Here is a 144179-nt window from a genome sequence, read left to right on the forward strand (position 1 = left end):
TATTTAGAAAGTTAACCATTGCATCACATTAAAATGTCCAATATTGGGAAAATTAATCTGTACAAAACGGTTTTTTGCTTCGGTTCGCAACAAACTTGTGGGAAAAAATTTAAAGTGTTTCTTTACTTACTCCAAGGCACTATTATCATTAAATTGGCGTAAAAAGAAGTCATGTAATGCACACATTAGCTAGTTTTTTTTTTTTTTTTTTTCTATCCCGGACAAATGAGGTTGTTAATTTCTTTGTATTTGCAAGGTGAAATGTCAAATAACAGTTTACTAGCTTAGTATAATGTTTGTAATTATTTTCATAGGTATTTCAGATAGGATTTCAGAATATTGTTGCACTTCAAGAGGTAGATTTTTAGCATCTCTTATTTATGATGCATATTAGGCAAGAAGCGTTTAACCCAATTCACACATTTCAACCAATTTTAACACCTAAAATGGCAGGTGTGAATTTAAACCATGTGCAAATTGAAAGTTTGATCACTTGTTTCCTGTAAACGAAGTAACATTTATTATTATTGCAATCTTGCATGAAACGTATCCTATAAGGGTAAGGAAATCCAAACTTGAGACTCAATCCGGAGGCAAAAATAGTTATCAGAATGCAATAAAATTTCACACGTTAGTTTGAGACCATATAGCACCTTTTTAATCCTTTTCCTCTTAACGTTTCGAAAAAAAAATTAAATGGCCCACCCTAACGCCCATTGAACTCTGAAAATGGAAGATATTGCTTTTCTTTTCATAAAATGATTAAACACCTTTCATAACGTTTGTTTTTTCTTACTGTGACGATATAGCCAATACAGTTTATTACATAACAGTTAATTAGAAGTTTGGGAGATTGTTAAGTATATGATGATCACTTGCTTTTCAACATGGCAGCGTGAAAAAATCAACAAATGTCGTACAAAACACTATTTAAAAGTCAACTATCTAAGTCAAGTTGTGTATTTGACGTGATAACAAAGTCAGTGTTTTTGCAGGGGTAGCCACCTAGGAGGGGGGAGGGGTCACGGCGCACTCTGCGCCATTGCATTTTTAGGGGAATTTGTTTTGAGGAGTATTTTCCACATTTAGGGGGCTCTTGCTCTTGAGGAGGCCTTCGCAAAATTTAGGGGGGTGCGCCCTTGTTCTTAGAGGGGTGCCTACCCCTGGTTTTACCTCTGGTTTTAGCAAAGTAAAGTTCCTGTTTTTGTGATTTAGCTCCAACACTTATGAAAAAATTAGACATTGTTTTTAGTTTAAGCAATGCATTCATTTCCAATTACAATCAACTCTTGATAACTAGACGTCCCAAGGGACCAGCTAAAACGTTCAAGTTATTGGTAGTTCGAGTTATGGGAAGTTTCCACAACAGTCTCATGAGTTTGGGATCCGATGAAAACTGCGAGATAAAGGAATATTCGAGTTATAAACTTCGAGTCATCAAGATTCGACTGTATTGCTACAACATTTTACAGGGAATGGATTCGTTACAGGGAAGTTATTCATTGTGTTACTGTAAAGTACCATACTTCAGCAGATTATAGGCTCGTGCTGACTGCCTTAGGAAGGCAGTGGAGAAATAAAAAAAAGGGGGGGGGGTACCTTTCGCACCAAATAATCTAATGGTTCCTAACCGTTTTCTAGTTTCGATAGTCTTATAATAATGTTAAAATTTAACTGTACAGTAATAATAAGAAAAATATTGCGTATTGCATTTTGGAAACAGAACATTTGAGTTGAAATCTAAACCTATGAACTGATCAAGCAAGAGTACAAAAAACTATGAAACACTGATTGGTATTGTTCGGCTCCAGTAATTTTAGGTATGAACTTGGGAGAGTAAATTTCCTCTTCGGGTTCAGTGAAAGGGGTAAACGGAGCTATTTGCGCTTAGTTGGCTTTCACGGTGTTATCTAGGATGACGTCATCCTGGCTGAAAAACCAAAAAGCGATAAGATATAATGGTGTTATGACGTGGAAAAGGTTCCTCTCGTCAATTGTTTCTTCGCCAATTTTAAGGAAGGTGATTAACATTGTAAATGAACTCAACCTTACTCAATGTTTCTTGTTGTATCAAAGTTCAAATAAAGGTTTTAACCCTTTATTTGAAATGCTGCATAGAATTTAAAAAAAAAAAAAAGAATTACATAGTTAATTCGTTGGACAACAAATAAAAGTATCCCTACCCCGCCCCCTTTCGCTACGCCACTGGCTACTGCTTTGTATGGCACTTCACATACATGTAATATAAGGAACCGACTGTTGTGGCAAAAACCACTCCCCAGAAAGTATATCTGTCTTTGCTAGTGAAACTATGTACGACGGTAATACTATTGGTAAAAATTTTCCATTCCCTTGAATGTTAAGATTATGTCCGGCTTTACAAAATGTACACCCGTTGTTCACACTCCAATGTTACAGCTCGTTTGAGACCAACGTTGAGAGAGGTTTAATTCATTTCCAATGTTTTATCTGAATAGAAGATGCTTTTTTCGCTTTGTGTCCTTTAATTTAAGTTTCTTTTTATTGTTCAACGGTACATTCATCGACATTCACATTTTAATTAGAAAAGACAAGAGATTTTTTTTCTTTTTCAATCCATCCATATGAAAAAGAAAATTTTTCCATTTCAGAGCAGCATGATAATATTAGGGCCTTCTCCCGAACAATTGTTAACAAGAATGTCTGAGGCACATAACAGCTGGTATTATCGCCACCCGGTTTTCTTAACGTGCCTCTCAGTGTCAATTCACGGACATTTAAATGCTTCCCTAAAGCAATTTTCAAGGTCCAGAGATATTCTTCGAATTTGTCTCGACCCTTCGTTTTATACGAAAGGATCAATTTTTGTTATTTAAACCGCAAACCAGGAAATCAAAACTGAATCACTCCAAGTCTAAACATAGTTTTTTCGTCAGCATTCAGCGTCATGTGGTACTAGCTTATGTTGTTGGCTAAAGGCAGAGGCGTAACTTGGCCACGTAAAGTAGGGGGGCAAACGTTTTTTTCAAGGAAAATTTATTTGATTCATATTTTGCCATCCAACTAAAATTCTAAAAAAAATTTACTTTTTCAAAAAATAAATGAATTTAAGAAATCATAATAACTTTTAACGCAATGTACGTTATTCAGTTTAAACAGAATAGAGCTACATAGAGTAATGCGCACATACATCCGGAGAAGCATCACTCTTTCCCAAAAAATATGCTGCTATTCTTTTGTTGTTGTATTTATAGTTTACATGATCACTGGCGCCAAACAGTTTTGCAATCCTAAAGTACGGATATCGTTTTCTAAGTTGCGTTGGTTTTAATTTCCGAATAATTCCATGGACTAATTGGAAAGTTCAAGGAATTCTGTACTTTGGAAATGATTTTTCTTTCTTTCCGAAGTTGTGTTTTCCAGGCTCCCAGGAATGAAGAATCTGTACAGTGTATATACCTTGCTATTAGTGACCTATGCCCTGAACCAAAGTAATATTCTACTTCAGTAACGCAACCAGAAAAAAAAGTAGGGAGGGGAAGAGGAGGCACATCGAAAAAGAAAAGAAACATTCAGAACGTATAGGAAAGGGGGGTCCGGGGGTTCTCCCCCGGAAGATTTTTGAAACTTTTAGCTTCAAAAACGCAATTTTAGACTTTCTTCGTTGATGTTAGGGTGACGAAAGGTACAGGAGTCTCAGCGGAATTTCTAGAACTTGAATCTTTAAAAACGCGATTATAGGTCATATTTTATCGACGTTAGGGTGACGGATGGAGCTCAAGGACTGTCCCCGATCGATTTTTTTATAGGTTGAAATAAATTCCTCCTCCCCCTGCTTTCGACATTGAAGTTTAAAAACGCAATTTTAGACAAACGTTGAAGATTTTACGGGAAAGAGGTTCTGAAGCTCTTCCCTGGTATTTTTTTTAAATTATGGTGCTAAAAACTAAAGCAATGTTTTATAATCAGGGACTATTCCACTTAAAAAAAAAATTTAAGTATAGTTTAGAAAACCAAACTGCTTATGGTATTGGAGGATGGCGGCATAGGGACTCTTGCCCGAATATTTTCTGAAATTCAAGTCTTAAAACGCGGTTGTAAGACCATATTTTGTAATATTAGGGCCAGTAATTTTTCGAGATTAAAAAACGTAACTCCAAAAACGTAATTTTAAGCGATTTTCAATGTCGTTCGGTAATTGGGGGCTTTCCCCTGGAAAATTTACGAAATTGAAACCTGAAAATGAAATTCCATAATGGTTCCGGTGTGTGGGAGGGGGGAGGGGGCTCTTCGGAGGAGCAGTATTTTGATAACTTTCTTATTTTTAGACGAACTAGGAAAAAAAAAGAGAGAAAAAATAGGAGGGAAAGAGTGGTGGCGGGGGTGATTGCTGATCAATAAGCTGTTACTTTTGAATATTTTTTATTCAAAGATTTATTTTAAGAAGAAATTAAGATTTTCTCGTAACATTACTATTAATTTCTAAAAATTACTTTGTTTTCGAAAGACGTCTTCTCATCAATAATAAAGAGAATAGTTTTAAAAAACATTCAACTCAAACATTCTATGGGGCTCGGGTTTTAAGCTTCCTTTCTGGTTGTACCACTGTTCTATTTTGACCCGTTCATTACATGGTTGGTTGTTCATTCATGTGAGCTCTAATTAAAGGATTAAAAGTAAATTTCGCTTTAAGAAAAACTTCGGAATTTTGCAGCAACATTTCCCCTTTTTCCCGAAAACACTCATTTTTTTGGTCATGTAATCCTAGTTTACTACCTGAATTTAGTAAACTAGGATTACATGCCTATATGTATTGTGAGGGGGGGGGATGTTCATCACCACTTCGGGATTAGGCGATCAGGTACACGGGCCTCTTCTGGGCTTCAGTTGCGCCGCCTTAGTGCAGTTTAAAAACAGATTAATTATAGGTTGAAATTACTATTGGTAGTTGAAGACAAAGATACATCTTTTGCATATAATTCAGGACAGTTGCATTGATAATATGCGAATTACACTTTATTATCATTTGAAAATAATATATAGATCATTTGACAAACAATTTTAAAAAATCCTTTGCTTAAGAACTAGGGGGGGGGGGGCAAATAATACTTTGCCCATAGCTCAAAAAAAGTAGGGGGGCACTTGCCCCCCTATGCCCCTCCTAGTTTACGCCAATGGCTAAAGGGTCTCTAGGCTGAGGTAAATACTTGTAACTGCATCATTAGGATGAACCCCCGCGTTCAACCCCGTTATTAGGTTAAGGAATGCATTTTGAAGTCGAAATAACAGGCAAAGGAGGGAATTCGTTCTTAGAAATAGAACAAAAGGTGCAATTCTGTGCGACTCTTAGCAGAGGAATGCTTTTTTACAGCAGCATATAAAAGAATAAGAGCTATTATTATCCCTTATCCCCCATAGGAACAACGGTGAGGCGTGGGGGGAGGGAGGGGGATAGACCGCGCACAAGTGAAAACGCGCTTAAAAGGAAGCGCGTGTAAGTAAAAGATCACTGTAGTTCAAAGTTAAAAAATGGTAGCCACTTTTTGACTTCAAGTAGTCATTTTTGAGAAATATATATATTCAGCGCAAAAAATAAATAACCTTAAGGGAGTTTGCTCCGAATTACTTTTGCCACGGTGGAATTGACTGAACGTCTCTCCCAGGATCGGAAGCGTGTTTTAGCATTAGCATGATATACGATATGATTTTTAACAAATAAAGAAATACAAAGTCGCCTCTTTGACGACTAAGACTTGTTTATTTCGTTGCCGTTTCCTATGAAATGGTCACCCGTAGTAGACTAGCTACCACCGATCTGTTTTATTCGTAAATGTTGATCCAGAGACCTAGTCAAAACGAAAAAAGATTTGTAGGCCTTTTGCAGAGTACCGAAAATATCGAGTCACTTAAAAAGTCCCCGCGCTTTTTTAGTAAATTTCTGAACAACATTTTTTTTAGATTGAAAATCAATTTTAAGCAAATACATATTGACCATTATTATCGATGACATTTTGCGATTTTTTGGGTAGCTTCATAACTCCGTTGGTGAAAAACTTTTGGGGTTTACCGGCAAATACATGGCCAAGTGATTTTCAATGGCTGTTCGGTCAGTCAATTTGCACCGTCTAGAGAGTTTTGAAAAGACCGAAACAAATGATAATCAGACGGTACAAGGTCCGAGCTATACGGTGGATGCATCAAAACGTCATAGCCAAGTCCCGTCAATTTGTTCCGAGTCATCAAAGATGAGTGTAGAATAGCATTATCATGATAGACCACAACTCCTTTTTTGTTAGCCAATTCTGGTCATTTTTTCTTAATTACTTCATTCAAACGATCGAATTGTGCACATTAGAGGACGGAATTTACCGTTGTTGGTAATTTGGTCAATCAAATTCCTTTGTGTTAATTCATGGGGAACCGAAACATCGAGCTTCTATGAGTAGCTTCTTCGTTTCAAATGATTCCAAACTGTTACGTGGTTGATGTTAAGTGCCGCCGATATCTCCTGACAACTTGCATGTCGGTTTTGCTCCACCAGTTGAAAAATTGCATCGGCTTTTTCAATGGCTGCCCGACAAGAGCGAAGAGCATCTTTGACATTAAAATTTCCCGGACGAAATCGAGCAAACCACTCTTGAGTCCGGCGCGCGTGCACGCGCGGTCACTTGAGGGACCCAGTCCGTCCCTGGAACGGTCTAGGAAGATTGGGCACCGGGAACTTTGGGCGCCGAGCATTTTGAGCGCCGGGAACTTTGGGCGCCGAGCACTTTGTGCGCCAGGAACTTTGGGCGCCGACCATTTTAGGCGCCGGGAACTTTGGGCGCCGAGCATTTTGGGCGCCGGGAACTTTAGGCGCCGAGCACTTTGGGCGCCGGGAACTTTGGGCGCCGAGCAAATTGTGCCCAGTATTCCCGGGGCCTAAAATGCTCGGCGCCCAATGTTCCCGGCGGCGAATTTTGAAACGCTCTCAATGCTTACGTTACGGTAGCTACCGGTTAGTTAATCACGTAACAGCTAATGATCACACGCTCCAATCAACTGCTTAGTATGGTAACCGGTTGATCATAGAACGCTGCGGTTAGTAACCGGTCGACCGGTGAGGTTCGTCGAACGCAAGGAATGCTTGCGTTCGACGAGCTCAACTGGTAGCTACCGGTTAAACGATCACGTGACATCTAATGATCACGTGCTTCAATCAACTAATCAACATATTAATACGGTAACCGGTTGATGATAGAACGCAGCGGTTAGCAGCCGGTTACTCAGTGGTTGACCGGTTAGGATCGCCGAACAAAACCAATTGCAGTACATTGGCGAAATGAGAAATAAAAACGAGCGCGTTCTAATAAACAGCATGGTAACCTAGATACATTAAAGCAACCCCGAGTAAAATGTAAACAGAGCCGCCCCTTTAAATTGTGAGGTAGAAATTGCAATGCGAAATATTGCTGTTTAAAGTTTTAGTTCGTTTTAATTTCACGATTTACCGTTTTTGTCTTGTGAAATATTTCCGTTTTCGTAGGGTTTCTTCCGAATCTTAATTTATACGTCTGTATTGTTGTTATGTTTGGAAAATTCTGCTTGCTGTAAACATTCGCAATAAACTCACATTGAAGGAGACGCAGAACAGATTTAAACATGGTAGATAATACATGCTGTTTCAAAATGAGTTTCTTTGACTGTTGATTTTTTTTTTATATTCTTGAGAATAGTAACTGAAATACGATCTGAGTGTGCTTCTCTTATGTTGTTGATGTTTTAATTTATTGGTTTTATCTGAACAATGTTGAAGATTTTGGTTAGTTCATAAAGTTTTTTAACAATAAAAATGTCGTGAGAAAATCTGTAAAAAATATTACCATTTAATGATCTAAGAAATACATTTTATCTCAGGAAAGAATATAATCCTTTTCATTTAATTTGTAATTTCACCTTCATCTGTCTCAGTTTTTAGTTTTATAAAAAAGAAAAATAAAAAGGGGAAAGGATGGGTGGGAAGATGTTGAGTCACTGCTCCTATGCTCTGTGGGGCTCGTGAGAATTTGAACGACCAGTGTCAGCCTTTGCACCCCCCCCCCCCTTATTTTCTAGAAAAAATTGAAATGACACGTTTGTCTACCACCAACTACTCGCAATCAGTAGTCATTGGCCCCAGGAACTCTAAGCTGTTCCATTTCGATTGTTTTATGCTCCGAGCTTGTGTCACTCCTTAACTGTACTAAATCATTATAGTCTAATAGGTTTGAGTTCATTTGTATGCTAATGATAATAATATATTCAGAGCTCTAAAAAAAATTTTTTTTTGGCCTTGTTAATTTTGCCTGAATGAACTGATAATTGATAACAATTTGCAGATTGCACCAAAATCTTAATTATATTAAAATGTTCCCTATCAAAGGAGTTTACAGCAAATATTGTATAATTGACTTTGAATTCATAGCACCTGTGATAGTTAAGTTAGAGGGGGGAGGGGAGCCAAAGTGAGTGCCCTTGGCTAGTGCATTCTTGCACCCTTTGAACTTGTTCGTTTCCGTTTTTTTCCCTTACATTCATGGCATGTGAAGCAATCCGGAAAGCTTGCAAAAGGGGTTGCTATTCATATTGTATTGTAATTAACTCTAAATTTGGAGCACTTCAGAAGTGATTGGTAGTCGGGGCGGGAAAGGGGGGGGAGGCTCTTGAGCCAAAGTAAGCACCCTACAACATGTGAGTCACCCATGTTTTTCTTTTTTAGGTTCAAAGCAATCCATATAAGTTTGCAGAAGGAGCTTGCAGATAATTATTCTTGCATTACAATTAATTTTGAATTCATGGCACTGTGGAAGTGGAAGGAAAATTGGGGGAAGGGCCAGATCTGAAGCCTAAGTGAGCGCAAGATATGGCACGCTTCTCCATGACATTCAATCGTCTTCTCAACTTCATACTTTGTGCAGAATAGGGAGCTGAATAAGATTCAGTGCAAAGGGTTGTGAGAGCCCATGGTGCCCCTACCAATCCTTACGCCCTTATGAATGAAGAACCTTTCAACAGAAGACATTTTGACAAAACCTTATTCTTTTCAGCCCTCCATAAATATATCACTTAGATTCCAAGCTAGGCCCACTATAGTTGGGGCAAACCTAACCTGGGAATATTGTGAAGGCTACGCAAATCCTAATCACAGCATTACAGAGCTGCCGGTTAGGTTTACATAGGTTTACACCAGGCAGACATGGCCTCTTGTTGACCCCGTCAAAATTTAAACTTCCTATAAGCAGGCCTGTCATTTAGGAGGGTCAATTGCCTCACCCCTAGTTTTGAGAAATTAATGTTACATATAAGGGATTGTAGTTTCTGCAATAAAATTTGCATTGAGTAAACACCCTCTCCCACCCCTCAAATCCTGGAAAAATTCAAAATGACAAGCCTGCTTATACGAAGTATTAGCAGTTCAGGAATACTAAGAAATTAAGAATTTCTGTACTTATTCATGTCTTGAGCAAACCAATGTGATTTTAGCCAATTGTAATAATTACTGTGAATAAGAAACAATTACCTTTTCACAGATTATAGGTAGTTCAAGTATTTGGTAAATGTTCACTTCAAATTACTTCAGAGTTACCAGAAGATTAGTTTTCAGTGGCTGATTTATGGGTTTAAGAGGCCCATTGAAATATATTTTTGGGGACCCCTTTGTCTGTAATTATCATCATAATTGGCTGGATAGCCCATTGCGAGCCTTGGCCTTTTTCAGGAGATCCCGCCAGGCTGTCCTCCTCTTTGTCGTTGACCTCCAGTTTTTGATTTTAATGAAATCAAAATCAGAGTCCACACAGTCGACCTATCTTGTTTTTGGTCTACCCATTGGTCGCTGTCCAAATGGGGCCGCACTAAAGACCGTCAACGCAGCTCTGTCATTTTCCATTCTTGAGAAATGACCAGCCCATCTCATTGTTTAGTTTGGTAAATTTCAAAATATTGATATTTCTAAAAAGTTTATTAAGTGTTTGTCTATCATAGAACTAAGTAAAAAAAATAAAAAAAAGGCTACAATTTTGAATCATCTTTATAGCCTTATGGTCCTGGGAGCCCCTTACAATTGCAACATGGTAGATCTGCCATTCCATCTTTAGAATTTTTTTTTTTTACTTGTCTTGATGCTGTCCTAAATATTTTGGTCTAAACTTTGATTTTTTTAATGCAAAACCAAAATACATCATAGCTTCAGAACAACAGTAACATACCTAATCACAGATATAACACTAAGATATCTTACTGTTGCTTTGAGGGGACAATATAGGTTTTTTTTTAAAGAAACACAACCGAGATTTTATTAGTATTTAAAATAAATTGATATGATATTCCATTATCATTCTTTATTTTCAACTTTAACTTTTTAATCACCAGTAGGATTGCAGGAAAGGTAGAAAAAATGCTTAACATTTTTTGACTGTTCCAAAACCCAACTAGTTTTTAACTCATAAGTAAAATGCACTTTAATATTTTTCGGAAAATATAAAAGGAATATCGTCTGCAATTTGAATTATGCGTAACTTCAACACACAGAAGAATCAAACTGAAGTATATTTACGAATTAAAATACATTGAATCAATACTGAATTAAAAGAAATGTCAAATATATCCTAAAAAATTCATATATTTTTTACATTATATTAGTCAACAATATAACAACTTTTTAGTAACGCTAACAAAATTCGTGGTTGTTTCACAAAATAAGATTGTATGTGACAAAACATAAGTTTCAAGGATTTTAAATAGAATACGAGTTAAAATATGAAAGCCATAACGTATGAAGATGAAGCCAAGCTTTCACGACTGCACAAGGAGCATTTGTAAACAAAATTTTTAAGTCTCAATACAAAATTTAACTAGCGTAATATACATACACGACTTGCAACATTTAAAAACTTGATACATATTGTGTTCAAATAATTGTTTAATTAGACCAAGAACATCGTTCACAGTTTTAAAAATACAGAACTTTATGACAATCGCGACTATTACAATGAACTTTGTTTTCAAATGGACAGGTTGCAAGCAGAGGCGCTTGAGCAGAGCATAAGCAGCATTGCGCTCTGCAAAGAGCAGCACTGCGAAATTCTCGCCAACCATTTTGGCAGCTTCCGAATTTCGCCAATGCACTGTAATTGAGAGGGTTTCAAAATTCGCTTGCCGGCGCCCAACGTTCCCGGCGCCTAAAATGCTTGGCGCCCAAAGTTCCCGGCTCCCAAAACGCTCGGCGCCCAAAGTTCCCGGCGCCCAAAGTGCTCGGCGCCCAAAGTTCCTGCGCCCAAAATGCTCGGCGCCCAAAGTTCCTGGCGCCCAAAATGCTCGGCGCCCAAAGTTCCCGGCGCCCAAAACACTCGGCGCCCAAAGTTCCCGGCGCCCAAAGCGCTCGGTGCCCAATGTTCCCAGCGCCCAATATGCGGCGCCCAATAGTCGGCGCCCAATCTTCGGCGCCCAATCTTCCCATTTCGTCCCGGGAAAGAACATAGAAACATAACTGCATGGAAAAGATTTTAATTGGGAATTAAGAAACAGGGTATATCAAAAAGCGCCATCAAAGCTCCCTAAAATGTGTTTTTAGAACTTCAATTCCGAATATTTTAGCGAGATCCCTTCATGCATTCCCATTCTCTTAAGGTCCCCAATCAACAAAGATAGTTTAAAATCCGGAGCGGATCTATACATTTTGGGTCCCCCTTCAACAAATCTGTTGGGCCCCTCCACAAATACTATCAGCAGTGTATATTTGCAACATTATAAGTCTTACATAAAATACACCGCCAGCACAGTCATTTCCAGCCGAGGACTGCAGTCCTTGGCTGGAAATGACTGAGCTGGCGGTGTATTTCATGTATTTCTGCTTTAGTCCTGGCTATTGGGCGGTAATTTACTGAATTATAAGTCTTAGTGCTAGTTTTTTCTACAATTTCTTGGGCTGCTGGGCCCCTTAAGGTCGTGCCTCCCTCCCTTCTCCCGCACTGTGAGGTATGCGTGCACGCAGATCCGTGCCTGCTTAAAACTGAGTTTTTAAAACGTCAATTTCAAAAAAAAAAAAAAAATCCGAGAAGATTTGACGACCGAAATTTGACGTCATCACATATATACCACATAGACTATCTAAAATTGACAGGGTGGCCTCCGGTGCTCTTCGCAGAAACTTCGTCTTCTAAGCCGGAGGACGTGGGTTCGATTCCCGTCGGTGCCCTGGGTGTTATTTCCTTCTCTTGTGTTGCAAATCTCTGTGTGTGTCCGGAGGCAAGCCGCTTGGCACGCAATCCTCTATGCATGTGAAGCTGTTTAGCTTCTAAATAAATAAATAAATAAATAAATAAAATTACTTCAATTTCGAAGAAATATTGGGAAGTGAACTCCGACCCTCCTTTCCATTAACAATACTTAAATTGCCAAACATTTGCGAATTTAAGAAAAAATATTTTGGTGAGCCTTAGGTGGTGTTTATAAGACTTTAATCCGCAAAAATTTTCGGGGAAGCGTCCCTGCTTTGATGTTAACACTATAACCGTGTTTTAATTTTTTTAAAATGGAGTAAGCTAAAGAAAAATATTATTTAGCGAACATTTTTGAAGCAATAAGGGGGGAAATGCGAAAATGCTGCATACGGATATTCCATACACATTTTGCTTACGTTCGACGAGCCCGATCGGTAGCGACCGGTTGGTTGATCACGAGACAACAATGACGTCAGCGGTTGCTAACCGGCTGTTCACGAACCAATGCTTCATCGAACACTCCCGGTTGATCACCGGTTACTTGCGCAGACGAATAACACGCAGGTGAAAAATACTTATAATTGGTCAAAAATGTCACGTGTTCCATCAACCAATGAACCAGCTTAAGTTGCGGTTAACCGGTAGATCAACCGGTGAGGTTCATAGAACGACATCGGAAGCAACTAGAGTCCCTACAGAAGCAACCAGTTAACCGGTTGGAGTCAAGAACGCTGCGGTTACCTTCTGGTTTGTCACCAGTTGACCGGTTGAGCTCGTCGAACGCAACCTTTTAATAGTTTGTTTTTATTTACCTAAGGTAATTTCTGTTAGCTTGTGGCAGCATTTGAGTTGACGCGTTTAACGTCAGCTTGAAATTGTCGTCAGCTTGTTCATCGGCAGTGCTTTGAACGCCGATCCAATATTTTCAATTTGTATAAAGATCAGCAAAGATGATTAATAAGATTGACTTCGAGTTTATACAATCTCTAAATCTTTTGTATGCTATTCCAGTAGTAGCTGTAATTTTTTGCGCGATTATAGTTTATGCTGTTGGGTTCAAAACGCCTGTACAGCCACCTAGCTTCGATGGAATCGAGGAAGAGAAAAAACTTACGAAAAAAAAGAAAACTAAAGATAGTTCTAAGGTACGCTGAAACATAAGTATATTTTTCAGCTTTTTGTGTATTTTTAGATAAAATGTACTGTCTTGTTTTGAATATTTGACGTGGTAAAAAAAAAAAAAAAAAAAAATAGGTGAACACCGCTCCAACTGTCGGACCTGAATAAGTGAGTGCCGTTGCAATTTTCGACCATTCAAATTGGCTGCTTATTTTCCGCAATTCATTTCCATATGCTCTTTTTGAAGTTTATCCATGTTGTTTTTTGTAGTTTTCCATTTTGTTTGTGAAAGATATCCACAACGTAACTGATTTATGTTTTCTGATTGATGAGTCTTTATTTTGACATCTTTAAGAAACGTAACACTTACCAGTCTTTAGAGTCTTTTGTAGCATTCAGTGGCACAGCGAGGGCCGGATTTAGACTTAACCTGGGCCTTAAGCATTTTCAGGTATGGGGCCCCTTTTGTATTCTGAACTACTTTTCTGTCGGTGGAGAAAGAGGCTCTTGTTTAAGTGTTTATTATTATTATTTTGTCCCGCTATATTTGTTTTTCTCCTTGTGATTTATAAAGCCATGCTCTCTCTTTTTTATTTTTGCGTTCATTTAATGTGTGTTGCCTGCTGTCCTTTTTGGATTGCTCTTAGGAGGGGGAATAGTATCAAGAAAGTGATGCAGGGCTTGGTAATATTAGGAGGTCCGGAGATTTCTCCCAGGAGGAAGTTTTGTAAAATAAATGTAAAATTCTGCATTTTGAAGCCTTATTGGAATCAAAACTATCTAGAAAATAATAGGAAAGCAAATTATGTATTTTTTGCAAAATGATTTAATACACAGAATTTTTTTTGGGTCGGCACATCGATGAAACATTTGAGAGAGAGTGCCTAATCCGAAGTTGCAGGTTGGACATTTACACAAACTAAATCAGACATCAGTTAAAATATTTTAGGGCATTAGTTTAATTTTTTATGGCTTTCAATGTAGAACTTTTACATTTATATTAATACAAATTTGCAAGTTGGCTGATATTTTATTTATTTAAAAATAATAATAATTTCTACCCGTAGCAGGTGTGACATAAAAAGGACATCCATTCCCATCCTTAGTGAAAAAACTCAAAAATCTGTGAATTATATCCTATCAATGGAGTGAACTGTCTTTTTTTTAAAAGTTGGACAGTAATGTTCAAATAATTATTCTATGAAAAAATTGAATTATACCCTTAATTCTTTCTTGTGTAGGAAATGCTCAAAGTTGCCATTTCGGGTGTGACTTGTATGATGATCGAAATTATTTTGTTGTTAACGACTCGTACAAAAATATTTACAAAGCAGAGTTTTGAAGTTAACTTATTTTTAAATACATTAACGGGTGGCGACAGATCAGGAAAAATTCAGGGAACTTTATCACTCAGGGAATTTTGAAAAAATAACAAAAATTCAGGGAAAATTGATCGAATGAAGAAAAAAAATTTTTTTTTTCCTTGCAAAATGCAGTACTTTGATTCCCTACGAATTGCCAATTATTTGTTTTAAAAAAGTAAAATGAAAGTGGTTCGATTATACAGTGCCGCATATTTGTGCATCATTTTCCCTCAAGGTAGGAACAGCTCCTGGGGTAGGCGGGCGGCAACCTCAAATTTTGAGGGTGAAGCTTTTTTTTTAAGTATGAATATCTGTTCTAGTGCCAAAAGATTCACTGCTTCAATGCAAAATATAAAAAAAAATAATAATTTAGAGTGTGTACCAGTGCTTGGATATGGAAAACAGTTCGGAATGTAACTAGGAATTTATTTTAATTTTAGAGGCGGCAAATTGCGTGATTTAAAAGTGTTTTGAAAAATGCACTACTTAAAAGTTAAAAAAGATATTATAAAGTGTGTACCAGTGCTTGGCTATGCAAAACCCAGTTTGAAATTAAAAACTCACCTTTATTTTAAGCACTTTGCTATTATTTTTGTTTCATTAATATATCATTATTTTACATTATTATTATTGTTATTATTCAGTGGGGGAGGGGGTGGCATTGTCAATATTGCTTAGGGCAGCAGAGCTACTAGAGCCGGCTCTGTTCAAGGTCAAAGTATTCAATCTCAGGATGAGCTTCCTAAGATTGCTTTTGTGTCTGTAAAGTTTATTTTACCTAGCTTGAATTTTCTTTCACACAGTTCATGCTACATAAAATAAACAACCCTACAGGTAAAGAGGAAGCTGTCATTAATGACTTTGCTCCCTTGGTTTTACTCATTGTCTTGAAGTAATTAGCATTGTAATCTCAATTTCAAGAAAGAATCTTTGTTTTTTAAATTAATGCTGAAAAAATCTTCGAAGTTATCACTTGGCATTTTTAATTAAATTGCTAAAATTGAATTTTGACTTAAAATCAAATATGTTTTTTTTTTTTTTTGCCATGGTATTATTTGCTGTCACTTGAGATTACAGGAAGGTTTTTTTTTCAGCCTTTAAAACTTTTATTTTAAAACCATATTCATACAATTTGAAATTAATAATTGTTTTTGCATTTCAATGTTGTTGGTTACTAAGGGCAATTCCATGAAAAGTGAAACCAGTAGGTCAAAATTTCATATTGCAGTAATGTTGCTATATTATACATCATTTTAAAGCTTGAAATGTGTATTTTCAGAATATTGCATTGCTTTTTTAATTAAAATTAAATAATAAATTTTTTTCCTACTTGGAAGTATGATAGTCAGATCCAGGGCCGGATTTAAGCATGGTCCACATGGGCCCGGGCCCAGGGCGGCAAATTCTAGAGAGTGGCAATGTGTTTAAATTAAAAATTTTATCAAAAAAAAAAGAGAACCTTTTGAAATTCCCATCTTTGAAATGTATATACGATATTTTTCATGGAAATAAAAGGCGGCGCTTGCTAGGAGACTAGAAATAGAAAAGAACCAACCAAACAATGCAAAAGCACTATTTTCAGCTATTTTCCTTATCAGGACCGACCGGGCGACAAGAACATCCCCCCGCGGCAAAAGGGGTTGACTGTCTCCCTCATTCCATGCTCAGGTCCTGGGAATATGAATACACCATTGTAACATCAGTCACATGGTTCTAATTAGCTAAAAGGTGTCTGTCTGGGAGGTATTTTTTAGCGGAAACTTGAGGGCGTTTGATAAGGAGAGGAAACGGACGAACGGCGGCTGCGCTTTTGCTGATTTTTTTTACTGGTCGTAACGGTGGTAGCCGTAACTCGCCAAACGCCGGACCGAGAAGGTTCGCTTCAAGAAGGTTCCTCAAAATGTGGGCCTAAATATTCGGCGTTTTTTTGGGGGTGAGGAATTTGTATGTCCATACATTTCGCACAGGAAACTGAGAGGTCTGGTGTCCAGATGTCGGTCCGTTTCCTAAGGCAAATTTATACCTGAGGCTAAACGATGGAATGTGACGTATGGGCTTCAGGTAGTGCTATGGTACTACTACAGTGCACAAGTTTCGTTTATTCCGTAAGCTCGTATTATTTTGCTCTCCCTCACAACAGTATTGTTTTAAATTGCAGTGAATGTTTATGCTGAAAATTATTACTTTTGTTTTCGTGTGATACCGAAAGCTGTGACACTTGGATACTTAAATCAGTGCAAATATTTCAATAAAAATACCTTGGTGCATTTAGTGGCCGAATTCAGATACTATATCGGCTATTTGTGCTTAAATCTTAAAAGATGGACGGACGCAAAAGGCTCAGTGGCGCAGGATATAAGAAAAAAGCAGACGAAAAGAGGAAAAAGCTAAGTGAAGTTGTAAATAAAACCATAAAAATAGATAACTGTTTAAAAACTAATCCACGTTCAGAGGAACCTTCTTCCGAATTGAACTCAAATTCAACTATAGAACACGGAGAAAACGTAGAGGTAGAAGAAGAAAGACATAAAGTAATTACTGAAGAGAAAGAAGCTGCATATGATGTTGCGGGGAAGGATAATGATCGTTTTCAACCTGATCCCACGAAGTCTAGTACCTCCAGTGGAACGGACAAGCCCAGTAATGATCCAATATTCTGGACCGTCAATGATGATACCAGAGACTTCTTCGTGAAAAATGGGTTTGATCAAAATAAGGATGGAAATTTTGAACAATCAAAAAGATCGTACCCTGAAAAAAATAGGTTTTTGAAAAAATCACTCTTTAATCGAGAACTTGCGAATGGAGAAATAGTAAAAAGAGATTACTTGATCTATTCGCCCAGCCAAGGATCTATATTTTGTGGCCCGTGTAAACTATTTTGCACCACTTCAACTCTATTTACTGACGGTGGTTTTAATGACTGGAAGCATGGTTTTCAAAGGCTTAAAGAGCATGAGAACTCTCAGACACATCTTGACAGTGTCCTAACCTTTAAGCAAAGAACTGCTGAAATAGGTTCCATTGACAGGCAGTTAAAAACGCAAATTGAAGAGGAAGTGAAGTATTGGAGGGAAGTACTTCATAGAGTTGTCGTCGTTATGAGCTTTCATTTAATAAACTTAAATGGTTGATTTTTAAACGAGGCGGGGCTTAAAACAATACCTAAAGCTCCATTAAAATGAAAAATGATCCATCAAAAAGTTAAACTATTTAACGCTTAAATGGTGCTTAATAGAGCACATGCATTATTTTTCTACGTTGACCTAAGTAGGAATTGCCTTAAAAAAGCTTTTTTATATATATTACTTGTTTTTATTATAGTGTTATGCTCATTTCTCTAAGAAAATGGGTTTCCATACTCACAACATCTGTTTCCTGGGTCAAAGAAAGTAATTCCTTTTCTAACAATTTACAAAAGTTTAACTATTCAAAAAAAAAATGTGACAAGAAGTCAAATGTTCTGTCAACTACTAGCGGAGTTCAATAGCTACATATTAACGACTGCAACTTTGACCTTTGATAAAGTGAACATTTAGTATTATAAAATAGGGGTCTCCGTGGTTGTTTATATTGTTATATTCACTATGCAACGAACAGAAGAGAAAGTTATAAAAATCGAAACATTTTACCCTTGAATAAAATTACCGTTTTTTTTAATGAAGTAACAAGTGGGGGGGGGGGGCGGCAAAAATGTTCAGGCCCATGGGAGTAAGATCTGTAAATCCGGCCCTGGTCAGATCTTCAAAACAATCAGAAAAAAATACCACATTTTCAAACCCTTATTTCTAATAGCGAAATAAAAATAAACAAAATTAATTGCAGTACAGTTTAAACTATTAACCTAATACTATAATAACATGCATTTATTTTAATTTTTTTACAAAATAAAATTAGGCAATTTAAATTTAAAAAAAAGGAAGTTCAATGTTAAGTCCGTAACAAAAATTTAGCAAAAGTTGTCATTACTTCCTAAAAAATCAAAATTAAAAGAAATCCTTTTTTGCCCTTTTAGTAATTCATCAGAGTCATTGTTTACCATGGTTTAAAACATTAGAATTTCTTTAGTTTTTAAAAAAATGGCGTTACAGACGTAACATTTTTTGTTACGGACGTAACAAAAAGCAGTACGTAACGTCCGTAACACATGTATATTTCCAATTAAAAAGAAAAAAAGTACAGGATGGGCAATGAAAATGTAGTGTATGATATGTAATATGATATAACAAAACTTCTGATTCTCTGATTTTCAAATTTTTATAAATATTAGTTTATATTTAATTTAATTTTTTAAAATTATTGAAATACACATCGTCGCCTAAGAGCAACATTAATACATATAATAATAGGAATAACACTAAGATATCCTACTGTTGCTCTGAGGCAACAACATGTGTACCTCTCAAGGTAAAATTTTTTTTCTCCAAATCATGCAATAAATTCAATTGATATTAATAATTCTAGATTAGCAATTAATACTTAATAACTTGCATAAACATATTCTAGACGGTTCCTTAATTTCTCAAACTTTGTTTCATCAATGCACTATGACACAAAAAAATAGTGTTCTCCAAGTAGATTTTTGTGAAAATTACTCGATCATTTAACATGATGAAATCCAAAGCATTTTGTGCATAATTTTCATTAATGAAGTTTTTTTTTTTCAAATTCATATTACATATATTAATTATAGTTTTTCTCTTCAAACTTCTATCATTCTGAAAGCATAGCCAAATTGATATTACTTCTTATTTTTTAAAGACTAACTTAGAGATAAGAATTTGTCCTGTTTAATAGTTTAAACCAAAGTTACTGAGTTACTTTATTGGTATTTACTCTTTACATAAAATTAATATTTAGATTACTGTTTCATTGATATATTGAATATTTTATAGTTTTAAAGCTTAAATTAAAAAGCATAATTAAATTCAAGTTACACTAAATATTAAACTAGCTACATCTGATCCTCAGATAAAGCACATTTAGTTTTGAAGCAAGATTTAGATTACTTAGGCAAATGTTGGGTAAAATGCATTTTTCCGATGTCAGTTTCGACCTTTTTTTTGAACTTTGGCAAAAACGTTCCAATTCTATTTAAAAGCGATTGAAATCAAAGGCAGCTGTTAAACTTTAAAAGAAATTTGGCAGTTAATATGTTTGTTGAGAAATAGAGGAAATTATCAAAAATTCTCAAACTAAAAAAGTACTCCCTTGTAGACCCCCCCCCCCTCCATGTTCATGTTAAAAATTTAAAAAAATTATTTGTTACTGAATAATTCTACTTTTGTTTTGCTTAATTTCCCCTTGGATAATTTTACTTCTTATGATGCAACATTTTATTTTTTACATATTTATTTACATGGTGGTATACGCAGAGAGCCCTGCCCCCTACCTCCCCAAATTTTTTAAAAACTATTGAGGTATAACTTAAAGTCAAAATAATGTGTTAATCTATGGGGCATTCCACGGTATTTTTGCCATTTAGGTAGAGTCCGTAACGTGACCTTTTTAGCCATAACTTTTTAACTTACTGTTTGATTAGCATATTATTTTATTTTGATCTTTTCCTACCAACACACCAGCTCAAATCAAAATAATTTGCAAATCAAACGGTAAATTAAAAAGTTACGGCAAAAAAAGGTCACATTACGGACTCGACATAATGTCAAAAATACCGTGGAATGCCCCCTATACCATTGCACTCTCCTAACAAAAGTTATTAGTATATCTAAGCTTTTACTTGCTTTGTGCAATCCGCATATCAGACACGTTACGTCCGTAACAATTTTTTGTTACGTCCGTAACAAATATAATAATTTTTATCATAAATTTTACAAACAATTTCCATGAAAACTTTATGGTTTTAGAAAGCTTGAAATCTCTAGAACAAGTATATAAAAGAAAATTATAGAAATCTGTGAATGATTCACAGGAATATTGGCAATTGTATGACAAAGTATACATTTTTGCTGTTTTCTGAGCTACGTCCATAACAGGCAGTTTTAATTTTTTGTTACTTTTTGTAATCAAGCAATCTACACCCAAATTTTTGCTGGCATAAATAACACCAAACTGTACAACAGAAAAAAATTTTGTAGCTTTTAATGAAACCAAATTAAAATTATGTGTATTTAAAGTCTGATTGTTACGTCCGTAACGGTGGAATTGCCCTAAAGTAATCTAAGATTTTTTTTGACAACTAATGAAATCATTTGAAATTGAGTTGTGTACATAAGTAAATATTTTTATTATTTTTAATAGTTAAAATGCTGTATTCAATCATTAAAACCTAAGTTATTGATTAGAGAATAGCTCAACATGACTGGTTGTTGAAAGATTTCAATTTGTTTTACAAATATGTCTATTCTGCCGTGTGTAGATAAAGGGCAGAAACCGAACATTTTTCATTTTCTTTTACATTTTCGTCATCCACAGTGCGTTTACTTTTATTGTACATACTCGCTTATTTGGTTTCCGCTGAAAAAGAAGGGCGAAAAAAACGTTGAATTCCAACATTTTCCTATTATTAGTCAGGGGTCAACCAAAACGGACCTTTCACAAAATCCCGATCAATCAAAACGGACCTTTCACAAAATCCCGATCAAACAAAACGGACCCTTCATAAAATTCTGATAAACAAGTTCGGATCTGTCACAAACTGTTTATTGAAAGAGCAAATCTGAAAGCAAAATAACGCATATTTCTGTGTATAAACCGATAATTTTTGGAACCTTTTATTAAGTCAAATTAGAGGAATCAGCTTATACAAAATCGGCTAATTTTGGAAAAAAAAAAAAAAAATCGGCACTCTTGCGATGCTCCTGCAAGCGATAAATAATTGCTACTGCCAAATAAATATAATGGTTGTTTGTTTTATCACAGCTAATTAGCGGCGGTGTTGTAAACTTTTCTGAAAAGGCATTGGTAAACACTTTTCTCCGCTCATGATTTAATAAACAATAATAATATATATCTGCGAAATGAACTTAGAACTGCAAAGGAATAGTAAGGATGAGGAAAAAATATGATCGCTTCAGATAGGGTTACCAACTTCAAAATTATCACCACTTAGCGTCTGGCGTTGAACCTTTATAATGACTTGATTAGAAAATATTCTCATCATTTTGCCAGCTTGTCAATATTTGCGTTTTTACGGTGCGGTGTGATGTTTAATTGTTATTTTGGGAGAAAATTATATGGGTTTTGATTTTTCGATGCTAACAAGAATGATTAACTTTAAATAAACTCTTTTAATTACTGTTTTTTTTCCCCTTTAGATGTCTACATTTTGAAAAATGCAATCTTTTAACATCTGATATGAGAATCAATTTTGTTCTTTTTTCAAGCTAACTTCGCTTTATTAGGATTCAAATAAATGAAGTCTCTTTATTTCTGTTAGAACTCTCATTTCTTTAAAGCAAAATTCCATTTTCTGTTATGATCAAAAATTAAAATGCTGAATAGATGGTTTATTTTATTTTATTTTTTGGGTCAACTGTGTCCACAGATATTAATGATATGTTTATCATAGGACTCTAAAATGCAATTTTAAAATAACTTTATCAAAAACATTTCTTTTACAAGCCGTTTTTATACTTTTGATGCCTTCACTTTGAGAATTGCGATCTCTTTGCATCCGCTGTGGGAATCTGATTTTACGAAATTTTGATGATTATTACGCTTTGTTAAGAGGTAAACAATTGAAATATCTTTTTATTTTTGTTAAAATCACGGAATTTATAAGTTTTAAACGAAATTCTGTGCTTTTTAAGAGTGTCTTGGGTCAAAAAGTTGAATGCTGAACCCTATTCTGAATTTTATTTTATTCATTCATATTTTTGTTACAATTATTTTAAGTACTGTACAGAAATATATCTAGTATAATTTAACATAATTTAGAATGGTAGATTGATACTTGAAACAGCGATGCCCCCCCCCCCCGCCAAATATCAGAAAAAAAATCCAGAATGATTTTCTCGACGTAGAAGAGGAAAACACTCAACTTTAAGTTTAATTTGCCGTTTGTGCCATCTCTAAATTCTAAAATTTTTGTTTTGACATTTTTTTTTTTTTTTTTTTTTTTGCGAAATTTTTTGATTTTTCACAAAATTAATTCATTTTTCACAAAATTATTTGATTTTTCACAAAAAACGGACCCTGTGAAAAATCCTGGACAGACCCCTGTTAGTACTGAATCCACCTCACGTTTCTTCAAATATCTCAAAAACTAATTTCTTCAGGTACTGTCGTTTACCTGCACTCGGCAGTAGTATTTACCCAAGTAAAACTACATTACTTCTATACTTGAACTATCACTTGTTTACGTGAAATACACCCCCAAGCCGAGGACTGCAGTTTCGTGCTTATTAGCACTCATCAGCCCGGCATAGGAAAGTTACTAAGCTGGAGATGGAAAACCTCTTAAGGAAGCCAAGAGTGCGAAACAAACTGGTAGCTAATGTAGAATTAGCAGACCAGAGGAGTGACTGATTGCAGCAAGAATTGAATTATACTGCTTGAAAATTCAGTTCAAGATTATTTCCATTTAAATTTCTTAGTTGCCTCATAATTAGATATGTCTTTAAGAGTGATTTTAATAATTTCTTACAATTCTTATGTTAACTGGTTCCTGGACATAAAGTATTTGTTTTAGATTTCCTACAATATTTCTCTTTTGATAATTTAATGTACAATTTTTACAAAAAAAAAAGGAACATCATTTCAAAATATATTTTTAATTAACAGCTTATACCGTTTTCAACACTGCATTTTATTCAATATGCAATGCTTTTCGGGTAGAGCAAAGAAAGGAAACCATTATCATTGGTAACGTAAATCAGGGAAATTTGGTGAGCTTAGTCAGGGAACTTTTTTTTCCAGTTCCTGTCGCCACCCTGATTAATACAGTCAAACATGCCTATAACAAGCACAAAAGAGCCGGATTCGCTTGTTAATAACTAAGTAGGGGGAGGTGGGGTATGTTGGACCGTGGGGCACATTGGACCAATCTCAATTTTTTTAGTACTATTAATATTTATTTTATGACCAACATATTAGCACCTATGGTCCTACAAATCCTATAATGAAATCACATGGTACATTCATATCAATCAAATTTTATTCCAGAAAGTGTTATTTCAGTAGTCCTGAGTAATTTTCAGAAAATTAACTCTATTTTTTTTCATGATTTTCATCAAGATTGCGGGAAAAAATTAAATACCTTTCTTAAAGTAAGTTCGTTTAGTTCACAATAATAGGCTTTTTTTTATCTTTTGTCAAAAAGAAAAAAATTATGAAATCACTTTTTCAGACCAAGAAGGTGGGGTAGGTTCGTCCACTCTTTATGGGGCACGTTGGACCGGACTAAACTACCCCACATAATTTAAAAACTTTTTTCTCTTAAATCTCAATAATTATAACAATATTCTAAGTGTTTGTATATTATACATTCATTTCATGTTACACATGTTTTGAAATAATAATAACTTAGAGCAAAAAAAGCAAAGATAATTATTTAACAAAAATTATACTAAATTATAATTTTACCAAAAGATTCATTTCATATCTGCACTTTTTTACAATTTATATTTTCAAATATACTTCTGAATTTTTTCAGACAATTGTTTTCTAAGAGTAAAATATGCAATACATGTATACATGCTTAATGAAGTTCCTGTATTAAACAATTTTTTTTTTGCTAAGCAAGCATTCTACATAGAAACAAAATAAAACAAATAATTGATTAAAGGAATAAAAAAGTATACTTTTATTTCAGATTATCTAAAATTTTATTTAAAACACAAAGATATGCTAACTTAAAGCTGCCAATTTTATTGCACTTTTTCTCTGAAATGTAAGGTATATTTGTCTAACAGGATTCTTTTCTTTTTGGAGTTGTTTCATGCAATGCAATGAAGAAAAAAAAGAGCCCCCCCCCCTAGCAAATACTGATGTAACTTTGCAGGGAGCAAACACAGACTTCAACTTTGAAGCTTCAACACCAAATAACTTTCATTTTAATTAACTCTAAAATTTTTGAGGTAAATTATAATGCTGTATAGAGACAAGAATTGACATAAATTATGGAAAAAAAGCTCTTTAAATGCCCTTAAAAAATATTTTCTTTGCTAAATGGCACAATTTTGGACATACCAAAACGTTAACTGAGCAAATGTACATTAAAAAAAAAATTTAAATTATTTCCATACGTTTCAAAAAAAAATTAAAGGCATGAATCTTACACTGAATAATTTTTTGTTAATATTTTACACAAATAACAAAAGTAAAGACAGATTATTTACTTTGTAAACGATTTTAGAAAAAAGTAAGTTTGAAATTTGATGCATGTCCAAAAGTTACGATCTTTACAATGCTATTATTTGAGAACTAAGTATATGATGTTTTCGTTTTAAAGGTATTTATCGATCCTCAGAATCAGTTTTTAATTGTTTAAAAGTGTTTTCATAAGCTTTTATGCAGTATCTTAGAAGAAAAATAATTTTTCTTAAACATACATGTGAGATGTCCAAATGGCGTCACGATCTTGACGCCGATAATTCTGTCCGTTTATTTATAATTTTTTTATAATCCACTGTCTTCTAACATCAATAAAAAAGATTATTATGATGTTATCTTCTTTAATCCATTGGTATTTTGCATAATTAATACGTTACACATTGAACAATACATAAATTACAGTAGAAACATGGCTGGTTATGATCGAACGAAAGCCATTTTGCGCGAAAATCGCCAAGCAAACCTCCGTTAGCAACAACACAGTATACGATAAGCTAAAGGTTACCAGAGGGGGATTCCAGTTTGACAAATGTAGTTAAGGCCCGGTTTTCCGACCTTCATTTGCCAACTTTCAAATGTAGATGGCGCAGAATTTCACTCGGTTTAAAGGGGGGGGGAATAAAGGTTCCTCTCTAAGCAGCTTCACACAGAGGGGAGTAATTAGGCGTTGATAGCTGTCACGGGAACTGAACCCCTCTCCCTTCAGGCAAATGCAAAGACGAAGACCGGTTTGCTCTCTCAATATTTCTCAGGATGTAGTTGAGGAGCAAATTGTCAAAACTTAGCTTCTGAGAGATTTTTGTGATGCAACTATGGGAATTAGTTTTTCTGAAAGATTGGCAGTCAAAATTTTCTTGGCGGCAAATTTTGCTTTAACCACACATTTCTTTAAATTCTTATTTTATTCTTAAAAGTAAAATATTAACATTTTTTCATTTTTCACAGTTACAATTTTTTCTTGTCATCTAATAATGATTACTTTCACACATCTATGAAAATCAAATGTTTTTCAATCATGGTAATTGATCAGCATAAAATAATAAGTTAAGACGAAAAGAGGGTGTCAATTTCAGAAAGTGTCGTTGCGTTTATCCAGAAGTCGCAAAGAGATTGGAGTTTGACTAAGATTTTAGTGCTATACTTAAGTTTATTCAGGGCTGGTTTCTTGAGTGATTGACGTTTATTTTTTTTACATTATTAATATTAAAAAAAACTTTTTCTGTTAATATTAAGTCTCGGAGACAAATAAAAATGAATGACGAGCGAAAAAGGCTGACTGCTTTTAAATAAAGGAAACATGCTAAATTAAAAACCAAAGAACAAAAAAGAGTCGTTAAAATTTTTTTCAACATGATAAGCTTTTTTTTTTTCAAATGGGCAGTTTTCGAAAGCGGAAACTTTTGCAAAGTAATCCCAATTACAATTTACTAATGAAATACCATTGAACAGTGAGGAGTGGTAAGACCACAAGAGAGTGAACGTAATAACAGAGTAAATTGTTCAAATCGTTGATTCGTAGATGAAAAAAATAAAAATAGAATAAAGATTCTGCTAAGATAACAACTGATAAAATGGTTAACACACAAGACATTAAAGTTCAGTTATCATCAAAGATTCAGAGATATTGATATTAAATAATTAAGCTAGGTTTGATTTCAAAACAGTTTTGATCAAAAGAGCACGTAAACGTAACTTTTTTCCAAAAAGTAACAAAATTCATTCGGAATGTAATCGTTTTTTTTTCTTTTTTTTCTTCTAAATTCAAAATGTTTTTTTGAGCAAACAATGAAACAACAAAGAAGTTTTCTTTTTCTGAAAATAAAGGTGCTGTCTTATGTGAAACATACTAACATGCTTAGCATTCAAGAAAAATCTCAGTTGCTCTTTATCTCCCCATTTTTTATTATATTTTCCTTTATAGGTCTAACGACGAGAGGCCATGCCAGCCTAATCTGAAACTAGGGATCCGTCCCTTGAGGGGGCCCGGCTCGGAATCGGAGTAGTATAAATTTGGCCAGTTTTAGGGCTGGAGTCGGGCCCGGCGACCAAATAGGTTTGAGGCACGCCTCAGCTCTCGGCGGCCCAGAGTGCAACTACGAATCTCTTGGAAAGATTAAAAAAAAAAAAAAAAGTCGAGATTATCAAGGCTTTAAAAAAAATACACTAGTAAATTCACACCTATACACTGTAAAAACGGTTCAGAAACGTTCTAGGAAAATAATGGGCAGCTGATGTGCCCAATTTCTGCCAATTACATATCTTGCAAATCTAGGAACTTTTATCGCTAAAATTCAGTACCTGATTATTTTATATTTACTTTATATCCGATGAACCGTTTCTAAGAGAATGCATTTCGAGTATTATTTAATTATCAATTCCAGTTGAGTGAAACATTTTCCTCCTTGTATGATATGTATATATTCAGCTTGTGACCTGTGATATTGACTGCATAAACTGCAGAGTTCCTCGCGTACAATCCCTCTCAAGCCCTCATCAACAAAATGTAGCCGTTTATTTCGAGTATGAATGTCTATTTATAGTCACTGCAACATTTTTCATTATCAGTAGTCATCAAATTGCAGGTAAAAAAAAATGTCAAAATTAAGTTATGTTTCTGATTTTATATTTACTTTATATTCGATGAACCGTTCTTTATTGAAGAGAATGAATGATTACGAGTATTATTTAATTTTCAATTCCAGTTGAGTGAAACATTTCCCGCTTTGTATGATTTGTACAATGCAAAAAATAGTTGTTGTTTTTATAGTAATATACTGTTTTTTCCTACAGTTTAATAGTGCTCTGCTAAATAACAGAAAAAAACTGTAGAACTCTTAGATTGCGTGCAAAACGATGCGCAAAAGGTGTTTGTTTTCATACGAATTGCATAAACTGAAGAATTCTTCGTATACAATCCTTTTGAGGCGCTCCTCAGCAAAGTGTATCTGTATTTATTTCGTGTACGAATGTTTATCTAGGTCACCGTAACATTTTTCCTTATCATTAGTCATCAAATTGAATGTAAAAAAAATGTAAATATTAAGTTAATTATGTTTCTGATTTTATATTTGTACTGATTTTATTTTATATTTCCGCTTTGTATGATATATATATTCATCTTGTGAGTTGTGATGCATATTGACTGCATAAACTGCAGAGTCCCTCGTGTACAATCCCTTTGAGGCACTCATCAACAAAATGTAGCCGTTTATTTCGTGTATGAATGTTTATTTATAGTGATCGCAACATTTTTCATTATCATTACTTAACAAATTGCATGTAAAAAATTGTCAATAATAAGTTAGTTATGTTTCTGATTTTATATTTATTTTATATCCAATGAACCGTTTTTATATTGAAGTGAATGAATTTCGAGCAGCATTTAATTATCAATTCCAGTTTAGTGAAACATTTTCCGCACTTCAAATTTTGTGTGAAACAATTGTCAATATTAAGTAAGTCCATTTCATAATTATGATATTTTTCTACTTACTTTGTATCCGACGAACCGTCTTTTTATTGAAGTATGAACCGTCTTATTATTTTGTTTTATTTTCTGGTTAAATGTAACATTTTCCCCTTTGTATGATATGTATATATCTATCTTGACAGGTGTGATGCATATTTACTGCATAAACTACACATTGCATTGTGTACAATCCCTTAGAGGTAGTTCTAAACAGAACTAACTTACGTAGTGCATGGTTCGAAGCAGTGGTTGGAAGTAGCGCGCTACAAGTAGCGACGCTACTGTAGTAGCTACATTTTTGAGTAGTTTGTAGTGTAGCGCACTACTTTTTAAAAGAAGTAGTGCAGTGAGTAGTTAACTACAAAAAAATGGTAGTTTGTAGCGATTTCTGGAAACTACTTTTAAATAAACTGAAAAAAAAGAAAAAATCAAGGTTCAAACGAATTTGACTGGCGCAAATTTTACACAAGTACATCAGCGGATGCAATGAGAAATAAGACTCATAAAAATACGAGCTGACCTCAGGCATTTCATTTTGACGCCATACGTTCTATCTGTTCGCCGCCATTAGTTTACCGTCGTAATTTTCTTATTTCACCAATATTTATATTGAAAAACGCACTTATTTTCGCGAAAATGAAGATATCGGTGATTTCGCGAGTTGAAAATTTGGTTAATTTTATGTGAACAGACCGAAGATTGAAAAACAAAAATATTTTAGTGAGGCTTAAATTTTCGACAGTATTTACCAAATAAAAAGAAGCTACTGAAACTGTTATAGAAAAGTATGAAATTGAACTGTTCTGGAGGACTTACAATAAATGCGAGCATTACATGTATGAGAGTATGATAACGGACATTTTTCTTAGTGTCTTTTGATGAGCTAATTTATCAATCTTTTTTTGTTCAATCCTCTTACGGTGTGTTTGTGTATTGGGGCCTCCCCCCCCCCCCCCCCGAAAAAAAAATCGAAAGTTGATTTTTCAAGTCGCACACTCTCTTATATTTTATCCTTTTACGTCAAAAAAAAAAAAAAAAAATATATATATATATATATATATATATATATATATATATATATATATATATAATTTGAACAACGGCAACAAGTGCCGATTACGTCTGAAAGAGTGAATCAGCACTTGTGTATTGCTAGGCCAAATTAAAATAAAATGTTTTTTTAGAAACTCAAAATTTCTGTTGATAAAACGTTGCTCCTATACCCCACATGTGCACCACAAAAATATTTATTCAAATTAAAAATCATTTAGATATCTCACACGTGGCCTAACATTTGTAATTTTCTTCAAACAATTAAGTTTTTGATACATATTTTCAGATATGTAAGATTTTACGAAATTATCATGCTGAAAAATATAAACAGTAAAGTAGAAAAGTAGATAATTAGCGTTAAATATAAATTTTTGTTTTCCTGCAATTTTTAAGTCTCCCACATAGTACTCAAAGATATGGATTTTTTCCAGGTTGAGTTAAATTTTTCATTTAAAATATATTATGTTTTTATTATTCGTTTGTAATTGTTGATCTGTAAATGTGTTCGCCAGTAATTTTTGAACTTGATATTCTATTTAAATTTTTTATGTAATTTTTTGAAAGATAACTGAAAAAAAAAAAAAAAAAAAAACAATTTTTTTAAATAAAATTATAAATTTTAGGTCAAGTGTGGCATATCTAAATGTTTTTTAATTTGAATAAATGTTCTTGTGGTACATGTGGGGTGTTGGGTACAGGGACAACGTTTTATCAACAGAAATTTCGAGTTTCTAAAAAAAGTTTTTTTTTTCTTTTTTTTTTCTTTTTTTTTTTATTTGGCCTAGCATACAAGTACTGTTTTACACTTTCAGGTGCAAGTCGGCACGGGTTACCGTTGTGCAAATTATATGAGGCTTTTTTCACAATTTTTTTGACACAAGAGGAAAAATACAAGAGTGTATTCGACTTGAAAAATTGACTTTCATTTTCTGAGGGACAACCTATTGTGTATGCTTTGTATTTACTACTTATTTTTTGGAAAGTAGCGAAGTAGCAACTACATTTTAAAAGTAGTTTGTAGATGCTACATTTTGAAAAAAGTAGTTGTAGTTAACTACATTTGTAACAAAGTAGTTGTAGTTGTAGTTCGCAACAACAAAAAAAAAAAAAATGTAGTTTTTTCAACCACTGGTTCGAAGGAATCCCATTTCTAGTTTGAATGTGTGAGCTTTAAGATGAAAAGTCAACCGATAAAAGTGTAAACTCATCCTTTCCGTGTCATTGCAAATCACGACTGAATCTGTTTTAAATTTTATCAAGTTGGAGAAGGGGCTACATCCCTCTAACCCCCACCCCTCCAACATTAATATGTCGCTAAACATAGCATATATATTTATATATTTCTCTCGGAGTACCGACTTAAATTCGAAAAGTATTGCAGTAATTAGAATCTCCGGAATTTCGGTCTAATCTTTTGTAAGTTAAACGGCGGCTGACCTCTTAAATGGCGGAGGGAGGGCGTGGGGGATACAACCCCCTCATCCTGGGAACAAAGTAATCTATATTTGATAGATTTAATTTGAAGGTAATAACTTCAGATAAAAATACCTCCACCTTACTTCCTCCAAGCCTTTCCGTACCGTTGCAGATGACTGTTTACTCTTTTGCAAGTTTTGACTACATAGGAGACCCCCCCCCCCCCACCCTACCATATTTATAAACTATTATACATTACCTGGTGTATGTTCAGATCTGGTGTATGTGTGAGGAGATAGAAGGTTTTATCCCTTTGCCCCACCCCTAACTCCGCAATGCCCATGTAGCATGGGCGCTGACTTGCAAAAATTATTGGGGGGGGGGGGGCTGTGCCAATCATCACCGGGGGTTTAGGGGGTATGTAATCCCACGGAGGTGCCCCCCCTCCCAAATAAAGGTCGATTTTTGTGCCTTGAAAATGCCAATTTACATATTTTGTGATGTGTATAATTTTAAAAAACAAACAGTATGTGACATGGCATTTTCATAGTAAAACAATCCAAAAGTTGGTATACAAATTTTTCTGGTTCAACTAGATCATGTCACTTGTCTTAGTAAGCGACATTTTTTTGTTCTATTTTATGGGGAGTCATGCAGTGCCGTAGCTGGACATGGAAAAGGTAGGGCGCTTGACTTGCATTGAAGGGCACTCCCAGAGACGCCGACTTAAAAAATTGGAGGGGGAGGGGGCATGCCGCAGGAAATTTTCTAAATTTGAGATGAAAAATAGTGAGTTTTAAAGTTTTATTTAAAGCATTTCAAAGTCATATAATCAACATTAGAACCACGAAAACTCGACAAGCCCGACACATATTTTTTAGCTTTGAAAAAAGGAAAAAATAAACACAAATACACACAGTATTTTTGCAAAAAGGTAGTTTAATTTACGCATGCTTTTTAAGGCCAGTTGTTTTTTCATTAATGATATCGCCTAACATATTTAAGTGTAAACGCAGTCAATCAATGTCTAGATCATTTTTGAAAAACTTAGTTGATTTTTCAAAATGTTCTCCTCTCTTTCACCTCTGCTTAATAAAAGCAAGCACTTCTGTTCAACTGCAATGACCTGTGTGCGTCCAGTTGATGCAAATCGCCCAATAATGCAAAATTGCACCATTTTACAAGCCTCAATATATATTGCCTTGTAGTACAGTCGAGTTCCGACTTACGCGAGGGATGCATTCCAAGACCCCTCGCGTAAGTCGAAATTTCGCGTTGTGGAAAAGGGTATGTGTACATTTTTTTATAAACGTACCTAATTATTTTAGACATTTGTAAACACCCCCTCAAACCGTTAAAAATCATTTCTTAACTAACTGTACATTACTGTTTCTTACATAAAGAACTGAATGTTTACTTGTATTTAAAACAAAAAAAATGTTTTATTCAACATAAAATACTGCTACGATGTATAAAATCAATGATCAATGGGAAAGAAAGAAAAAATAAACCGGTATACGGTAGGCACAGTAAATAGTAAGAAAAGCAAATGCATCTTTAGTTGTACTATACAGTCGATCCATTATTGACATTTGTGCACAATACACGAGCAGTTTCCATTTTCATAATTTTTTCATTTTACTAAGACACTACTCGGTGAATTTTTACGGATTTCTTTTTCTTAACTTGTAATTGTATGTATGGAAGATTCACTCATACCTAATTCTTGTGCTACCTTCAACGCATTTTTTAGTTGAGCTTCAGCTTTTCAAGAAGCTCTAACTTTTTTTAATTGTCAGAAACTTTCTCTTTTTATCTTCATAAACTTTAGATGAAACAGTGCTCTTAGGTGTCATTATATTTCATTAATTCTCGCATTTAAAATGAAAAGAAAAATTCCACTCTCAGCGATGCTGAAAGGATGAAGATCCATTCATGGAAAAAACATTTTTTTAGTATCCAATAATAAAGCCGATACGAACACACCACGATTCCCTTCCGAGAATTTTCGTGTTGCGGGTGAGGAATTCGCGTTAGGTCTGAATACAGGAGAAAAAATCACGTTATAGCCATATCGCGTAAGTAGCGGGAGTCAACTGTATTCCTTTGGGATTTTGAAAGTGTGCGGTGAGCTGCCTTCGTTGTTTTCATGTTTCTTTGGTATAAGTCGATTCCGAGGAAGGGAAGGATCATCATTTTGTGAAGGTTTTCTTTTAAACACAATTCCCAAAAGTGTTCAAAACTATCACGCCTGCCATATAATATATCAAACTGTCATCTATTTTTTCCCAGATCAGCAACACTTAGGTGAGTGCGAAGCAGCGCTGCCCACCGGCAACAGACTTGACCCGTAAGTTCGCGCACTGGGACAAATGTTTACAGTGCTCGCAGCACTGTAACACTATTATTATTCACACCACTCGTTTTCAGTTAACCTGCTTACACAACCGTAATAATTATTTGTTTTAACTCATTACTGAATGTATTTTACAAGGTAAACTATCTTCAAACAAGAAAAATAAAAGATAAATTTATGAGTTTTGAAAACATAATGTAACTAATAATTTTCTTGATTTATTGGGAGGGGGGCTCGGGCCCCCTCAGGTTCCAGGGAGTAGGCGCCACTGTCATGTAGATATAGTAAGTGAATAAGAATACCATCCACGAAAATCTGCACTGGATTTGAAATGTAAAAACTAAAATTTACAGTTATGTGCTGAGTAGGTATTTATTACGGAAATACTGAACAAAAAGGAGTCATAAATGTTAAATATTTAGAAGAAATTAAGTTAGTGATCAATTTGCATGAGGAAAAATCAAAATGAAAAGGGGGACAAGATTAAATTTAACCGTATCAAATCCTTTTCCAAACCATTATTGAAAGGAGATTACTCATTTTCTTGAAAAATAGTCACAACCCTAAAACTTTCAAGGAAAGCTTCTTGAATTTGGTCTGCACATTTTTTCACCTTTCGTTTTTCTCTTTTATCGCCCATATACGATGTTTGTGTTTGTGTAAATCATATACTATTTCTTATTGAGATATTAAGTCAAGAATGTTTAGGAAAACTATGATGAAAAGTTGAAATTTCAGAAATTATTCTGAGTGTCGATCGAACGAACAACAGATATTTGATGGAGCCTGCTTTTTCCAGAGAAGAAATCCTCTTTATTAAGTGACTAAACCGAAGCAGTCGTTAATAAACCGGTAACTTCAAACCAAACTATACAATTACAGCAAACGTGACAGATTTAGGTAAATTAAAAATTTTTGCTCACACATAGTCGAATACACTATGATTTTTCATTTATCTCATAAATAAAAATAAAAAAAACATATATAAATGTTTTTCGTTTCAAAATAGCCAAAAAAATCGCTTTTATTATTATTATTATTTTTTTTTTTTCATTTTATTAGAGAATGGCATTTACAACAACAAAATACAGACCGACAAAATTAAAAATTGCGAAATGCCTCAGTGACAAGCTGAAATTAGCAAAAGGAACGCATTCAACCACTTCTCGATGGGGGGTCGATTCCCTGGGCCCTCGGGAAACATCGTTATCAGACTTTGAAGAAAGGAGGAACTCGCAAGTGGCTCGCGTTGGGAAAAAGGGGAGAAAGCTAAAGTGATTTATGGTAGAGTTAATTAGGAAAAGTGCCAGACACTGGTATTTTTCAGATTTCTTACTTCAGCGACATCTGCATGAGGAAGTTGGAACTAAATGTCCGTAGATTGAACAAGTTTTTAAAACATCCACACTTTAAAATATAAAAATTGATTAAAATGAACTTTAAAAATTATCATTACGACCCTCAAAGTCTTATGAATCATCGATAACTGTTTTTTTCCCTAATAGTATTACAGGATTTGTAGTAGGAAGCAAAGTTGCTCAGTTTTTAGTGCGTGTATGGTTGCTATTCTGAAACCGTCGCCAAGCGAGATTTTCATTTAAAATTAATTTAAATTATAAAAACGCAAAATTTTTCTACAATATTATCTCAATCCATTCTAGACTGAAAATCATGTCGTATGCAACAAAGATCGGGAGGCTATTTGCTGTTGATTTTGATTACGGGAGTAGATTGATTTTCCCTTGGCGCCAATCTCTTGGGACAACAGCCTTAATCGTCAGCTGCACCAGTTTTGGCGACTTTATCACCTGCACTAGCAATTTTTTTTTTCCCGCCGCTTTTATTATTTTAGAATTTTTTTTCTCTTCTTTCTTTTGGAAATATAATTTAACGATCTCCAAATAGAAATACGAATTTCTTTTTTCAATAATTTTTTTTTAGACATCGTTTTAATTCTTATGACATTAGAAAAAAATATTCATTATTAAAACTGATGTCACTTTTTACATTCTTTCTTAAAGCATATTTTGTTTATTTTTCCTTTAAAAATATATATGTCGTATTTATTTGTCTCTATTTTTATTTCTTATTTGTCCCAAAAAATCAAACTACAAGTTTGTATAATTATTTCCATGAAGCTTTTTTCTACCTTTCATCAACTTTTTCAAAATCATTCCAAAACTTTATTATATGTAAAGAGCAGTATGTATAGCCATTCAAGTACTTCATTACTATCCTCTTTATCATTAAATTGCAAAATTCAAAAAGTAGTAAATAAAATTTTCATTGGAAAAGTTAAAAATCAGATTAACAGTTGTCAAAAATGGTGAAACTTACATTATGATGATGTCCAAAATCCGTTACCTACAGGACAACAATGTCCAAAATCTGTTACCTACAGACTGCTAATTTAATTTGCTAATTAACAATTTTTACAAATACCTGCTGTCTTTTCATGTTCATATATTGTGTTCTAGGTATGCATACTATAGAATAAAAGCAAAATTGATATCAAATTCGAAAATTTTTGAAATCGCCCAAAGTTAACTTTTTTGTTCCCACCTTTTGAGAACTGCCCATGACTTATCCTTCAGAAACCTGGTCCAATAAAAGTACTATACTTCCAAAGCTCTGGAAGTAGCACTTTTATATTCCCAGATATAAGTTAACACATCTTTAGTTTACTCTATTGTCTCATAAATATTGAATAATTGATTTCTTTTGATTTTTAAAAAATAATTGTGTACTTATGGTGAATGCTTGTTAGTTTTCCATTAAAGATTATTCATCAATTAAAATTGATTTAATGTGTTATATTGATCTTTCAACTTTATATTTTTCACTCTACACACAAGAGAATAAGGTAGTTACAACGTTTGCTAGCATATATCACTAAAATTGAAACAAATGCTGTTTGAGTTATGCGGTGTCTGGAGCCCCACCGGGCGGACCAATGTACCCCACCAGTGGAGCACGTTGGTCTACTTTACAAGGGTCCGTTAAAAATGAATATAAAAAAAGTTTATCAATTCAACATTTCCAAAAAAGTCTGGTGTTCAGAAGGGTTTAGTGAAACTTGTTGTAAAAAATCGAACTGCTGATTAAGTTTTTTGATGACATAAAAAAATAAGTAAAAAAGCGGACCAACGTGCCCCACCTCCCCTTACTCATGAAAAAAGAGTTCATAAAACAAATCCTAAAGATTATCCATACATTTTTTTTTTGTACTCAGAAGTTGTTTAGTTTGATTTGACTTGTCTTAATGTCTCTTTTTATTCATTCGTTATTTTTCTTGAGGATATTTACTTTCCAAAGAAAAAAGAATCGTTAGTTCATCCCTGGCTTCAAAAACGCTAAATTTTTGGAAACATCAAGAGCCATTGAGTATGTTGAGGGCTGTGTTTCTTAATATTCTTCACATTTGTGGTTATCCTCATTGCTTTTGTTATTTTTTTCTTCTGAATTAGCTTAAATTTGAGCTACATTATACTAAGAATTGATAACATTTAAGTTAATAAATGCATAATATTCAAAATGCTACTTTATTCCACAAATTTAAAAAAAAAAAGGATTTTCATCACTTGTTCTCATGATTTCTGATTCATTACCAACTTTCAGTTAACTTCAAAATGTTAAAGGAATCTTCCCAAGGGAAGAAAAACTGAACTGTAAGTCCATAGAAATTTTATGGAACATAAAAGAATCTCCTTTTAAGCAGGTTTTGCTCGTTAAAAGAGGGTTTATGCCCCCACTTAACGTTCTGCGAACCAAATTGTTCAGATTTCTTTTCTAAATGAGAGTTCTCCCTATATCAGGGCTCGTTTCAGCAAGTTTGACTGTAATGTCAAAGGAGTAATATACAAAAGAAATTGCATTCCCAATCTTGAGTTTAAATTCTTGCAGTTGTCGGCTTTTTAAAATTATATTTTTTTACTCACTGGATACATGCATCATGGCTGATTTGGCAAGATATACCAGGGGTCTGTCCAGGATTTTTCACAATGTCCGTTTTTTGTGAAAAATAAAATAATTTTGTGAAAAATCAATTATTTTTGTGAAAAATCAATTATTTTTGAAAAATCAATTATTTTTGTGAAAAATCAATTATTTTTTGTGAAAAATCAATTATTTTTTGTGAAAAATCAATTATTTTTGTGAAAAATCAAATAATTAAAAAAAAATTTTTTTTCTTGTAAAAGCGAAAGTTTAGACTCTTGAGAAGGTGGAAACTGCATCATTGACACTTAAAGTTGAGTGTTTTTTCTCTTTTCTGTTGAGAATATCATTCTTGAGTGTTTTTCTAGTATTTGGGAAGAGGGGGGAGGCATCGCTCCCTGGGAGATGGGCACCCCTCAAGTATCAATATTTATCTACCATTCTACATCATGTTAAATTACACTAGAAATGTTTTTTGAATAGTATTTAAAATAACTGTAAGAAAAAAAAATTAGGCAGGGGTTCAGCATTTAACTTTTTAACCCAAGACACTGTTTAAGAGCACAGAGTTTCGTTCAAACCTTATAAACTCCGTGATTTTCACAAAAAAAAAAAAAAAATTATTTGTTTACCTCTTAACAAGCGTAATAAACATCGAAATGTCGAAAAATCACATTTCCACAGCGGATGCAAAGAGATTGCAATCCTCAAAGTGAAGGAATCAAAAGTATAAAAACAGCTAGTAAAATAAATACTTTTGATAAAATTACTTTTGAATTGCATTTTAGAGTCCTATGATAAACATATCATTAATATCTGGACACAGTTGAAGCAAAAATAAATAAATAAATAAATAAAATAAAAAATAAGCCATCGATTCAGCATTTTAATTATTGACTCATAAAAAAAATGGAATTCTCCTTTAAAAACTTGAAATAAGCTTTGTTACAAAAATAAAGAGACTTTTCATTTATTTGCATCCTAATAAAGCGAAGTTAGCTTGAAAAAAAGAATAAAATATGATTCTCGTACCGGATGTAAAAAGATTGCGTTTTTCAAAATGTAGGCATCTATAGAAAAAAATAACGGTAAATAAAAGTTTATTTAAAGTTAATTAACCCTTTTTAGTATCGAAAAATCAAACATATATAACTTTCTCCCAAAATAACAGTTTAACATCGCACCACCAGACACTAAGTGGCGATAAGTTTGAAATTTTTTAACCCTATCTGAAGCGATCACATCCGCCCCACCCATACTATCCTTTGCAGTTCTAAATTCATTTCGCTGTATATTATTGATGATTAAATCATGAGTGGGGAGAAAAGTGCTTACTACGCCTATTCCGAGAATGTTGACGCTTTTCCAAAGAAGTTTACAACAACACCGTTGCATAAAACAAACAAGCAAAATTATAAACCAAACTGACTTTCAGCTGTTAATTTCTTTCAAAGAAACCAACAACAGGCATTATATTTATTTGGCGGTAGTAATTATTTATGGCTTGCAGGAGCATCAGCAATTAGCTGATTTTGTATAAGTTGATTCCTCTAATTTAACTTTAAATATGCTGTATTATTTTAATTTGAGATTTGCTTTTTCAATAAACAATTTGTGAAAGATCCGTTTTTGTTTACCAGAATTTTGTGAAGGGTCCGTTTTGGTTGATCGGATTTTTGTGAAAGGTCCGTTTTGGTTGATCGGATTTTTGTGAAGGGTCCGTTAACGGACCCAAATTTGTTCTGGCCAGACCCCTGTATACATATTTTTTTTCTCTGAATTTTTTTTTTAGATACTCTATTTGAAAATCATCATCCATTTGTTTTATTTGAACAAAACTACTTCGTCAAAAACTTCAGCTGCAATTCTGTTAGTAACGAATATTGTATCCTTATCAAAATGTGGCAGCTAATTCTCTCATATGCATTTTCTGTAGCTAATGCTGTATCAATTGTACCTTCATTAATAGGAATGACACGATGCACTGATTGTGTAATAAATATAGCGACAATTCCAAACATACTCAACAGACTTAATATTTACAATTGAAATTCAATAAAATTTTTAATCTCACATGAAATTTATTATGTTAAATTTTGGTTATTTTCAAACTGCCCCTATCTACATTTTATTCTAACTTAGTAAACACTTTAATAGCAATTTTAATTATTTTAATTCTTTAAATTAAAAGAGAGAAAACAATCTGCACTTTTTATTGTATTTATTTTCAAAAAATAAATAAATAAATAAAATAAATAAAAAATACATAATTATAATTGTTTTGGAACTGTTAATTTAATTTCAATTAAAACATTACATTATAAATTATTTTTCTTTATCATGATATGATTTACAAAAATATTATTTTCTTGTCCATAGAAGCAACAATTTATCAATTCAAACTAAATAAATTTGCCACACAATGTCCCACTTTCAACTAATGTTAATTTTGATTTGTAAACTGGGGTTCCCACAGTTAAATCAAAGGAAATAGTTTTTGTTTTGTCATTTAAATATATTCCATCATATTGTTTTATAAATTTCTTTAAATTTGTTATTACATGTGTGTTTAATTTTTAAAGATGTTGCCGGTGCGACTTAGTATTATGTCACGCCCGCAACGCTTAATAACTTCAATTAAAATATTAATGCTTTTTGTATTTTTATTGTTAGAAGTACCTCATTAAACTATTTTTGTATACAAAGTTCCATGTTGAATTACAGGCATATAAATTTGTCTCGTCAAATATGTATATGAGTGGGATACAGTAATTGAGAACAAGGAAATATGCTTCACTTTTTTAATGAAGAATAGTTAACACTTCTCTTTAGGAAAATTTTTTAATAATAGATGTCTGATTATGTGTATAAGTTTAGAGATTTGTCGAGTTATTTCTGCAGCTGCATGAGACCATGAAACATAAGCATTTTTAATGCAGTCTATTTCACACAGACATTGTCTACTTTATTAATTAAAATAAGTATGCTGTTGACATATTTAATTCTTTTTAAGTAAAACACGAAAAAGTACACTTTTAGCAGTCTATATGTGAAATTTCAACCGTATTTAAGGAATTTTCATCCTGATCCGCAAGAGAAAGCTAGAGAGGAAGGAGAAAGGATAATGCATTGTTACTTGCTCATGTTCACATAGGCTTTTGATGCAGTTAAAAGTTTTTGATCACCTAATAACTAATCAGGCACAGAGAACACAATAATAACAAGAAATATTACTAAACATTAAAAGCAAAAATTATCTGCAACTTTTATGTTATCAACCATCGCTGTTTACGTAATTACTCATGAACTATGGCCATAGTATGGGGCTAGCCGATCATAATGTACCACTCTAGGTTTTGCATTAGGTGATTTTTGAATCCTCACTACGACGTCATTGAGTCGGTTAAGGACTTTATAGGGTCAATCCCAATGCGACTGCAATTTTGGTGAAAGACTTTTCCGTTGGATGAGATTCCATAACCAATCCTTGTCACCTCTTGGAATTCATGTCCCGTGGACCTTTTGTCGTATCAGGTCTTCATCTTCTCTGCCGCAATGTTGATTTGCTCCCGTGCGAAGTTATGAACATCTTCCAACCGGGCCTGGATGTACTCCTCAGGTGATGAAGGTGCATCCGGGGGATGACCAAAGACGAGATCACAAGGTAGCCGAAGCTCTCTTCCGAAGAGCATGGGGGCATATCCGGCAGTCCTGGAGAGCACTGCGGTAGGCCAGCAGGAACAAAGGTAGCTTCTTGTTCCAATCCTGTTGATTTCTAGAGACGATAAGGGAGAGATTATTCAGGATTGTGTGGTTTAATCTCTCCACCATGCCATCCGATTGTGGGTGTAGTGGTGTTGTCCTAGTTTTCTCAATTCTGAGAATTTGACATAGGCCCTTAAACACCGAGAGATGAAATTCCTCCCTTGGCCGGAATGAATCTGCAAAAGTTCCATATCTCGAAATCCAATGCTGGACTAGAGTCTCTACTATGGTGGTAGATTCTTGATCTGGAATGGGATATGCTTCGGGCCCGGAAACAAGGATGTATTTGTTTCCAACAGCAGTTCTTGGTAGAGGACCCTGGATGTCGATCCCAATTCGTTCGAAAGGAGCTCCAATGTTGGACAGATGTAGCTTCCCTCAGATTCTTTTCTTCGGTCCTTTACGGGCAGCACAGGCGTCACAAGAATGGCACCATTTCTCCACGTCATCCTTCGCCTTGCTCCAGAAGAAGAGCTCTCGAACTTTATTGAGGGTTTTCAAGACACCAAAATGTCCTCCAGTCGCACTACTATGTATTTCTTTCAGAACATCTGAAATCCTTGATCAAGGAAGTAGTAACATCCACCTAGATGTTTTTCTGTCGTCAGATTCCCATTTTCTATGTAGCATGCTGTTCCATAAATGGAGTTAATTCCATAATAAGTAGCCCAGTATCTTTGTTGCAGGACTGAAGATGGAAACATCCTGCCATCTAGGTCGCCGACTGTCACTCTCCATGAACTCCAAAATTGGTTTTATTTCTGGGTCTTCAAGTTGATCTTTTCGAACTTGGTCATCACTCCATGGATCAGGTTCTGATGGTTTGAAGTCGCTGTCACCTAATAGGCTCTAGGGCTAGTCGTTCCATACTGTTTCTCGATTCAGGAACAATAGTGGCAGTTCTCAGGAGAGGATCTCCTTGATAAAGCATCTGCATTACTGTGAGACAACCCTTTTCGATGCTTGATCTCCATGTCATATTCCTGGAGCGGCTGTATCCACCTGGCTATCTGGCCTTCCGGATATTTGAACTTCAAAAGCCAAGTCAATGAGGCATGATCTGTCCAAAGCAGAAATTTTCGGCCGTAGAGGTTATGTTGGAAGTGTTCTACAGCTTTTACTATGGCTAGCAACTCCTTTCTGGTGATGCAGTAATTTCGCTCCGACTTTGATAAACATTTGCTCCAGTAAGCGATGACATGTTCGTTGCTGTCTATTACTTGAGATAAAATAGCTCTGATGCCCTCGTGGCTCGCATCAGTATCCAGGATGAAGGATTTTTCAGGCTTAGGGCATGAGAGAATAGGCGTTGATGTTAAAGCCTCCTTCATTAGTAGAAATGAATCTTTGTATTCTTCGAACCATTCAAACTTTTGCTTGCTCTCCGTCAGCTTATGCAAAGGTCGTGCAATGTTGGAAAAGCCTTTCACAAACTTCCTATAGTACGTGCAGAGCCCCAGGAAGCTTCACAGCTGATGGATGTTTTCGGGATGACTCCAACTCACTGCAGATACCTTTCCTGGATCGGTTTGTACACCCTCAGAAGAGATGATGTGACCAAGGTAGTTCACTTCTCCAGTGGCGGATCTAGCCGATCATTTAGGGAGGGGCCATTCAAATTTTTTTCAAACTTTCTTTATATTTTTGTCCTAATTATCACTTCTCTAACAGTGCCAGATTATTGACTTTTCCGAAAAACCACTGCTCCTACCCTTCTTCAAGGTTTTTATGCCAAGTTTGAATTTAAAAATAACAATAGAAATTGGGGGAATTTATAAAATTAAAGATAAGATTAATATCGAAAAATTCTTCATGGATAATTTATTGCTTTGAAGAAATGGATATCAACTTTTAGTTATCTTCGTGGGCATTTGTGGAGGAGCATGGGAGTAAGGGGCACTCCTCCAGAAAAGTTTCGAAATTAAAGCCATAAAACACAAATTTGAGCACTCTTTGATCTCGTAAGCAATAGGTGTGCTCAGAGGACAGCAGCATCCATAGATCGTTCTCATGTCCACAGATCGTCCGTCGTTTGCGTCAAGAAATGATGTAAACAATGAAGCAAAATTTTAGCAATAAAATAGTTTTGTTTCAAAAAGAGGGATGTAATTTCTCTCACATTTAAAACTTAAAATTTCTATTAAAGTAAGATTCATGTGTTCTTTTTTAAATTTTCCTCATAATATTTTCTTTTTTTTCTTAAAAAAAATCCTACATTCACAAAGTTTTGGGAGGGGCCATGGCCCCCCTCTAGATCCGCCCCTGCACTTCTCAGCGAAACAAATTACATTTGGATGGGCTCAACTTCAGATTGGCTTTCTTAAGCTTTTGAAACACCTTCCTAAGATTAGCCAGATGTTCTTCGAAGCTGCGTCCCATGATAATGATATCCTCTAAATAGACCAGACAGGATTCGTTGGAGAGTCCTCTTAACACTGTCTCCATAAGATGCTCGAACGTAGCTGGTGGATTGCAGAGGCCGAAGGGTATCACTTTAAACTGCCTTAAGCCTTGTCCAGTTGTAAACGCCTTCTTCTCTCGGTCATCAGGGTGTATCTCAACCTGCCGGTAGCCGCTATTCAACTCCAGGGTCGAAAACCACTTGTGTCCAGAAAGAGTGTCCAAGGTGTAGTCTATAGGAAGAGAGTAACTGTCTTTCTTGGTGATTTCATTCAGCCCTTGGTAATCAACACAAAATCTGGTGGAGCAATCTTTCTTTCAGACCAAGACGATGGGAAAGGCCCAAGGACTGGACAAGGGTTCGATGATGTCATTCTCCTGCATCTCTTTCAGGAGGGTCTCAACCTCTTCCTTTTTGGCGAACGGTATTCGTCTTAGATGCTGCTTAATAGGGGGATGTTCTCCAGTGTAGATCCTATGCTGCGTTAAATTCGTATGGCCAACATCCTCCGATGTAGACGAAAACAGATGCTTGAAGTCGTCCACCAATTGTTATGCAGCAGTTCTTTGATCTTTCGATAATGGCGCACTCCCAATTAACTTTAATGTCAATTACTCAGAAAACACAGTCTCGGTGGAATTGATTCGTCTAATGATATAGTTTACTGGAGTACAAGTTGCTAACACTTCACCTTTCCGGATATTCCTTGGCCTTTCACTCACGTTGACAACTCTCACAGGAATTACATCCTTAGAAAGGTCCACAAGCATAGATGCTACCAGCACAGCTTTTGGGTTATTGCTTAGGCTAGGATATTCGATGAGGTCAAATTGAAAACTATTGCTTTCTTCAATGGAACCAGGTATTAATGATTCTGATCTTGCGGGAATCAATAAATCTGTTTAGGCTATTATTTGATGAGCAGATTTTACATCATTTTCTGTTTGGAAAACGGCTATGTCTTCCTGTAGTATGTGCTTATCGAGTGCAGCTCATTAGTCTTGAAGTCGAGGTTGAAATCATATTTCTTCAAAAAGTCTAATCCGAGAATGAAGGGGTCCGTGATATCAGCAACAAATGCCATATGATGGTAGGTGGCACACTTAGATAAAATGAAAAGCTTTCTGCGAACATAAATCCTAACTGGAAAATTTTCTGCAAATAATTATTTTGCCTAACTTAGCCTTGAAAAAAAATTACATTTATATTCAGATATGAAAGCAACAAAAAAAAAGTGCTTTAAATCATTTTTTTTTACAATAACATATAGTTTGCTTATTTTTCACTAACTGAAGAAAACTGCCAAAACCATTATTTTTTTACACATGTACTCTAAAAGGCTTTTGGAGAAAGACTTTAACAGAAATAAACTCTGGGATTTTCTTAAAAATTCCCTTAATTTTTTTTTTTTTTTTTTTTTAAATTTAGGTTAGCAGTTTGAAAAAAAAATTTCTGCAGAGCCAAAAATTTTCTGCGAATGCCGTTCGCACGTTTGTCTATATTATGCAAGACTGGTAGGTGGTATCCCCAAACACTATTTCCAAGTCCACTTTACCTTCAATCTCGATTTTATCACCTGTCACAGTCTGGAGACTTACGCGTGGCGATGTCCACAACAGTTTCAATCCAAATTCATGAGCCACATCTGTCCTAATGATTGTCACATTGGCTCCTGTATCGACAATCAGTTTGCAAGGATTACCATTTACATATGCAAAAATTATCCATTACTGCTACTACTAGTAGAGGAAATTTGCAGAGCTCTGGTGGTGGTGATTTCCTTCCCTTGCGTTGCTTGGCGAACCGGACAACTCCTTCACTACCGCATTTCCAACACTTCTGCTCCTTGTTTCTTTTGGGCTGTTACGCTGTTCAGATGTCTTGCCAAGTCATGGAGTTGTCTCTCAAGTTAAGCGAGGTGGGACAACCTGGAATCAGACTCATGAGCTTCCAGAGTCCGGATTGGATGGCGATCCACACGGGTTGCTTCTTGGGTGGCCTTGTATCCTATTGCATACACCAAAGCAGAATTCAGGTTCTTTGACATCCGCCATCCATGGAGCCTTCTGGATTTCTGGATCTCGAACCCCGTCAATGTAGTAGTTAAGTGCCAGTTTGTCTCAAACATCTGCCGGACAGTCGCAAAAATCCAGATGAGAAAATCTCTCGACGTCCCCCGCTAGCTCTTGCAGGGATTCTCCTGTTTTCTGGAAGCGGGATTTCAACTGGAGTCGACTGTAATCTTTCTAGCACTTATCCCCGAAGCGAAGCTCCAATGCAGATGTGAGGGCGATGAAATCCAGGCACTCGTTGTCCGGAAGAGTCTGTAGGATATCCGCAGCGTCACCCCGCAACGATGCCGCAAGATGGCAGGCCTTGGTAGCAGAGTCTCATCCGTTTGCTTCCGCCACTATCACGAACTGGGTTTTGTAAACCTGCCACGACGTTTTCCCATCAAATGTGGCAAATTTAATGGACGGTCGAGCAACCGATGTGGGAGTGCCAAACTGTACAGAGCTGCTTTCCGCGGTCGCCAATCTCCTTTCCATGTCCTTAATTATTTCTTCCTTAAATGAAGTAAATTTGTTGTCTTCTTCCAACTTATTTTCCACATTGGCGATGCGCTCTTCGACAGTATCAAATTTTTTCTCCAGAACATCGACTTGATCTCCCATGGCAGTTAGTTGATCCTCCATCATGGTTTTCATCGACGTTAGGTCACTTTTCATTTCATCTTGACTTGTAGTAATTTTAGCGGTTAAATCACTATTTAGCTCTTTTTGGTTAGTCGCTAATTCATTTTTTAATTGTTCTTGATTTGCAGTAAAACTTGCAATCAAATCACTTTTTACAGTTGGTTGCGTCAACAAGTTGTTTTAATTGATCATCCATTGCACGAGTAATCACCATAAAAATAAAGTCCATATTCAAACAGTCTTTATGAAAAAATGTTCAAGGTCACACTTACTCCAAGAAAGTCCTGAAGAAGCCCCACGTTGGGCCCCAATTGTTACACGTTCGGTGCAACTTCACACTTTCTTTGAATGATGACTCAGTTCTTGAGAAAAACACTGGAGACTTATTTACAACTATGTACAAGAAATACCGTTAACAACTGCTAAATTCACCATAGCAATTAGGCAAATATCAAATAACACCGTATACTCAACAATGGCACACATATTTATATCTAAATACGCAAAAAAACACAGCGAAACGCCTCACAATAAACAGAGCAACGCTCAGACGAATCTCAGACAGCTAAAAGCATAACTAAAATTTTATCAGGCGCAGAGGCTATTTATAAATACACGAGAAGTTTTGACAAAATTCGAAATGCTTCTCCTGTTTTCTTTTTATTCCACTCACAAATGTTATCCGAGGACCATATACTTCAGTCCAATGTTAAGGGGCTGTATGTACATTACAAAAAACTATTTACAGGTTACGTTACTAAGATAATTTTCGATGAAAAATAATGGAATAAACGCCGAATTTAGCTCGATTATTACAAATTAATCATAAGAATAATTACTATGTACAGAATTTGTAACATTATTTTTCCCTTTGTTGTATTCCCTCTTTTTAAACTCTTTTTTATAGTGGAGGTTGCCTGGCACCCCCACAAATATTTTAGGGGGTGCTCGAGCACCGCAGCACCCTTGTGTGTGTTTTTTCAAGTTTCAATCTCGAAAAATGGCTGGGGAACACCCTCCCCCCCCAGACCGCTTTTCTACCCTAACGTTAGTAAAGATCGTGTAAATGCATTTTTAAGGCTACAAATTCGAAAAAATATATACACTTCTTAGTTTTGGTGCTAATTTCTTTATGGTTCTGGGACCAAAGATTGGCAAGTTGGGTGTTAGGGAGCACGTGTGCCACCCCCCCCCCCCCTGGCACTAGGCCTATGTTCTCACATCATGAATAAATATGCACAAATGGCATGATCTCACAATGGCATGATCTGGAAATAAAAAACCAAGAATGTCTATGTACTTATTTTGCTTTTTCATGTTTTTATCTGAAAGAGAGTCTGAAATAATATTAAACATGAAAATGGTTGGAAGTTAGAAAAATTCTCTTTCTATCTCTCTTATATGCACATAATGTGTGAGCTATGTATTTTTATAATTGTTCGTTTTAGTTTGTCTCACTAAGTTATTTGATTTTGTCATTAGCGGCGGCTCGTGCCTTAATTTGGCGGGTGGGCTCCCTGTATAAAGTTTTCTCAATATTTATACAGATACAATGGAGAGGACTGCAGTTAGTAATGCTGAACAATATAAGATAGTCCTTATTACAGTTGCTTCATTTCGATCTTCACTTCTACTTCAAAGTTGAAATTGTTTTAGAAAAATATCCACTTGAGTATTTTTTGAAAATTCAAGATAAACAACCTAAATTGAAAGACAAGACACCCACCCCATGCAACTAGTAATAAATAACACACAGCATTAATTAAACTACTACATTACACTCTTGATGAAAACACAAGCACATGATCACGCAGAAGCATTAACTTTCGTTTTAGCATGCTTCCTTACGTCAAATTACGAAATTTGTAACTATTTTTTTCTAGAATCAGTTTCCTCAATTGCTAGTGTATTCTTCATATATCAAAATTAGAATTAACTTCAATTTATAATTGTGTCAAACTACGTCATAATACCTAGGGGTCACATCACATTCATAGCAATTTTTAAAACATTTTAATAAAATATGTAATTCTTTGGAATCTTTGTATGCGCTTACTTATTAACCAATAATTATTTTTCATGCACTTTAAAAAAAAATCGAAACACTGAAGAATATTTCAATTTTTTAAAAGTTTAAATTTTGAGATCTTGAATTCAAATTATGGTTTTCACTATCGCGGATTGCGATAGGAGGAGTTTCTTTTTTCTACTAATGGCTTTTATCGCAACCATAGTTTGAATTCCTGACTTCAAAATTCAAATGAATGCCTGGGGCTGGATGCTGAATACTATTTTCACGTAAAAAGGATTGTGTAAAGTCCTGAAGGTCGTTAATAAATAATTCGATGCCAAGGCACATGGATGTTTGCATTACTGTCAGCCCCGCTTAATCGGGTAAAATCTCTCAGAACCAAATTTATAGATGTAATGTTATGGAGATCCTCCCCCCCCCCATAGATGTAATGTTAGAGATCCCCGCTTAATCAAATAATTTCTTCGGATAATCGAATAACAGTAATCGGTTTCACATATATTTTTCCTGAAATTTTTTTTTGAATACCTTAAAAAAAATTAAATAAGAGCAATTACTGACGTAAAAACTTAAAATAGCATTTTTCGGCAAACAACGGGCGGGAAAAACAACATTAATTTTCCATCAAAGCATTTCCACTATTCTATCTAGTTCCTTTTATAGTTACCAATGCCATTACCAACAGACAGTCGAGAAATAAATTAAACACAACAAAATATTAACATTGCAGAAAATAAGGAATTGATAATTATTGATTACCTAAAACCCGGTAATTGAATTGAGAAAAGTGTTCTCAAAATACCCTGAGCAAGGAATCCACTATTATGGACTTTTCCAAAATATATGAACTGAAGAAAGGTGTTGAAACAAAGATTTAATACCTCAAATTGTAAGTTGAATATTTATAATTTTCATACGTACTTGTATTATATATACTTAGTTTTTATACTATTTTGTTGATTATTTAGCTTATTTAAAACGCTTTTTAATAAAAAACATTTTTTTTTCTATTACTTAGATATTGATTTATTATTACGTTTTAAGCAAAAGTTGTCAACCAGGAAAGGTAAATAAAATTTCCCCGCTTAATCGAATATTTCTTGGAACCGAGGGTATTCGTATAAGCGGGGCCGACAGTATAAGAATAGAAAAATAACATCAAAGGCATACGTCATTCAACGGTCAAGTGAAAACAATAAGCAATTCATGATTGCTCAAAAACAGTTCGAAATCGAGAAAAAGTGCACCTAGTGTGAGTGACCTAAAGCCAATAACTTATTAAATAATTAAACTAGAGCGTTGAAACTCTCTTCATAAAGTTTGAAACAATATGAAGTTTCAAAATAAACAATAAAAAAATCGAATAGTTTGGTCATTTTTGAAGTTATGTGGCCCTATGCCTTTAAGGACTTGAAGCGATGTACCGTATCAAATTGAAATAAATTAGGTTTGTTCCGCCTTAGTTTTCCTTGTGTTTTCTACAGAATAGAAAACACATATCGATAAGACCTATTATACGATTAATACTTATTACTTCCGCCAAAGATCAGAACAAAAAAGAAAATTGAATAGATCTCGCCCAATCGAAGTTTTTTTGTAAAAGTTTTGGGCCAATTCAGAACTTTTCACACTCAAAACCAACTATAAGAAAACAAACTCTTCATTCAGAAATTCCGATCACATTAGTTCCAAACTGAAAAATAAATAAATAAAAATATGCACGCAATGCGGTAGAATCGGGGGGGGGGGGGGGGAGCCCATAAAATGGTAAATGCCAGTTCCAGATACTAACAGGCATTTAAAATTAAATACAAAAGAAGGAAGGTGGAAAACGATAATAAGATCACTTTCTTTTATTCAGTGGGCTAGCCGTTTTTTGCCCATTTTCGACTGTTTCGTACAAGTGACGTGTGTCAAATCCTTCCCCACCTGCTATTGCCCTTCTACTGTGTTGGGTAGAGCTATTTTTTGGAGGGCTAGGGAGCTGGAGCCCACGCAGCAGAAATCAGAGTGACACGGACTTGCTGTTTTGGTGTCTGGTTGAATCGTTGTGCAGAGTGTTAGAGATTTAAAATGTGTTTCATGTCCCCAATTCGTTGTTTGTTTGTTGTTTTTTTAAATTTTCTAGAGAAATACTAAACGTTATTTTGACATGATCTATTTAGTTGTGTAAAATTTTTCTGGATGGGCCTGGCCCACCTGGCCCATAGTGACGAGCCGCCACTGTTTGTCATGTTAAGTTTGATTGGTATTAAAAGCAAAATGTCCAGAAATTGCTCTCTCTGTCAAATTGTTAAGGAATATTTTATCAGATATAGTTATGTTGAAATGTTTTTCATCATGTTATGTAGTTGACAAGTTTTCCTCTTTTTAACATTTAGATAATTTTAAAATTTATTTCTTTATATTGTACGTCTGTAAATCTTTCATTTATTAGCATTTTTATTTATTTATTATTGTGATGTATCTTAATTTAAATTTACTTTGCTTCTCATGAAAGATCCTTTCATATTATTTTTAATATTTTCAGTCTAAGCTTCTTCAAAATGGAAAAGCAAATGGCACTGCCGTGCTTAAGAACCAGTCTCCACCAAATAAGAAAAAAGAAAACAGTGAAAAACGGGCACCTGTTGAGAAACCAGTACCTGAAAAGCCTGTTGTAAATGAAAAGAAGGTAATTTTTAAATTCTGATTAAAATATTTATAAAATGAAAGTTTCCCTGCTGTAAATAGAAATAAGTGTTTATAAGCACAGGCTTTCTGTACAATTACAATACAGTATGCTGCACAAAAGTGACAAGCAACATACTCTAGGGCCACGGTAGGCAACCTGTCGATTGCAATCGATCGGTCGATCTCGAGCCTGTTTTCAGTCTATCCTGACAACATTTTGGACCTTGTTTATTTTTTGTTTGAGTACCATTAATGAACATTATTTTCTGGGGAAAAGTCAGGCTCAGCTTCTGAATCAAACTGGTTTTGAAGAGTTTTTAAAACTCTTTAAAATTGCTGAAAGGGCCACCGTTTTCAGTATTTTTGAAAAAAATCATTTTTGCCTTATGTTCTTGAAAAATAATGTCCGCGAAAGTTAGTATAGATTGACAGATCAAACTTGGTATGAATGTTTTATAATTTTTTTAGTGAGGAAAACATTGTTTTGAATAGAATTTTATCAGTGGCACAGCAAGGAGAGATCAGCCCCTCCCCCGCCACCACCACCCAGTGAAGTCGATCCTTATGTTTGCCAAACTTGGAAAGTAGATTGTCAGTAGGCAGTTAGTTTAGATTGTGGATTGCTGCTCTAGGGTCTGCTAGACTGGGCCTTAGTCAAGTTATTAATCTCTGATAAGGATCAAAAGCCTTTTTAAAAATATTTACCCTAATGCAAGTTACAGCTGCTTCTAATTTCTAAATATTTGCATCCCTATTAAAATAGTCATTTTTTCAAATTATAAGATTAGTGTGTTTCAATCTAGAAAGTTTAAAATGGCTTTGCCATCTATGTCCAAATTTAGCCTATCATCTCTCATTTTTATAAATTTAAGTAACTGGTTTATGTCCCCCCCCTCCTCCTTTTTCCCCCAAAGCAGAATACTACTAAATTTGCAATATACATCGAAGAACAGATGCCTGAGCTTCAGAACAATTCTGAGATAAACCTCCGACAAATCTTCTGCAGAATTTCATTATATTTTTGTAGAATTTTTCAGAATACCTGCAGTTTCTGTAGATTTTCTGCGAATATCTTCCAACTAAAGATATAATTTTGCAAAAATTCTGCAGATTTCTTGAAATTAAAAGAATATTTAAAATTATCGCAAATTATGCTTATTCGCCAATCCGTTCGAATTTCAATTTTAGGGCCCGGCTCTTTCTACTTGAAATAATTATCTGATTCTCTTGATTTAGGCCTCATTCGAAAGCTCGCAAAAAATACCCCTCACGTTTATTTAATTCCTTCGAATTTCAAAAAAACCAAGGCTCTGAAATCACCGGGAAAGTAGTTATACACATTTTTATGACCGATGGATCATCCATATCAGATCAGAAATTTATTGTTTGCCAACGAGCTCAGCTTAAATTTAACGTGAATAAAATCATTTTTGATCTGTTGCTCTTTTTTTTCATGACTGTGAGCAAATGAAATTTTTGCTTTTGCTTTGAGGGGAAACTTTCCCCTTTTACACATTTTTACCCCCCCCCCCTTTTTTCTTTGAACTGCCAGCAGAAGATAATTAAGGATCTTTGTTGCATTAATAGAGGGTTGCATTTAATTTATTTAGGACTTAAAGATTTACTGTTAACAAAATTTAGGAAACATTATTTTGACAGGAAATTTTAGTTTTTTTTTTCCATTAATTAAGCCGAATTGTTGAACACACGTCACTTGGCATAACTTTTATTTTCGAGGTAGACCGTGCAAAGCCGAGCAGCGCAGCTAGTAGATAAATAAATCAAGTAATTTGCTGCCCTTAATATTTTCAAAAGAATTTTAAATCATGTAATTTGCCGCCCTCAAATTAAACTGAATTTCTATTTATTTGAATTCTGAACTATGTTTTCCATATTCAAGCACTCGCTCAAACTCTAAACTATTTTTTTTTAACATTAAAGCAATGTATCTTATGGCACTAAAACATATATTAAAACTTAAAAAAAATAGTTTCAATTTCGAAATTTACCGCCTCTAAAATCTGCCGCAGTAGGCGGCTGCCTAGGTCCCCTACCCCTAGAGCCAGGCCTGTGTATATCACTGAAAGCATACAGTTTTTTCTCAGTTCCTAGAGTGATGTTAACATGCTAACAAAACCCCTGTGAAATAAGCGAACTTCATTTTGATGCATTGATTGGCATGTTGGCAGCTATGTAATTTAGTCAATATTATTTTACTAAATCTTGCAGCTATCTAAAAAGATATTGATAACTTAAATAAAAATAAATAAAATTCAAATTACAGCTTCTCTTCTTTAAATCATTTAGTAATTTTCTGATAGAGCGAGCTTAACACAATAAAGCTAATAATTTATTCATGGGGGGGGGGGGGGGGGGGGAGAAAACTGATTGTTTGATAACTTCTCTAAAACTCCAGTCTTAATTGCAAAAAGTCTTTATATTTTAACAATGTTATCTTAAGACTATAAGCTACATAAACTAGTCAGTCTTAATATAGTTAATTACTTTCCCTTTTTATTTTTATTGCATTTTAGTTTTAATTAACTGAAGAATGGGTGTTCGCTTCTTTTTGCATATCCCCCAGTTTTGCAAAATAAAAAACAAAACAAAGTTTATATCATATGTTACAAGCTTTTTCTTTTGATTCTTCTTAAGTCATTTCATTTGTTATGATTGCATTTATACCATCTGTTTTCTCTCTCTTTTTCTCAATGTTATTTTCCATTCCTTTTACTAACTAGATTTGACATTCATACAGGCAAATAAGAAAAACAAGCAGCAGAATGAGAAACAGAATCTTGCTGAGAAGAAAAAAGAGGTTGCTATTCTTGATGATGTTAATGATGGTATGATATGTGTTTATGCAATTTGCTATTTGTATCATTTTTGTCTTTGTACATGTACTGTATACAGTAGACCCTTGTTTTACGCGTGGGGGTTACGTTCCATGGAAATACTGTGTAAATTGAGACTTAATACTAGTGTTAAAATAGGGGTTTAATTCCCTGGATCACAAAATACTTCACTCTAGTGATGACTAATTGTATAATAAGTTTAATGTGTAGTTATATCGACTTTAATTCACAACATGCATGAAGAAAGCATAAATTGATTTCGTGTACTGTTTATAAAGAGGAGCTGGCTATGATAGTCTTTCGGCAGTCATACATAATTTTTCTCTGTAATTCTTTGAAGAGCATTAACGCATCCATGACCACTTGCCTCATTTCCACGATAGAATTTTCCTTCACTAACAAATTAGAAAGATCATTTCTATTGTCTAGGAATGGCTCAATATTTTCAATGAATGTTTTTGGTTGTGCTTCACCAACATTTGTATCCTCGTTGGTTTTGGCCTCCTTTGTTACTCCTAAAAGCTCTTCTTCCAATGAGTTCTGAACTGTGTGAGTTTAATAACTTTACTTCTGGAAAGAGCTCTGGAACAAATCTCGTAAAATGTCTCCAGTAGCCCAAGCTCGATTATTAGCACACCAAAATGCAGTTGATTACACGTAATCTGCAAACTTTAGGAGTTTGGATTTTGAAAGAGGGGAAAATTTTATCTGTTTGCGTTGCCGCATCCGCATAAAACCTAAACTTATCAGCGTAAAATAAAATAAAGGTGTCAAATCTCAAACCCCAAAAACAAGGGTCTACTTCATACAATATGAAACCCCGATGCCAAAATCCGGAACTTTTCCTCAAATATTTTTTGTTTTTTAAACAATAATGAAATTTTTTTTTTCCCAGTTTAAAAAATTTACAACTTTTACCTTTCGGCAGTTACTTATAGAAAACACAGTTCAGCTGTGAATAAAAGTTTTTTCGAGACCACTTGTTATGCGTAAAAAAGCGTTTCCCTCTATTAGTGCAGCAATCTTTTAACATCTACTTTTGGCTAACAATAATTACCTATTTAGTAAAGATATGATTTATTTATTGTATCAATCTGTAAAATTGCATAATAATAAAAAGCAAAATTCACAGCCTATATACCATTGCAAATTATCTCAGATTTTTGTTTTTTTCATAATAAAGTTTACTTTCATCCACATTGATCAAAAAATAAAAGAATCTTCGTGCAAACATTAGCAAAAACAGGAAAAACTTGACAAATACCAAACAACTTTAGAGTTTTCACAATTTTTTTTAGTCAGAATCCAAAATCCAGAAAACTTCAAAATTCAGAAAGATCACGGACCCGAGAATATCAGATTTGGGTTCCCATACTGTATATATAATATACACCTGGGGCTACATATATTGAAGTCTCAACTTGCAGGGAAAAAATTCAATACATTGAAATTTCGATACATAGAAACAAACTTAATTTTATCGTAATTACAACTAAATGGTTAGAGGTAAATCTTTTTTTTTTCATGAAACTCTATTTCTAACTTATTTTCGAATTACATTATATGAAAGTGTTCAATGTTTATTACTTTTAAATAAACAGTAGACATTGGTTACAATCATCATAGTTCCATTCTTTGAAAAGAAAAAAAAACTATGAAAGTCTTGTTGAATAGCCAGTTTTACAAAAAAATTCACCAAAGAAATACTTGCATTTATTGAATAATTTGAAAACTAAATCAGAAGAATTTTGTGAAAATGGAAGTCTAGGGCGTAATGTTTGAAATACCTCTAACATTTCATTTTTGTATAGCTTGAAAATTTTTAGATTTTAACAGAAGCTTAACGAAGTTAGAAATGAAGAATAACTATGAGAAAAAAAAATAAAGGAAAAGGTAGTAATTGGTTTTACAGGACAAGTGGTAACATAAAATCAAAAATGATTGATTGTTTTGTTCTAAATTTCATGTTTCTCTACCCCTTAACCTCTACTGACTCACTTGTAAGTTTTGTAGTCATGGGTGCCCACCTGAGGGAGGTCATAACCAAAAATAATTTCAATATAAGATTTTTTCGATGAAGGGAAACAGTTTTCTATGTAATGAACATAGAGATGACTAAAAGTTTGATATATAGAATCAATCCAATCAATATATGGAGGTTTGACTGTATATATAGGTATATATATATATATATATATATATATATATATATATATATAACAAGTGAAGAATATTGAAAAGAGGAAACCAAAAGCCCATAGATGCGCAACACAGCAAAACTAAAAAGCCAATTAAATATATAAAATTTACAAGTAAAATAACAAGTTTTAAACCATATTTAAAAATAATCATGATGTAAAAAAGGAAAAATAAAAGCAGCAATTAATAAAAAAAAGGATGAAAGCTTGAATCCAAAGCTCATCAGCTGTAGAGGATTCAATAAATATGGTCAAAAGACCAATAATTTAAACTACAAACTAAAAAGATAGTGTTTAAACTCCAGTATATGTACTACAGAAAAACATTGGGCTAAATGCACCACATTTTAAACTATAATCAAGAACTTAAACCTAAAATTAAAAGCAAGTGGTTTCGCTTTGACTAATTAGGAAAACAAGTTCCGATGATTAGCCTTCCACAGGACAGCAACTGCCAATAACTTAAATCATCTTACCTTGAAATTCAAAAAGAACAAGCACAATCCAGTAGCCAACTATCAATATTCAGTCCATTTATAAATGTTAAAAGTCAAAATAAATTAAAACATATCCATGTCTTAAAAAAATCATTCCAAATTCCATGTGTGTCGTCCGTTTATCACGTGCGAAAAAGCTTCCACATCAACGATAAAATCAAATGGTTTATTGCGGTTGTTTCATACATTTACAAAGTTAATTAGTTTCAAGAGAAGCAAAATGTTCCTTGAAGGCTATACTTCAGCAAATGTTTTTAACCAGGTTTATGGGAAGTTATTATTGAGAAGTTTATTTTTGAGTATAGAAATTTCTTGATTAAAAGCAGATAATCAAGAAATAAGCCTAAACATTAAAGTGTCCTAGGCCTTCGCTACAAAAATGTTCCGATAAACCTTAATTTTTCATTTGTAACTCTTTTTAGAAGTTGTTTCTTATTTACCATGCTGTATAAAGATATATAGTGAACCCTCTTTGATCGAGCACCTCTATTTCAGCAGCCATTTCTTTGACCAAAATTTGTTGCAACAGAATGTTCACCCATTTGTTGCTAACATGCCCTCCAATGAGCGACCATTCTGACCTAATAGTCACAGAAGTGGTGGATGTGGTGCATTATTAGTTTGCATTGTTAAAACCTGTATACTTCCATGTTGACATGTTGATTGTTTTCTTGGAAGTACTTCTTAGACATTTATGAAAACATGCTTAGAGGAACTTCTAAGAAAACAGTGCATACCCCTTTCCTAACTGTATGAAGTTACAGGCATTTTTTCGTATTTCCCAAATCAACAAAAAAAAAAAAAATTTGTGGTCTATGCAGCAGTCATTTCATATCCTTGAAGAAAAATATTAGTTTTGATAATCTTAAAATGCAAAACAACATCTAACTGCTATTTGTTTGAAACAAATTAAGTTAAAAATGTGCTGTCTTGCATGAAATTCACTGTTTTTATGTTTATTGCCATGTTTAATGTTAATATAAATATTTTAAAACAACCCCTATTAAGAGATCACCTCCACTAATGACCAATTTTTGCAATAACCTTTAGGAAGATTTCACCGTTTTTTCTAGGGCTGTTAGAAAAGTATCATACCTGTGGCTGAAGAAAAAAACTCTCTTGAGTTTGGGGAACATCCAGAAGTTGCAAGGGGCCTTATCAAGAGAGTAAGGAGTTGGTTAAACCACATGAATTTAATTTTTGTCCAAAAATGTTGAAATCAAGTGCAAGAAATATGCAGATAAATCCTCATAAAGAGCAATCTGCGTGTACCAAATGGTTTTCACTTGACTTTTGCCGTTTGTCCAGTTTCTGCAAAATTTGATGCAAGAAGCACTGCCCCAGTCATTCCATCATTTTTATTGAAATTAAAAATTCCAATGAGAGCCCTTCAAACTAACTCAGTCAAACTATATTTTCCTGTGACTGAGGATAGTTTAACAGATTGGAAAAATTTCACAAGTGTTTAAAGTCAGTGCATAGAAGTGTTCTTCATTCATATCCCTCAGGTTTTCACTAAAAACTAATGTTAGAAACTTTTCTAACTGCTCTCGTATATATAAAATGAAAATCATTATTTATATAGCAATGTAAATTTTGCTCCCTCTTAATTATTTCATTATTTTTACCCTCTTTGATTTTTCTCTACATAATTGAAACAAGTGTAATTTTTAGATTATAAAGTTCATTTTTGTCAAAATCTAATGATTTAAATTATTCTTTGCTATCATATTCTTTTCTAAATAAAATATTTTAGGGCAAAAAAAGAGAGAAAAAATATGGGCATGTAAATACATTTGTTAAAAAATGAAAATAACAAATTTATATCTTCATTACAAGTTATTAAAAAAATCCTTAATATCATTTTAGTCTGATAAAAATTGATTTTTTATTTTGTTTTTCTTTTGCTTTCTTAGAAACATTGCTCTGTTAATAAACATAAAGTATTTCAGTTTTTTAAAATAATTAACAGTAAAAATATTTTGTTCCCGTAGATGGTTGGGTGCAGTTAGTGTCCAAAAAAGGAAGGAAAAACCGTAAAAAAGATGATGCTACTACTTCTGAGAATCTCTCCAATAAATCTAGTAAAACTGTTGATGTTAACAAATCTGGTGAGTAGACTCTTTACTGTTCTTCTTCAACATGCAGTAAGCTGCCTTTTATGGAACATTTTCAGAATGTTTCTGTAACTATTGCAAACCCATTTTCTTCCATAATTCGTACACATTTCCTGATAGAATCCACATTTTTATGTCATAATAAATGTTAAATCAGGTTATTTTTTCCCGCACTGGTAAAAGATGTTGCAAGTGAAAGTGTTTCTCAACTGCAACTCAATATTCTAGTAAATTCATCATTTTTGGAGAATTGTGTCAAAAGTAGTTTTTGTTCTCTCTTTCTCTCTCTTTTTATGAAGAAAGAGCTTAAAATGTTTCACATGTTACTTTGTAAGATTATATCAAGTATTTATTAATCACCCAACATACTAGAGTTAAGTAAAAAAAGGAAAAAAGAAAAGAAAATTACTCAAAAACCAATAGAATAGGGTTTAAAAGTTGCTTTATTTTCCCTAAATGTAAGTCAATAATTTAGACACATTCAAAGCATGGTTTCTATGCCTACTTGGTGATATTATTATATGCATAATTCAAATTGGGGTGAACTAGAAAAATGAATCTTTGAATTTTTAAATACATAATGAAATTTTTCATATTTTGACAATTTAACATGTTTTATGGTATAATGAACCTGTTTGGCCATTTTTAAAAACTATCTGTCCATCTAACTTTTAGTATCTGCATATATAAAAGAAATTTTTGTAAACAACCTGACTCGAGATGTAAAAAAGTGAAGAATTTGAATCGCATATATGCACTCCCATGTGAACTAGTAAAAAATAGTTTTGGCACCCATCTCTGCTGATCCAGAGGATGGTGGAATCAAATAATATTCTTTTTTAGCATGATTGCTGTATCTCAAAAATAATACAGAGATTTGCATAAAAATTAATATGCATTTCTACCCCGTTTGGTGTAGATGATTAAGTTTTGTAATCTATCCTTTGAAAAGGGGCTGCACAACAAAACTAGTTTTTTGTAAAGCTTGAGTGCTTACATTCTGAATAATAATGTGATAGAGAAAACAAGAACTGTTGTACAAGGGGACGTCAATTGAAACATGTGCACTGGATAAATTGGCACTGAAGTGTTGGCTTCAGCACCAATTGATCCAAGGGATCATTAAATCACCAATTATTGATAATTGTTATAATTTGGTCGATGTTTAAGATTTTGAATCTTTTTATAGTGATAAATAATCTCAAGATTTATATATTAGTATTTTGATTTAAATACTTTTTCAACTTGGAGGCAAAAATAATACCTATTTATAAAGACAAAATTTCCACATCAAATTGTTAAAACAGTTTACAATTAATTATCAATGCAACAAATTTTATTAATATGAGAAATGAAATTGCTTCATTATAGAATTGGTAATTGGTTTAGTGAAGGTGTGGCTTTATGTTGAAAAGTTTTATAAGTTCAACGAAAACAGCATTCAATTTTGATTTATTTTTCGTGCATGCATGGGCTTGGAATTTTGTTTCTTTTTCTTCCCCCAGTTAGTTTTTTAAATCGAAAGCAGCTTTAAGAAACAGCTTTCTTAACTGATAATGGGTACTACTACTCAATACCTGCCGAATATTTTTTGAGTGAAAATGAATTGACAGAATCAAACATGTGTTTTTTAGCAGATGAGCTCTGAAGTTGAATTAATGATTCATACAATGGCATGTACAGTGTCCTACCTCTATTGCTAAATGAATTTCGTGCCAACAATTCAAAGTTGTTATGTGTGTGCAAAAAGTATTCTGACAGAAATTTGGGAGGTTTGTTCTTCATTAAGATATTTGTTGTTTTTTTGCAAAAATTTCCTTTGAGAGAGGAAAACACTTTTTTTCCCAGTAGGATATGCTAAAATACAGCTTTTCTTTTAAAGCTGTTTTTTTTGTTTTCCACAAAAAAAAGCAATAATTTTTTTTTCCTTCAATGGAAGTAGTGACATTTTTCAGTTTACCAAAAATGTGAACAAGACAAGTTGATTTCATCAGCTGTACTTTCTGATGCAAAACATTGAAAACTTTCAAAGTAATTGAGGTCTTTTGTTTGTAATGAAATACTGCCAGTTAATCTGGAAATTAATACAATTCTGGAATGCATTTATTTTGATTAGTTATCTTATTTCTATGCATATCTTAAATCTTGCTGATCAGTCTTCACTGGAGGGAACAAGTTTTGACAAAATTAATTTATTTTAAAGCTTCATCAAGAACTTTAAATCAGATGGTATTTTGTTGCTATCCTGGCATGGGAATGCAAAACTTAATGACTATTATTAAAATCTGGCCTGACATTTTAAATATTTGTTGTTGCTTCTTTTTTTCCCCTCAATTTACTATGGATTGTTTTGCAAAATCTGGTTTAACCCTTCTCATCCTTTGTCGAAACCTTACAGTTCCCCGGGAGCAACTTTAGGAATTGCTGAATTAGATGCAAGGATCAGTTGAGTTAAGAGTTGAGAGTAAAAGTTATTTATCAATATGGTTTTGGCCGAGCAAAACAAAGCAATCATCAGCATACTAAAATAGAGCAAAAACGTTATGGTTTCAAAACGTTTAGTTTCAAGATAGGGCATATAAATGTCATTTAAAATAAGGACTCAAAGGATACCCATTGCTAAACCTGCAGACATGCAGAAGTGAGCACCATCGAATACAAAAGGGTATATTCAGTAAGTTACCGCCCTATTGCCAGGGCTAAGGCAGAAATACGTGAAATACACCGACAGCTCAGATTGAGCTGTCGGTGTATTTCACGTACAAAAGGGTATGTTCAAGACTAGCACGCATAAGGGGAACAAGTTCATCAAACTCAAAACTTGAAAAGTTGGAAAATTGGAAACTATTGGAATCTTATTTTGAGGCAACCCGATGCCCCAATAGCCTGTACATTAGTGAAAAGTGATTTTGTGTCAAAAGAAGATATAGTTTAGCCATGAGGCATAAAGTAACTTAACATCTGAACAAAATGAATGGAATTTTTGGTAGTAAAAGAATTGTTTGTCCAAAGAGAGAAAAGATTTAAACTAAATGCTTAGCCAATTTGTATGAAGCCATACCAATATATGAAACAATAGGCCTGAGAGGTACGTTGAGTTCATGGAACTTTGGTAGAGCATAAAACCTGGTACAGCGTGTAACCACCGAAGGAATCAAAGACCTTTTAAAAGATTTTCCAATAATAGGAAAACATTTCACAATATTTTTATTCACTGATTTTTTACTTTAATCATGTTTTAGCGCAAAGCTTATTTGATCATTTTTCATTTAATTGCATGTTATGTTTGATGTTCCAATCCTTTTGTATCCTAAAAATATTTTGATTGTTTTGGAAGTTAGAGTTAATTTTAACTCCACTCCATTTCCACATATTAGAACACCCTATGTTATGCTTTACTTTTATACACTGTTCGACATTGAAAATGCAACATCAAGAAAGAGTGGTCAGAAAGTGATGAAATTTGGAAAAAAGACGGAGACAGCAAAGGAATAATAAATGATCTTAATTTCAAAATGATAGGCAGAATACAGAGCGAGAACGGCATCGGCTCAGTAGGATGTAGGACTGCCGCGGACAGTGATACACGAAGAAACACGTCTAGGCATAGAGTTAATAAGGGTACGGATGGTGTCCAGAGGGATGGCTCTCCATTCCCTTTCAACCATTCGCCACAGTTCGTCTTTTGAACGAGGCAGGGACAGAGTCTGCAAACGGCGTCCAATCACATCCCACACATGTTCAATTGGTGACAGGTCAGGAGAGTATGGTGGCCATGGAAGCATCTGTGTGCTTTAAGGAGCATCCCTTGAAGGTAAGGGATTGCCACCGACCGCAGCACATTATCCAAGTATCTTTGGGCCATCATAGTGCCCTGAATACGAACTAGAGGTGATATGGAATTGTACACAATTGCACCCCAAACCACTATGCCACGTTGTCATGCGGTGGGACGTTCCACAGTTACTGATGGATTAGATCTGTCTCCACGTCGACGCCACACACATATGCGGCGACTATCACTGGATAAACAGAAGCGGGATTCATCTGAGAACACGACATTTTGCCATTCTTTAATCCATGTCGCTCTAGTCTGGTACCATACTAAACGTTGCTGTCTATGTTGTGGGGTCAATGGCAGTCTTCTAAGCGGATGCCGTGTTTGCAGACCACATGCGACCAAACGACGGGAAATGGTTCTGGTTGACACGGGAACACTCGGGGTATCTTGCACCTGCTGCAGAGAGCAAGCGACTTGTTTGTCTGCTACAGCTTGTCAATGAATGACAATCCACGTGTTCTGACGTCACTCTGGCTGCCCCTGCACCCCTCAATATTAAAACATTTCGTTGTTCCAACCATCTTCAGCACAGCCGATGCACCGTGCTCGCATCCATGTGGGTATCAGCTGTAATTTGATGTACGGACCAACCTCCGCTTCTCAGTCCGATCAACATACCCCTTATAAAATCGTCTATCTGCTGGAAGTCCCTTCGTTGACGTCAGCCTGGCATTCTCTCGTCTTACACGTATCCTCCAAGACAAAAACAAAATTTCTTCGATAATTCTCCAGTCAGAAATAACGACACGAATATTGCCCATTCTGCAAGTTCCTTCCCTTATATCTTACTTCACGTGCGTTGGAGAGCTGTGCATTTCACATCATTTACTTAACTCAGTGATGTACGTCTATTCTAAAATTTGCATAAGTTTCTGAACCCTCTTTCTTGGTGTTGCATTTTCAATGTCGAGCAGTGTAACTATGGTATCAAAATTTGCAACTTTATCAGCCAGTAGGGCTCCCCCCTCCCCTCTTTTATATTTCCCCTTTTCTATATATATTTTTTGTCATATGATAGGATGACTTCACATAATTTTTGTCTGCACAACTCATGCTAAAAGTCATTTTTCCAACTATTGAACAATAAAAAGCTTTTATTGACAAGACAGAGCTCTAGGGTTATTCTTTCATTTGATAATGAGTTATTGTAGCACCTGGCAGGAATACAATTATGTATTATTTTTGACATGTGAGAAATGAAACTCAGTTAATTTGTATGTTTTCCCATTTTCAATACATAAACTTTTTGCATAACAGTGTAGCGGAATTTAATGTGAGTGATCTTTCGATTAATAATTTTGATAAATGATGCATTTTAACTGTTGCCATTTTTGTTTTAAAATGTGCTGTAGTATTGGATCATATTTTATTGTTTTTGATTTTCAAAAGCATGACATTCATGCAGTATTTATTTTTTCATCACCATTTTTACTTGATAAAGGTTAATGGAGTGTTTCTTTGCATACTTACAAATGGTAGTAAATAAAATTACTTCTGCTTTAACTGGTGTAAAATTTTTCTTCTGTGTGTGTTTTTTTTTTTTTTTTTTTTTTTTGTGTGTGTACATACAGTTTTAATGGCTGTTAGATAAGTATTTCCTTATCTGTAAAATTAAAATTTGACATTAGTTGGTTTAATACTGTCATACATTGTTTTTTCATTTTGTCTTTCTCTTAGAAAATGTGAGATAGGTGTTGGATTTTTAAACTAATTTATTTGCCAAATTTCCTGTTCTTTAAATTTTTAATACATATACTTAGATTTGTGTACTTCATGTTATCAATAGTAACAAATATTATCAAATTATTAACAAGCAGTTACATATACTTTAAAACTTCATGTTTTAACTTTTTTTAGATGACAGCTCACAAGTCGATGATTCTCCAAAAAGTATCCCTCAGATAACACAAAGCAGTGCAGTTGTTGAAGAAAAACAAGTAATTAATGCATCATGACTTAACAATTTTTTTACACGTTTGCATAAATATTCTCCAAAAAGTATCCCTCAGATAACACAAAGCAGTGCAGTTGTTGAAGAAAAACAAGTAATTAATGCATCATGACTTAACAATTTTTTTACACGTTTGCATAAATAAAGTTTTTAATTTCTTGAAAATAAATTAGCTTTAGCATACGGAATAACTTGAGTCATAAGCAATATTTTAAAACTTATTAGATTTAGCTTTTGAAGAATTTTTTTTCTAAATTTGACTTTCAACAACATCGTATTCAAACAGTCTGACTTAATCTGAATGAAGTAATCAAGTTTCATTCTATAGGGGGGAGAGCGGGAGGGGCTCTCACACATAGGAATTTACTGATATATTTGAATGAATGAATCTCATAGTAGCTATTAGCTTTTGTTTTATATTAAAGAGATAATTTTTGTTTTTAAAATTTTAGTTTAATTGTGAAAAAGATATATTTGAGATAATTCACATTCTCAGCTGATTGAGAGAGACAATTGAAAATGTTTAAATAATCAAAATTTGTGTACTGGAAACTTAGCCTTCTGTTCTAGACGAACCTCCTGTGTACATACTCATATGTTTTGTTCTTTTGTATTGAAGTGCAGAATTCTGAAGTGTTCAGCAAATTTCAATTGTATTACATGTTCAGGTTTTTTAGTTTGATATTATTGAGAAGTTTATTTTTCAAAGGGTTCTGCTTTTTATGCTGTATAGCTCGATCCTACTCTGTCCTGTTTTTGTGTGCATGCAGATCGCTATACAATAATGAAATTCATAATTTTAGCATTGTGAAATGAAAATTGAAAGTTTATGCATCTTTACTCCTACATTTAGGTCTCTACTAAGGTCAAGAAAGGTGCAGCGACGAAGGAAATAGGAACCTTAAAAGAAGAAAAGAATCAAGAGCAAGTTTTAATTGTTGAAGTCATAAAATCTGAAGTAAATGATTTCCAGAAGCTTCAACCTGAGGAAAACATTGCAAAAGAAGCAAAGGTATTGGAGGAAACCAGCAGCAAATCTAAGAAGAAAAAGAAAAAAGCTTCTGAGTTAGTAAAAGAGAAAAATGATGCTAATACTAATGTTTCTGAAAAAACATCAGTACAGATAATTACAGATATTCCTACTTCTGAAGAAAAAATTACTAGTAATATTATTGTTACTTCAGACCATAAAGAGACAATTAGTGGTATGTATGTATTTACTAACTCAGAGTCTTCTTGAAAAATTTTGTTATCAATATTTGTAACATTTAGCTTAAGAAATTAGTAGTGACTATTCAAAATCATAGTTAGCAATAGTCACCCTGTTGATATCAAGGGTTAAAATTCAATTACATTGGTATTCCAATATTGTAAAAGTCTTTTAAGTTTTGCATTTATTTACATATGTTTCCAAATTGTAAACATGCAATTCTTTTTCATAAAGGATAATGAATCTTTCTTGGGCAAGAATATCTTTCTCAGACTAATTTTAAGGAAATGATTTGAGAAATTTCTGTGTGTGGGGGGGGGGGAGGTGTCATTTTGCTCTGAATTTCAGCCCTTGGATATGTAATTCAGGGTAGTGATTAATTAACTTTCATGTAATTAATTTTTTACTTTAATCATACTAAAAACTAAACTACTAAAGTAAGTATTCAGCTTGTTTTTTTTTTCCTTGCATTAACTTTGTGTGTATATATACCATATTTTCGGGACTGCATGATGCACTTTTTTCTGCAAAATTTTGCATCAAAAATACTGGTAAATCTTGCACTCAAAGTTAATATTAAAAGTTACAGTTAAATATGCTTAAAAGTTAAGGCGTGTTAGATATTTTGAGGTCCTTAATTTATATTTAAAAGGTCCTTAAAAAGTCCTTATTCTTTGTTTTGATAGAGGACGGGAACCATGTTATGGTAGAAACTAAAGGTCCATTACAGTGTGATGGTATCAGAAATACAGGTGGTAGAAAATAAAACACTGCAGTCATTTTTTTCTTTTAATTATTTTACTATTTTTCTTTCTGTAAATTAAGGGGGGAAGTTCCCCCAGATGCCTTTCCTTTCTTGCAAATATTCAAGATTAAGTAATTTACCTCTCTAACCCATCAGAAAAACATTAACTACACTAGTCAACAAAAAAGAACTTTTGTCTGCATTCTGCAGGGGTGATTGTGTTCTGGTATTTTACCGAATTTCCGGTATTTTCGGACGTATTTCCGGTATTTTTATGTCCGAAAATACCGGAATTATGTTTTTTTTGTTATGCTTTTATCTCCCTACCTCCGTAATTTTTTAAAAATTATATAATACTCATCAAATATACCTGCAAGAGCCTTAAGATGGACACCTATCCCTTAAGATGGACAAATGTCCAGATAATTTTGTATAACACCAGCTCAAAAGTAACTTTGTAACCCATTAAAATTTTAATCAAATGTACACACACTATTTTGACTCTGACTATTGAACTTAATACTATGGCATAGGTGCACTTAAGTAATAGGGGCCAAAGATTACCCCCCCCCCCCCCCGTTCTTGCTTTGAAACTTTCAGGTATTTTTTGATGAACTCACAATCACCCCTGATTCTGGTTTTAAATAGTCAATTTCTACTAATTTTTGGTCGAAAAAAAACTAATATGGTAGTGGATTTTTCTTTAAAATTAGCTCTTGATTTCCAGATATATATATAAACCCACTGGAGAAAGATGCACAGCAACCACACATTGTTTTATAGGTAATGTTACAAAGGAAAAAAAAATCCTGTGCAATAAATGTTATTAAATAGGTCCTGTTTTATTTAACTATGCTTATTTTTTTGGAAAGCAGTGGTTGTTTTTGGCTTATTGCTGTAAACACTTCATTTTCGATTGATTTTTTTTCATCAAAGAAGGACCATCTATTGTAATAGTTCAGTAGCTTTTGGTGAGCATTAACTCAGCCCAATGACCCTGATATCTGAGTTCAATTGTAAAGATATCGTGGTGAAACCTTTCCTCATGCTTACTGCTCATAGCTTTAGTTTTTAAACAAAATATCCTGAAAGAAATGAACAAAATAGAGTTTCAAAGACACATCATTCATTAATGGTCACATAATTTCTGCAGGGATTGTTTGGCCAACTGTTTTTAGTTCTCATCTTCTCTGCTGCTTATAAATACTTGTAATATACACTTAGAGGCTTCTTGGCTGTTTTTTTCTCTCCCCTGGCAATTTTTTTCTTTTTTCAAAGTCACAGATTTTCATAATTGCATTGATGTATTTGAAGGGCCATTAAAAATTCTCTCCTTAACCTTAGCTTTAATATATCTTGGAAATTTCCCTCTTAGGTATTGGAAAAATGTCTTTGTTCACAGCTTTCACAAAGTTCTTCATTATTCCCAGCAGAATGAGCATGGGTGGAAGAAATGGTGGATCGACCCCAAACTCCAAATTTTGGCTGATTTTGGGCATTTCTTTTCCCAGAATTTAAAATCCTTATAGCCCATTTTGGTTTTCATGTAGTGAGATTTTCTATCCCAACCTAGAGCCCGAATCTCCCAGGTATCGAACTGGTTCACTCTTCCCTAGCAGATTCCTCTATTCCGATCGGAGAGAGAACGAAAGTGCTAATCTTAGTTCCGCTCAAGGGGAGTCGAAAACCTGTTTCAGATCTCGGATTGCATTGTAACCCCACCCTTAAGATGACATCACTTTCATACATCAAAGAAACTGAGAACCAGTGGGAATGCATGCATTTTCGCTGCTTTACTAATGGCAGCAAAACATTTTTTCCGTTTAATGTCAGTTTTGCTTCAAGGGATTGAATTAACCTTGCGCGGGGGCAAGGGTTGCTCCCCTGGCTTTAAAAAAGGTTTTTTAATTTAAATAATTATCAATTTGATATTTTTAATGTTAAAAAATATTTATTCTAATTAAATTACACTAAATTTATTTAAACGAAGAACAAACTTCAAAATACTTCCACACTAATTTACATCACAAGAAATCCCCTCTACACCCCTCACACCCCTCTAGCCTTTAAATATTATATTTAATCAATTAAGCAAGGACAAACTACAAAATAAGTTAAAAACAAAATGAATCATGAAATTTTGATGAATCATAAGGTTAAGCTCACGAGAGACGTAGGGAGGAGCATTCTCACATTCCTTGACTTTTAAAAAGTGAATTTAATTAATTAAACAATGAAAAACTACGAAATTTTTAGGTCTTCAAAATAAAAACGATAAATATTAATCTCAAGTTAATGTGTCGGCTGGGTGCTGCAAGGGTGTGCTTTTTTACCTAGGGCTTTAAAAAATAAAATCAAATTAATTTTAAACAATAATATTAAATTAATATTTTTTAAGTTTTTTTAAAAGATGATTATTAATTTTGAATAATTGAAGTTAAATTCACTTAAAGCATAGGTCAAATTTAAAAGATTTTGTGATCAGAGAGGAAAAAAAGACTTAGAAATTGAATAATTTTAATAAAAATGAAAATACATTCCAAATTTGCTTTAAAGTATATAAACAAAATAAATTAAAAATAATAAGGAAATGAAAAAAAAATAAAATGATGATAAACATGAGTAAATTAACTACTAAAAAATATTTATTCTGTGATTGATCATAATTAAATTGTAAAAAAAAAGGAAATATGGTTTCAAAAAAAAAGCTATACAATAAATGAATTTGTGAGGTCTTTTTATGGTAAAAGAAAATTTTTAATTTGTGTCGCATAATGATAAATAAGATTTTTTTAACGTCTTATTTATTGTATGTTTACTTACTCAAAATTGAATGGAGCGGAGGGACTGCTGCTTTGGTATGAACATTTCATCAAATGCTTCAACACTTAATTAAATGCATGAAAATTTGTATGGAAAATAGGTGTATATCATTAACATATAAATTAAATAAAATTGAGATTTACAAAGCATTGTTTATTAAAAAGGAAAAAAGAATGCAATGTCACAACATACAATTTAAAAGTTACTACAATTAAGAGGATCGCTCATTGAATGTATGGTCGTGTTGAACCAGCTTTTATCGGATGGTTTTACACCCAAAAGCTCAGATTTTTGCATTAAAAAATTGGTTCCTTGAAACCCCAAAACACGTGCCCGCAATTCTCTGCAAATGTGTATGATTTAACATCGTTATATTTTCGCTTGTAGTCTTTAGTAATTTTGTAAATTATTTTCATTCAAATTCTATTTTTTTAATAATACTAGTAGTTCTTCAAATCCTAAAAGGCGCTTTAAAAGACGCAACTTTACATATTTTTTACTGGTTTCCTTAAGATTGGAGCCTGAAAATAAATGTCTGTTGTAAAGTGAACTTTTTTATTCCCTAATTATTTGCAGTTTGTTTAGTTTTTCTGATAAAGCAAAATATTATGATGTGAGTGTAAGAAGATAGGGCAGGTTGGTTAAGAGGTTAGCCACTAAACCATCCTTCCCCCAACTATTTAAAAAAAAATAACATGTAACTTTTTTCTTTGTTGTCATAATAATTTTGTCATTACTTTAATTACGTTTATACCTATTTGTGCTTCCACACAGTTACTTATACCACTAGTAGAGGTTATCACATTGCATAAGAGCCAATTCAAATGTAAAATTTATTCTAGGTGAAAATATATTACTACATTTTAATTTTAAGAAAGCAAGGTAAAAACCCTTATTCTAGATCGAGCACTATACTGAAGTATTTACTAATAACTCAAACTGTGACTTATTTTACGAAATGGGGAAAAGTTTTTTTCTCTTTATAACAGTGTGATCATGAAATTGTACATGAAAATAACATAAGTCTTTTATCTGCCAGAACAATTTCCACAAAAACATTAGCAGGCTATCCCTCAGAAATATTCATTTAAATATTGTTCACTAATTTAAATTAGGCATTAGAGTTCACATTTAATAATAAGTTAAAATCGAGACATTTTTTATAATTTTTTTTAAAACCTTCTACAATTTTGTTATTTTAAAAAAAGAGTTGTGACATTGTTTCTTTTCAAAATCAAATATATTAATCGAATGCAGTAATTAAATTTAACAGGAGTTATTGATCCTAAAAATTAAGTTTAAAAAAAATAAAGTAAGAAAGAAAATAGTTACGTTTAAGCAAACTGTTAAACTGAAGTTTTTATTTACTGATTTTATTTTCCAAACTATGATCGCCCAAAAACAGTTAGCAAGAAATTGAAAGCAATAAATCACTCCCATTAGTGAAAGTTATTAAAACCACAATTAATATGTTTAATGCTAAGAAATAAGTAGTCCAAACTGATATTGCATACTGCATAATAAAAGTTCTAATCACATAATTTTTGATTAATTAAAATTTGTATTGATCAAAGCGCTACGATAACAAACCATTGTTTCAATTTCTGTTTGAGTTTTATCGCCATTTTTTTCGTTACACAATAAGATTTTATTACAAGTTTCTTCCGTCAACTGAAAGGCGTTTTCCCATTCTCAAAGGAATCGGTTCGGAATGTTTTCGAAACATTTATATCTTTCAATTTGATGAAGAAAAACAAAGCCATTCTCCAACAGCTGGGAATTGAATCAGATTGGCAACCCAAAACAGCGTGAGCTGTGGTCTGACAGAGGGGAGAAAATGTAGTCGAACTAGTTCTACAGAAGTGAAGGAAGATTGAAGTTTTTCAACTTTCTGTCGAATCATGACATTAGTGTGAACTAGGTTTGAGTTCGAGAGGCAGGATATTTGGGCTTCTACGGTCAAAGTTGAGAAGATAGTCAGTCTTGTGGGGGGGGGGGGGGGTGTTTCTATCTGCTAGGAAAAAAGAGCATTAGTGTGAATTCACTATCCTAGTTGGCCCTGTATTTTGAAAACTAGAGCTAATCTCAACTTTTTATGGCGATTTTTGTGTTTAGCGAGGCAAAATACTTTATTGATGCATATATATATGTGTGTATATAATTATTTTGTAGTTTCTGTTATTAGTTTATAAAGAAAAAGTTATGATTTTTACTATTAAAAACTATTTTTGAATATTTTTTTCCTAAATAAAATTGTCATGATGGTTTTAAAAAAATATATATTTATATCTATTTTATTTCCTTAGGCAACACAGTAACTGACAAGTCATCTGATGCTAAAGCTTCAAATGTTGCATTTGATGAACTAGCTGGTAAGGCTCTTTCAATTGATGAAAACAGATTTTTTTCGAGCAAAATTTTAAGGAGTGATTTCAGATGCTCCTTCCCTAGTAATCCCTCCTTTAATGAAAAAGTCTATCCTTTGTTGCTTACCTTAAAGAAATTTATTACTTTAGAAAAGTTTTTTACAAGGGCAAATCAAATGAAAATGAGCCAATACAAATATATGACAGAGTACTTGACTTAATAGCAGTTTCCATGAACAATTAGACTTTTTTCCATTGAAAAATGAGCAGCTTGACTCCCACATCATAAAACTGCCTTAGACTGCTGATTCAAATAGCCTGTAACAAACTCTTTCACGGCATTGTCCAACACAAATCGGACACCCTTGAGATGCTTTTTCAGTTTCCCGAAAATGTGAAATTCACATGACAACAAATCTGGGACTTATCCTCTGTTCTTGTTGAATCAGTTTATCACCTGTGCAGTTGTGTCAAGAGTGATTGCAAGGTGGCTTTGGCCCAGTCTGGGATCGTCTTAGCAACTTTCACTTCTTTCTTTGAAACATTTGCTCCAACGCTTCACAGTGGCCAATGAGATGCAATGTTCACTGTACACAACAGTCATACAGCAACTTATTTCTTGCTGGAAAATACATTTAGCTGTCAAAAACCTGACCACATCACACTGTTCCTCTTGTAGAGCATCCATTATGTCATACTGCCATGTTCAACCTAGTGTATGAACGCCTAAAAAAGTTTAACCTTACCCTTTCTCGTCACTTTCATAAATGAGGGGTGTCTTTGTGCGATGCATATGCGTCGCAAATGATGGGACCCAAACCCAGATATTATAGACGAACACGGGAACTCCGTTTGCAGAAATTTTTCAAAATTCGCAGTCAGTTTTGACCTTTATTTTGAAAATCGAAAAATCTTGTTTTCAAATTTTTTGGAAAAAAAATAAATCGAAAAAATGCTTTACAGAAATTTTTTACAGATGAAATTTCGAAAGGAACTTCAGTTCTCGAATCTCAATCTGCTGTTCTAAGCAGGAGACCCAACCATTCTCCACCATTTCTGCAGCCTTTTTCGCTCATTGTTTTTTCCCTGTTTCTCCTCAGAAGTGGAGCGAGTCCATTTTAGACGAAGGTAGGCAAGGCAGAAGGCAAGTGGAAGGATCACATGGGAACCTGTTTTATTCTTTCAGTAGCGTAAGGAGCATGCCCGCAACAGAAAGAAGATTGGCGTATAAGACTTCTGCCATTGCCGATTGCTCGTTCTTAGATTTCTCTCTTCTCAGTTGTCACAATTATCTTTACGAAACGGTCTTTTTAAAGACCATCGACAAAATTTAACTGCACTTATTCTGTATGGCTTCGATTTAACCAAATAGCTTTGCTGTTCTGTTTTGCATAATTTTGTCTGCAGCCAGAAAATATCAAACATTTTCGCTCTAGTTCTGAAAACGAGTTCAAAATTTTGCAAAAATGTCAGAGTTCAAAGTGGAAAATTAAATGCCGTTTTTGCGGTGAAGAAATGTTTGGAAAAAACTATGGTCACACCCTAACAAAACATAATCAGAACTACTCTGGTGACAAAAGAAGTGCTGGGCAGATAGCATTCGCCAATTTTATGGTGCCTGCAGTTAATAATGCTAAAAAAAACAAATATGATTGAAAAGGAAATAAATAGCATTGAAAAAGAAGTAAATTGTTCCAGAAAAGAAAGTGTGTCCATTTCACCAAGTTGTGCTAGCAAGGATTCTTTGAAGGATGACGACTGCACTATTGATGAAGAAAATATCAGACTTTTTCTTCAGAAACAGAAAATGCAGCTATAGGAAATGCAGCTGAAGATAAATTAAACCTCATTCTTCTAAATGTATAGAAATTAGAGAAAGAAGTGATCAGTTTGAAACAAATAAACTACTTCCTCTTTCTCCAATATTTTCATGAAAGACTGAAAATGGAGGGACAGAAAATGATGAAGAAAATAACATATATATTTTTCAGTCATGCAGGTCAATGTCAGACTTTATTTCTTTTTTTGATGAGTTTGAGTTTGATGAAGTATTATCTGTTGTTTGTTGAACTTGTGTTCCAGTTGGAAATTCTCTACCCGAAAAGGCTGGTAGAAACAATCATCCTGCTATTTTTTTTCTATAACAGAAAATGGTTTGGATTTTCCTGTGGGGTGTAACTTGCCAAATGCATTTAGTTGCCTTAAGAGACATTTAAAATACCATTTATCAAGCAATATCCATCAGAAAGCAACAAAATTTAATGCTGACTAAGTTAAAGAAGCACACCACAGTAGAGGAAAAGAAATTAGAATCCATATTGCAAGAATAGCTTACCGGCTTTATTATAAAGGTCGTCCATATAGCGACTTGAAGCTTTGATGGTCAATATTTTCATTTGAATGTTCCTAAATACTTAAATGAGTTCTTGTAAAGAAAGTGAAGAAAAAACTTTTTATTTTGAGTGTGGGATCCCATGCATAAAGCTGGTTTAATTGATGACCATATAAAAAAAAATTCCAGATATTCGTGGGTTGTTTCAGTGTCTCAAAATCTCTTAATTTTGGGAAAGAATATGAGCATCTTAAAGAAGTGAATATGAATATGCAAGTACTTGATAAAGGCAAATGCAAGTTTAAAAATCCTTGTTTCTTTAGTGAAACAAGGTTTGCAAATCATTGCAAAAGAATATACAAAAGCTTTAGAGAAGATTTTAAAGCAATCTTACTGTTTTAGAAGAGCAACAGATAGAAGGAATAAAAGGTTACTACTTACAGAAAGAAAGCAACAAGTGTAAATATGCAAATTAATAAAATATTCAATTCTAAATTTTGTCTTAGGCTCTCTGGTTTGTGTGATATCTATGATCATTATAGCAAAGTAATTTCATTTATACTAGAAGTAGATATCCTTCCCCATGAGAGATATAACAGTTTTATCACAAATGTAAATTATCTCCAACTTAGTCTACTTTTGCAGATAAAGGAAACTGTCCATGTTCAAAAACAAAGTACTGATCAGATAGAAGACGAGGAATTTGCTTGCTATTGGCTTACTTATCATGCAGACAGCAACTCTTTGCAAACTGATGGGGTGTACCAAGATGTTCCCCTGTTTCTTAGAGAGCCGGAGAATGCAACTCGTAGCCAGGTGAAGAGAACAAAAATAGATTCTGCTAGTGAAAACTTGTTGAATGATGTTCACCAAAATTACATAATTTAACCCAAGAACGGAAATCAAATGTTTATACTTAAGATATAATATTAACAAATGATGTTCAAGTTTTAACAGATTTAAAACTCTTAACCGCTTAAAATTGAAAGGAATACCATTTACAGCTGCATCAGTAACAGACAAATTTGTAGAAACTGTTCAAAAGTTAGTGTTTGAGTTGAAGGATGTACCACTCACTGAATGGACCTGTTTCAGCGTCGTCTGCTCAATTATGTGATCTCGCTTTGAGCCGAAAGAGAGTGAAATCGTGTTGTGATTAAACAGAAGATTTTTGTTCACATTAATTTTTGTGATAAAACAATTCTGTTTGATGGTCACTTGTTCTTATGAGTGTTGTTAAGCAATATAATAGTGAAACAAGGTGGTTTTCCATGGATTTCCTTTGAAATAAGTTTTTTGACCAGCTTATCAACACGAAATGACAATCCTTCGCCAGGAACGGATGCACTATTGTTATGAGTTCAAATACTTGATTAATAATGTGTTTGATGCTAGCCATTCACCAAGAGATTTTTTTACAGAAACATGCACTTCTCGTAGCCTTTTTATTTAATAAATGTGTTAAAAACAGAATCTTATCATACCATGCATGACTCACAGTAATTAAGACAAATTTTGCTGTGTCATCGAATACATGTCACATTAAAATACATTTTTGATAGATTCGAATGTTTGTTTCGGGTACTTGCTGGGTTTTTTTCGTTACACGTATTTCCTAGCTAGGAAAATTTTAGGAGCATTCAAATACAAGATCATATTCATAATTTCAAGCTAAACAAGAATAGAAGAATTTGGTTCTTCTGCATGACCGGGTGGTTGCAACAGGGAGGTTTGGTTGTCATATTTACAATCATATCCCTCTGTAGGGCCATTCCAGCGTTACGTGTGTGACTTTTTGACACCATTTCTTTGCAAAATACAATAAAAACCTACATGATATTTTAAAAATATTTCTCAATAGTTTCTATTGGAGTAACAACAAATGTAGGAGTTTTTAGGTGGCAGTTTTTTTTCATAGGTTAATTCTAAATTTTTTAATAAAATTTTAAATGCAGCGTTATGTGTGTGACTTGCAAAATCAGAAAATAAGCTGTACCTCTTAGTATTTTGTAATTTCCTGTGAAGTTTTGAAAGGTAAATGAACAGTATTTTTTGTGCATGTGTCTAAGTATACCAAGTAAGTATTCCATATATATATTTTTTCTAAAGCTTGTACAATAGCAATAAAAAATATTTTATTAGCATTACGTGTGTGACCTCGTGCACAGCAGTTGAGGAGGATTTCCTAATAAATCCACAGTTTGTCGGATCTTTGCAAAATTGTGCACATGGGTTCTTTGGTGCGCAGGAGCTCACATGGAGATTTTGTCCCCCTTGGAGGGGAGGCTTTGACCTCCCCCCTTATGGGGGTTTTCCTTATTATCTATTTAGATTGCATCGGATTTTTCCCAAATTTTGCACAGAGGTCCTTGGATGCTCAAGAATTTACATAGGGGTATTTTTACCCCCTATGGGGGTTGACCCCCTGTAGGGTATTTTTGCCAGAAAATCCGTGAAACAGGAAAGTTAGGCCTATTATTAAATGTTTTTTCAATAAAAAAATAAAAGCCTAAGACATCTGAATTTCAACTTTGAGGTAAAAAATTGATCTTTTCTACACATTGACTGGAAATTTTACACATTTTTTTTCCATTTTATTTAAGCCTTGAAAAAAGGTCACTTGACTTAGCTGTAATTTTCGAGGTAAACCGGGCAACGCAGTCAGTAAATACTTAAACTATAAATATATACAGTACAACCTCGATATCTCGAATCTCTCGGGACGGGAAAAAATTTTGAGATATCGAGTTTTCGAGTTATCAAGGTATTTAAAAAATTACACTAATAACTCTAACATTTACACACACGTACGCTATACTGCTGGACCACATCGAATTACGATCAATAAAGTAGTCTTCAATATTTCACTAGATTTGAAATTTTCCAATTGTCGAAAGTGCACAGGATGAGATTTTGAAATGAACAAAAATTTCTGGTTTTTTCACCTAAAAATTTAAAAATTCGAATTTTATTTTTAACCAGTAACCTCACATTCAAAAAGTTCTCAGCAGCCATTCTGTAGGAGCTAAAAAAGCTGAATGAGGAAAACGAGGAACGCATTTTCTGTTTTCGCTTCAAAACGGACGGACGAAAAATCGCACTCCTTTCCTCAAAATGGACAACATGTTCGAGAGAAATGCACAAAGATTCTAAATTCTGGGGGAAACACTGCACCCCCTTCATGCCAACACTCCCCTATTATCTTGCCCCAATCCCCTATTCACAAATTTCCAAGAAAAGGGATGAAAAACGTTAAGCAATTGTCCCTGGAACTGGTTTTACTACAAAAATTGCCGAAGCAAAACGACAATTGGAACTTGCTTCTGTGCAAAAAATTTCGACATATCAAGGGTTTCGAAAAATAAATTTCGAGATAACTATGGAAAATACATAGGGGTTTTTATAGAAAATGCTGGGGAAAATTTTTGTTTCGAGACATCAAGGGTTTCGAGATAAGGAGGTTCGAGATATCAAGGTTTGACTGTATCCACAAAATAAGGAATGTAGGTGAAATCAATTTTTATTTGTTTACGAATTAAATAATAATGTCCAGCTTATATAAACTATCATGAACTTCTAACACTTACTTATGTGGTTTAAACCTGTTTGGAATTTTTTAAATCATTTGCAGAATTTATTCACTTCGCTTCTCAAAACCCAAAAATTATCAAAAAACCTTGATGCAATTTAAGGTAAATAGAACATTGTACTTTCGATCCTAAAGTATGCAGATTGCGAATACTTAGTTTAAGTTGCTCTTTGGATATGAAATAAACTATTCTTACTTATTTATTTATTATTATTATTTTGTAACACTCGTTGAGTCTTGGTTTCAGTGCCAGCACGCAATATTTTTAGTTAAATTATGTAAAGTCGGGGAGATCGAGGTTAGTTGTTACAATTTTTTTCGATATTTTTTTTACACTAGACTAATTCAAGTATTTACATGTGTGAAACTTTAAAATGTATCTAGATTGTTTAACATTCAAAACATATTTAAAAAAAAATGATTAGAAGCCACTACTCCAAAATATGTCAAGCCTTTTGAATACATGTATATTGTAAGAACTTATCCCACCATGGGGCATGTTGTTACACTATATAGGGTTAGTTGTTACATGAGATATATATATATATATAAGTAATGAATCTTGCACATTTTGTTGTTTATTCTATTACAATTTTAAGAATTCTTAAGGACGTTAAAAATCAAAAAATGTTTGACTTAACAGATTTACTTCATTAATGACTTATTCTGATAACTACCATAATCATGGTCCGAATTACAATTTTAACAAGCATATAATTTATCAAACTTAGCACATGGGTCATGTGCCCATTCGTCACAATTACCGACATTGACGCCATTTAGTTGGTTTTTTGGATTCTGAGTACGGTTCAGCCCATTCTATGCAGAACCAGTCTTCATCATCTTCATCTGAAGAACGCACTGTTTGGACGCGCCTTTTTGCACTTTTTTTGTCTTGGTGTGTGTTAATTTCTTCTCTGCTAGAGACAATTTCCAATTCAGTTTTTTGTTTCCCTGCTTTGGCTTGCAAAACATTTTTTACTGGTGTATCTGTTAAAGTGGTGCTGACCTATGGTATCCGATTGCGGACAGTCTTCATTTCTGCACAGTCTGCAACATTGGAGAAAGACCTACATTCGAATATTACATTATTATTATGATTGTAATTATTATTTATTCAACCATACATATTAACAATAAATTAAATCATACAATGAAAGAGATCAGAATTATTATAATAATTATTAATTTTAATATTGTCATCTAACTACTGTGTTTTACATGAATTAAATCATGCAATGAAACAGATCAGAAATACTACTTACCACAATTTTTCATTAATTGTAATAACATTAATTTCTCAAACCTAGGGTGGGGCAGGGGTGGCAATTGCCCTTTCCTGACTGACCCACCTTCATGACGTACTTTTAATTCCTCGATACCAAGGCAAATAACATTATTAAACCTCTATGACACCCCTCCTTTGCATGCAAAAAATTTTGTCCCCGTTAGAGGAGTTTTACTGTACTTCTATTTTACTTAGTTTAAGTGTGAAGGATAGTACTAGTGCTGTTATCGTGCCTTGCAACAGTCATTCACAAGAGTTGTTTTTAAGTAAACAATCTAAGCAGACTCAAATCTATGAATTTCGACACTCCTGAAAAAAGATCCATGAGGCCCCATAACTGCTAACTGGATCTCCCCCGCTCCCCCAAAATATTGAATTACAGTAAACTCTCAATTATCGGCGGTCGGATTATCTACAGCTCGGCTTATCCGAGGGTCTTTTCACAATTTATTTTATTAATTCTTTTAACAGTCATTAAATAATTTTTAAACTTATGATTGTGTTACTGTTCGTTTTTAGCTTTAAATGCGAATATTTTTTTACATTCACTGTCAGTAGATGCAATGTAGCAGTGTTTTTAGCTATAACTTAAATGTATGTTTGAGTTTTATTCATATTTATTAGCTATTATATACAGTAGTATTATTTTTTACCCGTTGTTCGGATTATTCGCGGTTTTCGCCTATCCGCGGTTACCGTGCCACCCTATTCCGCGGATAATCGGGAGTTTACTGTATAAAGCAGTGTTTAATTTACATCTTTAATATTTCTACATAAATTTTCGAATTCATTTGTTTTAATGTTTGAATTTATTATTATGACATAATTAAAAGCTTTTTACTACTTACCTAAGTATTTCCAAGAGCGCTATGCGGTTACTTTCAATCCTGATTTTTGGAAACACATTTTATTTGATAAGTTACGTATAAGAGCACCAAGTAAACAAGTTTTGCATTGCTCAGCATTGTTCAAATTTCAATCCATTTTTTAATTTCAATCCAGGTTTTCAAAAATATCCAAAACTGTTCTCCCGTTCAGTTTTTGTTTTGAATCATTTCTGCGTTCTATGGAAGTCTTTAATTAATTCCACTTTTCTTTTTGTTCTTTTTATCCACTTGAACATGCTTTTGCAACTTATATTTTGAATAATTCCCTCCAGATCTCCTACTTATCCCTAAATTGACACTTGGGACTGGCACCCCTTCCAAATAATGCCCCTCCAAAACCAGAAACTGGAGCCGCTCTTGGCCCTGAAGTTTTTTATTTTGTCTTGTTCTTAAAGCATTGTACTATAAATTAAGCGGTTTGTTTTGATCGGTTTAGTTCGGATAATTTAAATACTTTTCATCCTCATACTGTCCTGTCTTTGAAAATGTGTGAAAGGCTTTTTTTCCTTCGCCATTAAATGATCAAACCACTTGACTAAATCTTCATTTGCATGCCTTATAAGACACTGAATTTCACATTAACACTAGAATTATGGAAGGGGTTATTTTGACCCCAAGCAAACTTTTTTTGCTAACTGCTCTTCTGTATTTTTACTCAATTCTTTATCCTTTCTTGACTTTTCCTATATCATTGTGCTGTATAATACTATATAAGTTTAAAGAAAAGTTTTTTTTTTTTTTTTGAGCCCAATCAAAAGGTTATACCTAGAATTACGGGAGACATAATTTTGGCTCCTTTGATTGAAAAAAAAGGAAATGTTAATGCATTTCATCGCAGTATATTTTTGTTCTGTAAGCTATATTTGTTTTTGCCAACTAAGCAACGAACAAAAAAAAAAAAAAAAGGGTGTCTGCATAACATCACACCTGCCTGTCACGTGATTCGTAATACTGGAAATATACTTTCTGAAGGAAAGAGAACAGTGAAAAGATATCAGGCATAGATGAATGATTGTAGTTACTGCTAGATGATTTGTTTTTTATTCATTTTTAATAAAATAGTTTGTTTTATTTACGTGACTTTTTGTTTTTGTAAAAGCATATTATTGTCTCGTAAAAAAGGGCTAAGGCAAAACGAAATAGTAAAAATGCTGCAAGAGCTAGACGCTCTAGATTAAATGGGAAGGAAATATTTCCTGAAATTTTCTCATCCCTCTGACCAGTATATTATATATCTTCCACAATAATTTGGACTGAACAGCTATAAATGCATGAATTTAGTTCAGGATGCAGAAAGAGAACTCAGAAAGGAACACATACCAAGTTTAAACAAACTTTTTCTAACTGTAAGTAAATTTATTTACTTGCAAAATTCAGTGGAGTAAAAAAAAGAAAGAAATGTCAAACACAAAGGAATATAAGGGTAAAAAAAAAACTTAATTTTGTGCCGCTGTAAGATATCTGTATGTTGATTTTGTGCATAGAAAATTAGAAAGATTAGCTCATGCAAAAAATGCTCTGCAGATGAATAACCTTGTAAATACAATTATTATTTGTTATTTTTACTTTTGGTAAAAAAAAAAAAAAAAAAATCATTTGCTCAAATATTTGGGTTTAAAACTGTTTTCTGGCAAAATTTGATAAACTATTCACTTAATTTATTGTAAATTTCTAAAATGTTCTTAATGAAACCGAAACAACGCTAGATATTTCAATGCTAGTGAAATTGTCACTTTTCAAAAATAATAACAAAGTAAATAATTACTGACAGAGATTCTTCTATTTTTAATGAGAGTAAAATGTTCATATTATTTACCAAAAATTTTGTAGAAACATAACAGATTATAATTTTGAATGCAAAAATTTCAATTTCTACTTTTGAAAACCTTTCATGTGAAAAAAAGGTGACCATTCCTGAACTTCAATGGTTTGGTCAACTTATGTTTTTGTTCTCAGCCTTGAAATTTTTGGAACTGGAGTGACTTTTCATTGCGATATTTCAAAACTTTGACAATTCTTAATGTTTCTGTATGATATAAAACTTTTTTTATCGTTTCAATTTTTTGTTTTTTGAAATGAACATTTTATATTTTTCTCTTTTATTTTTAAGGATTTGTTGATTTTCCTAAATAATATATGTTGAATTTCTATTTTTCCTCAGGTTCTTACTAAAACAACTTCTTACCAAAATTGGTAAAAAATATTTACAAATTTGTGTACCAGTCCAAAAAAAAAAAAAAAAAAAAAACTTTGGTTTCTAGGGCCGGGGATCCCTTAGTGGTGTGCCCCCTCCACAAACCACACCATGGGATCTGCATGGTCTACATCAGTTCATAATGTAACTGTCTCTTGTTTTTTGTTTCAAAATAACATGACAAAAGCTATATACGATTGATATTTATGAAAAAAATGAAAAACAAATTGTAATTATCAGATGAAAAGAAAGAGTGGCATATTAGTCAGCATGAAATAAATTTAAATGTTTTTATTTTCATTTTAGTAATAACTTAATTCAAAAACAAACTGTGGAATAGAATTTAACTATTAGTGTAGAGAATAAAGTTAAAAGAGTTAAAAATGTACATTAAGAAAGTTATCACATACCTACACTGTCAGAGTTGAAACGAAATATCAAGCATCAAGGAAGAAATATAGATACAATTATTAGCTGCAAAGTATTGGTCAGGTGAACTGAAAAGCTACTACAGAGAATTTGATTACAAATATGAAACGAAACCTCCCTGTCGTAACCACCCAGTAGTAATGCTTCAATAGTTGTTTTTCTTCAAATAGAATGATTGAAATTGTGTATATGATCTTGTATTCGATGCTCCAAAAATTCAACAGAAAATTTTCAAAGTTTTGCCATGAGTTGCACGAGTTTTACAGAAAATACTGTCAAAATTAATGTCAATTTTATTTTAAGAAATTATAGCTATGAAATATGGATGCGAGAAGTGCTATTTCTCAAATATTGGAACTCATAAGACCAATGCATTCATTCCTGGCAAAGGCTTGTCATTTTGTGTTGACAAGCTGTTGTTCAAAACCTTTTTTTTTCGATTGAAATTCACAGAAAACAACCTTGTTGGACTTTTATGTATCTTAACTACACTCTTTGGAACAATTAACCACCGAACAGAATGTTTTTTCTGCAGAAAGTAATGTAAACAAAAATCTTCTGCTTAAGAGCAACACAATCTCGCTCTTTCAGAGTGAAGCGAGATCAGGTGACACCGAGATCATGTGACCTGTGATGACATGCAAAACAGGCCCATTAAAATTTCAGTATAGAAGATTTATTGAAAAAATTGAAGAATTAATAAAACCTATGCCTTCCAAAGATATTATAGGTCTCAAATGTTCTTGTATTATTGAAAAGTTACTCTTTAGACAAGCAAAATTTTTCAAAGACATTGAAATAAATTTACATGGTGTATTTGTAGCTGCAACTATTATGAGTGTGAAATCTGTGTGTGAGTCTTTAACATAAAAATATGAGTACCAAAATAATAGGCGAGCTATAAGTGAAGAAACAGCGCATCACGAAATGATATCAGTTAACAGACCATTACCTACAAAATGTAATTCTGTGATTAATAAGGCCTTGAATCAGTTCTTTGTGAAGCAGATTGACTGTCATTGTTTGAGAAAGTCTCACAATGTTAAGGAATGGCTTGTCTCAAAAACAGTGGATAAATTGATAAGTAAGAGTTCATCTCTTCAGTTTATGGAACATCTCTTCCATTTATTCATTTCTTCCACTTATAGAGTAATAACTTTTCCTTAAACAAGTTCAGTTCACTTTTTTACATACCATCAAAATTTTCCTGATGAATAAAACAACTGTTTCGTGAAACAATTAAAGTGATATTTATGTGTAAGGTAATGATTTAAGTTATTTTATTTATTGAAATTTTCTGGAAGTTTTCATTGGTTTTTGTTTCATTTTATTCATTAGTTATTTGTATTAAGCATACCATTAAATACTTCTTGATTTAGTTTTGATAATGTTAAGATGCAAACAACTTCTATAGTAATTAAGTTATTTGTTCCGATTCTTAATCCAATGCTTATTCTTTATTTTTGTTTTTTTAACGACTTTTAAATACAATATCCTACTTTTAAAAATGTTTTCTACTTAAAGTTTCTGTCTCATTTACAACTTCAGTAAAATTGCGGTTATTTTCATTCATTCAGAAGAAAAAAGTTATCCCATGTTTAAATATGAATTATGTTCAACATTGTTCCAATGCATGAAAAAAAAAAGCTTTTGATTTTAAATACCAAGTTTTCTTTTAGTATCAAGTCTATAACTGCTGACCCACTTGTTTAATTGTGATTTATTTTACATTTTTGCTTTTGGCAGCTAAATGGGGCTTCGGCATATAGCGGTTTTCCGCAGAAAATTTTAAAGAAATTATTTAAGTTTGCAGACAGTTATAAATTATATCTAGGTCTGGATTTACCATTCTTGCGGGGGGAGGGGGGCTCAATTTCATTTATTCATTTGACTCACACTTGTGTTTTAGAGTAGGTGATAATTTATATAAGTTATTACTGTTCCCCCCCTTTTCATTTTTTTAAAAATTTCATTTTAATATGTTAAAGTTCTTTTAAGATGATAGTATACTGGCCAAAATTGATATGAGGAAGCATATATCCTGGCCACAGAGCAACAGTAAGATTGTGTTATTTCTGGGATATCTTACTGTTTCTATATCTTACTGTTGCTCTGAGGCAACAATATGTTTTGTTTTAAAATGTTCTTTTACAATAATTAAATGTGCATGAAACATATTTAATTTTCGAATTCCAAGTTCAAAGCTTTGAATTGTTAGAAAAGTAAAAACTCAGACTTGATAGTACATTTGAATAAATTTTATCACTAGTTTAATAGTGTAATGTATTAACCAGCACATACTGTCAATATATATATATTTTTAAATAATGGGGCAACACTGCTTCTGTGTTTTGGTCGTTCCATTGGTTGCCATTTCAGTTTTCTGTAGTAATATAAAAAAATGAGATGAAAAGTAATCTTTTGTCCGCCAATCACCTGTGTTTTTTTAGTGAGGGATAATTTTTTTGAATTCAGTGCTAAATTATTTCTATGGTTTGAAATATGCGCTGCATAATTTGCTATCGGGTTTTCAATTCCCCCCCCCCCCCCCCCCCAACATTTTAGTGTTTCCAAAAATATTTTGAAAGTCACTTTCGTATATCTTGGTCACATATTTTGCTTGTACCTTGGGCACTAGCACTCCCTACTGCTCTTTTTCTTCCCATGGCAGAGTAGTTATTCAAATTTAGTATTTATCCGACAACTGTACCATATTAGCATCAAAATTGATAGTTAAGTTCCCTTATGCTGTTTTGTATAATTAATTTATAGAATTTTTATGCTTTTTTTTTTTGCTTTCGTTTATCATTTTCTCACACATATTTCTTTGCATTAGGCTTATATCCTGAAGCTAAAGAGCAGAAGAAAAAGAAGAAAGTTCGTCGTGATCATTAACATTGTTTGTCTCTCACATGAGATATTGTTAAAAATGGTCTTTCATATGAACCAATACCCCAATTACATCCTGCCACTTTTACGGAAATTATCACTGTTTCCAGGGATTCAGCATCGTTGAAGAATTTCTTTGGCCATTTGGATTGTTTGTATGGATTGCTTTGCAAAATGGTAGCTAAAATGTATGGATGCTGTTCATGTGGAGAGGACATTGTAGCTACTTCATTATTGTGAATATCATAAGGGATTCCATTTAAAAAAATGGAGAAAATGAAAGTCTTTTGTAACATGTGCAGGGAGCAATGCAAGATAGTGCATTGATTGCATGAGGGACCGCGTCCGGGTTTGAATTTGGAATGCTGGCTCAGAGTATACATATTAGACAATAAAGTTGTTGATCACGTCACTTGTAAGTTCCACACTCTCATGTAATTTTGAAATATGAAAGTAACTAATATTTATTAAGAGCTGTATTTGAACAAATTTTAAAAGCTGCATTTTTTTTAAAACAAAGCTCCCAATCCACAATGAAAAGTGGATGAATATATTTTATAGAAAATCTGAATTATAAAATGGAATATATATAATACTTTTGTTATATGGTGTACTAAAATTAAGAATAATAAAAACAAAGGTGCCAAAAACACTTAATATTTATAACCAATTGTTTAGTAATATCCTTTTTATTTTGGTATCTTTTATGGGAATTGGCACTTTTAGAAACTATATTTTTACATATGCAATGTCAGTTTGAATGATGGTGTTGCAGAATTATGTTTCATATAAGTATCTTCCATTGAAAACTATTTTATGCTAGCATGTTTTACACAACATTAAAACACAGATATTGGAAAAGAGATTTTTCTATCTAGAGTTGTACCTTTTATAATTCTGCAAATATAGTGTTGCTTCAATACCCCTATAAAATTATTCTTAATCCATTGTAATTAAAATATATTTTCGCTAATATGTCCTTCGTGATGAACTTAAAATGTATCAAGTTAGGTATAAGAGAAAGTGCAACTAAAACTCATTCAAATAAAAAATATGGAAGTTTAAAATTTGTGTAATGTTTTCCCCCTTTAGAACGTTAATGATATTTGTTTTACAAAATTAATCTCTTGTTAATTTTTAAATTTTGTGATACTTTTATAATTATTCAAAAGTTTTTATTCATTGTTTTCATTCAAATATCAGCATTCAATCCATTTTATTTACAGTTTTGAACTTTTATTCATATTTCTTGTAAAATGTACTGCTTTGGTGGTTGGTGAGGTGTTATGTTTTGATATTGTTTTGAAATTATATTATTTGTGTTAAAAACTGTATAATGCTGTGATTAAAATATTTGCCGTTAGTTTCTGTTTTTGAATTTCTAAAGTGCTATATTCAAAACTGTTCGTATCTTAACTCACAGAACGTTTGTTGCGATGAATTTTTGTCTCAAAAGTACCTGACTATTAGTACAATATTGTGATATCTGGATTATTAAATATTGATTTGCATCTCTTAGAAATGTTCTATGTAAATTATGTTTGTTATTTAATATATAAATTATGGAAATTATAGATTTTTTAACACTTTAGTTTTTTGTTAACCATTTTTGTCACTTGCACAAACATTATTGTTTTGCTGCCATTAAAATTGGTATTAATTTGGCTACATTGTGATAATTTATAGCATGGAATATTAAATATTATGCATGGACTATTTTCAATACCTTGTTCTTTTGCATGTTTTAGTGTGTATCACAAAAATACAAACTGCCACATTAAAAAAAAATATATTTGTTTCACTTTACGTTAACACATTAAATCGTATCTTCCTTTTTCTTTAATTACTGATTTTTAACAATGGCAGCAGGGTGGTAACACAACCTAGACAATCTGGGAATTTTCTGCAAAATTTTGTTTTCTAGAAAAAACAGGGGATTAAAAAAATTTTTTATTTCTTCTCAACAAATCTTGGTAGTTTTCTTTGCCAAAATTTTCTTTTACTGAGAAAAATTGAATAAATATCTTTTTTTTTTTTTTTTCTAAATGAAGCATGTTTAAGAAAGGAAAAAAAAATGGGGAACATAGCTTTGTATTTTTTTATCGTCTTCTTTTCAGAGAATAGTAATTAGTATGGAAAACCACTGCAAAGTTTGAAAGATTGCTGCTCAATAGCACCTTAATCATTCAGAGCAAGACTATTTAAATGTTTCTGGATACAAAACAACATTATTCTGTCAATTTATGCAATACACATACTAAGGAAACAAGCTTTTTGCTTAAAATATTTGTTAATATCCGAATAGTTGAAACTTATGATTTTCTCTGAAAGATACGTTCAGTTCATTTTCCAATGCTTTTTTGTTCACTTTCATAATGGTAGAAAACTTAACTACAGGAGCTTAAATTTGATTCTAATTGTTCGAGGAAGAACCAAGCCTCTCTCTCTGGGTCAACTCCCTCTCACCGTAGTATGGAATCCCACTAAGGTTGACCTACCCTCATCCAGTTTCCAAACATTGATCACAAATGAAGAGTAAACGTTATTGTAAATAAAGCACTAAATTAAGATTATCCACCTCTTTCCGGTCTCTAACAAGGCAGGGATGCCCATCCCCCCCCCCAAGAGCAAGGGAGCCCCCTCCCTAATACCAGGAATACCCCCCATGAGTGAAAGCCCCTCCCCTCAAAAGTAAAAGGAAAAAATACCCTTCAAAACAACTCCAATAAAATTTTCAATGCCGCAATCTGCGTCATGAATCCCCCTCTCCCACCCAGGTATGACCCCCTATGAATAAAGGCTGTGACGTTGTCAGGGACTAAAAGGTGCACAAAAATAAGTAATTTACTCTCGTCGAGTTTTCACGTAAGTTATGCATAAAAATGTAAAAATTATATAAGGGTCATTCTTCAAAAAGTAACTTCTGTCACATGCCTTTTACAGTAAAAACTTTAAGGAGCAATTCATTTAACAATGATTTTTAATTTCATCAACAATACATCTATTTAAACCTGCCAACAATTTTATAATGATAATGATTTTAGTATATTTTTGGTTCATAACATGTGAAATCTCACCTCCGTGGCATGTCACACTCCTTTTGTGACTGTTTATGTTGCTTAACTTATTCACTTAAAATTATATACTTATTACTTATTATTTCTTTCACAAGTGTCTCAAATACTAATTGTTTAAGTATATTTAATTTTTTTAATTTGTGTTTTAGTTCGTTTTAGAAGGATAAGGAGTCATGTCACACAATAAATTCTCACCCCCGTTATCGAAACACAAAATGCCATTCCTCATTAACACGTGTCAGTAATGACATCAAATTTTATTTTCCATGATACAAGGGAGCCCCCTTGTTTATTTTCAGCCATAGTTGAAGTTGTGAGATTTTTGTCGAAAAACAAGAAGATAGAATTTGCTTTTAAAACTTGGTGTGGTTATTCTGACTTCTCACCTCCGTCAACTTGGATTTCAGAGATGTAAATTATTGTAAAAAAAGAAGTGAACATGTTTTCATATGCTTAACATGTGCAGATTGTAGTAACGAAGAATAAAAAATCCATGAAAAATGTATCTATTAGGCCTATATTAATGGAAAGATCCTCACCTCCGTGAATCTCACCTCTGTAACAGACCTTATCAATGTAATTATTTCTGTGGTGAAAATAACTGTTGGAGGGGAAATACATCAATAATAGGCATTCTACCAAAATTGTAAATTGCCAGTATATCCTCAAATTTATTAAATACTATTTTTTAACATGCATTTTAAACTACTAATTAAGCCGTACTTTAATTAAGAGGGCTTAATATTATATTCCCACTAATCATTAAAATAGCTGATATTTGCACAATTAAACAAAATTACTACTTTGATCTTAAATTGGCCGCAATTTTTAAATAAAAGGTTTTTTTTTTTTTTTTTTTCCGTGAACAAGGCATTTTTTTAATTTTTTTATTTATGAGTAAAATAATTGGAACTTAGCTGGGCCATTGTTGGTTGCTTCTAGTAGGTAACACTTGCATGTAAGAATAAAAAAAATAATAAAAAAAACAAAACAAAAGGTTTTGAATTTGAAAAATATTTGCGTTCAAAAGTTACTTTTTCTGGAGAATGACCCATAACAAGCACAATGGTATAGAGGTGTCTAAGCAAAAGCGGTCCAATCAAAGGGATGTTGTGATTTGAAGTTTCAATAATTGAGTAATTCAAAGCTAGGTTTGTAGAAAATTTTGATGAACTGAAGGCCTGAAATTTACGGAGCTTTAAATACATTTTATTGTAAACATGTTTCAGTATTTTTGCGAGTTTAAGTTAATTAGCTTTTGTGTAGTACAGCGGTTCCCAACCGGTGGTTCGCAAACCCCTGGGGGTTCGCGAGAGGTTTTCAGGGGATTCCCGAAAAAAATCTTGTAATGCCGGAGTTATAACATGCCAGCTTCTGATGAAGTTTTATATTTAAGCGGTTTCAAGCTAATTCTGCTCCTTTTTTATTCATTTGTCTCTCGCACATTTACGATACTCTTAGCATGAAAATATGTGCATACTTCCTGACATATTTTACATTTAAATAATTTAGTCTGTCATTGCGAAGTGCCGGTTTTAGCGCTTCCATTGAGAATGATAGCCCTGAAGCCATCCTGAAAAAGCTCTACTTGTGAATACAATGTGAATTTGAAGAGAATTTGAAAGCATTCATTTCTTCGGAAATGTTGTATCGGAAAGATTATAAACTTGATGAAAACATTACATGGGCCACATGCGATCCTCTAAAATTGTTTTAACAATAAATGCTCAGGTGCATATTGGCATTTTGGAGGAAAAATTGCTTCCTACTATCCGGGATCACTTTACTTCAGTTCCAAACGTCATTTTCCAGGATGATTCTGCTCCGTGCCATAGGGCAAAACTGGTAAGTAACAATTTAAAAACCTTTATCCTGCCATTAGACTTAAATTGACATTTGGTTAAGCCTTTTCAGTTCAGTTTGCCTTTTCCCGGAAACAGTCCCGATCTACGTAAACAATTATCGGATTCCTGCTGTTAAATGTTCATTTCATAAGTTTTGCAGAATTTCACGTACATTCATCGTTAATCGGTCGACCAAAACTTCTCACATAATCCCATTGTTGTGAAAATGCGAGGGTAATGCAATTTTTTTTTACCAGCACTGTAGATATGAAGTGACATTGTCTCTCGAGATGGAACTTCTTTATTAATGTATAAGACATCACTAGAAAGAGTTAAAGAACAAGGAGTAGGCAATTTTTTTTACCAGCACTGCATACGCAGTAAAAAAAAAAAGGAATTTAACCATTCAACAATTAGCGCTATATGTGAATGAGGAATTTATGAAATTTGTGTAGAAAATTTCTCTTGTAGTAATTGAGCTTAAAAAATTTGTTTCGTTAAAAATTAACTTTTGTGTAAAGATTAGAGTAAATGTGTACATTGAAAATAGATGCTTCTATTATTTTCAATATATGCATTTTGCTAGCATAAATAGCATAATTAGAAGAAATTTTTTCAACAATCAAACGATTAATGTACGCAGTATATCTTTACTAAACAGTTAGACTCGTAGTCCTTTTTAAGAAGACTTAAACCTAGAGATCTTCTTAATTTTACTGTAAGAAAAAAGTTCATTTAGTCGATCTGAGAAAGTTCCCAGAAAGGTATTTTAAATATCATCCTTTAATTGACTTCTAATTTAGTGATAATATTGATAAATGTACCTTTGTGCCAGAAAAATTTCAGCCAATCTTTGAACCTCTTTGTTCCACAAACATCCCATTTAAAAGTTTTTTTCAAAGTTGATTGAAGCTCAACACAGAATAATCACTATGTTTATTGTTTTGTGAATTTATTTTGCATTTATTTTTAGCGACCATTTTAGTTCGTAGCAATTTTCGTAATTCTATATTTTGTAATTATGTTTTCGTTCTTGTCTTGTTATAAACTATGGAGCAGCATCAAACTAAAAAAAAAGAATCTCCCAAATTTTATTGTCTATGTGTGTTTGTGTGTGCGCGAGCGCGGTTTTTTTTTTTTTTTCTTTTCTTTTCTTGTTTTTTCCTTTGCTTGTTACTTATTACCTAGTACCCAAGGGGTTTGCCAACTTCTTTTGGAGTTTGGAAGGGGTTCGCAAGAGGGAAAGGGTTGGGAACCGCTGGTGTAGCATTCATGTAAACTCTTGACGAAACGTAGTGGGAAAATTTTTTCTTGGACTTTAGATTGTCATATATTATGAACAAAAATAATTCAAAAGCTCGTACTTCGTAATTATACTGTCAAAATATATCTTTTTAATGGGTTACATTTGCAGAGTAAAAAATGATTTTGTAAAATATGTTACCATCCAAAGTGATCATCAAACTATTTCTAATGAAAAATTATCTGATATCAATGTGTTGTAGCGTGAATTTGCCACCTTCAATTTTCTTTTCTTTAGCAGAATTTGAAAGAAAATTTTTCCTATCAAAACATGTTTTTTTTCGATGGTGTTCTTTCAGATGAGAGAGAAGAAATCAGCTTTAAGTACTGTCTGTTCTTCACGAATTGCCATACTTAAGCTAAGTTTGCAGAAAATTTTATTACACTGGAGGCTAAACATTTTGGGAACTTAAGTACTTTTGGTTTTTATTGCATTCTAGTATTTTTGGGAGGTTAAGTTCATTAGCTTTTGTGTAACACGCGTATAAGCTAGTGACAAACGCGGAGGGGAAATTCTTTCCTGGACTTAGGTTTTCGTGAACTCTGAACAAAAATATTTCAAAAGCCGATACTTTAAAATTCTATTGACAAAAAAGCCTTTTTAATGGATTTCAGTTGCAAATCTTAAATATTAATTCTGTAAAATATATTGTTATCCAAAGTGGCTATCACAATCCTCCACATCAAAAGCTGAACATAATGTGCTCTATACTTCATAATGAACCTTAGTTCAACTTCTATCTTTCAAATAGTTCATAAAGCAGCTGAAGTTAAACGATAATGCACTATGTTAGTTATAATTGTTCTATCCGTATGAAAAGATGTTTTTTTTTTCTTTTCCTCGTTTTGATTTGTGAATGATGGAAGCAGTATTTATTGACATTATGAAATTTGGTTCAATTGGCCGCGTGTATCGAGCGAACCTTTAAGTGCGCCGTAAAGTTGAGAGAAAAATCTACACATTATGTCTGCATGTTTTGCTTGCAATTGAATCATTTTTTCTGTTGATAAAAGCGCAGAAAAAATGATTCATTTCAGGTACCATACATCACAAAAATGAGTGCCAATGACACTAACCATCATGTCAGTCTCATTTGCCTTCATGGCTCAGCAGCCACAGCAAACGTGATTACCTTTTTCCACATTTATTGTTTTTATGACAGAATTTAATTGTAAATTCTGTGTATTTAACTTTAACATGATGTAGAAACACACAGGGAAAATAAAGTTTAAAACCTATGATTGCAAAAAAAAAAAAAAAAAAACTGCAATCATAGGTTTTAAACTTTATTTTCTGCATCTGATGGTAAAATTCAGATTAGCTGTTTTTAAATCAGCTTCCAAAATTACTGTGCCAAAATCTAGTGTATTTGGATCCACCCTTGTATACAGTGGCGGATACAGCCGGCGGGCAACCGGGCATTTGCCCGGTGGGCCGGTCATGCATTGGGCCGATCAACTAACAGCAAAGTATTTCGGGCCTGTCTACTAACAGCAAAATGTAAATTTTCGCGCATGTGTTTAGAATAACGCAAATGCATAAAACACAGCCTCAGCTCTTTTTTACGAATAGGCTAAAGCTTGCGGGTGGAGGGAGGCAGGGCCGTCACCAAGAGGGGGGAGGGGGAATTTCTGAAATGGAACTGTCCAGGGCCTAATTACCATAACAGGCTGACTAGGCCTAGGCAAGGGGCCCCATGTTCCTATGGGGCTCCACATTTTTCAAAGAATTATGCAAGCATTGCAAATATGAAAAAATACACGTATTTTTAAAAAAATAATAATTATAAATTATGACTTTATATAAACTTCTTTAAAGGGAAATTTTTAATCATTCTGCCAGTAACGAATTTCCTTGTTCACGATTATAAGGGAGCCCAAACGGGATTCAAAAATGAACATAAGTGATTTATACATAGTTGTGTGATTAGACAAAGAGGCCTCCAAAAGTGCATTCGTGCCTTAAAAATGTAATTCAAACACTGCATAGTCTTCAGGGGGCCTCCAAATTAATGTGAGCCTAGAGTCTTACTTTTAGTTAGTCGGGTCCTGGGGCTGCCAATACATTTTTAGTGGTGTAATAAAAAAATGAATAAAAAAAACACGGAAATCTTAGCGGTCGTAAAAAGTTAAAATACTTTTGGTTTCTTTGACGCTTTTATTTATAAATGACAATTCACAATTGCTCTAAAATGCAACTTACAACAAGGGCCGACGTGAGGTCATGTCAGCTTAGTTGGAGAATAGGGGCCCGGCTCGGAATTGAACTCGTGAAGAGTGTAAAATATAATAATGGCGAAAGGTGTAGAAGGGAGCCTGTGAAAAATATTGACCTATGTCATTTTTTTCCCTTTTTGCTCTCGGCGACCCTGTTTATAACTATTCGAATAAAAGTGACAAAATATTTTTTTCCGTAAAATTATTTTAGAAAATGCAATTTTAAAATACCATTGAGGAGCATGAAAGACTCTACATTATTAAGATTATCAAATCAAAGCCCAAAGGCCGCCGAAATGTGAATTTCAAAGATTTTTTGACGAAACATTAAAGTATTCTGTACGCTGCACAAACTTACGGTTTCGGGCCCCTCAGTTTAAAAAGAAAATAGGTTGATAGATGTGAAATGTGACAATGTTGAAAGAATTCCGGTGGTCCCCAGAATCTCCCCCCCCCCTCTCCTAATATCATCGAAGATCGCGTAAAATTTAAATTTTTGGGCTTCAATTTTGAATAATTTCACAGCAGAATCCACTCCCGCCATAACATGGAATTTCAGTTTCGAAAGTTGCTGGAGGAAAGCACTCGAACTTCTCCCATTTTTTAACATTCCCAAAGATGGTCTAAAACTGGGTTTTTAAATTAACAGTATCAAAAATTTTCTGGGAAAGTGCCCCATCCCTTCCTCTCTCTCGGCATCATCAATGAAGAACGTTTTAAATCTCGTTTTTAGTGCTTCAATTTCAAAAATTTTCCCGGGTGAGCCTCCTGAAAACTCCTTTTCCTAACATCACTGAAGGTCAGCAGAAATTGCGTTTTTGGAACTTAACTTCGAGTAACTGCCGGTGCCCTAGTCTTTACCAAAAAAGGCTTTTAAGACTTCAATTTGAAAATTTTCTGGTGGATGGCCTTGGAATCTATCTCGACTTAAAATCACCAAAGATCTTCTAAAACTTCGTTTTCAGAGCTAATATATATATTTTTTTTAATTTCAGAGGAGAGCCCCCGGAACCGCTCTTCATAGCATATACTCGAAGATAATTTGAAATTCTGTTTTTGGATTTCCACTTCCGAATAATTGCAGCAGGAGAAACCCTGAACCTACGCTCCCCTGACATCACCAAATATTGCCTAAAATTGAGTTTTTAAGACTACAATTTCGAAAATTTTCCGGGGGAGAGGTTCCCTGGACCCCCCTGTTTCAAACTCAATGTTAATCTTTTCATTAAGTTTATATGCTAATACTTTAATGGCTCCCAGAAGTCTGAAAGCTAAATCCACTTTCTCTCTTTGTATTGATACATGAGTTTGAAAAAAAAAAAAAAAATTAAAGGGCTGCCAAACTCGTACCCGACCCCTCCCACCAGGTTTTTGATCTCGTATCGAGTCTGGGGGTCGTCAGGGTATGGCAGTATAAAAACGGGAATGTTTATGAGGGCCCAGTAATGTGTGTTTGTGTCGAGGGACCCATCACGTTCTAAGACGGCCCTAGTCTTTCACCCATGAACATCATAAAACAGGGCAATTAAGTCACTTGTTATGACTGCAGAAAAGGACATACTAAACAAGCAGTGTTATCAAGTATATTCAATCGAATTCTCGACATTATAAAAATACTTAAATGGACAATTACAATCACAATTTTCCCCCCAAATAAGATTTAGCTAATACTGTATCAATTTGTTCACCATTAAAGCGCAGAAGTGTTCCTATCTGTAGAATTTCGTTTAAATAAAACATATTTAGTTGTTAAGAATAATTTCCTCATATTTAAGTGATATCCCAATCGTTAGGTAAAATTTAATATCTATAAGAGCTATGGGGCCGCTACATCTAATGCCAGGGCCGATTTTTTCCACCAATCCGCCACTGCTTGTATATGGATATCTCAACGCCGGGGGTGGGGCATTGCCCTACCTTAAGCCTTTAGGTGACAATGCCTGGGTGCAAACCACTAAATATTTATTTATAAAGTATGTATGAGTGTATGAAACGTTTATTCTTTATCTACTTCTTCTGGCTGAATTCGACCGAGACCGAAAAATCCAACATCAATATTTTATTTTAAGTCGTTGTTTTGAATCAAGGTTTTTCCCAAGAAAAACCGTTCGAAATACATTTTGACTAATAAACAAGTGCAGTTACTATTTGAAGATGAACTAGTTACTTAAAGCTCTCACTTATGCCTTAAATGATGTGTGGAAATTTTTTGGCTTCTCTTCAATGCACCAAGCTTTACAAATCGTTATACATTAATTTTCAATAGCGTATACATGTATCCCGAAAGCGAGGGTGTTACGAGAAAATTAGACCTTCTCAAACAGATTTAGTGCCCTCAAATTATGAAACAACCATGCATAATTTTTTTTTTCTCGAAAACCAAGGACAAACTTTCATACCGACTCGATGTAAGACGTAAATGCAAGACATAAAATTTAATATCATAAAAATTATTATAATAGGTTAGTTTTTAGTCCGTAACGATTGAAAGCAGAAATTTTCAATATAATTTTAAGTAAAACTGATCATATGAAGTGTTATGCTTGGTGTCGCCCTAGATTTTTCGAGGGAAAGCATTCTGTGCCTTTAGAGCATGAATTGAAATGAAGGGAGCAAGTTCAATCATTGGCTTAGCAAAAGCTGAATCACAGACCACAAGTCAGGTGACTCAACAACGACGAATGATTGGCAAGTGTTTCGTGAAACAAGTGAAAGAAACTTGATTTCTTCCAATGCTTTCTCTTTAAAATATATCACGTGACTTGGTATCTTGATTTCATGAATAAAAGTGTTCATTCCTTCCATTTCATCTCTTCTCTATGGCTGCGCCTCTTAAATCTGATCCAGTCTGCTGGATTTAGTCTTACCAGTCTATGATAATTTTTCTAAGCTAAGCATACGTTTCTTGTGCCGTTTAGGTAATCTGACCCTGTCCCAAGGATGTATTCCATGATAACATTACAATCTTCTTAATTTTAATTAAAAATTAAATACCATCAGGCATGCGAGATAACTCTTTCTCTTCTTGACGATTTTTGCGTCATTGTTATGTTTATGAGTTACATTTTCTTTCGTGTTGCATGTCGTGAGTTGTCTTTCTGCTGAATGATCAATAGCAATGCGTGATTTGCTACTTTGGAAATCTGCGAAATACTTTCAAAACATAAACACGCAATATCAAACTCTCTGCTCCCAACGTAGGAATTTAATATTTTGCGATTCTGTTAGTCATTAGGTTCGAACAAAAAGAAGCGAATTTAGAAAACATGAATATAAGTTTCCTTACCGGCATGAAATACTTTGATTTCAAACATGTGGTGAAATTTACATATAAAGTATACTGTTGCATGAGAGCTTTTTAAGCATTGGAAAAGTATTGGAAGAAAGTTTAGCATTATATTTTTGTTTTGTCTTATATTTTTCAGTACTTTTAAAGTGAAATCGATTACAGATTAATCATTTAGTTTCAAGTCTCAGTATTTCTGTTTTTAATTTAAAAAAAATATGATGCGTTTAGAATATAAATCGTATCAATGACTTAGTTGCTCAGTTTTTCAGGTTAGTGCAGTTCGTGAGCGACGTAATTGAGTTATGTCAAGGGCATAAAATATAAATGCAAATTGATTTGATGGAGCGAAAGCTGTTTCTCATTTTGTGTCATTCCATTTCTCTCAAATGAATAACATATAGTCATCATTTGGCTAAAATGTTGTTTTCAAATTGAACTGTTCAGGAAGGATATTTTTTCGTTTACTAGTTAATAAAATCAATAAACAGCTTTTAATTTATTTAAGGGGGCAATACGAGCAGTTTTTAGCAACCAAGTGCTGGATTTGGGCAGTTTTTGAAAGTTCTAACACCGAAAAATGTTTCATTCTCCAAAAGATTTTCAGAATTTTTACCCGCAAATGCTACGACTCTCTTTTCTTCTGCATTAAGATAATCCAAACGGAGAAATATTTCACTACTAGGAAACAGCAGAGTTTTCATCAAATTGAATGTCCTTGCTATTTACAGGATCTTTAACAGTTCCTAATACTTTTTGTCACTCTTCACACGCAAATGGTTTTACTTTTCAGTTTTAGCTACAAAGTCGTAACCTCTTATATAAATAGGTGAGGTGAACTCTTAGTGAAATATTTAATTCACAGGCGTTTGTTTTTGACTCTTCCACTGAGTGCCAGCAAGGTTGAGCCACACTTTATTTTCTATTCTGCAGTTTAAAGTAGGTTTTCCATCTAAGTAGCCTGTCAAAAAACTATGTAAGTAGTCAAACCCTCTTTTGTCATTAGCCAGAGACAGTCAAAAGCACAAGATGCCTCAGCCTTACGTTATGTGTCTTTTAAATTGGCTAATTCCATAAAGGATGGGTTTAGGAACGCCTTGTAACAGTAGATCGTCTGTCCCGGACCTTCCACGAAGTTCTGCTGTTGCCATTTTTCAAATAACTCGACACGATTGCTTTAATACTCATCTTTTTAAAATAGGACATGGATTTGTAGCCCGTGGACATAATATTGGACCCTCAATGAAAAGTTAGAGTTACCATTTAGACAAATGCTCTGCACTTAAAATTATTTTTTGTTTTTTTAGAAATACTGAGAATCAAGAGGACAAATGACTGAAGAGTTAACGCCTGGCATTTGTGTAAATATTAATATACACTCTGTGTCCTTAAATTTATCGGGTACACCACGGTCTAATATTTCACAGCAAAAATGGCATTGGCTTTCGCTTTAAAATATTTTCTATCACACATATGCAAAAATTGCCAAGTTGACTATTACCAACAACTGACTGCCATGTTCTAATCAGGGAACCACACGACTTCCGTAATCATGGAAAAAGTTCAAAATGGTCGCATTCGAAGGAGCATATTTAGACATTTTTTTTGACCCATAAGTTGTGTGCCCTCGTCCCTTCGTTTTCGAGATGTACGGGTTTAAAAACTGCCGAAATCTCAAGAAAAGTCGCCAGATTTAAAGACTTGGAAAGAAATTTAAAACACCGCACGATTTCATTCGTCTGCATCTTACAAGGCATCTCATTTCCATTTTGGGTCATCTGCAAAGCGTTTAAAGATGTGTTACATTAATCCCTTACTTGGGGGTATGTGTTAAATTAAAGGAATCCCCATCAAGCCTATGAAGTAAAAAGTCGTAAGCTTTATCTAGAGGGACCAAAGTAACGATTACTTTATAATGAAATCAAACATAAATTGTATCATTTCATTCGTGATAATAATGCATTTTAGATTTTTTCTGTATTTTGAGTGCATTTAACTTAACTTATTTAAGTGTTAATTCTTATTAATGAAATATGTTCTAAGTACTTCTTAATAATCTGGAAAAATTTTATGAATAAGTACAAAAAGCAGACTTGGTTGAGCTCATATACAGATAATAAAACAAATGGTCGTTGATGTTGAAACAAAATGATCATGAATTATGGTATCAGTTTTTTTTTTTTCTTTTTTTTAGTGATAAATAATGCAAGAAGTTTTATTGTCTGACCACTGTGAGAAAAAATATTTAATTTATAATTTAAAGCAAAAAAAAAAAAAAATTCTAAAAAACAAACAACGGATAAAAAATGTCAATAACCTGCGCTTCAAAATTATCGATATCGGAAATTACATCATGGATGGAAATAGTTATTTTTGTTCTTAAAAACTAACTAAAATGAATATAGTCGACGTTCGTTACAACAACCCCTGACATCCGAACAAAATCTGCCACAACAGCTAAAAGTGGGTACAACGTAAATGCACAACATATTGCATGTTTTTTATTCATTTTTAAAAATACTAGAATAACTTTTACAAGTTATGTTTCAATGAAACTACAATCACTTATTAATTTCCAGATTATTACAACCACAATGCTCGGACATGATACTAAAGTCTTGATATAATTCTGGGTTATTGAAAACTCTGCCTCCATTTTAAACTTACAGTAAAACCTGTGTAAGTTGACCACTTGCGGTACACTACTTTAGTGGTCAACTTACAAAGGTTGATTTATATGATAAAAGCTAATTCCGTGCCTGAAAAAAGCGGTCAACTTAGACAGGTGGTCAACTTACAAGGGTGGTCAATTTCACAGGTTTTACTGTAAGTTTAAAATGGAGGCAGAGTTTTCAACAACCTCCAGAGTTCTGCAATTTTGCATTTCGGAGGAGTTTGACGGTTGAAATATCTGTACACGGCTTAAATTCATGACATGCTTCTCGTGCCACAATTTTCTATCTTTTAATTATTATTTGTTCAGTGTCATATTTGTCAGGGTCAGAAGCATATTTTTGCCATTTCGACAGGTTTCTTTCATTTTTATTTTACTATATCTCCGATTTGTATTTAACATTAATCTGCTAATTAAAATTTCTGAATGAGAGGTTTTTTTAAAATTTATATTGCCTTAAGTATACAAACTAACTTATTATTTCATTTTCATTTTATTTTAGCTCTTATCTGTATTTAGATAAATCTGTTAGTTAAATTTTCGGAATTAGAGGTTTTTTTTAAATAATTTATATTTAATTGCCTAAAGTAAGCAAATTAGCTTGGCACAGAATCTAAAAGAAATACTCATAATTAATACTTATAACAACTATAATAAGATATACTTAAAATATATTACATCAAATATTGGTATTAACACTTAAAATAATAAAGTAAAATCTACCTAAAATCTACTTAAATGCAAAAATGTACTTTTATCCGGCCGTCTCTTTAAAATTTTACTGGGGAAAAGGTCAATTCTACCGTGGGAAGTTAAAACGCAGTATCTGCAGAAATGAATATTTGAGATATTTGTAGAAACGCGTTTTGGATTCCAAAAAAGGGAAACGTTTGAATATGACGTTCTTTTCGTGCTTAATTATCAGCGAAAACCAAATAAGCAATTTTGTACTCTAAAGCTGAGATAGAGGTGCCCAAACCGCCCCCTCCCAAGGGCAAGGGCGCACGCATCCTCTAAAAATCACGGAGACCCCCTCCCCCAAAAGCAAGAGACCCCTCCCCAAAATGATAAAAAATACCCCTCAAAACACCCCTTAAAAATTTCAATGGCGCAGTCTGTCTTACGACCCCCACCCCCTAGGTGGGCACCCCTGGCTAAAGTACGGAATGGGGCAAAAAAGCAGAAAAAAAAAGGGAAAGAAGGAAGAACTTGCTGACACTACGCTTTGCTTTCCCACGGCAGAATTATATAAAATGCTTATCATGCCGAAAAGCAACAGAAAACACACCCACATACACATAGCTAGAGTTGGAAATAATTAACGTGTCTGGGAACTCACCTTGGGGTTTAGGAGATTCGAAAGAAAAAAAGGTGGTTTGAAATCAATTAACGTTACATTTGCACTGTTTTTACAAAAAAGACAACAAATATTTCTGGTGACATCGTTCCCCGCGCGCGTCCACCTTCCCTACCGTACTACACTTTTGCAAGTACATGTAAATACATTTTTGTTAAAAACCAGGAGGGTCAACCTTGGCCCCATAATCCCCCCCCCCCGACTGTGGTGGGCCTGCTTTTATCATTAATAATAAGATAAAACTTAAGCTTAATCTTGATTTAAAGTTGTTAAAACTTCCCACTCTATAAGCTTCATAGTGGTTCTTAACTTTGACGCACACAAGTAAAGCAAGGGTTCCTATTTCCTCCAAGAGCGATAATGCTACCCTCCCCCCACACTAATACCTTAAAGAACCCACAAAAACAAAAGTCCCTCCCCCTAGACGAGAGAAAAAATCCCTGAAAATAACCCCCTAAAAACTTTAGTGGCGAGCCTCTCCCCCTGGTAGTTACCCTTGAGTAAAGAATTAACTTAAAACATCTTTCACGCGTTTCAGTGAAGGTCAAAAATGGCAATGAGATGTGTTGTCAGATGCAGTTTTTGAATTAGCGCCGTTCCTCACCTCATATTTCGATAACGGGTCCGCGAGGGCACGTAATTTTTGTGCCATAAACATGTTTTACGATGCTCTTTCAAATGCTACCAATTTCGATTTTGTTTTCGAATTTCCTTGATCGTGTGGTTTCCCGGTAAGTATGAAGCAAGGTAGAGGGAGTTATTGTTGCGAAATCCCGCGTGTGGGGGGGGGGGGGCGGAAATTGCACATTGGAGTGGGGCTAGAGTAGGTGACAGGTGGAAAGAAATACTGAGTGTGGGTTTTGCATAACACCCTGTATTAAATCCTCTTCAAAAATAGTTATTCTTTTATGTATATGGTGGTAGCTATATTTCTACTTTCGTTTAGCTCATACCATTATTATTAACAGAGACCATTCGATAAAAATGGTTATGTTCCTGATTTTTTTTTTTTTTCTAGTTTGTGAAAATGGAGCAAGTTTTATTGCGGGGTTAGGTTCCACTAATTTTTTATTTAACTACTGATGGAATTATATTACCACGTTGAAGCATTGAGGAAATGACTCAATTACATGTATGCCATTTTCGATGAACATTTTACGATGAGTTATATCGTTCTATACAAGTCAGAGTGCAAAGGTAATCCCTTTTAACTTCACTAAAAGTGTATGAGATATGATCGTCGAGAAATCATTTACGTCAACTACTAGCTACAGAATTTACACAAAAATCACCAATATTTAAAGAACCATTACATTTGACCATTACAGCTCTCTCGCGACGTTTGGTTGCTAAAATTTCCATTATTTGTCACATATCGACTTTACTTGCATACTCTTCCTGATCGGACAATATTCCTTTAATGAGTGCTGAAGTTGAGAACAGCGGTTCTCGTTTATATACTGTCAAATATCCAAACACTCTTTCTACTCTCATTTTTTGTACGAAATCCAGCAGATATGTTCTGTTGTTGCTTTTCACATTGTGGCATTCAATCATTAAAATGTACATGAACAACTCGGTGTCAGTTGGCCTAATTCTGTGAAAGAAGGAATAACGGCTGATATGGAATTCTTTTCGAAGACATGCATTAACAATTCGGGCTCCCGTCCAATCTTTCCAGGAGTTTTCCAGAATTTCATTGTGATAAACATCCAAGCTATTAAATCCCATGAAAATGTAGGCAACTTCATCTTTGCCATTTTTCTCCGTAAAACGTCTTGTAATACGGTGGTACTTGCTTTCTACGTAAACTCCTATAAGAAACGCAAATACGATTCACAAAACACGTTTATAAACCGTCAAAACTATCTGTATGGACAATGATATTTAAATAGAAACAGCACAATTATCAAAAACTATTATTTGCTCATTAAATATTCACATGTTTGATTCCGATTTTACACTACCCGTGACTAACATAAAATAATTTTTTGTCGGTTGCATCCCTAGCGCCCTGAATCATAGAATAAGTAACGACATGTCCGCCATCTTGGGGCTAAACGATGCTTTTTTCCTATGTCAGCTATAGTGAAGCAGCGTGTTAGGCTTCTTGATTATGACTTCAGATTAACTCCATGTTAATCCACAATCAAACCGTACCACAATCAAGAAGCAAAACACGCTACTTCCTTATAGCAGACATAGGAAGAAAGCGGTATTTAGTCCCAAGATGGTGGACGTGTCGCTTCTTAAGATACAATCTAGGGCTTTAGTTTTTCCTGATATCACTTTACATCAACAGTGACAAGCTTTTTGTTCCATTTTAGACGATAGAGCAATCAACACAGCATTATCCTCTGGGTTAAAGTAATTTTTGATTATAAAATAAATAAGCACTTGAGAACACGAGGGCATGCTACTGTTTAAAATTATAAAATTTGAATCAATGACGTGCACAAAAAGTTTGCGTCAAAGATTTCATCATTCTCGTATCAGTCTTGGAGTAATTCCGATTTCGTAATCATTCTCCGCTTTAACCAATTACATTTTAGCATAATCATAATCATTATTTTAAACTGTAAATGGGATACTCTCATAAAATTAATCAGAATCGTAATTAGGTTTCTCTAGCGCAATTGAAATTGTAATATAAATAAAATAAATTGCAATCGTGTAGTTTTTCGTGCTGAAATTTTAAGATTTTTTAGTTGCGTTTGTTCTACTTAGAGAATGCTATACCGGACCAAAAATTCAATACCGGTATTCGGTATTTTTTAAAACGTGATACTGGAATACCGGTATAAAAAAGTTTTCAAAAAATAGTCAAAAATATATTTTTTCGTTGCCACATTTCGTAATTTTGAGCAAAAATTGTATTATTTACGAAAACGTACTGTGAACAAATATAAAATGAAGGAACAATAATGTCATAATATAAATCAATAATTGTAAACATAATGCATATATTGAATTGATTCTAAGCCTGGAACTCGTTTAAGTGCACAACTTTTCTGCAGTTGAAAGTTCTCTTTCCGAGTTCACGCAGGTCCAGTGGTACAGTTAACCATGCGCGATACACCTAATCTAATCGGTCTGTTGCGTGTTACTTTTGGATAAATTCTTTTGTGTGTGTGTTTCTTTTGTATTATGTGTGTTATTACTGTTGTTATTATTTTATTTATCTATTTTTTTTGTTTATTTCGAATTTACAGTTTGTTGTAATTTTTCTTTGAGAGACCATAATTTTCCAATATTAACATCATTTTCAACGATTTTTTCTTGATCAGGATAGGTACGTGTTTGCTTTTTATCAGTTCTTTAGTTTGAAATTTAAGATGAACTTAACTAAAAGTGATCGTGTCAGTTTCTTTAATTCGTTTTCGTTCTCCTTTTCAAAATGTTTTAGAATTATAATTAAGTAAATATCTGAAAATATGTTCCAGTTGATGATGCCTTTCCTCTATGCAAGTTTTTAAGGCGCTATATAATTTCTAAATATTATCCTGCCAAGCATAAAGCTAAACAGCGAGACAGGACAATAAACTAGTACCATATCAAAACCAAATTACCATTTGTTATATTAACAAGAAAGGTTCTTATCAAAATTCTGTACAGTTTAGAGACTAATATTTATTCTAATTCATTCGAAATTGCACTTGAAATTAACTTTCACTAAAAGGAAAGTGAGCAGTCAAAGAAATGAAACAAATAAAAAACATGGTGCACACAAGCGAAAGAAAATAAAGTTCATCTCACCATCTAGTAATGAAAATCAAATTTTAATCTTTTCGCTACTTTTATTTCATAACATTCTAGTAGTTCGTAGGGGAAACTAGGGAGACTTACCCAATTTTTTTTTTTTTTTTTTTTTTTTATTTTAATTTTCCTTTTTTTTTGTGGAATAGTTAGAGCGAAATAAAAAATACAAATAAATAGTTTAACATTTTGCGCATTATTATGGCTAAAAATAATAGCATAATTCTAAGTAGAAATTTTACAAAAAATGATATTAATCACGTCTGCAAATAGGTCAAGTGTCCCTAGAGCTACGGAGAATTGACCCAGCACCTAGGGAGGCATGACCCCCTCATAAATGTAAGAAGATTCATAGATATTGTAATCAAAAACGCAGTTCTGCTCGTGTTTTTTGCTTTAATAAGTGATATTTGAAGTGAATGAACAAATGTTCGCTCTTTAGGTGAAGTGTTACAGATATTTTAAAAATTAATATTATTGCACATAAGCAGAAAAGCAGAAGTCCAATTCAAAATTTTATCAGCTAAGACCTAAACAATATTTCAGCTATTTTATTAAGAAACAAATGGGCTTAAAATCATTAGTATTTTAGTTATTTGTCAAATAAAAACAATTTATTAGACTAAAATATTTTAGTTATTCTTAAAGTAAAAAAAAAATATTCCTCCTTCACATTCACTATATTAAACTTATTGTTTAAATAAAAGCAAACCATTAAGGTTTAAATCACAGTATTTTAGCTATTCATAAACAAAAATTCATTGAAATAACATCAAATTAGTCTTTGGGTCAAATCTCCCTAGTTAGCTAGATGTCAAAGCTTCCAAGTTAGCTTTCTTTTGTTTACCTTGAATTTTTAGCAACTTAGGTTAAAGTTATACTAGCCGACCCGTGCGGAACTCCTCACTGTGCTTTGAATCGTTTCATATGGGATTTCACTCTTTAAAAATTTCAAAGAAAGAACATTATGAAGAAGAATAGAAAAAAAGTAAATGGATTAAACAAAACAGAAAAAAGTGCATGCACAAAAGAAGGCATGTAATTTGGAGACATCAGTAACAAAACTTCGTTAAATACAATGTTGTGATGTGATTATCGCTCACTTTTTGGTTGTACGTATTTTCAATGCAAACATAAATATCATTAAAAGCTTTTACTCGTGAAAAAGCAATAATTGTGCATGTGAAAAAACCAGTGGTGGTAAATACAATCCTGCCTATGTGAGCCTCTGACGAAAAAAAAAAGAAATATTAAAAAGATATTTATTGGCACGGATTCGAACTCGCACCACTCTGTTTATCAGCATGACACTCCAACCAACCGAGCAAATGCGCTGAATTTCGAATGCTATTCATTGAAGCAATGTGTAAAAAAACAACAAGAGAAAAAAGTTTGCCAAAAAAAAAGAAAGAAAAAAAAAAAAAAGACCATGCGTCTATTTCCATGCGTCCATTTTGTCCTTAGCCAGCATGATACGCTTTAAAATAACTCGTAAAACATGGAATGTGATTAAGGAATAAGGAAGATCTCGCGCAGCGATTGAAACAAGCATTCTAAAGAAATAATTAATAAGATTGAAAGGAAACGTTTTCATTTTTGAAACTTGATACAATTTCTCATAGCAGGCTGCTATAACCGTTACGGCTTGGATGCCAGCACATGTTTTTCTTTTAATCGTACACCTAAAATTCAAAACCAAAACCAGTTGAACTGAGTCCGCTTTTTAAGTGCAATTTTTCGAACGTAGACAAATGCAATTTTTTTTCGTCAAAAGCAGAGGAGAAAATAATTTCTTACTTATGATTGATAGTAGTTTTAATGTTTTACTTCGTATTCGAATAAATAGTTAAAGGTTTACTGGGTGAAACACGTAATTTCAATTTGGAGTAGTATTTTTTTTTATTTATACAAAAGATCGACCAGTGCTATTAGAAAAATCTGCATTTCGCATAAAAAGATAAACATTTTCAGCACGAAAAGAATTCACTTGACGACTGAATTTTTAAATCTAAATTTTTTTTCTGCATACATTATGCTTAGTTTTCTGAACGGAGTCAAATCTTAAAAAAAAAAAAAAAAAAAAAAAAAAAGAAAGAACACCTTTCTATAAATAGTCAACTTATCTGAATAATCACTGTAGCCGGCATTAAGGAGTCGAAACACCACAGAACATTCCCGCCGCTTTTATTACAATGCTTTACGGTGTGTAGTGTATGTTATGCGTATATGTAATGCGCAATATTAATCTAAATTAGCTATAATGTCGGACAGCCGGGGCGGGTCCGAAGTTCAGCTAATTTATAGCCAAACGCTCTACCGAAAAAACTTAACAATTTAACCGAACAACTAAGTCCAGTGCTTTTAAGCTTTAATTAAAAAAAAAAAAAAAAAAAAAAAAAAAAACAGGTTTATTGCAATTTTTCTTTTTGCCGAAAGTACCGCAAAAAATTGGGAAATTGTATTAGACTTTTGCCTAAAAAAAAGAAAAAATCTGCATAAGAGCTACAGGCTACATTAAGGTTTTGCAACAGCAAGGGGCGTTTCCAAAAAATTGAATTTTAGACCGTAAGTCTATTTTTCGTCATTAGCCGGCCCGATAAGCTTTAAAATAAAAGGAAAATTTATTCAAGAAATAAGAAAGATCTTGCATATCGCATACCGACAGAAAAATAATCCACAGAAATAATATATAAGATAAGATATTGAAGAGAAGTGTTTTTATTTTTGAAAATTTATACAATTTGTGTTATCGCAGGCTGCTTGAACCGTTATAGCTTAGATGACAGCACGTGTTCATCATTTAACATTTCATTTAACATTTTTTTCTGAACAAAAAATTATTCCATTGTGGTCTGAAATTTTAAACATGATACTTATATTTTCGCTTACATTATGCTTTAGCTTTCTGACCGGAACCAAAGCTTTTTTTTTTAAAAAAAATAAATAAATAAAAATAAACCTAACAACTGAGAATCAATTTAGCTACAGGTTGCATCACGTCTTCGTAACAAAAAGGAGCGTTTGCATTTCATTTATTTTAATTTCCTCACGCGTGTTATTTATTGTTTTTAAGTGTTCATTAATGAGTGATTTTTTTTCTATTTTTTTGATGCAGATCGTCCGGGCTGGGCCTGAACACTCATTCTTCTGGTTATCAGTCGAACGCTTTGCCGATTGAGCTTTTCAGCTCTGTCGGTCACATAGCGCAAGTTAAACTTATAAATTTAACCGAGAACCTCAGTCTGGTGCTTTAAAACAGTTTTTTTTTTTGGCAGAAAACCAATTTTTAGACCGTGGGTCTATTTTTCGTCATTAGCCTGCACGATACGCTTTAAAATGAGGTGTAAATCAAAGAAATCGATCAAGAATTGAGGAAGATCTCGCGTAGGAACAAAAAACAGGCTACAGAAATAATCGATAAGAATAAAACTATTGTATATCAATAGATAGCTAGAAAAGTGACTTAAACATGTATACTTTTAAAAATCATTTCCCTCAAAACTGGAGAATAAAATCTAAAAAATTCCAAAATCTTCAAAGTTTACTTTTTAGGTGCAGTATCATTTAACACTGAATTTCTTGAAAACCAATGAATTCTAAAAAGGCTTAGCCTTGCAAAATACTGTTGTGTGACTGGTCAACCAATAATATGACTAAAATTTTCCTTAAATATCCTTTTCATGGAAAAACTCCTCATGGGTCAAGTCTCCTTAAGGGTCAAACCACAGACTTAAGAGGATCCAGACGGGACACTGCAGCATAATCCTATGCTATTTTTCTCGGAGAAGACTGGTTACGAACATTATGACAAAAAAGCCAACATTTAGGAGAAGATTGGCGTGAAAATTTTGGCGAAAGTTGCGTTTAGGCTGTCGTAGAGGCAATACGTCGCCAATACGGAAGCGCTGCTTTTTCGCTACGCTGTGTCGTCCGCGTCTTTGGAGGTGGTGAAAGTAATTAAGCCTCAAGCCGTTTTTCGGAAGGAGGGTCGCCAGCGGGGTGTCGTCAAGCACAAGAGAATAGCTGTTTGTAAAATAAGATTCCGAAAATATCTACTGTCTCATCTGTTCGCGAATGTGAAAAAGCTATAAACTAAAAGCCTGAGATGCTTAAGAATATTAATTATTGAAGTAAAACAGTGAATTCGGTTGCTATAATTTGCTATTAGTGCGTTATTTTTATTACAATATGCTGCTTAAAGTTTGAAAAGCTGCAACTAATTTAACGCATTTCAAGTTTGACTTACAATGAGATTTTATCACAGATTGACATTATCATAAACTTATTACTTTTTTATTCTGAACAACAGGGGTGCCCACCGGGGGTTTGGGGGGGGGGGGATTATGGCGCGAATTCCGCCATGAAAAAATTTTTTCGACGGGGGGGGGGGAGATTCCTACATTTATTTCTTCAAATAGATAAACTTAAAAAATCCCTGATTTTTTTTTATTTGAAATATTTACTTTTATTTTATTCTGTTCACATTTTATTTCATTTATTTAATCAGTTTGTGTGTGTGTGTATGTGGTCTGTCATTGGAACAGAACTTTTCTAGTAAAATAATAATAATAATAACTATTAAAAATAAATAAATAAATAAAAAACATTAATAAATAAATAAATAAATAAACTAAAAAAAACGCTTAAAAATAAAAAAAAACGGAAAGAGGGTTGGGAAATTTTGATAAATTTCGGAAATTTAGAGGTGTTTTGTTGTCAAAAAGTTTTTTTTTTTTTTTTGGAAAAATGGAAAATTTGAATATTTACAAATTAAAATGCAGTTAGCTCGTTTTCTTAGAAAACATCAAAAATATATGTGCCATTCATATTATTCTTTCTTTTTAACAGAAACATATGCCAAATGTTTCTGTTTAAAATATTATCACGTACCTTTCTTTGTTCAAAGCTTCAAAATTTACCCATTTTATTCTAATCATAATTCATCCGTTAATTTTGAATGAAATGTGAAATTATAAAAGCAAAGTTCTCCATTCTACAGTACTAAGCATCGATTCTGCTGCTGATTCATTTTAAGCGCAATTTATGAAGAGTTAATTGAAAGTGCCCATATAAAACAAGAAATCAATGAAACGGAATCTAAGGACTAAAATGTTCAGCGGCTATTTGCTGTTCGGAAGGAATTGTGACTTTATTAATTTCGTATTTTCCCCCCATTCTTCAATGTTTTTCTACTGCATGTACGAAACCTACAAATCAGCTTATCACAACATTAAATTAAAAATTATATATTACCATAAAATCTGATTTCTAAGAATCAAAATAGAAAGATCTTGAGATAAAACCGTTCATTTCATATACTTATGCATTCGATATCGTGTTTGTACACTAATATCTTTGTCTTGTTAAATTATTTTTTTATTTCATTCATTTATTTATTTATTTTTTTTTCCAAATTAATTTTTTAGGTCAAGAAGTAGCGGATAAAAAAGAAAAAGACAGTGTGAGAGAGATAAAATTGAATATTATAAGCAAAAGAGTTTAAAATTTCAAATACTCAAGACTCTTTTAAACCTATTGCTGATTGAATGCTAATCACAACCAACTGAAAGCACTACATCATAACTTACTCATTTTTAATCATTATTGAGCAGAAAAGAATCTGTTCGATAAATAAAAAATATTTTAATGCACACTTTATCCTTCACGCAGTAATTCTAACTTTAAAAGATAGAAGAGCAAAATAAAGAACATAAGAGAAGCAAAAGAAAATCATCTTGCCTGCCCCTGCACGTTGCTTTCTCCGCCACAAACGGGTAACTCAAATTGTAACTAACCAGAGAGGTTCCAAAGCTCTTTCTGTTGACCGCTATCCGATGTTTTCCGTTTTTCTCGGACACCCTACCTAGTTTGTAATAAGTAAAGAGTAAAATAAATCGGGTAATTTAATACTTTCATTTGAATGTTCCAAAACAGAGTGAATCAAATGGTTAAATTTTACTGAAAGCGTTCTAAGATTTAAGGAAAATGTCACGGGAATGAAGATTTTAGCGGTCTTAAAATATTGATTTTAAAACATTTAATAACGACAAAGAAAATCTTTATTATTGGCTAATTTTTATGATTGACTCAGTTCGATAGGCCTAACTCCATTAGAAAAAATTTAAAGTGGTGGGATATTTTATTCATGCTCTAATTAATTTAAACGTTACGAAATGCAAATCTGGTAAATTCACAGCCTTTAATAATGCAAATAAATGTAATGTTTTAATTGGAAGGGCGAATTTGTTGTTTTGACAATATTTTTCTGTTTGGTTTCGAATTTTTCATTATTAAGTAGCTGCATTAGCATTACCCCCAAAACTATTTAAAAACTTAAATGATGTTTTGTAATCTTTGTGTTCATTTTATACACATTTATTTAGCGATCAATAATTTAAATACTAATAACAGTATTAAGCAGAAGTACTGCATTAATAACAATGTCCACTTTTATTACAAAATTCAAAATGGTGGTGGGGTAAGGGGGGGGGGAGTCTTAACACTCTTTTATTTTGTACATTACTTCAAAATGTTTCTCGCTAAACGACCACAGTAATCGCCTCTGGAAATTTCAGTAGTCATCAACTTGAGTCAAGCAAATGTTTCATGTATGAACATGCTCTAAAAATTTTAGTATTTAATTAAATTCCTAATTTATACCTTATTACATTTACTATAATTAGAAAAATTAACTTCTTACAAATCAAATGCAGTTTATTTTTCTTACAAAACATCAAAAATATTAAACATTCAAAAATATAATGCAATCCATATTATTCTTTCTGTTTCACAAAATCATATGCGAAATGTTTCTATCTGTTTAAAAAATTAGCACGCAGCTTTCTTTGTTCAACGTTTCAAAAATTACCCAAATTATTCTACTCATCATTCATCCGTTAATTTTGAATTGAATGTGATTTCTGAAAAAGTTCAATTCATTTTTATCATTATTATGATTTCTTATATTTGGAGATTTTTAGACTTTCAACCCAACTGCCCAAGAAATTGAAACGAAAAATTGAAAAAAAAAAAGGAAAGAGAAACCTCTGGGAAAGGGCCCTACAGACTTTGTTGTAGGGGGGCCCAAAACTTATATATCCGGACCTGGTTTCTTTTATGAAGTTTCTCTCAACGTAACTATAGGGCTACAAGCAAATAATGGTGGAATAATTTCTCTTCAACTACATATTGAGCTAATAATCAAAATGTTTGAGGAGAATCTCCTAAGATTGCTGTTCTAAATTTAGATTATTTTTTCATTGCGTATTTCTTACTTACAACATAAATGATTCCTTAGGCATTCCTTAGACAATGATTCCTTAGGCGAGAAAGATTCGTTATGTCATTTTAATTGAAGTAACTATTGAGCTACAAGAAAATAATGGTTAAAGAATTTTTCTGGTACTACATATTGAGCTAATAATCAAAATTAATCTTATTTCAGTTCGTATTCATATGAATGTACTTTAAATAAAGTTTTAACATAAATCACTTTTGTGAGAATCAAGATTTTTGTTCAAAAGAATATGAGTAAAATCCTTGTATTGTGGAGAATTATATACCAGGAATTTTTATGGTATACATTTGGATATGGCGTTAAGGAATACTACCGCTCAATTTATATAAAAGCAAAGTTCTTCATTCTACAATATTGGGCATAGGATCTGCTGCTAGATTCATTTCAATTGCAATTTAATTAAAAGTGCTCATATACAACAAGAAATTAATGAAACGGACTCCAATGACTAAAATGTTCAGCGGCTATTTGCTGTTCGGAAGGAATTGTGACTAATATATATATATATTGAATTTTTGTGTACATGCAGTTGAAAAACATGTGAAGAATGAATATATATATTCATTCTTCACATGTTTTTCAACTGCATGTACACAAAAATTCAAAAATTGAATTAAAAATTATAATTTACCATAAAAATAGTTTACGAAAACGAGATAAAAACAGCTTGGGATAAAAAAAATGTCCATTCGGGGGATGTGGAAACATTTTTGTTTGCAAACAACTCCTTGTTTCATAAAATTAATTTAGTTTTATTTATCTTAAATTAAATTTTTAGGTTGAGAAGTTAGGGAAGCAAAATAGTATATTATAAGCATAAGAGCCAATTAAACCGATAACTGCTTGAATATTGATCAGAACCAACTGAAAGCACAACATTGTAACTTGCTCATTTTCAATCATTATAGAAAAGAAAATTACACCTGCCATTATGAATGAAGTACGATAAATCGCAAACACCTGTCCGTCTGAATCAAGTTGGCTCCACAGAAACCACAGAGAGGGGTCATTTACTATGAGTTCTTTTCTTTTGCTCGCCCAAAAGGACGCCCCCCCCCCCCCCCCCCATTCCCACATTGACGTCCTATCGGCCGATCGGCCGGTAATTCATATTAAAATTTGCGAGTTGCTATGGCAGAACTGCGATCCGTAGGAAATACGAAATAAAGTATCAAAAAACGAAAGCGCGAGAAAACAAACATCAAGATTTTTTTTCGGAAAAAAAAAAAGAATTACCCATGGCGTAACCAGAAATTAATTGTTTGTTTGAGCCAGGGGAGAAATTGGAAAGTGAAAAGTAAGTGTATTGGAATAAGTGTTAAGAAATCCCGTAAGAAATTTATAAAAACAATTAAACTCACTTGTTCCTGGCTGATAGTGTTACAAAACGTTTTATAAATAAGCTAGCCAGCTAGTTGCCAATACTAGAGTTCTTATATACTTTCAGGCAAATATATGCAAGATGCAAGTAATAAAACCAACTGGCTGGCAAAATTTGAAAAAAAAAAAAAAAAAAAATGTTAAGAAATGTAGTCAAAAATAAGAAGAGCATTCCCGGAGTTGGAGCAGGACTGCTTTTTTTCATTAATTTATTTTTATTTTTATGCAACTGCTAATGGGAAAGAAAAGTTAAAGATAATTGTACTTGCAGCAGGAAAGAATTTCGATACTGTCTCAAATGTTTTAAAAAGTTGATGTTTAAAGAAGAAAATCATCACCTTTTGAGACCACCTAATTTTTTTTTTGTTTTTTGCAAAATGCGCAATTACTAGGCGACTTACCCTGCCTTCGGATAAATACCCCGCAAAAAAAATATTTACCTTCCCACCCTACATCACTAATTGCGTGTATTAAAAATAGTTTGAATAAAGTTTCATCATGAAGTACCGGGTAGCAAATGCAAATGAGCAAGGCAACAGAAAACAATATTTTGATTTTTTTTTTTTTTTTTTGCTTAGTTATCACTTAAACACCAATAAAATAAATAAATATTCTTAACTTCTCAGTTTATTCTTCCAAACATCCCTCATGCTTCCTTTTTTTTTTTTTTTTTTTCATTTTGGATATGACTAACCTAGATTGCGAGCTTTAAATCCTGAATCATTGAATTGCTTATACTTCTCCAATTATGACACTGAAAAGAAAGAGTCTTTGGTTCACGATATGTTTCTTTCATAATTTCATCAAGTCTTTTAATAAAAAAAAATACTATAAACTGTGTAATACATATGTATCAGTTTTACCAATTATTTCATATTTAGAGTATGAGAAAAAAAATTCCCATTCACTTTTTGCATTTTTTTTTTTTTTTTGTAATATATCCAGTTTTTGGCTATTGACCCAGGCCTTGGGTAAATACCCCAAAAATATGTACCGACCCGCTGGGTATTTAGCCGATCCAGTTCACTACACATTTTATATTTTATTTCCTTTTTAATTTTTTAGTTACTATTGTAAACTTAGTTTTGGTAATTACTAAATTATTGCAAGTTGCAAATTTAAGGAAAAAAATAAAATATTCATTAAAAAAAATTTCAACACACACACACAAGACAAAGCTGAATAAAAGTCAACTTTTGCTGTTCACCAGTAGTTGCATAATTTTTACTGAATGTTTGCAGCTTCTTTTACTTTTGAAAACCATTTTGTAATTGAAATTACTTTTCAATTATGTTTATTGATTGAAAGATTATTATGTATCACGTCAGTTTTTTTGAGAAAAAACTTTTTTTTTCATGTAAATTTTTATCTATTTATAAATTTTGTATGATTTGTTGGAATTCAAAATCTATTTTTTTTTTAATTAGATTTTTAAATGTATGTCCCAGGCAACAAATTATTAAAGTTAAAACTCTGCAATTATTTCCTGTGTATCACTAGTCATTGTTGTATTAATCTTTTTCTTTAATTTATAGTAGTTTCTCAGCTCGTTATGTTTCGCTTTAATTTGAATTTTCACAAACACTAATGCAAAGAGTCAGATGGTTGCAATTTAATTTCCCTAATTCAGATATTCTTGTGACATTTGCATTCCGTGAGTCTTTTTTTTTTTTTTTTTGTTATTATATTATTTCTTTCAATTCATCTCATCAGAAACAAGCACTCGCTTTGTCATGACTATAAATAATAAAATACTGGAAAAAGTCATAGTTTCTGCGTCAGCTTTATTTTTTAGTTTCGGGAACGCTTCTTTTACAGGCATTAAATTGAGCAGATGGGAGTCAAATTCATCAACTTAAAAGTTACAGCATGCATTGCACAACGGTTAAGTAAGGGCTAAGGGGGGGGGGGAGGTGAATGTGCTTTCACAACCATCCGATAAAAATGTTGAAAAATTAAATATGTTTATTTTTTGGACTATTTATGTATAAAATTAGAAGAAAAGATAGAAGTGAAATATGCTTGTGAGTAAAAAGTCCATCAATTCCGCAAGTGTACTTTTCTTCCAAACGCAATTTAACTGCACAGTTGGATTTCAACAAAGCAAATGCCCGCTACACACATCTGGCATCCATTCTTCAGAAAAAAAGCCAGGAATAGAGAACGATCACAAACTATCTTGCTATCATTGATCGGACATCGGGGTGGTAATTAGTATCCCGTCGTGTCTGTGGTCATGTGTTCCCCTCAACAAACCTTGCGCCCCTCTTTTTTCTTGGAATTCCGAGTCAAAAGCTATAGCAACCCAAGCAACTTCTGAGCCAATTCCGAGAAACTCCAATTCAACATTGGCGCCAAACGCGTGCTCACTTTCCCTGTATGTTAGCTTTTGTGTCATACCATCATTATTAGAAGTCGTTGTTTTCTCGGCAATACACTCACGCAGTGTCCAATCTTTATACTTTTACTATCTTTGGTCAAACCTCCCTAGTTTCCCCTACTTCTGAAGCCAATTTTTTACATCAGTAGATTGATTTTGGTTCTGTATTATGGAAAAATAAATGTACATTTAAAATAAAAATAAATAGTTAATAATTTAAATTGAGAGCTCTTTAATTAAAACTATTTATTAGTTTCAGCTGATGCCGAAAATACCGGTATTTTGTCTCAGCAAATACAAATATTACGAAACTGAGAAATTTCTCGAAATACCGTTATTCGGTATACCGGTATTGCGATCACTAGTATGGAAGCCAAGAGCAGACTTTAAGCTGTTTACTGTTAGTTAATTAACGTTTGTAAACTGTGGTCGTAAAATAGAATCCTTTCTTTTAAAGCGTAAAGGATAATACAAGGTTTGCTGGTAGGGGAACGCGTTTTTCCAAACTCTGAGAATGAGTTATCCATTCCCCTTTCTCTTGTCAGTGTAAGCATTGCAAACTAAAAAGCCATCAGCGGAAGAAATAAAATAATGTAGAAAAAGAGAACAAAAACAAGTTTACTAAGTCAAAAAGTTCAAGAAAACAGTTGTATCGGGTAAAAGCACTGAATGTGGGGTGCCTTCTGTTTTGGTCACTTAGAACTAACATAATTGAAAGAAGAAAAAAAGAAAAAATAATTAATTTGAATTTTTGGCATCTTGAATTCAAATTATGTTTTTCGCAATCACGAGCGTGTGTGTTTGTGTAGGCGCATGTGTGTGGGTGCGTGGGTGCGTAAGTGTATGTATGCATGTGTGTGAGTGAGTGTTGTGTACGTGCGTGTGCGTGTAGGTGTTCGTGTGTGTGTGTGTGTGTGTGTGTGTGTGTGTAGGCGTTCGTGTGTGTGTCTGTGTAGGCGTTCGTGTGTGTGTGTGTGTGTAGGCGTTCGTGTGTGTGTGTGTGTAGAGGTTCGTGTGTGTGGGACATGGACGCCACCGCCCAGCAAAAGTGGATTTCGGGGGACAGTGCTCAGGACCAGCCGCGCCGCCGCCGGTGAACGGTGGTGCTGCAGCCCTGGTCCAAGCTGAGAAAGGCACGGACGCCAAAAACGGTCAAGTGAGAACAATAAGCAATCGTGATTGCTCAAAAAAAACATTATTAAGCGGGAAACGAAATTCTGGAATCTGGGATTAGTATCATCTGGGTTAAAAGCTTAAACTAAACTACTATTTAGCTATGAATTTTTATTTTCTAAAAAAATTGGAAATGCTTTCCTTCATGAGGTACAGCAAAAGTAACACCAGAAAGCAACGGTTTAAATTTCGTGAAGCAATTTTTTGCTCTTTACACAAATTAAATATAAATGCTTATATGTTCTTTCGATTACCAGAGCAACTTATATGAGCTCAGTTCAAGCATTTTTGACACCAAGCCCACAGTTCCCCCGGATTTACCTTGCGGCAATAAACACACAAAGCGACATTTTCATCTCTCTTCACTTTTACTTCTTTATTTTTCCTTTTCTGAAGAAAAAAAACTTGCCTCAGCTAGTATTGCGTATTTTTCTCGATAGTGCGTCCGACTCCATATCGCGCGCTTCTTTACCCGATATGTCTTTCTTAATCAGAAGCAAAAATTCTGCTTGAAATCAAATAAATCATCAAAGTAAAAATATCTTACCTTGCTTCAACAAGAATATTTCTCCAAAGTTTCTCGTATTCAATAAGACAACATCTTCAACTTCACTCCGGGGTTTTACAGAACAGTGAATTAAAGGATATAAAGCTGAAATTGAGCGAAAATGTATTTTAAGGCTGAACAGTAATAATAAATATTTGTTTCAATTTGTTAGTTTTATCAAGTATTATCCTCTGAATGAATTTAGCGGAGCATTTATAATTTTGAGGACAAAATGTAATGGAATTTCAAAAATAACAGACAAACTTTACCAAAAGCCTAATGCTTCTGAGTGAAGCCATTGCTTTTCTTTGACAATCGATAGTCACTGGACTAACGCTATAATTTGTATTAAGCAAACATTACTTTATGCAATTTACCGACAGTCCGGTTATGCCATTCAGAGACTGTAGTTTCGTCCTTTTTAAGGATTCATTAGTCTGGACAATAACCAAACTGGAGGAAGATAACTTTGTCTGAAGCAAATCAGGCATTTGAAATCGATAATATGTAAGAAAACTACAGTGCGTTTCGAAATGAGAGGTCTACCGATAAAAACATAACACTTGTTAGAAAAACTTTTTTTTTAACTTGGTGCTTGGTATGAAGTATTTTGTAAATTATATCACTTCATGTAAAGAAAAAGATGCTGTATAAGAAATATGAAATGCATAGCAATTTTAAATAAATAAAAAAACTTCAGAAACAGCCGTTTTAAAAAGAAATGTGAGTGATTCTCCTAAAACCTAACACTTTCCAATAACATTTTTTTTTTAAATAAAAATGATTAAAAAAATCTGAATATTCTTTTTTACTTATTCTTTGTTAGGAACTTAAGAGAAAAATACAGGAAACTCACTTTAGCTATGCTACACCCTCAAAAGAGGAGCTCAAATTTTTACACACCAGGAGAAGGACAAAGTTTATATTTTTAATTAGCAATAAGTCCTATGATTTTAGGACTATAAAATGTTCTTTAGTTAATTATTTGAGATTTTCTTGTTATTAAAGTGTTTTAAGAGAAATAAAATATTTAAATTTGGTTAAATATCTATTTCACCTACTCCTTGGTATCATTTTTGATATGCGTAAACGTGCCCCACCGGATGCGTAAACTTGCCCCGAACACGGGCGATGCGTAAACTTGCCCCAGGTTCGGAGCAAGTTTACGCAACCGACTTGAACTCAAAAAACATTTTTTTACGCTTAAAAACACAAGCTGAGCGACAACTGAACATACAAATTTTGACTTCATTAACTGCTTCATAAAACCACAATGTCTAAAATTCCCTAGATTCAAACATAAAAATTAGAAAATTCATTGAAAAAAATCTTCGTAAATGTGCCCCGGTCTACCTTACCCAATTTCTTGGAAAGTGAGATAATTCAATATTATGTTTTTATTTCCAAAATAATATTTTTTTTTCATTTGTAATGTTACAATAAATTATCTAAATAAGAAATTAAATATAAATCTTGTGAAAAAGTTTAGATTTTGTGTTTAAATATTTATATTTTGTGCATTTAACCTATTTTTGCTTTGCAAGATCGTGTAAATTGGAAAGAAAAACGGTCGATTTTTGGTTTATTTTACTGCCTTTTGGGAATTTAAAGAAGTTTTATATTGAAGTAAAGCTTTTCTGAGATATTAATGTTACCAAGAGTTAACATATACCCCCTCAAACATTTTTGAAACCATATATTTCTAATTCTGAAAAAAGTTTTAAAAAATCGATTTTTTTTTGCATTGTTGGTATATTTTGCTGCTTTTGGGAAATTTAAAGAAATTACTCTATTGAAGTAAAACTTTTATGGGACATTAATGTTACCGAGAGTTAACATTTACCCCCTCAATAAATTTTAAATAATATATTTTCAATTTTGTAAAATGTTTTCAAAAATATCGGTTTTTTTTTTGCATTTTTAGACATGTTTGTGGCGATTTTGAAACCTAAAGATATTATCCCAGGAGGCTAAAATTTTAGGGGTGATCTATTGATGCTAAAAGGCAACTTTTGAGACCCTAGGTGTTTAGAAATTCGAAAAAAAAATTTTTTTTTTCACTCCACCTTAATCTGCATTCACTGCTCTTACGAGTATGTCCCGCATGTTTCATACAAGACGGGGATTAAACCAAGGTTTTAAGACGGCGAAAATATAACATGTACACCATCATCCGGAAACCATTAGAACATGGCATTGGAAGTATCCACAGGAGCATTCTTCTGTTGCAATATGACAATATTACAACAGGATTAATTACAAATTCCTAAGCACAGGATTAAGCACAAATTCCTAATCCTAAGTTAAATTTGAATTGCAGAAGTACGACCAAATTATGAAACTTATTGCTTTGTACAGTACCTCGTCTCTCAAGTGTGTCCAAAAGTTCACCACTGTCGAAAATCTCTTTGTCTTGGAACGCTTTTGCTAAAAGTTTCTTTTGGGAAGCATACGATAGCAAATTTCCTTCTTCGTTTGTAGAGATAAAGGAGAATATCACGCTTCGATTGCTGAAGTTAGCCATCAAAGAATTTTCATTCATGAAACTAAGATATCTGAAAAACTTTTCTTCATCCAGGATAATTTTTTCGGGTAAAGAGTACCTAAACGTGCGAACATAAGAGAGCAACATTAAATTGTGAAATAACATAACTAAATAAACTAGCCGCATTTCAAATAAAAGAATCGAGCATTAAGACAGACATTCAAAAATGTCTATTCACGTATGTGCTTTTGTGTTTAGTCAGTAACCAAAAACGAGCTACAACGCAATAAATTTCTTGGAAATAATGTATATATAAGGTAGTGAGAAGCAAAAGGATGTAAGTGGACTTTTTAAAGGTTTGAGTAAAACACGTGTAAAGTTTAATACCTATAGGTAGGCTTTTTGATGAGTTTTTTTTCTAAATCTTGCTGAGCAGCACCTGTAAGAGTTACAAGTACCATCTCTTGCCCCATAACAGAGATAGTGTTCTCCTAACATTTGCACTAGTTATCTCGAAATTTTTGGTTTTGGTACTACCATTCCTTTGCTTTTCACTGCCTCATGTTCTCTATAAAAAATAATAAAATAAAAAAATAAATAAAAAAATAAATTAATAAAAATAAATAAATAAATGAATAAAAATAAATGAACATGTGAGTGGCAGTTTGATTGTGATACAATTTCTTTCGCAAAAATTCATTGACTGAATATGCAAATAAAATTTTTGACAACAAAGATAGAATAGCAAAATCTGTAGTCTGTGTATCGGAACTACGCATTCTACAGGTGGATATGAGGAGCGATTCTCAGTTGGATGACGTTCGAGTTCGAACGGGGATACGTTATCGCATTTAAAAATCACAACGATATTTTTATTTTCAGATGCAATGAGAAATGGAAGTTAAAGACAAGAACTATGAATCAATAAAACTTCAAAAATCGAACGAAAAACACAGTATTCAATCTATATCAACCATTTACCCTGTTTATCATCATTTTGAGATAACTTTTATTTTCAGATGTAATGAGAGATAAAAGTCAATGACTATCTAAATAGTTATTTTAAAGTCACAACCACGTCTTATCCATGGTTCTACTGAATATTTTTTGTTACACTCTTAAATAATATGAAGAAAATTAATCAAGAAACTTCAATTATTCTAGTACTTCTCTTAATTCATTACTGCTTGCATTAATCATCAATTATAGTTAACGCATTAAAATATTACCTACTTTTGAGAATCGAATCCCTGGAAATGATGGAATTTAAATTTATCTGTGTAAGGATGAAAATATATGCTGTCGGTTTCTCACAGTGAAGCTAAATCACTGAAACTAAATGCACGAAATGTTATTGCTGCCGTGACTAAAAGTGAGCGCCACACTTGATTGGCTAAACATTTGATGGTTACTGTTGCACTCAGAAACACCATTATCCATTTTTGTTTACTTTACAAAAACAAAAATATTATTCAATGCCGAAAAAAGGTTTTATGTTGTCAGCATTAGCTAAAAAAGAATTATACTGGACATAAAGATCATTTAAAGGAAATCAATATTCATAGTGTAATTTCTTTTAGAAAGGTCTGTTTTACATTTTCGACTAAAATTTTGCTTTGTAACCACAAAAGGATTTTAAGTATCGCCGTAAAAATTATGTAAAGGAATGTGGGGCAAAGTGAAATAGTTAAGATAACTTACTTTTTTCAAAACGAACAAGTTGAAAATTTGTTCTGAAAATTACGGTACATAAAGAAAAAAAAATATATTTCACAATAAAACTTGCATTGAAACATTTTAACATACACTTTTTAGTTTTTTAATAATGAAATTTCCAATTTCCAGCGTGACATTTTTATTTGGTTGAATTATGAGCGTTTGTGGCCTCAGTAAAAATACTTTAAACATCTTAGTGATACCTTAGGGGTTTGTTTTTTTTGGGGGGGAGGGGGGGAGGGGGGCCCTAAGTGGCTTAGCGGTCTGAGTGACTGCTTGACTTTGGCAAACTTGAGGCGGTGGGTTCGACTCCCACCCTCGCTCCGGTTGTACTTTCCCTTCTTTGTGATGTAAATTCTTTCATGTGTTGTATATATGTGTAATAAAATATATCATGCGTAAGGGAGGCAAAGCACTCAGATTGTAGTCCTCATCAAAATAAACCTGTGCAATTAAGCACCGAAAGAAGAAGAAGAAGGTATTTTTTTCCCTATTTCATTCTTTTTTAACTTTACTCGCATTCTCTCACCGATGGTAGAAAATTAAAAAGTTATTTGGTTCACTTGTAAATTTACAGGTAACTTCTGTAATGCGTTTTGTATTATTGTTTTTCAAGGTCTCTACATATATACGGTAGATTGGTAAATTTGCTCAATTTCGTCAACAACTGCCTTTTTTAATGAAAAGAAAACAAAATCATGATTGCATATATAGTCACGTACGATTTTCACTGAATTTGACGCATCATTTTCGGCTTTAAATGTTTCGAGATAGTATCTCTAAGTTGTCGTCGAATGCTCACCATTTACAAGCAAATTTACCTTTATCGGGTCAAAGTCAAAAATAAATTATAGATTTGTGATATTCAAAAATGCTCCTTTTGTTTATTGAATTTAAATTTATTAGGATGTCTCAGTTATAAGGAAATATGATATTAACTCATTCAATTGATAATAAATCAAGTACCAAACCATAAACCATATAAACTTTAAACGAAAGTGAATATTTGTTCCTGGAATTAACTTAAATTAAAGATGGTTTTATAATTCGAAAAAAAAAATAACATTAAAAATCAGAATTAGCAGTAATAAGCACATAATTAAAGAATTCCTAAGTTTAGGTATAATTCAATTATATTTCATTAAACGTATAAAATTAAAACAAAACAAAAAAAAAAAAAAATCGTTGCTTAATGAACCTAGCAGAAAACTTGCAAAGGCTTTAATTTTTTTCTATCTTAAGAAACAAAATGATAGATTTTACAGAAATTGAACATTTTAGAAAGAATGTTAAAAATACGCTTATTAGGCATACTTTATTTTTCTGGTTTATTGAACATAATTAAACCATTAAAATTGAGGGGGAAAAATATTTTATTTAGCAGTGAAAATATTTCAATTATTCATTTTTAACGATAAAGAAGGGCTTAGATTTCCGTTGAATGAAGTGCTTTTTAAAAAACGTTAAAAAAAAAAAAACAAAGGAGCTAAAGGAGCGTTAATATTATAGTACTTACGATCCGGTTCGAATGTTTCATACTGAATTTCTGTGAAACGGTTTGAGGAGAGCACCATTCTTAAAATTCAGAAGGATGCTAGACCCCATAGGTACTCCACTGAATACCTTAACTTTTCAGTCAAACATCTTTATTTTTCTTTCATGAAAAGTGTGATATACCTTGAGAAAGATATTTTTACTAAGTGTTAGAATGTTATGATTTTCATTCGTGGAAAAAAAGGTAAAAATTCATTTGAAGGGGGTCGAAAAGAGCTCCCATTCAAATTTAGAACTTGACTTGATTTCGCAAAACAGAAATTCTTCCTTTCTGCCACATCGTTTTATGAAAACACCCACACCCACACACACACCCACACACACACACACACACACACACACATACATATATATATATATATATATATATATATATATATGTATATATATTAAATATCATAACATTAATGAAATACGTATGCAAGAAAAAAAAGTTTGAAAACGGGGTGTGTGATGAAGAAGCTGCCTTTCCCAGTGAGTTACAGCTGCCTCATTCTCATTTCAATTGCCTGCTCGTTGGAGCCAATTATTATGATGCTCTGGACTTTGAATCTCGTCGCGTTCTTTTTTTTAAAGCTAATAGGACTTCCGTGGTACCCCCTGGTGACCCATGTATACTCGCCTCTGCCATTCAGACCAGAAAATTTCTTGTCTTATTTAAAAGTGTCTTGACATGTCCAGTAGCGTAACTACAGGGTCTAGTGCCCCAAGCGAACTGAAGAAATTGCACCCCCCCCAGGTTCTCCCACATGGGAAGTCACTGGAGGTCATTGTGACCTCCAAAAAAAAAACCCAAATTTTTTTGGAACATTTTAATTAATTGATTCGACGAATAAGAGACAGAATTGTGATTTTTTTTCCTTATTTTTTTTTAGAATTGTTTTCAATTATGCCCAATGTTCCTTCTCAGTAGATGTTTTTGTGTGTGTGTGTATGCATATATATATGTCCACCCCTCTAGCTCTTTTTCTTGTGAGTTTTTTTTTTTTTTAATTTTAAGCATTTTTCAAATTCTATGCTCACAAAAAAAAAAAAAAAAAAAAAAAAAAACCCTCTTAATTTTTTTTTTAAATTAGTCAAAATGCTGCCCCCCTGGCTGCTGCGCCCCTGGCGAGAGCCACTCTTGCCAACCCCTAGTTACGCTACTGGACATGTCTCAGTGTGTCAGTTAGAAAAGAAGTTTTTCATTGAGAATATGTGACGGCGATCATGGGTGCAAGTTTGGTGATGTGTTCAAGACGGAAAATATTTTCAGCCTCCCGCCTCAAGCATACGTGCTTAAGGAAAAATTTATGTGTGTAAATGTTGTAGATTTTAACAATGCCAGTTTTGGAATCTGATTTCAGTTTTAAGCTTTTGACTTTTCTAACAACACGAACTTTGTTTAGATTGTAATATTTAAGCGTTTTGATATTGTAATTCCAAAAACCTAAAAGCCGCCAATAACGGGGACTCTTGGGGGGGGGGGGGGGGGGGGTTCTCCAGAATTTTTTTCAAATTGAAGTCCAAAAAACGCAATAGTAGGCCATTTCGATAAAGTTCAGGGAAAGGAGGGGTTCAGGGACTCTCTAACATCATTTTTGTTAAACTGATTGCCTCAAAATCACAATATTAGGCGACCTTCAAAAATATTAGAGAGGGGGGGGGGCGCTCTGGACTCTCCTCGAAATTGAAGCTTTAAAAACGAAATTGTACTCCATCTTTCATAACGTTTATACGCTTTTTGAATGCATTATCGAAGGGATGGAGTTCAGGAACTCTCCTTCGGCAATATTTCGAAATTGAAGTTCCAAAAACGCAATTTTAGACGATGTTGGATAGGGTTAAAAGCGTTCGGGGCTCCCCGCCGTTAGTGTTTTGCCAATCGCAAACATTTTTATTGCAGCAATAAAATCGCTTGGGACATAAGATTTTTCACTTTTGCAACATAAATCAATTCTGATCGGAAAGTCTACCCAAGTTAGTGCCAATTTAACCAGAAAAGAATTAAAGGTGGGGAAGGATATGGGCGACTAATGATAATAAACTGGCACCATTCCCCCATAGTCTTCATTTGGAAATAAATTATTTCGTAAGATAGCAGGTGGTGAAATTAGCCATAAAAAAAAAAACCACTTCTGTGAAGTAGATACACTTTTTAAACGAGGTATACTTTCCAATATTCATTAATTAAAAAAAAAATCAATAGGGGAACTGAATCCTCACCCCAGGGAGGGCCGCCGACTCACATCCGTCTTAAATCACTCAAATATAGCCTAAAATGGCATTTTAAATATTTCAGCTTCGAAAAATTTTCGGAAGAGAACTCCCGAACCCCTTCTTCTGAATTTACCACAAATATCCTAAATTTGAGTTTTAAGAGGCTTCAGTTTCTAATACTTTTTTTTTCTAGGAACTACATGACTTATGACCAGGGCCGGATTAGCCATAGAGCAGAAGTAGCAAATGCTACGGGCCCCGCGCCATGAGAAAAAATTCCAGAAAAGAAAATATCCGTACTTAAACCCGTTTAAATTTCTCTCCATCTTTCTCTTTTTATTTAGATTTAGCTTTTCTAAATGCTCAGGTGAATTAAAGTCTTATTTTTTCGATAGATTGCTTTCCAGAAATTTCTCCCAATTGAAGTCTTAAAAACGCAATTTTAGTTGATCTTTTTTAGTGGAAGGAGAAAAAACTCCGTTGGGTCAGAAAAGTTTCAAAACTTACTTAAAAATTACAATTTTAGGCAAAGTTTGGAGAACGGAGATTTGGGTTTTCTCTGGATTTTTTTTTTTCTTTTTTCAAAATGAAGTCAATTTTAAGGTATCTTAGGAAATTTAAGAGAGTTAGGGTCCTAAAACTTTCAGCTATTCAAGCCTTAAGAAAAAAAAAAAAAATTGAATTTTTGGCATCTTGAATTCAAATTATGTTTTTCGCAATCACGAGCGCGTGTGTTTGTGTAGGCGCATGTGTGTGGGTGCGTGGGTGCGTAAGTGTATGTATGCATGTGTGTGAGTGAGTGTTGTGTACGTGCGTGTGCGTGTAGGTGTTCGTGTGTGTGTGTGTAGGCGTTCGTGTGTGTGTGTAGGCGTTCGTGTGTGTGTGTGTAGGCGTTCGTGTGTGTGTGTGTAGGCGTTCGTGTGTGTGTGTGTGTAGGCGTTCGTGTGTGTGTGTGTAGGCGTTCGTGTGTGTGTAGGCGTTCGTGTGTGTGTGTAGGCGTTCGTGTGTGTGTGTAGGCGTTCGTGTGTGTATGTAGGCATGTGTTTGTGTCTGTGTGTAGGCGTTCGTGTGTGTGGGACATGGACGCCACCGCCCAGCAAAAGTGGATTCCGGGGGACAGTGCTCAGGACCAGCCGCGCCGCCGCCGGTGGACGGTGGTGCTGCAGGCCTGGTCCAAGCTGAAAAAGGAACCGGAACATCAAGGACGGTCAAGTGAGAACAATAAACAATCGTGATTGCTCAAAAAAAAAAAAAAAAAAGCAGTTGTTTCATAACAATAGAGGAAAGGGGGGGGGGGGGGGGTTCTTTCCTGAAATTGTGCTCAAAACTGAAGTCAATTTCAGGCTATCTTTGGGAGGAAAAGGTTTGAGGGATCGACCTATGGTATAGCTGAAAACAAAATTTCAAGCTATGTGGAAAGATTTGAGAAAGGGATGAGGGTCTGAACACCCCCAGAAACAATTCTGACTTCAAGTTTCAAACCGTGGTTTTAGATTATCACTGGAAACGTTATCGGGGGGGGGGGGGGGGGTACGGGTTTGCTTCTCAAAATCTTAGAAACTTAAATCTTCAAGACGCAGGATAGGGTATCTTTAGTTCTAACTTAGGTAAAGAGTGATGCTTTGGAACCTTTTCCCCCGAGTGTTCAGAAGTTGGGGAAGTAGGTGGGTATTCTCCTTTGGAAATTTTTTGAAATTTTGAAATCGAGCTGGTTTAAGGGCTTTCCCCGGATGTTTTCGGAATTTAGGCTCTAAAAACTCAAATTTAAGCAATTTTTGTTGATAACAGGAGAAGGAGGATGCTGAAATTCTTAAAGCACAAATCCTAAAACCACATTTTAAGGCTCTTTTTGGTGAGAGACAAGAGAGGAGCAAGGGTTACCATCCAGAAATTGTTTAAAAGTGGCTTTCTTCTTAAAGCTTTCGAAATTGGAGTCTTGTAAAGGTAATTATTGCTCATCCTAAACTCTTTTTGGTTACTTAACTTCATGTCAATTTATCACCCTCAAAATTTTCCTCCCGTGACACGAGTCCGTAGATCCGGCACTGTACAATGAGCAAAATTAAGAGATCATGATAGAAGAAAAGAAAAAGATTCTGAGACTTCACACTTATGCTAAGCGAAATAAATGAATTCTTAAGAGAATATTATTTTTTGATGAACTAAAATAATTATGTGTAGAAGAAAGACTTTAAATGTCGTTTTTAATTTTTTCCTCTGAGTGGAAGGGAACTAAAAAACTGCCACCCATGCCCCAAACCCAACCCCTTTCTTTTGCATCACCAAAGGCAGCCGAAAACTTTTTTATTAAAACTTGAAATTCAGAAAAAATCAGGAAGAAAATTGTTTTACATAATCGAAAACCCGCTAAAACTGCTTTCTGGAACTTCAGTTTCGAAAATTTCCATGGGTGTAATCCCGAGCCTGATCCCGTCCTATAACGTCGTCTAATAAAGTGGCATACAAATGCGTATTTTGGACTATAATTTCAAAAAATTTCAATGGGAATGTAACTCTCCCCCTCCAACATTGTTAACAATGGTCAAAAATGTACTTTTAAGACTTAAACTTCGAAAATTTTCCTGGTTGCCTCGGAGAGTGCCTGAACCCCATCCCATACCGAAACTTAACCCGCGATGGCCTACTATCTATCACGTTTTCACAACTTCACTTTCGAGAAATTTCCAGGGGATGGCTTTCGCGAACTCCGCCCGGAAATCACCAAAGAACGAAAAAAATACCATTTCAGAGTATATAATTTCGAGAATTTTTGCTTAAAATTGTGTTATTAGATTAATAACAAAGAATAAACTCAAAAACTTTCCAATGGGACCTCCTTGAACACCACTCTTTCCCAGGGTTGTAGTTTTGGCCGGACAAAACTGATTTTATCCAGGCCACTGGCTAAAACCGGCCAAAACTGGATTTAACCACCATAGAGCTGGCCAAAACTAAATTACATGAAAATACACTTCTAATTTGTATGTATGTGAGAGACGTGTGTTTTGTGCAACTAATAAATCTGTTAGTTGGAAGTTTTTTAATTAAGCACAGCAATTTTAGTTAATTAAATATAATATTAGTGAAGTAATTTACATCATTATAGCAATAGTAGTGAACAAATTTCAACTTTCTTTAAGATTAATAACTGAAATTGCTCACAACTAAAACAAAAGACATGAGGAATACAAAACAGCCTGTAACATAATTATAGTAACTTTTCAGTAGTGTTATTACTTTTTAATTTTCGAAAGTGTTTCCCCCCTGTACCTTTATTTATTTATTTTTTTAATGCCTGTATATGTTTCGAAAAGAAGTTTTTTTTTCTCTCATTTATTCTTCAAAATTACTTGAAAAATACTTTGTACATTTGTGTGTGAGAATTAAAATCTATCTATTCAACTTACAATGTTTCACTCTATTACTTTTTTAATGTTACTGCATATTTTTCATGTAAAAATTATCTTCTAAACATGCTGTAATTTCTACAAACTGTAAAACATACTATTTAGATAAATAATGAAAGATGATTGGTTATGGTGCATTTCTTTTTAATAAATTATTATTTGGTTTTCATTTAAAATTTGATAATTATCTAAGTGGTCAAAACTGGATAAAACCGATTTTATCCCGGCCGGTTTAAACCGGTTTTATCCATGGTTAAAACCACTACTAGCCGAAACTCTTACAATCCTACTCTTTCCTCTCTCTACAACACCATTAAGGATAATCTACAGTTTTATTTAAGACTTCAATTTCAAAAAACTGCCTGGAGAGTCGCTGTGAAACCAAATTTTTTCCTTTGATCTTACCTAAGATAGGATGCAATCGCGTTCTTTGACTTCAGTTTCTCCAAATAATGGCCTCCGAATCTTCTATTCCTAATATGATCAGGGGTCGTTAGAATTGAGTTTTTAGAATTGAAATATCAAAAATTTTCCGGGGGTAAGCCCCCAGACCCTCCTCCCGTTATACAATCCCAAAATTGCGTTTTTGAAATTAAAAGTTAAAAACGTGTAGTAACGGGAAGACGAGGAGCAATAGAAGGGGATCATAACCATCGTAAAGTTCTAAAACTATATCCACATTTATATATTCATGCATGTTATAAGTACACCTCCCGTCTCCATGAAGAAGTGCTATATTGTTTACTATATCATTCGAAAACGAGGGCCCCTTGGAAACATTTGCTACGGGCCCCGCGCTGGCTTAATCCGGCTCTGCTTATGACCGCCTAAAAGTTTTAATATTTTAAATTCGGAAACTTTTTGAAAGAAGCTTCCAACTCCCTTCCCCCTTAAGTTATCTAAAGATATCACAAAACAGAGCTCTTAAAATTTCAGAAACAGAAATATTTCGGGCTGGGCGGCGGAATACCCCCCCTCTCTTTGTGTTTATTAAAGCAGTATAAATTTGTGTTTAAGATTTATTTTTCTATTGAAAGAGCAACTCCCCTCCCTACATCACCAAAGACAACCCGAAGTTTTAATACTTCAATTTCGAAAATGTTCCGAGAAAGACCCCCGAATTCCCTAACTCCTAACTCACTCAAAAATAGCAAAATTAACAGTTTAATACTTCAGCATGGAGAAATTTTCGGGGAAGAACCCCCCCCCCCCCCGAACTTCTTCCCCTAAGTTCACTAAATTTGACTTAAATTTGCGATTTCCCCTATTCATCACCGAAGTTTAAGAAATTTAAGTTCTAAAACTTATTGAGAGAAGGCCTTCGAATTCCTTCCCTTCCTTAGTCCCCAAAGATAACCTAAAGCTGAGTTCTGAATACTTCAGCTTCGAATTTTTTTCGGGGAAGGGGAACCCCGAATCCCAAGACGGTCTAAAGTTGCGCTTTTAAGACTCCAGTATCGGAATTTCGCCTAAACAGAGCCCCCTCCCCCTTGACATTGCCAAAGACAGCCTAAAAGTTTTAAGACTTCAATTACAAACATTTTTTGGGAGAGGGTCCCAAATTCCCTTTCTCCTATGAAAGTTAAGTATAGCCTCAAACAGTTTTTAATACATCAGCTACAAAACATTTTCCGTTTAGAACACCAAAACCCTCTCAGCAATTCACCAAAGATTGCCTAAATTAGTGTTTTTAAGACTCCAATTTTCGATTTTTTTTAAAACCTCCCCACACCATTAAAGACAGCCTCAACATTTTTGACTTTTAAATTTTTAAGAGTTTGCAGTGGGAAAATCCCGAACCACTCCTAGCTTCAATAACGACTTTCAATTCAGTTTTTCGATATTTTATTCTGAATCCCTTGAGTAGCCACCCCCTCCCTCGTTTTAGATTGTCCAAAAATACAAGCGTTTTAAGACCTCAGTATCGTGGGCTAATTTGCGGACTCACTCTCTTTGCAAGAGCAGAGTTTTTTCGCAAATTTGTGTTGCCGTTATTTTCCTCGTTTCCTTTTCTTTCTCTCGCCCCTCCCCCCTCCCCTCATATTTCCAATCTAGCGAGTGTTAGATTGGAAGACATTAGAATTTAGTGATTCCTCAAGTCCAAGAATATTTTACCAGAAACATGTTGAAAATGCAGGAACAGTTGCCCATCGGTGTTTCAAAACAAGCTCGAAAATTTCCCCCGAGTCTTTCCAAAATTCCCATTTTCACTAAAATCTTTAAAGTCCCTGATAGTTTCCGTTTTGCCTGATGTGTGGACGCGCTATGTTGTGGCGTAAACATTTCACCCGTCAGCAGTCACTCTCAATCGGGGGTTTAGATTCAACTCTAAGACATTTTTTGAAAAAAAAAAAAAAAAAAAAAAAAAAAAATAAAACGAAAGGATGATCGAAAATGGAAAGTGAAAAGGCTAAATTTTCAAATAGAGACGATTAATTAGATAAATCAGGGAGAATAATGAGCAACTTCGCGGTCTGCAATGCAGTGAGTTGGAAATAATGGAGCGAGTCTAAAAGCCACTCCTTCCAAAAGCACGTTGCAAACAAAACAAGCCCATGGTTGAAAATCGAGAGTGTCGATGTAAATTCGTAGTTATGGAACGGTTCAGTAATTAAGGCATATTTTTTAAACACTCAATTTTTCTTTTTAAAGTAAAAACTGAAGGAAAGTCATCGAATTTCTTTCCGTCCCGACCTCCGTCTCGGAAATTTTCTCCAGGACGGAAATCCGTCCTGAGACGGAAGGTCTTGCACCCATGACGGCGATAAGTGTATCGCTAAACTGAATTTTAATTCCTCATGTTTTGCCCGTGAAACTATTTGTCTCATTTTAACAACTGATCATTTTACTCATATATAACCTTTTCAGTATTACGCTTGGCATCCAAATAGCCACAAGCCCATTTTTTTCTTTAAATTTCAATCTAAAATACTACTTCCAAACAATTTAAACAACCGAACTTTCTGCGGAATTGAATTTAAAAAGAATAAAATAAGAGGTTTTCTGTAAATACCAGTGAAAAGGAAACCAATTTGAAAATTCTTCTTCACCATAATGCGTGATTAGATTCTGACACAGCTAAGCCCCTTTCTTTCTAACATGGAAGGACACACTTTCTAATTCTTTTCCTTACTTTTAGGTTGTGTATTTTCGTCAATCTAAAAGGGGGTAATGTTATCTCTTTCTCTCATGGGAGACTCTTTTGCAATGATCAACATATAAGGATTGCTACAAAGGTGTATTCAGTTCCAGGGCCGTCCGAAGAGCTGACGGCGCCGGGGCGAAGGTTTTCTGTCGCCCCCCCCCCCCCCATACACACAGAAAAATCAAGTTAGTTATAACATCAGTGCATAATACATACTTGAATTTTTTACATATTAATGAACAGAACAATCAGAGGGCTATTCATAATACTAATTAAAATTCAAGCAATGAATCTGTTTCTAATATTTGTAAAACGTTAATGAACCAAAAACTTTTGAAAAAATAGAAATGTTAAAAATACAAATATTTATCTTGTAAAATGTTATCCCACTAGATAAAAACCAATCAATCAAAACTGAATTTTCATATTGATCAAACCAAAAACACGAATAAACAATTTGCTGATTATAAATAGAAAATGTATTCATTGAAGTAAATTACATCAAAATTACTCTTTTAAAAAATTCCAGCGATTTTAACTCAGACTGAGTAAATTTTCACTCCTTTCCAGTGTCGAAAACGCACTTTCCTTATAGGAGTGAATTTCATTCCTTTTGCGGAGCGGTTATTTTCACTCCTTTTGGATAAGCTAATTTCACTCCCTTTTGATAAGTGTTTTTCACTCTTTTTAAAGACTAAATTAATATCTTAAATGAGTGGCTGCTTTCCGTTTTGGAAAGCCGCTATTTCACTCTTTTTTAGAATAAAATAGGTAAAATCATTTCACTCTCCTTTGGTGAAATTGTTTTTTAAACGTGTTTTCATGTGCTTATGCTGTGTATTTGAATTTAAAACTGTTTTTAAAACTTATTTCATTTGAAAAAAAAATTAGTTTTTTAATTTAGAAAATGAAAAAAAAAAATGTTTTTAGTGTTTCCGAAGAGGATGCACAAGAACTGTATGGCAAATACGAAGAATTTTCTTTTTTATTAAAACTTTAACTGGTAATATTTCTTGAACTACTCATATATCGTTACAAATCACCCACGTGCAATATTACGTACATTTCCGAATCTAAAGATTGAAATAAAATTAAAAAACCCACACAGTTCCAAATAAATAGATTTAAAATTTTGAAACTCTATATTGATATTCTCGGTATGCCTTTTTACATTAATAATGTTATAAAAGTTACATCAGTCCAAATTAATTTAAAAAGTCACTCATAAATTGTGACAAGATACGTTCGAATTCAATTTTGTTTCTTCGGGGCCATTCATTAATTACGTAAGGACAATTTCGGCAATTTTTGACCTTCCCTTCCCCCTATGTAAGGGTATGTAAGACTCCCCCCCCCCATCTTACGTAAGATTCTTTTTTTTCTTCACAATAATAAAATAACAAATATTACATCACTGGGATCGTTCTTAAATTAACTATCATTTTTTTTTTTTTTTACATTTTCGAGTAAAGAAATGTTTACTGTAAGGAATCTAGACCGAATGTTTTTTCGACAAATAATTTTTGTATATGATGTGATAATTAAAAATAAGACATGCAAAACACAGTGCGATTCTTTTATTATATTTTACACGTTTCATTCTTTGAAACACAAGTAAAAAACAGCTCATCCTATAATACATACTTTTACCTTCCTGAAGCAAATGAAATACAATATTTCCCAAACCACTTGACCGCGGATTTCTAATATAAAATATCGGCTTGGAAAATATTACGTAAGAATGGATCTACCCCCCCCCCCTCTCCAAGCAAGGGTATGTAGAGAATTTTCCACAACCTCCCCGTCAGGACACTTACTTAATGAATTGGATGTTACACATATGAATGAGTGTATTGTACAAAGTTTATGATACTCTTTAAAGTTTATTATACACACAAACAATATTTGATTGATTTAAAATGTACGCAGTGGTTGGAGCTCCGACCATCGGGAGCGGATTCGGTATCCGACCTATAGATTTGCGCATGGTCGGGTCTGTAACACCTGCCTAAAATATATATACAGTACACACACACACACACCAAAGATGGTAACGACTGTTTCAAATGTCCTATTTTTGATTCGATGACCGAAACAAAATTGTTGATGAAAATTTCATTCGTTTGGAAGAAAAAGTTACAAAAAGTTCGCCGTAACATTGCACGTGGATGATTTGTAATGATATACGAGCAGTTCAAGAAATATTAACAGTTACAAGTTTTAATAAAAAAGAAAATTCTTCGCACTTACCATGCAGTTTTTGTGCACTTCCTTCAGAAACCTCATTCGGCAACAAATATTGTTTATATTCATTAAATGAAGACATTTAGCTAGCGACATCCACTTGGTACTCGCGACCAACGTTGGGTAAGCCTAACGTGGAGGTATAGAAGATTCTCCCTAAACAAAATCACGTGACAGAATCGAACCAATGAAAATGTTTTTGAGTCCTTCTTTTAAAGAATGTTTTTATATTTCGCTCACCAAACGGAGTGTTTCCGAATTTCACGCGAATAAGGACGAATTTTATTAGTCTTGGTTTTTTCGTAAAGCGTCTTTTTTCGATAAAGCTAGCACTCAGAAAGAATGAATGCACCCGCAATAGATTTCACTCTTTTTAAGAGTTATTTTTTCGCTCTTTTGAATTAAGAGTGTAAATTTCAATCTGGGCTCATCCAATGATTCTTTTCAAGAGTTTTTTGGTTTTACTTGTATCAACTTAATACCAGCTTTCATATATATGTTATAAAAAAAGATGTTATTTTTTTCATCAAATATTTGTAAGTTTTAGGGGAAGCCCACAAATACTCAAACTCATCGAAAATCGCTCAGAACTGCGTTTTTGGAGCTCTATTTTCGAAAAATCACTGGCCCTAATATTACAAAATATGGCCTTACAAATTGCGTTTTAAGACGTGAATTTAAGAAAATATTCGTGCAAGGGTCCCCATGCCGCCTTTCTTTAATATCACAAGCAATGGGTTTTTTTAAACGACACTTAAAAAAAAATTAAGTGGAATAGCCCCTGAATGTGAAACATTGCTTAAATTTTTTGAACTATAATTTTGAACATTTTTCCTGGGAAATGCTCCAGATCCTCCTATCTATAAAATCTCCAAAGTTTGTCTAAAGTTGCGTTTTTGAAACTTCAATTTCGAAAACTTGCAGGGAGAGAAGGAATTGATTTCAATCTACTTAAAAAAAATAATCGATCGGACACAGTCTCTGAGCTCCCTCCCTTACCCTAACGTCAATAAACATGACGTACAATTGCGTTTTTAAGACTAAAATTGCGTTTTTAAAACTAAAAGTTTCAAAATTTTGACCGGATACCTTTTAACTGTTTCCTGTCTGATCAAAAAAAAGAGGAAAACTTTTTTTCTGTTTTTTTTTTTTTTTTTTAAATGTGCCCCCTTAAAACTTTTTTCTGGTTACGTCTCTGCACGCAAGGGCAGAATTCAAGCAAATTTGACTGATAATTACGTGATACACGAAATGAGGGGGCGTTCGGGGCGATTGTCCCGCTCGCCCCCCTCTTGGGACGGCCCTGTTCAGTTCAAAAGGGAAGAAGGCGGCAGATCGTTATCCGGACGATCAGGGGGGTCATTCATATCCCCTAGAAACCATGTAATTACACATTTTGTAGTTTTTTTCACAAGAAAACGCATTGCATTGAGTACGGGAGCAGCCCTTGCCCCCCCCCCCTACATTCCAATGTTTATTCCTCCCAAAAAGTTTTTCCCAAACTATATTCCAATGTTTTTTCAAAACAAGGAATAAATAAAACTAAGCTTCGTTTTAGTGCTGCCATCTATTAGCCTATATCACGTTTAGAAACAAATTGATCTATTAAATACTTATAAACGACTGCCCTCACGAGGAAAAAATCTTTGACATTAGATTTAGCTGTGTAGAGCCTAATACTTTTTTAAGGCTCCTGAGATTTTAAAACTTTTGGCTGGCTCTGCACAGTAGAGTAGGCCAAGAAATTTATATTTCGATACTTCACTTTTAATAGAAAAAACAGTTACGTATTGCCAGCCTAAATACGGTAAAAATATTTAAAAAAAAAGAAAAACCCTTTGGATCGAAAATGAGCTTTAAATTTTAGAAAAAGTAAATTATCATCAATGCGAAAACTGAGTTATGAGTCCAATTTCAAACCTTGTTCTAAAAGCAGCAATTTGTTTAAAAACGCATAGTAACTTTAAATATATATTTTTTGTGAATACACAAATGCTCTAATCAACTTTCCTTGTTTGTGGGATGACTGGGAAAGGCAGGGTGGAACGCAAGGTAAAGGTAGAGCCCCTTCCTCGTGGTGGGTTCTGGGTTGCTATTGTAATAAAATATATGCGCATACCAGCATGGGTAAAGCCAGAGGGGTCAGGGAGGAGCAACTGCTCTTCTCTATAAGAGAACCTCAGACTCCCACGCTATGTCCAAATGTCACCAAAGGCAATTTATAAAAGAGTTAAATTTTAATTTTCGGACTTCAATTTCAAAAAAAATTAACGAGGAAAGCCACATTGCCGCTTTTTCTGAACACCAAAAATAGCGTAAAATGTTTTTTAGGGGGAGAGGACTATAATTTCAAGCAATTTCCGAGGTCTGTTCTGGTTGGCAACTGAAAACCACTATCTTATTGTGCCAATGCCGTAACGGGAATACTGGTTACGCCTATGCATATAATCAAGAGCAGTAAAATGCATAACTGAACAATAGAAGAAAAAATACTACTGTGGGCCGAAATAGCTAAACAAGTCAAATTGTGGTTAATTTCGCAAAATTTTGCAGCTTATGCGCGAACTGAAGGCGAAATGAATGTAAGGGTGATTTTAAAATGCATTGACACATTAGCTTCGACACAATTCGAAACTTTTTGTTATTAAAAACGTTAAAACGTTCTTAGGCATAATTTATAGCTTTCTAACCAAGTGGTTATTTGTGAGTTAATTTGCTTAGATTTTAGAAATTCCAAAAACATTCTTGGGAAGTCACCGTTTTTCTCGTCAGTGTTACCATGATAAAATATTCTGTAATTTATTTTTTAAAAATAAATAATCTGACAAATCTTGGTTAAACTATCTTAAGAACTCAGTAATAAGTCAAAATGGTATAAATATTTATTTATTTAAGAAATTTTAAGTACAGGCGTCCCTCGTGTAACACGATACTTCTATAACACGGTTTCGATATTACACGGTACAAAACTTGATTTTAAATACTACTCGGTTTTGATGCAACACGAATTTTAGAAGAAGGAATTTCATTTTTGTTCAATACACGGTTAAAAAATGTATGATAATTGTAATAAGTGTTTACTTTGTTTTTATGAAACGTTTACGAAAAATTGTCTGTCTTCGGTTCTTTCCCCGTATAACACTAATTTTTAACTTTTAAAATACATACTTTATTTTTCTCATTAGTGTTTTAAAAGCAAAAAGATGAAATTTATTTTTTTCCAATGCATTGTAAGAAAATAACATTAGGATTAAACAAACATAAGCTAAATTTGGCAAACGATAAATAAAAAATATAATCGAATCAAAATATGAAATAAAATGAATAAAATAATGCTATTTATTTTATATTATATTTTGTTTTGTTGTTGTTGCTCAGACGAACTTTATTGCTATAGTAAAGCTCAGATTTTTTACTTCCTTTTACAAAAAAGGAAGTATTCGCAAAAAATTTTTCACTCAAAAATCGACCTTAATTTCCATTTTACTCAACCCTGAATGAATGTTGAGGTTTTTTTTTTCGACTCGACCACACGTGGATAAGTGCTTAAGAACATATAGACACGGAAATATCCATTTTGACGATTCCCGAGTCAATTACAACGAGTTTTCTCGGGACGTCTGTATGTACGTATGTATATATGTGCGGATGTGCGTATGTATGTCCCATAACTAAAGAACTGTATGTCCTAGAAAGTTGAAATTTGGTACGTAGACTCCTAGTGGGATCTAGTTGTGCACCTCCCCTTTTGGTTGCATTCGGGTGTTTCTAAAGGGGGCTTTTTCCCATTTTGGGGGGAAATCATTGTTAATTTCGGTGTAAACTTAGGTGGTGTTATAATTTGGCGGAGACTTGGCAATATATCGCCAGTATATTGGTCGCCAAGTTTTGTCGCCAATTTGACGAAAAATTTGGCGATTTTTTTTTAAAAATCTGGTTTCAATTTTTCCACTATTGGTGATATTTAGAGAGTAAACTATTGAATGACATTTAAAATGCCAATAATGGGGAAATGACATTAAATTGGAGTAAAAGGAAGTCATGTGATACATCCATCAGCACGTTTTTCTTATAGAATGCGTTTTGCTCTCAGTAAAGAGAGTTGATAAAGTTTTTTCTTGTTATGCATAACAGTTTTAATTTGAGGTATGTAAAATAACTAAGTTTTATTGCTTATAACAAGTCTTATTTTTAAATCAGTAGGTCTTTGTATGTTCTGGTAGCCAGTTTTCGTTTGTATATTTTATTCAGCTGAGATTTCAGCAATTATAAAATTTGCACCTTATGACTTGGTTTCGATATAACACGGTGCGCATTCCTTGATTTACATTATTTCAAGGTCGCGTATAACACGGTTTCGATATAACACGGAACATAGTTTCGATACAACACGGTACACATTGACATGATTTATGATATGTACATGATTAATTGGGTTAAAAAAATAAGTAAAAAAGTATTTATAAAAAAGTCTCGTATAACACGGTTTCGATATGACACGGAACGAATTAACCGTGTTATACGAGGGATACCTGTATTTGTATAACTGTTTTTCTCATGAATGTTATTTTGTTTCTTGAATAAAGGGTAAAGTTTCCGATAAAAACATATTAAAATACTACACAATACTGTGTGTCGGTATGCAGAAATTTCTCGTACATACTCTACTAAGAGACTTGATGTTGAAAATGCAAACCTAATTATTTTTTCCCCTTGAAATGTGTGAGTTTTAAAACTGGCTTAGGGAAAGGATTTCCCTGAAGATGACATTTATTGAAGACTGATATTTTTAACTCGATTACTGCTAACTTTTCCCTCATTATTGTAATATAAACTTGCAATAAAGCTATCAAAGAAAACAAATTTTGTATTAGGATTTGTATTTTTATAATTCAATGATTTCTATATATTTTTTTAAATTCTTTCTTTCAAAATTTTGTTATAAAAATTTCATATTTATTTGTTTGATATAAAACATGTGCTGAATGCTTTAATATACTATCTTTTTTCCCCCCTCTTAAACTGAGAAGATTTTTGTATTAATGTCATGTTAAATGTCTATGAATTTTTCCTTTCTGAAATTGTTCGCTTCTAATATTTCTAAAATTTTTGGTAATTTCTATCCGTATTTCCCCTTTCTATTGTAGGTAAGTAAAATGTACTACGAAACATTTCTCCCCAATATTTGGAAAGATAATTAAGTGAAAATTGCAGTGCTTAGTTTATTCATGTTTCAAAACAATATTTTTTTGTTTTTCATGAAAAATCCATTAGTGGCTCATTAATTCCTGTTTCAGCTATAATAATTGGACAAATAGTTTAAATTTAAAATTTCAAGTATAAAAGGGAAAAAAGGTATTTCATTTTAATCCGCATTTTTATCGTAACAAAGATTCCAGGAGCCACTGTAATGCATTCAAAGTATTTTAATGACAGCTAATTCAAGTAAGTAATTTGTGAAGTTGCATTAATAATCTTGAAAATATTTTTCCAAACCACTTGGCGTTAAAGCACAAGAAAATTGAAACTAAATGGTTCCTGATAGTTAAAATATTGAAAAACTCCTAATCAGTGCTTGAAAAATAAAGGTTATCTTTTGAATTTTATTGTTCCCATTTGATTATGAACTGGCCTTTTTAATCCTCATATTAGTTAAAATTTAAAGAAAAAGAAAGAGAAGCTTGAGACATTTGTCCAATATAGTACTTGATATTGATTATAAAATATTCATTTAATATTGATTCCTGATTAAAAAAAAAAAAAAAAAAAAAAAACAATATGTTTATGCAATAGAGCATGACTTGTGACAAGGAGAGGTAAAATGAAGTGTGACACTTCATGTCAAATTGGGTGTAAAGGGGGGGGGGGAATAATATCATTTATATGGACAACCCGCTTGTAGATGTTTGCGTTATTGAGATAGCATTGATGAGATGAGACGTTAAGCTTTAAATAAATGTCCTGGTAACTATGGTTTCTTCGTGTTCTCTCTTTGTTTCTGTGCAAATTTTTCGAAGCATGTATAGTTCAACTAGTTGAATAACGGAAGCAGCCCAACGGTTTTGATTGCTTAAATTTCTCTCAGAAATATTCGTTGTTATGCAGGGTTATTGTGTTAGCAGTGATGAGGTGACATTGAGCTTAAAATAAATGTTATGGTAACTGATATCTACATTTCAAAGTTAAAAGCATGAATTTTTTAATGCAGTAAGGAGCGTATCAGTGTCCTGAGTTGTTAAAACTTATAAAGTAATTTAACAAAAAGTATATTTTACCATGGTAATTGCTTTTGTTTTTATATGTATAAAAATTATAAATCATTATTCTTCGCGAAGTTTTACAGGTTTAAAGGTGTATTTTGAAAACATGCTTGCAAAATTTTATAATAACTATATAAAATGCATAGGTGACTAATATATTTTGGAAATTTTAATTGTATTAAGAGATATTTATAAATGATTAAACGATGTTCATCATCGATAGATGTTCATTAAACTGGAATATTTCATACTGTGAATGCGTAAAAGTGTTTTTTTTAAAGTCTTTTATGGATCTCTAGATGTTCATTGGCATTAAGTTTTAAGTTTTATCAAAGGGGATGTTTTTCGCTCCGTTTATGGTTAATATATATTAACCTTTAAGTAGTAGCGTATTGGTCTATTCCCCACTCGTTGTCTTATATTTCACTCTTTCCGCTTATATTGATAATGGAGCCCATCTGTGTAGCTGACGTGGAGAAACTCCCCAACAGTCACATATAATTATTTGAACTTCTTTAGTATTTCATGGTTGCATAGCTTTCAGAAATGTATATCGGTCATTTCGTCGCTAAAAAGACGAATGAGCGTGTCTCAAAAAAAAAAAAAAAAAAAAAAAAAAAAATCGATAAATGAGTTACGACTATCACAGAAATGTCCAAAGTCAATTTTATAGCATGGCCAATGGGCGTATTTCTACAATAAATAGTAAAAAAGATATAGTCCCTCACACTTTTGGCGGTTCCCAAGCGATACAGTAAACTAGAAATCTTTAAATCGGTTTTCTGTAAAATACTCAAAACTGAGATACGTCCATTCGTCTTTTTAGTGACGATTTAGACCAACAGCGCTACAAGCTACTCCTCGACAGTTACTTTCTTTCAGCTTGCGCTGTTGTTCTTCATGACATACTTTTGTTCACTTCATGGTATCCTATTCTGTTAGCTCTATTAGATGAAGCAAACACTACAAGAAATCATTCAAAATTCGTTTTCGTTAACGTATCGCAAAGGCGCGAGCACTAACGTAATATAGAGAGATGCGATACACCCGGGTTAAAAAGCTACGTACTGAATGACGAAAAAACTGGTAATGGTAAAACATCTTGGCAAGGACCATTCCTGATCGCTGATTTTAAAGACAATCTTTCTAAATGGGGGGGGGGGCGCAGTACTATTTTTTGTAGTGAAGGATTGTCGTATCTCTTGAAATAAGACAGAAAATTATCAAAAGTTCGCGTATGGATGGCCTCCAACTGAAACAGATTCCAATTAAATTTGTACGACAATGGCACTACGGGAGTGGTGCAATCGCTCGTCTTCCACTTAAAACGTGATTTTTATGTCAGAAAAACAATGCAAGAATTCGAACAAATGTTGACCAATACATGGCTTCCGAATAGCAATTAATACTAATTTAGTTTTAAGGCAAATCGCTCAAAGGGAAAGTAAAGTCCAATGATTATTTTAAAAAATATCGAGTATTCCTATTGAAGATACAGATTAAAGTCTATTGAATGCCACAATATACGAGTTTTTTTACATGAAAAGAACATACGAGGGCTCTTTTTTTTTTCAACCTCCGATCTCACAGTATGAGGACCAGTTGGTGACTGGTATGCAAAGTAGGCGACTGCGCATCTTTTCTTCTACATCCTCTGCTACTGTCGAGTCAAACATGCCACTTCTTGTTGAGCTGCAGTCACGCAAAAACAAAACTCCTAGTTACCATCATAAGGTGGTCTGATGTTTGTTACTACCGTACTGGAAGGAATCCAAATTTCAGCTCCATATGAGAGAGTTTTAAAACTCATGCAATTTTCCTCACAAACAATTTTCAATACAAATCGTCTTCATATTTATCTTCATCTTTACTAATAATAAAGCTGAAAGTCTGGATCTCTGTCTGGATGTCTGAATGGATTTCTGGATATCTGCGACGCGCATAGCGCCCAGACCGTACGACCGATTTTCATGAAATTTGGCACAGAATTAGTTCGCAGCGTGGGAGTGTGCACATCGAAGCGATTTTTTCGAAAATTTGGTTTGTTCTTTTTCTATTCCAATTTTAAAAACATTTTACCAAGCAAATTATCATAAAGTGGATGTGCAAATTACTATAACGTGGACGAGCAAATTATCATAACCAGGACGAGCAAATTATCAGAACGAGGACGATCAAACTACAATAACGTGGATTAGCGAATGAGCATAGCAAATTGGCCAGAAATTAATTATCCATTATTTGTAAATATACAGGTTAACTAAATGACCGTTTAATTTTCTACTACGGGCAAAGCCGTGTGGGTACCGCTAGTTTAGAATGTTCTTCATTGTGATTTGACATTTTACAACAATTTCATCTAAATATTGTTATCTAATTATTTTGACACAAACACACACAATTTAATACTCCCTTTATGTCTATTCCTTTGACCCATGTCTTGTGGTTTCAGCTAAAACATTGTAGAATGTTTATTTTCCCCTTTCAAATAAAACTCATCGTAAGATTTTCTTCAAGACTGGTCGAAGTCGTTGATGAGACGTTGTGAATTAAATAACATCTATTGCATAATTTTCACGTTCCATCTTTTACGAACTGGAACTGATTCGTTGAGAGATCAAGGTTTGTTTTCTCAAAATCAATTAGTGACAAGTTAAAACTTTAGTATTTGAATGATTGTAATCGCAGTTCCCTTTGAACTTTGGGAAAACTAAACCTGGCGTCAGACCGGAAGAAATATCAATAAAGGTTCCGTTACTCAGTCAGTGCGGTAAAGCACTATAAATGTGTCACCTTTGCTCATTGCGAACAGGAGAAAAACCTGAAAAACGGAATGTTAGTACATTCCGTTATTCCGTTACTACAAGTTAGCATTTAGTGTGAATACAGAATTAAGTATCAAGACACCCATTTGCAATAGAAATTGCAAGCTATTTTTTCAGGAGCTTTAGGAGCTGTTTATAGAGAATTCTTAACACTTATCTTTTACAATAAGCAGTATTTACTGAAGATAAGTTTGTAAACTTTATACAATAGTTCTTTTTAACTTGAATATACTGCGAATTTGGAAAGTAGTACTTGCTCTGCTGAATTAAAAAAAAAAAAAAAAGAAACTTTTTATCTTGAAACGTTTTTCATTCATTCAAAAAAAAAAAAAAAAAAGTGGCATTGATACTTTAATTTTATAAATTTTTAATGATCTTCCTGTAAAATGTTTTCAAATTACGTATTTTTCTTGGAGAATGTTTTTCTGGGTTAAATATCGAAATAAACGATGGTATTAAGAAGAAAACAACGAATTATCAGAAATAAACTAATGAGAGTTGAAGAGCTGTTTTGAGAATATTCATGGTTAATTATTGCAATAGTCGTTAAACAAAGTAAAAAAAAAAAAAAAAACTCTCATATTTTTGTAAAATCTTTTTAAATATCACATGTACTGTTTTTTTTTTTTTTTTTTTTTTAAGAAATTTAATGCTATATTTCAGAATGCATTACAAAAATTGGATTGAACATGGCATCCAATAGATGCTAGGATTTTTTTTTTTGGCAAACAGTTATCCTCCCCCTTTTTTTTCATAATTCTTACGACAAACAAATTATATTTTTTGTGGTAAAAATTAGTTGACAGCCTTTCTTATCCAATTCAGGGACTTAACACCAACAATGATAACTGCGTTTCACAAAATCGATAGATCCCCAGAAATAATTCAGTTAAGTTTTAAAAAGGTAAATTCGAGATTAGGTAAAAATAATGCGAATAGCTTTGAAAAAAAAAAAAAAAAAAAAAAAAATGATTTTTCACGCATTAGGATACAATACTTAATTAAAATACTAATATAACTTAGGCAGAGAAATAACGATTAGACGGGAT

At 33.5% G+C, this 144179-nt stretch overlaps 1 protein-coding gene across 1 annotated transcript; it reads left to right on the forward strand.

The window, feature by feature from the left end:
• Window positions 1-13062: 13062 nt before the first annotated feature.
• LOC129231399 (probable replication factor C subunit 1) lies at window positions 13063-85514 on the forward strand. Its single transcript, XM_054865704.1, has 8 exons — window positions 13063-13363; window positions 50652-50795; window positions 53553-53640; window positions 58339-58455; window positions 64160-64239; window positions 65107-65458; window positions 71338-71403; window positions 84953-85514. The coding sequence occupies exons 1-8, from the start codon at window positions 13169-13171 to the stop codon at window positions 85009-85011; spliced, it is 1101 nt and encodes a 366-aa protein (XP_054721679.1). The 5' UTR covers window positions 13063-13168; the 3' UTR covers window positions 85012-85514.
• The last annotated feature ends 58665 nt before the right edge of the window (window positions 85515-144179 follow it).

This window comes from Uloborus diversus, chromosome 10 (assembly GCF_026930045.1).
Source record: "Uloborus diversus isolate 005 chromosome 10, Udiv.v.3.1, whole genome shotgun sequence".
NCBI classification, from domain to species: domain Eukaryota; kingdom Metazoa; phylum Arthropoda; class Arachnida; order Araneae; family Uloboridae; genus Uloborus; species Uloborus diversus.

What these genes read in the sequence shown, in the direction of transcription:
- LOC129231399 (XM_054865704.1), top strand. Translation starts at nt 13,169, where the DNA reads ATGATTAATAAGATTGACTTCGAGTTTATACAATCTCTAAATCTTTTG. An exon ending in AAACTAAAGATAGTTCTAAG is followed by an intron (nt 13,364 to 50,651) that starts GTACGCTGAAAC and finishes TAATATTTTCAG; the next exon opens with TCTAAGCTTCTTCAAAATGG. An exon ending in TGTTGATGTTAACAAATCTG is followed by an intron (nt 58,456 to 64,159) that starts GTGAGTAGACTC and finishes AACTTTTTTTAG; the next exon opens with ATGACAGCTCACAAGTCGAT.